The sequence below is a fragment of the Lissotriton helveticus genome, chromosome 3_1 (assembly GCF_964261635.1).
Source record: "Lissotriton helveticus chromosome 3_1, aLisHel1.1, whole genome shotgun sequence".
Classification (NCBI taxonomy): domain Eukaryota; kingdom Metazoa; phylum Chordata; class Amphibia; order Caudata; family Salamandridae; genus Lissotriton; species Lissotriton helveticus.
This window is the reverse complement of record NC_136061.1, coordinates 1,193,235,017-1,193,379,195: the sequence shown is the minus strand read 5'-3', so window position 1 is coordinate 1,193,379,195 and position 144,179 is coordinate 1,193,235,017.

Here is a 144,179-nt window from a genome sequence, read left to right as displayed (position 1 = left end):
GCATACAGGATTGCTGCTAATGTGCACACAAGTCTTGCTGTTTTGTTGCCACAGTCATTTCTATGGTGGCTGCCTTTGGCATACAGAGTCACTGCAGTGAAGTGGAACAGGCTTTTGTTTCTGGTAAAAGAAATCCAAATGTAGCCAGGTAGTTAGTTATATGAAGATGGTTTATTGAATCCAGTTCCAGATGATGTAGATGGTAAGTTAGATGTTAGATAACCCTACCAGGAGCAGTCTCCCTGTTGTTCAGCCTGCATTCATCAACTGACACTCAATATGCAAGCAGGCACTCCAGCATTCCATGACATTACCACACATTCCAACACTCAGCTTTGTACTCCCGCATGGCACTCAATGCACAGCTCAGTCTATAGTAGCCCTCTCCTGGCATACAGAGGGTCACTGATTCAATCCTGCACACGAGCAATGACCCGTTCAGTGCACTGCCATCTCCTTGCACCTCGCACCAGGAGTTCTCTTGGCAGGGCTCCCCACTGGACCATGTTCCCTCCAAAGCTCTCTCTTCTTGCCCCAGGGCAGTATTCCTGTTGTCACAGATTTCCTCTTGCAAGCTTTCAACCACCTACTCTGATAACGAATTTGAAACAAAACCATTATTATTCAAAACACTGTAAAGAGAGCAGTCTTCAGCGTAAATACTGGTTGCCTCAGGAACTTGCTTTGCTGCACCTTGGATGCCCTCACGATTGTAAGTGCCTTTTATTTGGTGAGACATACTTGTAAAGAAGGAAATCTATCAGAGATATATTTGGCTATTCTTGATTGATAATTCTTAGTTATAAAGTCAAATATCGTCATAAAAGTAAAATTATATGAACCAGTTACTTTGGAGGTGGCAAATGCATTGCAAATGACAATTTCTCTACTTTTGGAAATGATTTAATACCTGGGGGAGGAAACATGGCGGCAGGATAACGCCGGTCGCGGGAGCTCCCGGAGCAGCACGAGGCATGAACTGAATCGAGCGATATTTTAGGAAGATTCAGCCCACCAGCGATGTGAGACGTAACAGAAAGAAACAGAGATTTCAATAATTAAAACAACTAACCTTTAAAAAATACAGGAATTCTTGAAGGTCGATTACGTGGGCCAGGATACAGCGGATCAGCAGGGGACCTGGAGGCGTGTAGCAGACCTCTGGAGGAGGACAAGGTCAGCCTCAGCACTGGTTTGCTTCCGGGCCGGGGCTGGCAGTGTCAGAAAAGTACACTGGCCGGTAAGACTGGATGAGAAGCCTGGGAAGAATCGAGGAGGACTCTCGGGTGAGAAGCTCAGCTTGTACTTTCGAACAGAGGGGGTAAGGCATAAGAGCTGGAAAAGTTTACAAGCTAAGAGAATAGTGGCTTCGTCAATAAAAAAGGACTCGCTCTACACAGTATTGCAGTTTAATAAAGAGAGGGAGAAGATGGGAGAGAGGGAAGACGCAACAGACATAGAAGGAGAAGGTGGTGCTCGAGCAGGTTTAGAGGCACTGGAGGGGCCAGACAGGGGTATTGTAATTACGCCAACTAATAAGGGAGCCCCCTCATTCCAAATAAAAAACAGATATACGCTAAGGTCTCACCCGAGGCAAAAAACAGAGGTGGTAAAACTAGTATGGGGAGAACAGATGACTAGGGAGGTGGAACCAGTTTCATTAAAAAAAGCACCAAAATCTGGGGGGAGACAAAAGCGGTGTGGCGATAAGGCTATGCGCATACTGATAAAAACTGCCCCGTCCCTCACCTCTTACTTCAAAATAATGGAGCATGTCGCAGCCACGAAAGGAGGAGGAAATAAAGTTGCCCAAATAAATTCGGCCTCCGCAATTGGAAAATGTATTTGCATTACAAGCTAATGAAAAAAGCGGGGATGGTCAGTGTGACAACCAGTGTGAAATCCAGGAGGCACTCAAAAGCGCCAATTCCTTTCATATTACAGCCACATCCCCCATCCATTGTGTCAACTATTGTGTCAACCTCAGGTGTTAGCCAACCACAAGGTAGTGGCAGTACCTAGAGGGAGAAAATATAGAAAACACACAAGGAGCAGAGGGGGGAAACTGTCAGGTTGAATTGATGTTTCTGAGCTTAAGACAAGACATTTTCTCGAAATTTGAGATTTCTGGGATCAATCAGAAAGGGATACATGATAAGTGTGATGTCCTAGAAGAAATGCTGAATGATATTGCCTTACGAACTGGGGCATTGGAGAGCAAGGTGAAGATTCTGTCAGAAGTAGTTTCAGAAAATACTGAAGATCTAGAAAAATTAAAAGAGCAGAATAGAACCCTGCAGGAGGATACGGAGAGGCATGAGATGCAGACCAGACAAAACAATCTAAGAGTCCTTAAAGTCCCGGAGGGTGCAGAAGGCGGAGACATTAGGGCTTTTATATGCAAAATGCTGAAAGAAGGAATCCTGAAAGACAGACCGGATATAGAGCTGGAGAAAAAGATCCAGAGAGTCCATAGAGACCCCTTTAAGCTAAATCCCACTAGAAAGGCTCCGAGGAAAATATTGATAAACTTCATTACGTATGCGGTAAAGGAGCTAATACTGGGTAGAGCTCTGATAGAAACATCCTTGAAATATGAATCATTCAGTTACCAAATTAGATCGGATCTTGGGAAAAGAATGGCTCAGAGGCAGTGGGAGCTTGGGACTAGAATGGGTGAATTGAGAAGTAGGGGTTCTCAGGTCCAAATGAAATTCTCAGCCATGCTTAAAATAATGTGACAAAATAAAATGCATAACATTAGCAGTCCAGAGGAAGTGGACTCGTTTTTTGGCGGAGATGTTTAGATGAGTTTGATATCGATTAACGAGGTTAGAAATGGGATTTTTTTTTTGGTGGAGATAATTATTGTGTGTACTTGATAGTGAAAAATAGGGGGTTTCTTCAATTTGTTTTGTGTTAATGCTTCCTGCTGCGATGCGTTGGGTTCACGATGGAAGAAATCAGGAGGCTAAAAGGACAATCGTTTTAAATATGGATTGGTCTAACAAAATGAATACTATTAACATGGAATGTGAATGGGCTGAGGAATAGAAGAAAGATGTTCAATTTTTAAGGAACAGTGAGGCACACATTATTTTCTTATAAGAGACCCATTTGGAAGCACAAGAGTGCAAACAGAGTTATAGCAAAGTAAGATGGGTCCAGGAGGTGCTCTGCTCTGAGCAAAGAGGAAGCACAAGAGGAGTGGCATTAGCTATAAGAAGTAATACAGGAATAAAAGTAGTTAAATATGAGACAGACCAGTCAGGGAGATAGTTGGTGGCTACAATAATGATTCAGGACAGACACTTGGTGTGCGTAGTATACCATGGACCAAATGAAGATAATCCGGGAGCACTTTCCAAACTTGAAGTTTGTTTGTTAGACACAACAGCACCAACTGTTATGGGAGGTGACTCTAACTTAGTTATAAATAAGGAAATAGACCGCACCTTGAAAGTAAAACATAATAGTCCCCCAAAAACATATGCAAGTTTAAAGAATATGATGAGAGAATTTAACCTGTTGGATAGTGTTAGACCTGGCATCTTTGGTGTGGTTTCCCCCTATCTTTTTGCCTCTACCTCCTGTATTTTTGATGCTGTGCTGTATTTCGTTTTTTCTGGTTTAGATGCTTTGGGCACTTTGCCACTGCTGTTCAGGGTCATAGTGCAAGTGCTCCCTGTGTAAATTGTTATTATGATTGGTTATACATGATTGGCATATTTGTGTCACCCAGAAGCCCCTAGTAAGTGCACTGAGTGTGCCAGGGCTGGTGATAACAAATGCTACTAGTGGGCCTGCAGCACTGATTGGGCCACCCACATGAGTAGCCCTAAAATGGTGTCTCAGGCCTGCCACCGCAGTGCCTGTGTGCAGTCTGTGAATTGCCATTACTCCCTGGTCAGTGTCCCCACTGGCCAGGCCTAACCCTTCCCTTTCTGTACACATTGGTCTCCCCTATGGAAAGCCCAAGGTACCCCCTTGGGCAGGGTGCCGTGTATGTGAAAGGTAGAGCATGTACTTGTGCAGGTGACATGCTCTGGTAGTGAATTACAGCCATTTTTGTTTTTCACTATTTTAAGGCTATCTTGCCCCATAGGCTATCATGGGGGATGCTGGCTACAGTGGCTACCAGCATATCTTCCCATAGGAGCAAGATGGGACATAAAAGTCTGGTATCCCTGAACTCAGAATTTAATAACACATCTTTTAGGAAAGGTTGTTTTTAAATCCTGTGTTTGAGAACAGCACTTTTGGAAAGTTGCTGTTCTCTTGTCTGACCTTTCTGTGTGCCTTGGCCTGTTTGTGAATTGACTGTCTGGTTTGTGAGTGACAGGGTCTGGGTGGCTCCCAGAGTCTGAGTGGGCCATCCCTGGGCTGAATAGCTCCATCCGCATCTAGAGTGGTGGGAGGGGGAAGCACCTGGGCCTGAATAGGGCTGTGCCTGCCTTCCACAATGCTGGCCCCACCTCCTGCTGGGCGGCTGATGACCCTGCCCCTCTCCCTGAAAGGAAAGGAGAGGCCAGGAAAACAAAGTGCTCAAGGATCACCCAGAACTGGATCAGACCTGGCTTAGAGCCCTCCTGCACAAAGGGATCAAAGACTGTTATGGGGTATAAGTACAGCAACCCTGACTACAGAAAATTAGATCATCCTGGAATCAAGAAGGAACCTCTGCCATGGAGAAAGCTGAAACTGAAGAAGGAAGACTGTCCTGCTGTTGCTCTGCTGGACTGACCTGGTGTTGCTTTGCTGCCAAGGAAAGGGGAAGGACTTTGCTTTTGGTGCTGTGTCCCCTGTCTTGAAGGAATCTCCAAGGGCCTGAGAAGAGCTGGCTCCCTGTTAAGAAGTTTCAGGAGCAAAAGGACTTCACCCCCAGCTTCCCTGAACTCTGCTGAGAGAGTTCCGTCCTTCCTAGAGTGCTTGGCCAGTTGTGGTGCCTCTGGAAGTTGTACCTGTGTTGGGAAGCTGGAAACCAAGCTTTTAAAGACTTTCTGCAAGTGTCGTCGCAGAGCCTGTCGGCGCTGGGTGAGATCGTCGCACCGCTTGCTTGCGGACAGCATCACGTCGCTGCGAGTGTCGTCGCAGAGCCATCGCATCGAGGAGCTGCGAGAGGAAGATCACCGCTGGTCCGCGCATTGTCGCCCCGGAGATCGTCGCAACTCTAAAGGTCATCGCTTCTTTCACTACAGAATCCCGCACCGGAATCTACGCAAGGTATCGCATCCCTCCCCATACAGACCGGAGTCACCGCATCACGCCCGCTACATCCAGCGGGGCTGTTGCATCGCCTCCCCAGGGTCTCAGGAGTGACGTATCCATTGTTTTCCACCGCACCAGCCTCTGTTTTGGAACATTGTCGCATTTAAAGGTACTGTTGGCTAAACGTGATGCAACTGTGAACTTTTCATGCAACTGTGGATTATTCTATCGTAACTTTAAGAACTCTTTTGCAACCACATTCTTGAACTGTGTATGTTGGATTTTCGTTGTTTTGAACTTGTGTAGTTTAGATTAAATACCTTTATTTTTCTAAACTGTTGTGGAGTCAGTTTGTGGTGTTTTCACTGTGTTACTGTAAGTGTTGGTACAAATACTTTACACATTGCCTTCGATAAGCCTTGACTGCTCATGCAAGAAGCAAGGGGCCCTATTTGGACAGTGGTACCTACCTTTGCCAACTAGAGACCCCCAGTTCTAACATTGTTGGTCAGCGGTGGGATTTGAACTTGTATTTGTACTAGACCCACAGTGATTGGTGTACATCACTAGTGAGTGCAGACCACTACGACACCTCATACCACGGTTAAGTTCTTTTTTGGTTGGTTCTATTTTTGATTAACTCTTCAAAGCATCATGTTTGTGAGTGGAAAGGCACCCAGTGTGGAAGAGGCAGAATTGGAATTTTGCATTGAGGATTTGTATTCCTACAGAGTTGCACAGCTTAGACAATTCTGCAGCCAGTTTGAGTGCCCCATAAAGAGCAGCCTCAGGAAGGAGGACCTGCAGAGCATCCTGAAGGCCTATTGGGAGGCCCAAGAAGGAAATAGTGCAAGTGGAAAGGAGGGGTTTCAGCCCCATGAATTGCCTGTGAGCAGACCAGATTCAAGGGCTGGCAGCAACCACTCCAGCCGGGGTCTGACCCCAGAAGAGTTAGAAGAAAATCAAAAAGTGAGAGATCATGAAATTGAAATCTTGAGAATGAAAATGAAGCAATTGGAGGTAGAAAAAGAAAGGGCAGCGGAGGAGAGCAAAAATGCCCGTGCCCTGGAGAAGAAATTGCTTTTGGCTCATGAAGTGAGCATGAGAGAACTGGATATCAAGGACAAGCAGGTGGATTCCAGTTCAAATGATGGCAGTGCACAGCCAGTGCAGGGGGGTAAAGTTTATATTCCCAAGGATCTGGTACAGAATTACCATAGGAGGGAGGATATCTATGCCTGGTTTACTTCTTATGAAATTGCATTAAGAATGAATTGTGTGCCTGAACAGCATTGGGGGTGGGCCTGTGGAAACATTTTGAGGCTTCTGGGAGGAGTGCCCTAGAGCCTTTAGAATTAGCAGGTACCATGACCCACCCCAATATGAAGGTGGCCTTATGTCTCAGGTATGGACTTACTCCAGAGCAGTACAGACTGCAGTTTAGGAAGAAGAGAGAGTCTGAGACTTGGATGGAGTGTGTGAATTTGTACTCACGTGCACTGGAAGGTCGGATGAAGGGCAGCAAAGTAAATGATTACAAGGGGTTCTTGCATTTAATTAGTTGGGAGCACTGGAGTAGTCTTTGTGTTTCAGAGCTGCGCCAGCATCTTTTAGACAGCAAGCTGACAGACCCCATTGAGCTTGCTAAGGAGGCGGACCGCTGGACCAGTACCAGGGTCCACAGAGGAATTGTGGGTACAACAGCCAAAGGTGGGCAGGGACCCCAGCAGAAGAGTGGGGGGACAAGGGTAACCAAAAGGAGTTCTCGCATGGGCCCCAAAATAGTTCCCAGGGAAAGGAATCCCAACCCCCCAGACCTAGACAGACATGGCCCCTTGGGGCAGGCGGGACAATAGAGACAGCAGGGACAACAGGGCTCCCCCTACCTGCTATCACTGCAATGAGGTGGGCCACCTTGCCCCTAAATGTCCCAAGAAAAATCCAGCACCCACTGGTGCTCCAGCCCCAGGGTTAGCAAGTGTAGCTTTAGGCGGGGATTTGATTTCCAGTGGGGAGGAGGGACTAGCAGTTATGACCCTTGTCTCTTTAGGAGACCAGATGGTCCAGGAAACCTTACAGCTCCATTAACACTAAGAAATATGGGTAGAAGGTGACCATTAATGGTAGAGAGATAGAGGCTCTGAGAGACACAGGAGCCAGCGTGACATCCGTGAGGTGTCAGTGGGTGTCTGAAGAGCAGGTCATTCCCAATGTACTCCACCCTGCAGTGGCAGCTGACAGCTCAGTGCAACTCTGCAAAGTGGCGCGTGTTCCCTTTGAATGGGGAGGGGTCTCTGGTCTCTTGGAAGTTGTTGTCAGTGATGCCTTGCCTGTAGACTGTCTGCTAGGTAATGACCTGGAGAGTTCTCCATGGAAGGATGTGGGACACCAAACTCATTTGGAGATGTTGGGTTTGCCTGCGTGGATCTGCGTGACCACGCGTGCTATGGCAGCCAGTAAGGGTGATTCAGCAGAACTGGAGCCAGAAACAGTGGCCCAGAGACCTGCCAAGAGAGGAAGGGGCAGGGGGCGTGGGAAACCAGCCCCAGACATTCCCATGGTCCAGAAAGAAACAGAACCTGAGGGGGATGCCAGGTACCTACATGGGAACGGGTGGACGAACTGGGCGACCTGCCTAAGCTGACCCATTGGCAGCAAGAAGGTTTGCCCTCCAGGGAGGAATTCTGCTAGGTGCAAAAAGAGTGCCCTTCCCTCATTGGTGTGCGGCAACAGGCTTCAGACCAGGCAGCAGGTGGAGCGTCCAAAAATCATTTATTTTACTGGGAAGATGAGTTGTTATATAGTGAGCCTAAGTTTGTTGAGCCCGGTGCAGCCCGTGTGCTGATGGTACCTGCGCGCTTCAGGAACTTCCTAATGGGTCTGGCTCATGACGTGCCTCTCGCAGGACATTTGGGGCTGGACAAGACCTTCCAAAGGCTTGTCACCCACTTCTACTGGCCCCAGATGAAGAAGCACGTTGGTACCTTTTGTAGAACTTGCCAAACATGTCAGGCCAGTGGCAAGAGCAGAGGGAAGTGCAAGGCACCACTCCAACCCTCTCCTGTGGTGAGCACCCCTTTCGAGCGGGTGGGCATCGACATCGTGGGGCCTCTGGACCCCAAGACAGCCTTAGGCAACAGGTTCCTCCTGGTCTTGGTGGACCATGCCACCCGGTACCCGGAATCAGTCCCTCTCAGGACAATCACAGCCCGTTGTGGGCCGTGCATTGATGGGGATCTTTTCCCATATGGGGTTCCCCAGAAGGGTGGTCTCCGACCGGGGTACCAACTTCATCTCTAGGTACATGAAGTCTCTGTGGGAGGAGAGTGTGGCAACTTATAAGTTCACCACTCCTTACCACCCTCAAGGAAATGGGTTGGTTGAAAGGTGCAACTGCACCCTCAAAGGTATGATTATGGGCCTAGCGGAGCCCATGAGACGGAAGTGGGGCGTCTTTCTACCATGCCTGTTGTTTGCCTACAGGGAGGTGCCTCAGAAGTCCTTAGGGTTCAGTCCCTTTGAACTCCTGGATGGCCACCCTGTTAGAGGACCTCTCACACTGGTGAAGGAGGGGTGGGAGAAATCCCGTGGGAAGACACCCCAGGATGTGTTCAGCTACGGGCTGGCCTTCTGCAACCAGACACAACGCTTCAGGAAGCTCACACAGGAGAACCTAGAAGCTAGCCAGGAAGAATAAAAAGATGGTACGACCAGAATACCACTCTGGTCGATTTTTAACCTGGGCAGAAAGTGTGGGTGATGGCGCCAGTGGAGCCTTGTGTGCTCCAAGACAAGTGGACTGGGCCATAGGAGGTGGTGGAGCGCAAGAGCGAAGTAACCTACCTGGTTAACTTGAAGACTCCCAGGCTGCCCCTGAGAGTCTCGCATGTGAACCGCCTCAAACTCCACGTTGAGAGGTCTGAAGTGACAATGCTCATGGCTACAGATGCTGGAAGGGAAGAGGACAGTGATCCTCTCCCTGACCTCCTGGCAGCCAAGGAGCAAGATGGGTCAGTGGATGGTGTGGTCCTCTCCCCCACCCTGACCTCAGAACAGCAGAGGGACTGTCGCCAGGTGTTGGGTCAGTTTTCCTCCCTGTTCTCCCTGACCCCAGGTGTCACCAATTGGTGCGTCCATGATGTGGACACTGGAGATAGCCTACCTGTGAAGCAGAAATTTTACAGAGTAGCTGACAAGGTCAGGGCCAGCATCAAGGAAGAAGTTACCAAGATGTTGGCGCTAGGGGTGATTGAGCCCTCCAGCAGCCCCTGGGCTAGCCCAGTGGTCTTAGTACCAAAAGCTACTGCGCCCGGTGCCACTCCAGAACTCCGGTTTTGTGTGGACTACCGTGGGCTCAATACGGTCACGAAGACTGACGCACACCCCATCCCCAGAGCTGATGAGCTTGTGGATCGGTTGGGAGCTGCCCAGTACCTCAGTACGTTTGATTTAACTTCTGGGTACTGGCAGATTGCCTTAACTGAGGGGACCAACGAGAGGTCTGCATTAAGCATGAGCGTAAAATCCGTTCCGCTCGCGGATTTTGCGGATTTTCAGCAAATTCGCAATCCGCGAACTCTCGCGAACTTGCCAAAAATTCGTAAAATCCGTGCGAAGCGGATTTTTTGCTTGGTCGCACTTGCCAACTAGAATACTATACAATTTTGCGGGAGTAAACACTTGCGAACACGTAGATGCGGCGGGCAGCGACAATCTCGCAATTGCGAGATTGCAAAATTTGCAATTTTGCACAAGAAATCCACCAGTAGGCAGCATAAACCTTGAAAATTATGATTTTTATCAGAATAACTCCTCAGGTTGACATTTGCCTGCACTTTTTCTTTGCAAGGAGTCCATTTTGGGGGCGGGGGGGGTGGGAGGAAGGAAGTGCCCCACAGTCTCCAACTTCCTGTTCCAGCAGGCTCCTCCCAGTGCTTTCTTCATGTGCTGGTCACTTTGATTTGGATCTTGACCTGGAAGGATTACTTTTTGTGGATGCTGCTGGATATTTGGATGTTTGCAAAACTGAAAGCACTCAGCAGGTGCAAAAGTTCAATCTTATCATTAGTAACCATTCCCTGTAGTGCTTCCTGAGGGGCCCCTTCAGAGTTCAGTTGCCTACTTGCAACTATTCTATGACCCTGCTCTGACCCTCACAGCAGGCTCAGAGAATAGCTACAAGTAGGCCACAAAGGTCCTGTGAAAAAAAATTGCACTGCAACAGAAAGCAAATTACAGATAAGGAAGCAGGTGCCAGCCAGACTGGAAGTTTAAATTCAGTGACACATTAATCAACCCCAAATTAATTCATGTCAGTTGAAGCAGGGCAGGTGTGCTTGCTTTTTTTCACCTCCATAATCTACAGTGATAAACCAACCAGAGGGTGGTAGTGATGTACCAGAGGGTGGCATGGGTGTACCAGAGGGTGGCAGTGGTGAAACAGAGGGTGCTGCGAACCTGTGATGATGAACCAGACGTAGAAACAACATAGTCGCGGTCTTTGCGAGCCGACAAGTAAGTTCGCAATTGCGAACTGGTACACAACCCTCGCGAACTGGCAGAAACCCTTGCGAACACAAAAAAAAATCTGCAAATTCGCGAGAGTTCGCGGATTTTGCGGATTGCGAATCCGTAAATACGCAAGTTCGCGGATTGCCAATTCGCAAAATCCGCCCATGCTTAGTCTGCATTCTCAGCGCCAGAGGAGCACTTCCAGTTCCGAGTCATGCCCTTTGGGTTGAAGAATGCCCCTGCCACATTCCAGTGACTGGTTAACCAGGTATTGACCGGGCTGGTGGAATTCAGCGCCGCATACCTGGATTGCATTGCTGTGTTCAGCTCCACGTGGGAAGAAAACTTGCAACACCTCTGTGAAGTGTTGAAGGCTCTGCAAAGGGCAGGCCTCACTATCAAGGCCAGCAAGTGCCAGATAGGGCAGGGATCTGTGGTGTACTTGGGACAGCAGGTAAGGAGCGGCCAGGTGGCGCCCCTACAGGCATCGATTGATACCATTCTGACTTGGGAGCCCCCCAAGACCCAGACAGAGGTGAGAGCCTTTTTAGGTCTCACCGGGTATTACTGACGGTTTGTCAAGGGGTATGGCACCATCGTTGCCCCCTTGACAGAGCTGACTTCCAAGAAGCAGCCCAATAAAGTGAATTGGACCGAAGCCTGCCAAACTGCTTTTGATGCCCTGAAGACTGGCATGTGCACAGCACCGGTGCTCAAGGCACCTGACTTCTCAAGTGAGTTCATAGAGCAGACAGAAGCTTCAGAGCATGGTGTGAGAGCAGTACTCTCACAGATCACTGACGAGGGCTCGTACCAACCTGTAGCTTTCATTAGCCGGAGGCTACTCCCCAGGGAACAGAGGTGGAGTGCAATTGAAAGGGAAGCTTTTGCTGTGGTCTGGGCTCTGAAGAAGCTGAGGCCCTACCTGTTTGGGACTCACTTCCTTGTTCAGACAGACCACAGGCCCCTCATATGGTTGATGCAGATGAGGGGTGAGAACCCAAAACTGTTGAGGTGGTCCATCTCCCTAGAGGGAATGGACTTCACGGTGGAACACTGCCCTAGCACAGAACACGCCAATGCTGATGGTCTGTCCAGGTTTTTCCGCCTTAGTGAAGAGAACTCCCAAGAGGGTGGGTGTTCTCCCCACTTTCAACTGGAGGGGACACGTGTTAGACCTGGCATCTTTGGCGTGGTTTCCCCCTATCTTTTTGCCTCTACCTCCTGTATTTTTGATGTTGTGCTGGATTTAGTTTTTGCTGGTTTAGATGCTTTGGGCACTTTGCCACTGCTGTTCAGTGTCAAAGTGCAAGTGCTCCCTGTGTAAATTGTTATTATGATTGGTTATCCATGATTGGCATATTTGTGTCACCCAGAAGCACCTAGTAAAGTGCACTGAGTGTGCCAGGGCTGGTGATAACAAATGCTACTAGTGGGCCTGGAGCACTGATTGTGCCACCCACATGAGTAGCCCTAAAATGGTGTCTCAGGCCTGCCACCGCAGTGCCTGTGTGCAGTCTGTAAACTGTTATATCATCCTGGTCAGTGTCCCCACTGGCCAGGCCTAACCCTTCCCTTCTGTACACATTGGTCACCCCTATGGAAAGCCCAAGGTACCCCCTTGGGCAGGGTGCAGTGTATGTGAAAGGTAGAGCATGTACTTGTGCAGGTGACATGCTCTGGTAGTGAATTATAGCCATTTTCGTGTTTCACTATTGTAAGGCTATCTTGGCCCATAGGCTATCATGGGGGATGCTGGCTACAGTGGCTAGCAGCATATCTTCCCATAGGAGCAAGATAGGACATAAAAGTCTGGTATCCCTGAACTCAGACTTTAATAACACATCTTTTAGGAAAGGTTGTTTTTAAATCCTGTGTTTGAAAACAGCACTTTTGGAAAGTTGCTGTTCTCTTGTCTGACCTTTCTTTGTGCCTTGGCCTGTTTGTGAGTTGACTGTCTGGTTTGTGAGTGACAGGGGCTGGGTGGCTCCCAGAGTCTGAGTGGGCCATCCATGGTCTGAATAGCTCCATCTGCATCTAGAGTGGTGGGAGGGGGTAGCACCTGGGCCTGAATAGGGTTGTGCCTGCCTTCCACAATGCTGGCTCCACCTCCTGCTGGGCGGCTGACGACCCTGTCCCTCTCCCTGAAAGGAAAGAAAAGGCCAGGAAAACAAAGTGCTCATGGAACACCCAGACTGGTTCAGACCGGGCTCAGGGCCCTCCTGCACAAAGGGATCAAATACTTTTAGGGGTATAAGTACAGGACCCCTGATGACAGAAAATTAGATCATCCTGGAATCAAGAAGGAACCTCTGACAAGGAGAAAGCTTAAACTGAAGAAGGAAGACTGTCCTGCTGTAACTCTGCTGGACTGACCTGCTGTTGCTTTGCTGCCAAGGAGAGGGGAAGGACTTTGCTTTTGGTGCTGTGTCCCCTTTCTTTAAGGTATCTCCAAGGGCCTGGAAGAGCTTGCTCCCTGTTAAGAAGTCTCAGAAACAAAAGGACTTCACCCCCAGCTTCCCTGAACTCTGCTGAGAGAGTTCTGTCCTTCCTAGAGTGCTTGGGCCAGTTGTGGTGTCTCTGGAAGTTTTACCTGTGTTGGGAAGCTGGTAACCAAGCTTTTTAAGACTTTCTGCAAGTTTTGTCACATCGCTCGCTTGTGGAGTTCATCCCCGACAGTGCGAGGAAATTCCCACCACTACGAAGGCCGAGATCGTCGCAGCGCCTGTTGCCGCTGCCAGAGTCATCGCATCCTTCGTTTGCGGAACGCACCAGACCGGTGCAGGAAGATTACCATCGCTGCGAGTGTCGTCGCAGAGCCTGTCATCACTGGGTGAGATCGTCGCACCGCTTGCTTGCGGACTGCATCACTCGCTGCGAGTGTCGTCGCAGAGCCATCTCATCGAGGAGCTGCGAGGGGAAGATCACCGCTGGTCCGCGCATCGTTTCCCCGGAGATCGTCGCAACTCCAAAGCTCATCGCATCGTGCCTTTGCAAGCTTCTTTCAGTACGGAATCGCCGCACTGGAATCCACGCAAGGTATCGCATCCCTCCCCATACAGACCAGAGTCACCGCATCACGCCCGCTACATCCACCGGGCTATCGCATCGCCTCCCCATAGGGTCTCAGGAGTGACGCATCCCTTGTTTTCCACCGCACCAGCCTCTGTTTTGGAACTTTGTCACATTTAAAGGTACTGTTGGCTACACGTAACGTAACTGTGAACTTTTCACGCAACTGTGGATTATTCTATCGCAACTTTAAGAACTCTTTTGCAACCATATTCTTGAACTGTGTATGTTGGATTTTTGTCATTTTGGTCTTGGGTAGTTTAGATTAAATTCCTTTATTTTTCTAAACTGTTGTGGAGTCAGTTTGTGGGGTTTTCACTGTGTTACTGTGAGTGTTGGTTCAAATACTTTACATATTGCCGTCGATAAGCCTTGACTGCTCTTGCCAAGCTACCCAGAGGGTGAGCAGAGGTTATCTAAGAGTGTTTCCTCCTTACCCTGACTATAAGCAAGGATCCCTATTTGGACAGTGGTACCTACCTCTGCCAACTAGAGACCCCCTGTTTTAACAGATATTTGGTGCTGTCAGATGGAGAAACCAGAGATTTTACTATTTACAGCAAGAAATACAGGCACCATTCACAAATAGACTATTTCCTTATAGATCAGGAGTTGTTTACAGAGGTCGATATGGTAAAACACATACCCGCAATACTATCAGTTCACTCAGCAGTGTCTATGACTCTGAGATTACAGAAAAAAAGGGGCAGAGGAGGTGGACAATGGATAGGCCAATTTTATTAAATGAAGAAGTGATCTATGATCTGGGGGAAAAAATGGATGAGTGCTTCCAATTCAATATGGGCACAGATAAGGATTCGATAGATTGGGAATCTTTTAAAGCGTATTTAAGGGGGAAAATCAGGTCTATAACGGCGGGGAGGAGAAAAGCCATGAAACAGGATGAAGCGAGAAAAATAAGCGAGATTAAGGGAAAAGAAGGAGAATTACAGAAGGCATCAATGGAAGGTCAATGTACAGAATCAACATTAGCGAAAGAGATGGACGGCTTGCAGGCCGAGTTTCAGGCACAACTAGATAAGAAGCTTCTAGACAGATGGAAAGCAAGTAAGCTTCTGCATTTCACATATGGGGAGAAGTGTAGTTTCTTATTAGCGTGGAAAGCTAAGGCAGATAGGGTAAGGAATACGATAAGGAATCTAATAAAAAGAGGGTCAGGAGAAACCATACTAGCGGACAAAGATATTTGTGAAGAAGCTCGAAGTTTTATGAATGCATTGTATAAAGAGGATATAATGCCAGAACAAGAGAACATTGAGAAGGGGTTAAAATTGATAACAATCCCCCAACTGACAGAGGAACAAAAAACATTTCTAGAAGGAGGCATTACTGAAGAAGAAGTAAGGGTACAGTGCAAACAAATGGCAAGGGGAAAAGCAGCAGGTCCGAATGGTCTGCCAGTAGAGCTGTATCTATGCATCTTGGATAAAGAGGTGCCAATTTTTAAAATCTTGTTTAATAAATTATATATAGATGGGGAAAATCCACCTAGTTCATGGGCAGAAGCTAGTTACGCTAATCTTAAAACCGAATAAAGATTCCCAGACGATTGACTCCTATAGACCTATATCCTTATTAAATACAGACTACAAGGTATTCTCAGGCATAGTGGCATCACTGGGTGCAAAGGTAATAAAGGGGGTAGTTCACTCAGATCAGAGGGGCTTCATACCTGGAGGCAGTTGAACAAATTAACTTTCCAGATAATGGGGGCCATAGACATGGCAGAAGTAAGAAAGGTTCCACTAACTGTAGTGGCAATAGATGTTGCCAAAGCTTTTGACCAAGTGAACTCGGCATACTTGTGGGAGACCCTAAAAAGTTTTGGGTTTCCAAAAAATCTAGTTAAGGCAGTGAAAAATCAATACCTTAGCCCCAAGGCAAAGGTACTGGTGAATGGGGTCCTAACAGATTGGTTTGGCATTACAAGAGGCACAAGGCAGGAATGTCCCATGTCCCAGCTCCTGTTTGATTTGTATATTGAGCCTTTTTCCAACTGGCTCAGGGCAGATATCTTAATTTCTCCTTTTAGTTTTGGCAAGTTAGAAATTAAACTAGCTTTATATGCAGATGACCTGCTTCTTTACACAACAAACCCTCAAGATGCAATTCCCAGTTTAATGGAGAAGGTGGAGAGATTCGGTGGGGTCTCGGGGTACAATATCAATAGGGGAAAAAGAGAAATTATGGAGAGGAATCAGGGGGAGAGAAGCCAGGGGTCAAAAACCAAATGAGATATTTAGGGGTACAGCTAACTCAGAAACTGGAGGATATTTCTGTAGTTAACTGGAAGAGAGTCAGTAAGGAGATAATGAGCTCACTTCTGCAATGGGAAAACCTCCCTCTAAATATCTACAGGAGGGCCAACCTCGTAAAAATGATTATTTTACCAAAAATCACTTTCCTCTGTAATTCCATCCCACTGTCCTTCAGAAAAGAAGATATAAGGAAAAATAGGGAGCTTTATTTGGTCGACGAAAGGCCCAAGAATAGCTTGGAAAAAGCTTAGACGAGGGCTTGCCACGTGTGGGTTGGCGCTACCGGATTTACTAACCTATTGTTATGCCTTCCACCTAAAAAAAATTCAATTATTGGCTAGTAAGACTGATAGTTCATTATTAGGATTATTATTTGATGCTATGTTAAAAGATGTGGTGCAAGGTCAGCAACATTTTCTTTATAAATATGGAGATCCGAAGTTTTACAAGAAAGTAAGGCTAAAGATTTTTGGGGTGGCTTTAGAGACCTGGGTCTTTATAAGAAAGAGAATGAAGACTCCATACTACACAGCACAGGCCCCAATCTGGGACTCCCAGGCACCCCTGAATGCTTGAGAGACCAACTCAGTCAGCCTCTGACAATGGGAGGTATAAATTACTGGGGAGATCTAATAAAGGAATCTAACTTAGTAAGTTGGGAAGTGCTCAGTAACCTAACAAGAGGGCCATTGACGAGGTTTAAATATTATCAGATGTCCTCTTGGTGGGCAACTCAAAGTTGGCCTCAGGAGGAGGAAAATCGGAAAATAGATCAAGTAACTGAACAGAAAAGTAGAAGAAATAAATATCTTTCGGGTATTGGGCCCTTTTAGACACTGAGGACAATGTAGAAACTGAAATTATAAATCTTTGGGGTAGAGAATACAGAGATGAAGACATCAATACATTCTGGTTTGATTTGTTTGGCATGTTACAGGCTGTAGTAAAACCAGCATCGCTCAAGAGGAATCACTTGTATACAGACTACAGAGTCTACTGGTCTCCACAAACGTTATCTAAAGTCACAGGTAATACGTAAACTGCCCAAGGTGTAAGTATCCTGTAGCAGATGACCTACATATGTTTATGGAGTGTCCAAGAATTAAATCTTACTGGATGGGGGTATGCAATTTTTGGGAAGAAGTGCTGGGTATACCAATTGAAGTAAGTACAAGTTTGATATTCTTTGGACTTACGAACGATTATCAGTTGAATGCACCTAGCTCAAGTTTACGTTTTATGTGATAATTTTAGCGAGACGAGAGATATGTAGGCTGTGGAAATCAGAAACTCCCCCAACTTTTGCTGAATGCTTAAAGGACATTATTTACATTAGTGAATCAGACATGGTGTGTGATCAAAGAAACAAAGTTAGGATTTGGTCTGCATTGATAGATTGGAGGGAGAAGGCAAGTGAGTCCCCTGAAGACGTTGTCTCCATCAGTAAAAGCAAATCTGTTACTTACTCCCAAGTTGGGGTGCTAACGGATGAGCAGTTGGGACGTTGTGCCAGTCGGACAGTTTCACCTTTGGGAATCCAGTCAGCTGGCCAGATAGACGACATTATGTTTCCTTTTAATGTAATGGGCTCCTTTGAAAAAAAATACAGTTTTTCCACATTTATGAGGGCTATTGCAGGCATGGATGTCTGCTGTCCTCTGTCTGCACCCATCCCTGCGTTCATGGAATATTAGAGGTGAACATACATGTTACCTGCCTAATTAGGCAAGTTGCTTTATTACCAACCGATAATCTTTGAACGGACTATCTGTGATTAAACTTATTTCTATATTGGTAGCCTCGCAAATAGTACACCCGTCCGAAAACAAGTCAGAGTGGAATGTGCCATCTTGGTTTGAGAATGGATGTTTGTATAGTATGCTTGGATGTTTATAGAGAGTCTACCTTTGGTCATTTTTGGTCCCATGTTTTCTATAATGACTAAGGGCTCTGCCATGTATTTGTCTGTATCACCTAATATACCCATGCACTGCTGGAAATGATTTGAGCAGGAACCTTATAACTACAACAAATACAATCTTGGATAAAGTGCTGTCTCTCAAGATGGCAACAATTGACAGTGTAGCTAAAATAGTAAATGACAAAGGAAGGCATTGTATTCAGAGCACACTATAGGCCATTTGTGATAAGCAACAAGATTGACCACTATGTAATTAAGTAGCCGAAAATTTAATTGGAGCAAATCCAAGATGTAACTGTGTATGTTTATATGGTTACTGTGATTGTTTCTGTAGGTGTCAAGACGTTGATGCAGGTGTCTTTGGTAGTCCTGGTATTTTTTTGGTAATGTTCTTTCTATTGATCGATAAATCGCTTGCCAAGTGTTCATTTCTAGGTGATGGAATGGTTTGGGCTTTGCTATAGCCTCCGTAGATAGCGCGCACAGTTATGTTTATTGATCTTCGATGCTAGGTGCTTCAGAATATTTAGATAACTCGCTATCTTTTTAGAGAGTAAGGTGCTTTGTTATGTGACATCATTAGTCCGTTGGGAAAACGTGCATCATGGGAATATATACTTTGAGTTGACATTTTCGTTTGTCTTTTTCACAGATGTAAATGTAAATGTATTGCGACTTATATAGCGCACGTATCACCCGAAGGCATCAAGGCGCTTGCTTAGGGAACCCGTCCTGGTATTCCCCTGTGAGATACCCCGGCAGGGTATCCACAAGGTGAAAGCCAGGCATCCCGCCGCGAGGGGCCATAGTGGAGATTAAGCAAGCTATTGCCCAGAGTCGCAGAGTGTGACCCCGTGAGTCGAGTAGGCACCGGAGCGAGAATTGTCGAGTCCGTGGAATTTTTTAGCCCGAGACCCGCCGAGGCGGGGAATCGAACCCTGGTCCACAGCCAATCTCAGCTTCCGGGTCTGCCGCCTCTAACCACTGAGCCACGCTTCTCCACTCCATGTCAGTATCTTTCGGAGAACTGAGGGGCTGTATTACAGAAGTGCCCCGGGGGCACAACAGGCGTTTGCGCCGGCTTTGTGCGCCTCCGGGGCACGTTGGTATTACAGAACGCCTTGAAAGGGACCTCTAATGCCCATTCAAAGTGCAGGCGGATTGCCGCCTACACTGTGAAATCACGGAGCAGCTTCAAAGCAGCCGTCCTGTTTTTTTTCACAGGATTGCGCTGCCCCAAGGCAGCTCGAGTTCGTAGCTGCCCTGGGGGCACAGCATTCACCTTAATACGGTGCATTTAGCTTGACTGCATCGGGCGCACGTTTTAAAAGGTGCGCCCAGCGCAATCAACGAATATGTGCCTGTTATGTGTAATATGTCCCCAAATGTCTTGCTGGAGTGACAATTTATTAAGTAGTGAAAATATCTTTATTTTTATTGTTTTTTATCTGTCACAATGTTAAGGATTGTTGTTTTGGGAGGAATAACAGCACACCAGCTCCTAATTCTCTGCCTTCAAGGCACTCTGCAGTGCCACAATATTGTCCAGAACAAACGCCTGTACAAATGTCCAAAGCTATTTACAGAACAGAGCACTACATTATAGAATATCACCTTGGCTATTCGTCCGCTTCTAGACCAATCCTTCAAGAAGAAGAAGATTGGGGGAACCTCTGCTGCAAAAGTTTACACATTATGCAACACCAGCTCAGCAAAGGTACTGAACATTCAAAACTCCATGGAATTATGCAAATACGTAAAGATCTTCCTCCCTAATGATGCTCAAACACACAAGTAAATTTCCTCTCAATAAAAGTAGCACAATTATGGAACTCCCTGTGATTCCCATTCACTTCAACCCAGACTGGTAAGGTAAGCATCTGATTTTCAATTCCTTTCTGATTTCTTTCATACTGAATGTGGGACATTGGGGTGGAATGTTGGGGATAGAAAGTTGGTGATGGGATACGTTCATATGTGTTGACAAACGTTGGGGAATGACAGTTGCCAGAAGCAGCAGTTGTGGAGTGCTGGCTGGCATCACTCTCTATGCTGAAGGAAGTGCTTATGCTTGCCAAATAAACCTTGGAAGGATGTTTTACCTCCATCTATTATTGAGTCCTTCTTAACAATGGTGACAGGATGGGTAAGAGTCAGCCTCGGATTGGTAACGCGGGCATTCGGGCAATGCCCGAGGGGCCGGTGTCTGAGTTCCTGCTGTGGGCTGCTTTTTTTAGCAGTCTGGGGCCGATTTGGGCGGTGTCTCTATTCGGAATACATCCAACGGCCCAGTGGGTGGCTGAGTGGCCTTTCTGCAGGCAGATGGGCGCTCATTACCACTCCCCGCCACCAACACCGCCGGTCCCCCACCCCCGGTTTAGCAACAGGCAGAGGTATCACTCCCTTTGTCTCGCTGCCCGGTCCATTAATGTATGCACATACTCAGCGGGGCAGGGAGCCTCAGTAGAAGTGGCCTCACTTGTTTTCAGGTGTGTTTCGCTAGTGTAAACTAATGGGTGCATTTTTTTAAGCCCCCCTCCTTCTTTTTAATACAATTACACTGAAGCAGTGATTTGAGGAAAGGCATTATGCACATGGGGGCCGATTTTTTTTGTGTGTGCCCGGGCCGATTTTCAATCCCAATCCGACCCTGGTAAGAGTGATGTCAGTGTTAAGAGCACTGGCTGAGGAACAGAGCTGATGGTGCCGAGCAGGTTCTGAGAAACAGGACTGTTGGGAGGAGTTTTCTTTCGTTCCAGGTCAGATCAGCTGTGTACGGAGGATTATTCAAGGTGTGATCCCTGCTGCTTTTGGATGATATGTTGGTGTGCGCTGTGCACATGTGCATTGCTGGGCCACGTTGTCCTAGTGGCTGTTGGAATGCTGCTGCATCAGTGTAGCTAGTTAACTGTGCTGCATCATCTGAGCGGCTGCTGGACCTTCGATAAACTTGTCAAGGGCCTGAGGAGTTGTGTGCTGTGCATGGGTGGTGCTTCAGTGTCTGTTAGGAGCATCATTGGAACATTATTGGAGTGTGTTGAGTGCCAGAAGGAGTTGCGTACTGCACATGTCCGGTGCGCGGTTCAGTGCTTAAGGTGAAGTTGCTTCCGGCGGCCATTGAAGTAGTAAGTGAGCGTGCCTTTGCAATGCGTTGCAAATGTCCCTGAGACCTGTCTGCAATGGTGGAGAGTGTTCCATACGACATCAAACTGTGCATTATGTTCCTAGTTGGCATGCATAGTGAGCAATGGTGATGGGCAACCCTTTTTGGTACTGGTGCGAGTTCCAGCAGTTTATTCAGTTAATTGATGAGTGTGGACCCCTTAATGCAGTCACAGGAGTTCGCTGTGTGCTGATTTGTCAAGAAGTTGCTGGAAGTTAGTATGGTTGGTAATGTGACCAAAGAGGTGGTTACTGAGATTGTTTTTTTTGAGGAAGGCATAACAGAAACTTTGGTATCTGATAACAGAGTGAAGCTCACGTCTGGTAAAATGCAGTTTTTCCTGGAAAACGTGGTATCGAGGGTGTAAGGGTGCAATTGTATCATCCAGAAAGTAATGGCCAGGTTGAGCGGTTCAATAAAGTTGTCAAAGAGGTGATACAACTGGCACTTACATCAGGGTTGTCATGGAAGAAAGCTCTTCAGAGTATGATGTTATCATACAGGATTACACTGCATACTGTAACGGGCTGAACACTGTTTGAAGTGTTAATAGGGAGGAAACCTTCTTAAAAACTTGTACCATGGTGGCTGAAACTTAAGAAGGGAGAGGAAGGGAAGTCAGAGGTTGATCTTCGGATGAAGAGTAATGTGGAAAAGTATCACTCTCATGTCACGGACAAGGTCAACATGGGTAAAAAGCTACCAAGTATTTCGGTAGGTCTGCATGTGTGAGTGAGTAAATCAGGCTTGGTGGAGGAGGGAGCACCTCGTTGGTTGGATCTGTTGAGAATTGTAAGTCTTTCGGAAGGCGTGGTAAGACTTAAGGATGAAAGGGTGTGGCATTTATGCCATGTGAGTTTGTGTAAGGGGGTTAGTGCACATGGTGGTCTGGAGTGGAATTTGCAGGACGACGTGAGTGGAAAATTGATGGGTGATGGGCCAGGGTGTGAACCAAATTTGAGGGTGAATGAGAGCTGTGGGAGTCATGTGGAGGCAGGTGGTGGAGCACAAAGTGGTCCTGAAGTGTTGGTACGCTGGAATGTGAGGAAGAGAAAATTGCTGGAGCATCCTAAAGAGTTCATGATGGAATAGAGATATTTAAGATGTCTAGTGATTCTATGAACTTGTGTTAAGTGAGGTACAGGGGCAGTGTTCAACTGATTTAATGGACCTGTATATAGAACTTTACCTTTTTGTTTTTGCATTGTTATATTGTGTTGGGGGAAAGGTGTGTGGTATATTGGGGTGGAATGTTGGGGGAAGAAGGTTGGTGAGAGATACGTTTGTATGTGCTGACAAATGTTTGAGAATGACAGTTGCCAGAAGCAGCAGTTGTCGACTGCTGGCTGGCATCGCTCTCTCTGCTGAAAGAATTGCTTATGCTTCCCGAAAAAACCTCAGAATCATGTTTTTCCTCCATCTGTAATTAAGTCCTTCTTAACACTGAATCAAAATGTCTAATGAATAGTCCCAATTGCTGACAAGAAATGCAGATAGCAGATAATTAGGGGCAATTCTTTCAAAAGAATCAGAACTTATTCCCAAGAGGGGTTGGTGGGCAACTTAAATGCTGTCTGCTTTTGGTGTGTTTTTTGGTGGCTCCTCTTTTGCTACAGAGGGAACTCTACAAAGGATTTACAGTGGCTGTCATGCTCAGCGCATGCCTATGGGTTATTTCCGCGTCACTCCTGGGTGACTCTTCAAGGCATTTTTCCACAGACCATTTACTGTGGCTGCTTATATCCAGTGCACTTGTGGGATGCTCGTGCAACTCCTTTGTGGAGACGCCACAGGAATGGCGGGTATTCTTATTGGCAGACTATCCGGTACATGCCTGTAGGTTGCCCTGCTGTCACGCCTTGCTGGATTCTGTCAAACACTTGCCTGACTAAGCAAACACTGATCTCTGCCTAATACTGTTAAATGATGATAATAAGGGATCTACTGTACTTCATAGGAGCAATGACATTGGCTGTTCATTTGGATGGACTAATTGCTAGATTGTGAACATGGACCGTCGCTCATTGTAACCAGGACATGTTCCTGCTTTGCTGCTTCTTCTCTCCTCGAAGGAACATACAGATCACCACCTCTCATGGCTTCCAGTGTCAAGTGCATGCCTGTCGATTCCTCCTGTGTGAACCCAAAAGGATTCTTCTAATAATTTGCAACGCCTGTCTGAATCCAGTACATAACAATGGGTTGCTTGTTTGTCATTCCTGAGTTGACACACAGCACTGTGTGTATGCAGGACATGCATGTGGGTTTCTCCACTGTCAGTTCGGAATGGACTCTTTATCTCATTTGAATTTTAAGCCTGCAGCCATTGCATCCTTGCGGGTGGCCATAAGTTGTGCCTGGGCCGACTCCAACAAGCAATTTCACGAATGCCTGTAATCTAAGGAATTCCCAGGAGATGTGCCTTTGCTGCTCAACCCTGCCCAAGAACCTCTACCTCTATGCACCGGCGCATTTCAGCTAATTGTGTGCCAGGGGAGAGCCAAGGGATCTGTCATATTGTTGTAGATATGATGTATCCCTTTGCTTTGGAATTAACGCAGCACAGCGCAGCCAAATGCAGTGGTGTAGCTAGGGGGGGCCCGGGGAGGCGGTCCGCCCCAGGCGGCACAATTTTAGGGGTGGCGGCATTTACAAGGTGCGCTTGCTATTTACACGGGGGCGGCGCGGCACTGGTGGGGGCCTTTATAATTTATTTGGGGACACTCAAATTCTATATTAAAATTAAATATAAAGGCCGCTGCCAGTGCCGCGCGGCCCCCGTATGAAGAACAAGTGCACCTTGTAAATGCCGCCTGCAGTGCAGCATGCGCGTCTTACCCGGGCCGTTTGTGTTTGGGAGTGGATCGGATCCCGTCCCAGGGCCGTCATTGGGAGTGCGCGAAAGCGCTACCAATCATTATGTTTGGCCAGCCCTCGAGCGAGTCACGCACTCCACCACCACGCATGCGCTCACCTCTCGTGAGCGGCCGACAGCACACCTATCACTGGAGGCGGGCCGGACCCGGGCGGCAAACTCAAATTGCCGCGGCCGGGGCCCGCTTTCACTCACGGCCTGAACCTGCATGCAGCCAGCCTTGTTTGCACCTCTGCAGAGTGCGGACCGGAGTCGATGGATCTCTTCAATTACAACAGCATGCAGTAGCGGCCTAATTGAGTATGTATTGAATTTCTAACATTGGGTCAAGTATCAAATACGGGACCCCTACCACAAAAATAAAAAAAATTATATTTGCAAAAGATTCTTCTTTTTGGTAGCTCGCTAGCTTTGGATCCTATTTGATGGAGCTCTTAACTTACCAGACCATGTCATGATGGATTTTAAAAGTAGGTTTTACAGTTTAAGTCATCCATGTAAATAGTTATTTGGTCTTAACCGAGACATTAGTTGCATTTCATGGGCTTAGATACAGTGTTCTTCTACATTCTTTGGCCTGGTCTCCGCAGGGTCAGATATGAGTTTTGTGTGGTGCAGTAACTCTTTTTTTTATCAAGCAATTGACAAAGGTTTCATCATTTATCTAGCACATGTATGCTGTAAATTCGGCCTAACAGATTTGGGTTTTCCCCGTAGTTCAGTGTTCTCTTTGAAAAATAATCTGAATTGTCAGATGATGGTGTGTTTTGGGTATTGAGTATTGGTCCATCCCCAAGTTTGTGGTGTGTTTATTCAGCAATGTGGAGGTACATTTTTGGGTTCATTTGTAGGGGTTCTGTGCGGTTGTGGTAGATGGTTGACTGGCATTGTCTCGGTCATTGACTTGAAAAGTGTGGTTATATTGTGGGTGTGATGCAGCCCATGGGGTTTTGTTGCCCTGTGGTTAGCATGTACATGTTTTTATCTGTATGTGCCAGGTGTGAGCAGTGTTGAAACTGTGTGGTGTTTGCCTAACATGGTCTTCTGTTTTTGTGTATCATCTCATGGCGCATAGTGCGCCTAGGAGCAATGCGATTGCTGAATTCACCCTATACCTATGCTGTGTTAGATGTATGTGGGAAATTCTGCCTTATGTGATTTGTCGCTCATAGAAGTCTAACATGCAGTTAATGAAAGATGGTTAACAAGCATTCAAAAATTAAGCAAGGCAATTGCCATTTCCACGGATCACAACTTCGCCCAAGATGATTTGGGGCATGTAATGCTAAAATCCATACTTTTTGCGGTTACACTTCTACAGAGTTTCTCAATACAATTGAATGGAAGTGGGAACGTGAAAGAAGTGTAACTTGTAGATAGTCGCTAATGAGCAAGTGCCAGTGTCTCCTTGTGGGAAGGCATGTGAGAAGACCTTGGAATTCAGATACAAGTTAACTCTAACAGGAGCGGATTCTACTATTTCTATAATCCTTCCTTTGTTGTGCCAACTTCAGGACAAGACTGCTTTGCTGGCATGCTTCAGCAGAAATAAGTAGGGTACAACATGAAACAGAACACTAGGTAATTAAAAATGCATGTAAATACCGCCACAGATACGAAGCTTTAGTGGTCTCCAAGCAGGTGCTAGAACAACATCGTAATTGATGTGTAATTGCACATTAAGGCACATATGAGTATGAGTTTTCATATTGAACATATACGCACTATGGGACATATGTGAGTGAATTAACGCTCTTGAGTTCTATTTGGCTCGATACTGCTTTGTGTTTCTTGTTTTTGTTTACATTTAGTAAAATTGAGTACTTGTAAAGCGTGAACTAATCACCCCTACAGGTCTCAAGGCGCTGGGGGCCTTCGGGGAGATTAAATGAGCTATTATGTTTCATCGACTAGCCCATTCTTCGCTTACCCGAGGTTTGTAAACGGTCTGTTATGTGAGAGGGGACTAACCAAGTTATGCAGTCAGCAATTGACATCATGACACGTGCCATCCATAGCTGCCTAGGTTTCAGATTGCTATGTGTGACATGTGGCTCCATCTGGTCACAGTCCCGCGCTTCAAGAGGGCTAGGACCGGTGGCCGCTCTTTTAGAGTGCTTGCTGCCAGGTTATGGAACTCTCTTCCTGTCCATATCCGTGCTATTGACGAACTTCTGGTCTTTAGGAAGGCCGTCAAAACCTTCCTTTTTCCACAGGATTCCTAGAGTTGTTACGGTTGTGTCTTTGGTACTGCTTGTGTCCGGCTTTTGTCCATTATAGCGCCGGGACGCCCCTTTGCTGGGGCAGCTGCGCGCTCTATAAATCCGGCTAACATAACATAACATAACATAACATAACATAACATGTACATAATTTCAGTGTGGTTATGAGTGACATTTGACACTTTCTTGTGAGCAAAAATCAAGCAATAAAGATGAGGAAACGTAAATATCCGAAATTAGACCCATTTGAGCAACAAGAAACTCTCAGAAGATCTAAAACTGCTGCAAACGCCTGCTGCAGCTGACTATAATTAAAAGGACAGCTATGGAAATCTTTAGAATGCAGGTCACATGGCTCCACTAAGAATTAACACCAAAAAGAGCAAGGACCTGCGGTTAGGCTGTAGAACCACTGGCGCGAAGCTGTGCCTCTGACAATACAAGACAACAGTTTAGTAGAGAACACAGATCTTTACTGGACCCTACCAATGTAGAAGGGGTATTGCTGGGTGCACATGAGGCATGAGGCATCTAGAGTAGTAGTGGCATGGGCATCATCAGAGCCTGCCTTGATGACCTGGCATAAATATCTCTAGATCTCTAGTGTTGCACAGCGACTGACAAGTTGCACACCAAGTGTAAATACACCAGACGACACTTCAAACAAAAAATGCTGCAATGCCCTCTCACACACAAGACAAAATATCACAATACAGTAGGCAAGGTCTACAGAAACATTCCATGTACAGAGCCAGACAGACAATTGCAATACAGTACAGTATCCTTGGAAGATAGATGTAGATTTTATTGATTTCACAACCAGCCTGGTTATCTGAAACTCTAAAAACCCCACCTGCTGTGTCGACACTTCAAACAAAGATTGACATTTTGTTTTCTGCTCGTGGCAGAGAAGCAGCTTGGTCTACAGTCGGATATTCAGTCCATCCTGCATTGCTGTTTAAAGCCTACAGCACAGCAAGTGTCGAAAGACCCCTAAATACAACACCCTACCTTCAGATCCAGGTGAGTGCAAAAGTAGTCTGTCTCGAGTGACAGTCACGACGAACGCTGATGAGAGCATTCACATCTGTGAACATGTGGCATTGCGGCTGTTTGGAGAGAGCTCAAATAATAAACCAGGAGAGAAGAATCACTAAACTCCATGCTGCTCTCTCTGTCCCACATGGGACCTGGGCCCAGACTAGAACAGGGTGTGAGAGGCCCTAACACAAATCTCAATTGCCTCAGGCCTATAGCATAAATTCATTAGAGTCAGCTGACTTAAGGACTCCGGCCGCCATAGTGAGCATGTGTGTAATAGCATGATTGCTGGGCAAGCCTTGGGAGAGCCTGTGTGACACACATATGTCACATTCAGGCAGGATGACAAATATTTTTAAAAGTATTAAAAAAAAATCACACCGGTATAATTAAGCGAGAGGCCCCGGGTGCTGTGCGCAGCCCTCTACAACTGCGCGTTCAGATAGTTAACACTTACTTGCACTAGTTAATAGACCAATGTAAAACTAGCATTCGAATGATACATGTGAGAAATATTTGGGCCCGAAATTTAACAGTGAAATGAGATTCAAAATTCGAGTCCGAGACTTAAGCTCACACAATCACAGGGCTGCGGATGCCATGGGCGGCAACCTGAGGGATAGCCCCGGCCGCCACAAGCTCTAGCTACGCCTCTGGCCAAATGGCTTGTGGCACTGTGCTGCATTCATTCCTTGTGAATCAGACCTATAATTTTACGTGACTCGCACTGCAAGTGCAACAACTGCCTCATCCTTCAGAACCGGTTTCGGGTGATTCTCTTTCCAAATGACTTTCAAGGCTGCTTTCCAGCACAGCCTTTGTGTAGTGATGCTCCTCACAGCATGGTAGTCTCCAGCCTGGAGTAACAACAACAGAGGCACAGGAAGGTGTGAGAGCCCTGCACTGCAGTCTGACCAAGGTAGACAAAATCCTTGGCCTTGCCTAAAGTGATTCCTTCAACCTGCAGCTCCACCTCTCTTTACCCTTAGCATCAACATTAGGACAGTTCTTCAGGAAGGCTAAGCAGCAGCTATTTGCTAAAAAGTCTTAATTTAATTTGTAAAGGGAAACATTTAACCATTCCCACACTCACACCAATGTTTGCATCTCCTACTTTCTAGCCACTGGAATGCAGGCAGTACATTTCAAACATCTGGGAAGCTGTCCTCGTCTTTCATTTGGTATCATTGGAACCAAAGGCATTCAAATAGATCCTACTCTGCTTTGTAATTAATAACATGAATCAGACCTGAGGACAAACACAAGAAGACATCCACTCGAGCATCTGCAAGAAGCTCCATTTCAATGTGTACATTATTTCCTATGTATACTATAACACTGCTATGATATTGAAGTTACAGCTTCCTCTGAGTGCAGCCTAAAGCTCTTGATATTTTCTGACATATGCGTCCAGTCGTTATTTTCCACTTTCAACCCTCAAGCTGATCACCTGACTGGATCGGCCTGGTGGCCGGTGGATATGTTCCCTCCTGCACAGGCATCCCAGGTGGCAAAAAATCTGGGAGTCAAGATTGACAAGGATCTGACGCTGTGATCCCAGATCCTTGGTCTGACGGGCACTTGCTTTGGCATTCTTAAGATGCTCCAGAAGTTTTTGCCGCTGCTCTCAGAAGAGCATAGAAAGATCACCGTGCAAGCGTTAATTGGCTCCAGATTGGACTATGCCAACGTCCTCTATCTAGGTCTTCCGGATTATCTTGTACAGCGGCTGCAGGTTGTGCAGAACTCTGCGGCTCGTGCTATCTTTGGCCTTCACAGGCGAGCCAGAGTGTCCGGCCTGTTGCAGTCGCTGCATTGGCTGCCCATCCGGAAGCGGATAATTTTCAAAGCGTTGACCCTGGCTCATAAAGCGCTTTTTGGCTCTGGAGCAAAGTACTTGCAGCGCAGGCTTGTCTTCTACCGCCCGGCCCGGTCTTTGCGATCTGAATCTTTGTTTCTGGCGGCAGTTCCCCGAGTAATGAAGGCTCGTATCGGGGGGCGCTCCTTCAGATTGAGGGCACCACAGCTTTGGAACACTCTGCCTTTGGCCTTGCGCGGTACATCTAATCTCCTATCTTTCAGGAAGGGCCTTAAAACCTGGCTTTTTACCCTTTAGTGTGTTCTTTGTTTACTGTTCATTAAAGTTTTATATGGTGTTATGTTTTTTTCTCTGAGCTGCCAAAAATAAAGCGCCGGGACACTCTACTCGAGTAGCCGTGCGCTATAGAAATTAAATTTAACATAACATAACATAACATAACATCGGTGGTCCAGCAGAAGCCTAGCAGCGGAGAGTTGGCATACCTGATTCTAGTCCCTATCAACAATATATATTATAGCACTATCTTCACAAGTAAATAATGTTGTTTTTTCTACATTCTGACATCCTTAAAATGTATGCTGTCTCAAAAAAATTCTCTACAATCCTTAAATCTGGCATGAAAAGCTGACCTTTAATGTAAAACTTCTGATTGTTGCTGCTCCTTCTTTAGGCCTCGCTCTCGAGACCTATTGTTGTCGAGTTGCCTCTCAAGGGAGACAGACCGGGGCACGCGCGGCGATTCTGGATAGTGGACGCGCACGTCCACCCCGGCGCCGTTCACATCCCTTGTCCGACATTCAGAGCAAGTCAGGCTTTCGAAATCGCGCGCACACGCACACAGAGACATACACACACATACACACGCACAGCTACACACACGCACACCTACACCCACACACGCGCACCACTCCCCCCCCACTCACCCGGCTTTTACATCGCTTGCACCGTTATGGCTTGCCTGCTCTCTCCCGGGAACCGCAGCAGTCCCGGAATCCCTGCTTTCTTTTGGGCTCTCCACTACCCACACCCCTCTGCCTCCAAGGTGCCGTTACTGCAACTGCCAAGATTGGGCATCACTCAATCAACGAGGAAAGCCGCTTACTAGATCTTGCATAGGCGACGATGTGGCTGATATAGCGAAGACACGCAGATATAGGACGTGACGTGCCTCGTAGGCAGTTGCCAATGGTCTTCCTCTAATGGGAATCAGTCGCTATCCTATCAGAAGTGCACTTAGCACGGAACCGGAAGTGCTGAGAAAGAAGGAATTCATCATCACCACCACTATGTTGAAGTGGAGTTAAAAAAAGAACAGTGCCTCTTCTACACTGTGTGTCTGTTCACATATTTTCGTTTGAGTGGCAGAACACACTTTCATTTGACCACCGACAGCATCATGCATCAGTGCTGCAGACACTAATATTCATATGTGGCTGCAGGTAGTAACGAACATTAATGGCTGTAGGGTGTAATGAACATCAGGGTCAAGCAATAGTGAAACATATACACAACAGCATTATTGAGCTTTAGGTTAGGTTAGGGAGATGGGTCATCTTGCCAATTAAAATGTAAGTACATATTTGCAGAGGCGCTTAAAGCCTCAGAGGTGCTATATTCACAATTTCAAATAGAGCAGTGAGGATGAAAGAAAACCGGAATAGTGAGGGGGCAGGTGCGCTGGTGTCCCATTCCCATTTGCAATCATATCACCAGGGCTGCCGTCATCTCTCCCCAACCTCCTTTACCCCCACAGAAATGGTCTTTCAGGAGGCCGGGGACAGATAACAGCCTTCCTTGTTTCATGACGGTTTTCTTATTTCAATACTCAAGTCAAAGATTTCCGCGCCGTGGCCACGCGGTGCCCACGAGCAGGCACAGGCATCACTGCGCGCACCCTTCGGCCATCCCAGGGCACGCGCCGGTTCACGGAAGCGAGCGCCGTGAGACTCAGGTGGCCCGTGAGCGCACGAGAGAGGAGTGAACGAGGGTGGGACCGACGGGAGGGGCAGTATGGGCAGCTGATGCGAGGTCTGGAAGTCGGGCACTCCTGGGCGGCCAGGGAAGGACTGGGGAGCCCTTGGCGGACAGCGTAGCTGCAGGCAGGGGGCGGATGCAGCAGGAAGGATCGGCTGGAGTGTCCGCTTCTCACCTGTACGACGGTGACAGCTGGGATCTGCCTCCCCCGGACGGCCCACCCTATGGCGCTGGCCAAGCTCTACACACAGGTAAAAAACTTTCGAACAAAGTGCTGCACGCCTGGGGGTACTACACAGAGAGTCTTTACAGTAACCTTCCTGGAGGCCGGGGGTATACAGTCTCCCAGCTGCTTTCTTAGCAATGCTCATTACCTGTAGCGCCCCCTCCTTCCAAACTGCACCTGCTGTCTGGTTTAGGACGGCCTCTCGCAAAGAGTGAACCCAACTGTTTTTGTTACTGTATGTTTCTGCTTTTTCTCACACAAACCCCGCATTCTATCGCGCACAAATTAGCAAGTGGGCAGTGCAGTTGAAACTTTGTGATGTTTGCATCTGTGCATTGGGACGGGACTTCGCCTAATACAGAGGCTGTGTGCGCCGAGTGTGTTGTCGTAATGCTGAAGTCCTCTCCATGGAGACCGGCACAACCCAGCCCGAGGGGGGCTATTTCATCTAGTGCATCGTCTCACAGCTCCCTTCCGCATTCCGCGGGTCTTTTCAAATGTCTCTTGCGTGTGTTCGCCAGACCGTGCATTATTCAGGAGTTTGGACTGACGTGTAGGTCACGAGACGCGGGCACTGGCGGCCTTTGTAGGGCAGCTCTTGCAGCAAGGGCTGCACTTGTTCAAGGAAATACGTGTTACTGTTTTGTTTCAGTCGCCCCACCTAAAATCATACCAACCTCTCGGTTGGGTTCCGGAAGAGCGATAGCAGCACCTTGTTCTGCTTGATTTTAGAAGTTATTTACTGTTACCATTAATATCCGCTACATACACCTCCTGACTATATGCACAGCCTACAATCTATATCATATTGTATATTGAAAATATAATCCTCCTGACAGGGAAAAAGTCTAATATGAACACATTCCACTAATGTAACAGATTTTTATTCACACAGCTTATATTTTTCTGGTGTAAAAATGTTTGTCCTCTCACCATACATGGTGTGTAAAGCTGTTTAGCACCCCTGAGCATTTGTTCCCGCTGTAAAAAGAAAAAGAAAAAAAAACGTACAAATGCAATCAAAATAAGCTTTTAGAAACACAATGGTCTAATTTACAAAACAAATTACCCAGTACTGGGTAACAGTAATAAGGATGCAAACTTTGTAAAGCGCATCGACTAGACTCTTGCAAAAACAACAGTTGATAGACAGAATGCAGAGCAATGTCATACATTCACCCCAGTACAGAGATCTGGGCCTAAATCCATTATTTTTTTGCTGGACAGGTGGTGCTTAATGTACACTGACGTAAGCATTATTACTTGGTAGTTGTTCATTTAGATTGCTAGAAACGTCCAGACCTTCCAAATGCAACACCCCAAGACCTTCCTTTTCATAGGATAGTCACGTACACATCACAGGGCGGCATTACGTTGGTTTTTAACACGTGCACGAAATCGATAACGCAGACTCCCTGTGCAAACACAAACATTCCTCTCTTGACCTGTTGATACTGATTCAACAACTCGTTATTGAGATCACTTTATACATTCCCTGAAGACCGAAATGTTTAAGCTGCAATAAAAGAAAAATAACACACCGGTGCCCAAAATGTTTAGAGGATGATGATGCCCACTGCCACTACTGGTGTCAGCTAATGCAGGTGCCAGCAATTGTTTTTGGGCTAACACTACTCCAGATTTTTTTGTCATTCTCTCTTCATCTCGCAACCTCATCTGTCATCATCTCTCTTCCCCCTTCAGCCCACTGTTTCCTCGTTTCTCTCTCCTCTATTCCATCTGGGTCCCATCCTCGCCCCTCGCCTCTTTATTCCTTATCGCGCTGCCCTCTTTACTCTGTTAGGTCCTATCCTGTTTCTCGCTGTTTGTCCCAAGCTTTGCGCTCCTCCCTGGCCTCTGCTTCCCTCCCCTATCTTTCTATTTCCCCATTCTCGCAGTCCCTCTATATTTTCCCAAACTCACCCTACTTTCAATCTACAATGTCCTTTCTATCCTCTCTCTAACTTCCCTCAGATACTATTAACGTTGGCAAAGCGGACAAATGGCGAGGACACTCACCTGCCAAGGCCCTGGTGAAGTGAAATTCCTTCCTTAATAACAATCCTAAACAAACAGGTTTTGTTGTAATTTCCCAGAAAAGGGATGCTTAATCGAAATACAGGGCCGGATTTACGAAGAGTTGGCACCAGGGTAATGTATTCCGAAGTAACATAAACAAGTGCAAACTCTTGTTTACTTTCCGTGCAAAAGGTATTTCGTACTTGAAAAGTGCCCTTTTCTCCGTGCAATTTGCGCTTTATTGTGATCAATTCCACTTTGGGTCAATGGGGCGTTTATGGGGTGGATTAGTGCCAGGACCTATAGTTTTTGATACACGGTCAGATCTACTAAGATAGCCAGATTGTGCTTTGTATAAAAAATAAACCTCCTTTAAGTAGGAGAAATATTGTCATTTAACTCATTTTTGACAGACTACTATAAACAAGCACTGGCAATGCCATCGGTCAAGTTTGAATAAAGGCTGGTTGGCATTGCCAGTTACCTTTGTACTTGTAATGTCTATGCCTCTGCCAGGACAATCTAATGGGTGGCTACAGAGCAGTACATTTTAATGTCAGCTATGCAGTGGCAAGATGATCACTAGCATTCCAGATGCACATCCGAGGAAAGTGAGCAGCTCACTGTACCCGCTATGTCGGTCGGTCTGTCCAGTCCATATTCCAGAACCTCTCTGCCTCCCTATTATTGGGTACACCTCATTAGCAGCAAACTTTTTGGTTTCTCATACATGGTGATTTAACTGAGATTCTCTTCTTCCTATGGTGCCTTCACAGTAGCATCTTGTTGGCAATACTGGGCCATGTCCAGAGCCACTAAGTTTCTTTGTGTTAATCATTAGCTACTTGTTGCCGTACATTTCATGCAGTAGTTTCTTTCTAACTTGGCACTCACAGCGATTTCAGATACAAATAGAGCAATTGAAGGAAATTAGGTTTCTAAAGATCATCACTACAAAAAACAAGTATTTGCAATGCAATCGGTCTCGCATTTCTGGGAGTTTAAGCTATTAGCACTATAAATTACAATGCCTTTTATTTATGTTTTAAAAACCAAAACGTAAATATTTGGCATCGTGATTTACAATGCCAATAGCTCAAACTCGAGTAAATGCGAGACCTATTGCATTGCAAATGCTTGTTTCTTATTGCTTTCAAATGTCCCTCTCCTTCCTTGCTCTACATGGCTTCCCTCTCTGAGCACAACCTACCCTGACACATGCTTTTTTGCCTTATTCTCTATTACTGTATCTGCAAATTGTCTGCAAGTCATTTAGAAAATTAGTCACTCCTCCTTGCTCTGAAGATCCTACTCCTGCTAACTACCAATACCTAATCTCCTGTGAATCATCTATTTGTCAATCAACCACATGCATGACATCCCATATCCTCCAATAATAATCTAAACTAGCCCCTATTATTTTAGTCCACCATAAAGAAACTGGAATGGCTGCATAGAAGGGTTTGTTTGAGTGCACAAGACTAATAATAAAAAACAAAACAGGTGTGTGGAGGGTCGTGGGGAATATTTATTGACCTGTCTGCTCGCTCCCCTACAGCAAGATACATAATACACAAAAGAGCAGACCAGGTCCAAAGACGGTGCGTGACCACGACAGTGACCGCGTGCCAGTGGTGGTGTGTGCGGAAAAGAAGTTGCTGATGACAAAAACTATTGGTAACAGAAAAAATATATATATAAAAATTATATAACAATTCCCATCAGATCACCTGTCTGGTGAAATTCACGTCATGTGGGAATAGTTACTTCTACCTTCCCAATCCCGACCAAACAGTGCCGGTGCAGGGATAGGTATCAAGAAAAAGGTGAGATTTCTCTATTATCATATACATCCAACAGTGATGTGAAAAAAGTGCAGTGCTCAAATAATAATAATGGATAAAATTAACTACGCAGACTTCGAAGGATATTTAAACAGAAGTTCACGTGTCAAAAGATTAAAAACACGCCAGATAGTATGACTACCCTATAGCGCTGTGCAGTACGGTCGACATGTTTCAGCCGAAGGGTCTTTTTACCCGGCTTTCTTCAGGACCTTAAAATTAGAACAGCTACTGCAACTCTATTGAGAAATAACAGGAATGTACTTGAAGAATGATACATATATACCAAACACAGAAATGTTTAGATGTCCACTGGTGGGAGAGACACATGTCTTCTTCCTATCAAGAGACAAAAGACACAAAAAACAACAAAGATATGTCAAACAACACTAGATTCCACACACACACTCACATACACACACAGAGACACCATCTGGTGACACTTGCAAGAATAATTGACATTCTGCATTGTAACAAGCATGGTAGCTTAATCACCCGAGGCATTTCCTCATGGTGATACTCACCCAGCTTTGTGTGGGTGATGACCTCACCTCACCCGGCGACCGCTCGGGAGTATGAGGCCCCGCTCTATAGTGTAGAAAAAGAGGACACAGTAAGCACACCACTTTACAGTGCCCAAACCAATGGCTCCACACATATAACCCAACAAACGTGTGATAGTAATACACCTGTCAAACCAAACATTGGAGAACCCAAAGAATACAAAAAATACCTAGGAGTGCGTCAATTTTGCACCTCTTTCAATATTAATACACCAGGGGACTGTCCTGACAACACTATATGCCTCTAGATGGTATCTTTAAGGTTAGTACTTGGGCAGTGTTGGTGAACTGGGGACTTATTGAAGAACACAGTACTTTAGTATTAAAGTGGGGGTATGGCGTCTATGAGTAACTGTCTCACTCATAACAACCTGGGCTAATCTTAGGCTATGAAAATTTATCAAGCCGGCAATAATAGAGCCTGGTACCAGAATCCTATTGAAAAACAGGGCCATGCTGGCTCTTTACGAATATAATCCCACAACAGGAAATGACCGGTCCAGTCCATTTTAATAAGGCCAAAATAGTGTTGAGTACGAGCACCAGGCGACTCACCTATCCGTCGGTGTCCTCAATCCTAAACCGAGCGGAAGTGGAGGTGTGTGTGATACCTCCCCACCTCCTTTAATACACACCGGTGATTGGAGACCAAGTCTTCCACGATTGGATAATGAATGTCCAGGTTGAGCAATGTTGTGAGATTGCCAGAAGTTCGCGTGAGGGAAGCCACTGCTTCTGCGCGCATGCGTAGAAAAGACTCAAAAAATTCAAGATCACTGTGCCATAGCGCATGTGTGGAAGAATTAGAGCGCACAAAACGGCAAAACTCCTTGCCGCTTTTTCGCCCATATTAGATGGAAAATATACTCCCCTTCTAAGAGATTTAGCGTAATTACACTGGACCTACTATCTACTGTAAGTTGTTAGGCATGCCCCAAGCGGAGACGCTACTCCTCTGACATGCGATAGTAGGTCCAGTGTAATTACGCTAAATCTCTTAGAAGGGGAGTATATTTTCCATCTAATATGGGCGAAAAAGCGGCAAGGAGTTTTGCCGTTTTGTGCGCTCTAATTCTTCCACACATGCGCTATGGCACAGTGATCTTGAATTTTTTGAGTCTTTTCTACGCATGCGCGCAGAAGCAGTGGCTTCCCTCGCGCGAACTTCTGGCAATCTCACAACATTGCTCAACCTGGACATTCATTATCCAATCGTGGAAGACTTGGTCTCCAATCACCGGTGTGTATTAAAGGAGGTGGGGAGGTATCACACACACCTCCACTTCCGCTCGGTTTAGGATTGAGGACACCGACGGATAGGTGAGTCGCCTGGTGCTCGTACTCAACACTATTTTGGCCTTATTAAAATGGACTGGACCGGTCATTTCCTGTTGTGGGATTATATTCGTAAAGAGCCAGCATGGCCCTGTTTTTCAATAGAATTCTGGTACCAGGCTCTATTATTGCCGGCTTGATAAATTTTCATAGCCTAAGATTAGCCCAGGTTGTTATGAGTGAGACAGTTACTCATAGACGCCATACCCCCACTTTAATACTAAAGTACTGTGTTCTTCAATAAGTCCCCAGTTCACCAACACTGCCCAAGTACTAACCTTAAAGATACCATCTAGAGGCATATAGTGTTGTCAGGACAGTCCCCTGATGTATTAATATTGAAAGAGGTGCAAAATTGACGCACTCCTAGGTATTTTTTGTATTCTTTGTGTTCTCCAATGTTTGGTTTGACAGGTGTATTACTATCACACGTTTGTTGGGTTATATGTGTGGAGCCATTGGTTTGGGCACTGTAAAGTGGTGTGCTTACTGTGTCCTCTTTTTCTACACTATAGAGCGGGGCCTCATACTCCCGAGTGGTCGCCGGGTGAGGTGAGGTCATCACCCACACAAAGCTGGGTGAGTATCACCATGAGGAAATGCCTCAGGTGATTAAGCTACCATGCTTGTTACAATGCAGAATGTCAATTATTCTTGCAAGTGTCACCAGATGGTGTCTCTGTGTGTGTATGTGAGTGTGTGTGTGGAATCTAGTGTTGTTTGACATATCTTTGTTGTTTTTTGTGTCTTTTGTCTCTTGATAGGAAGAAGACATGTGTCTCTCCCACCAGTGGACATCTAAACATTTCTGTGTTTGGTATATATGTATCATTCTTCAAGTACATTCCTGTTATTTCTCAATAGAGTTGCAGTAGCTGTTCTAATTTTAAGGTCCTGAAGAAAGCCGGGTAAAAAGACCCTTCGGCTGAAACATGTCGACCGTACTGCACAGCGCCATAGGGTAGTCATACTATCTGGCGTGTTTTTAATCTTTTGACACGTGAACTTCTGTTTAAATATCCTTCGAAGTCTGCGTAGTTAATTTTATCCATTATTATTATTTGAGCACTGCACTTTTTTCACATCACTGTTGGATGTATATGATAATAGAGAAATCTCACCTTTTTCTTGATACCTATCCCTGCACCGGCACTGTTTGGTCGGGATTGGGAAGGTAGAACTAACTATTCCCACATGACGTGAATTTCACCAGACAGGTGATCTGATGGGAATTGTTATATAATTTTTTATATATATATTTTTTCTGTTACCAATAGTTTTTGTCATCAGCAACTTCTTTTCCGCACACACCACCACTGGCACGCGGTCACTGTCGTGGTCACGCACCGTCTTTTGACCTGGTCTGCTCTTTTGTGTATTATGCACAAGACTAATCCCAAAAGCTAACATTAACCATTAACACTGGACTAACCACTAACCCTGTGTTCCGGAGCAGTATGCTTCCCGGCATAAAGCGCTTGGATGCCTCATCAGGGGTAGCAAGGGCTATATAAATGCAATCACAATTACAATTGCAATAATATTCCAGAGGGAGAGGGCAGTGCCTGTTTTTTCCAGCTCCTACTGTCGCCCTGTGGTGGGTCATACGTGGGGGTGGGGTGAAGAACAGTTACAGATGTGGCGCTGACCCCACCTCCCAAGCGATGCTCTTTGCTACAAGGGCAATTACAACTAAGTACAATACTGTAATATGATACTGTTAAGGCTCTAGTTTTTGTGGGAGGCGTATTTAAAACGGTTTATTTTATTTACTTCACAGCTCTAACAGAACTGTTTTAGTTTACTGTTTACTACGGATCTTGGTTGCGGAATTAGCGGGTTTATTAATCCGAACACAAATGCACAATTCCTGATTGGTCAAGTATAATTTCAGTTTAGGAGATAAATGTAGCCAATTTAATTTTCAGTTTGAAATGTAGCCTTAAGTGAGATGACTTTTTTTTGCTACAGGCAGTTATTTAGTTACACCAATGGTGACAATCTCGGCCTTTGATGTCTCTAAGGTTTGTCCTTTTCACAGGCATAATACACAATAGACATGAGCATGGAGCAAATCTGCCATCTTGTGGCCACACTCATTTTATTTCATCTTTATTTTCTGGTTGACATTGACACAAAGGTAGCTGCTACACATTGTCACTCTCGCAGCTATCTCCACGCCGCTCTACCCGTATAAAAGTGTCAGTTTTGATTTTTGATGTCTGTTTGCCAGTGCTTTAAGTGGGATGAAAAAATGTGTCTGAGTTTCTGTCTCTGGAAGAAGCTAATTATGTATTCTCTTCTAGTCGTGGCCATTAAAGGCATAGCCTAAAACATAACCCTGTACTTGACACATTTATAAGAATTTTAATGTTGAAAGAATAACTGAAATTTACAAGCAACAAGATATATACTTTATCATAATCAATCAAGCCGTCTCGCAAGATTCTTATAAAGTTAGGCGGCACAGATTTTTGAATGCATAATCATCAAAAGTCCTTCCTCAACATCTCGGTTGATTAGAAATGTTCAGTCATGAGTCATGACCACAAATAAGTTATACCAATCTGTTTTTTGATGGATTTACTTTCCAGTGCAAAGTAAGTTGCCAAAAAGTAACGCAAAGCAGCGCAAAGTGCTGCTTTGTGTTACTCTGAGTCAGAGTACATGGGCATTCCTGTGCTACCACCCAAGCTTTTTGACACAAAGCCCTATCTACGAACAATAGTGCACATGGTTTTGTGGCAAAAAATAGCGCCATTTTGAAGCATGCTTTAAAAGGAGAAAAGCTTTTATTTCTCATTTCTTCTTCGACTTTGCATGTGCTGCAATGTACAGTACACATAGAATGTAGGAAACATTTTACAGTTTGTCTAGGCATAGTATTTTGTACTGAAAGGCTTCACTTCCAGTACAAATCCTATGCTAGACTCACGGAGACACTCTTGCACTATAGGTGCTATTGCAGCATACTTTTGGCTCCACCCTTTCAATAGTTACTAGGTCACATATACATTTGCGTATGGCCTTATGTGCTTGTGTGATGTAACCGTAACAATGTAGTGTAACCAGTGCTTAATTGGTGGAGGTGGTTTCTGTTGCTTAGCACCAGCACTTATTTGTAAACACCGGCCCTTATTTATGGCAGTCTACCACATGGAGGCTTTGTCGGTCTATTTTTGAACAGAGCTCATAAACAATATGTTGAATATGCTTAAAAACAGTAAAAAAGCAGCGGGTCAAGTACATATTTATCAGCACTAGGTGACCTGTAATAATCAAAATATTGCACTAGTAGAGGGTGATAGTATATTTTTGTGCTGACAGAGACAGCGGGTATAGTGCCAACCATGGTGGCCTCCTGAGAAATAGGAGGCACTGGCACTTACATAAATTAAGCTCTGATAATGCACTTGAACAGTTACAGAAAGCGCAACTACTGTGCAATCTCAATATTTATATGAGTGTGTTTTAGCGTTTTCTTTACAGTGACAATGAGTTGCAGTTTTCACATATATTCACACTTGTGTGGTTTGAATAACATTGTATGTCGTATATGTTCACATACTTTTTTAAATAATACTCTCAATTTATTTTATGACTGGAAATGTACCAGTATGAATAATGCTCTACACCTATATCGTAACTGTATATGTACCTGTAATCATGCATTTAAACGTGTATTGTAATGCTTGCTGATCTAAAGTTGACCAAAGGCCTTAAGGGCCCGATTCACAGAACTAACTTAAGACTAAATCCTAAACTTACTACCATTTTGGTATTCACAGAAGCCACTTACTCATTTTGGTATTCACAGAAGGCACTTACTAATTTCGGTATTCACAGAAGTTAGGACTCCTAACTTTAGGACTCCTAAATGCCTTCTGTGAATATCGAAAGTCTTAAAATTAGGATTCTTCTCAACTTTACTACTACTAAACTGAGAAAAATCCTAATTTTAAGACTTTCGGTATTCACAGAAGGCATTTAGTAGTCCTAAAGTTAGGAGTCCTAACTTTACTACTCCTAAACTGAGAAAAATCCTGACTTTAGGACTTTCGGTATTCACAGAAGGCATTTAGGAGTCCTAAAGTTAGGACTCCTAACTTCTGTGAATACCGAAATGAGTAAGTGTCTTCTGTGAATACCAAAATGAGTAAGTGCCTTCTGTGAATACGAAAATGGTAGTAAGTTTAGGATTTTGTCTTAAGTTAGTTCTGTGAATCAGGCCCTATGACTTTGGATTGCGCTATGTTTAATTTTAACGTGAATGCTTGCTTTGGATGCAATGTTTTTCTTTCTTCTGCAGGTGCAGAAGAATGAGCTCATGGTCAAAGAAAGGCATATTGTGTTAAAGAGATAGTGAGGTTAGAAGGAGCAAAGACAATTAATGACAATACTGTCCAAGCTGAGTAAGGATGTTTATTTTGTGGACCAAAGGAAATAAATATTGAGGGTAGCTGCTAAGTTAGTTGTTTGAAGATTTAATTGGACACATGACTTAGAATTCTCAAAGGTTCTTTGGTGGGTATAATTGGGCACTGCACTTTAGCTTTGTTTAGATTCTCTTTCGACTCTAAGAGATATAGACCACTTTGCGACCTCTGTGTTGTGTGTCTTCATGCTATGCAATACACTTTACCTTTGCCAACTTTTACAGATGTTCTGCTATGCTGACACCCTTCTCTGTTTTCCCGAATTAATAGTTTCCTTGATGCCGAGTTAGAATAGGGTTTAGTAGGTTTTCTTAGATAACCTTATGTATAGGAAAGAGGATAAAAACTTTCAATCTACTCATCAAACTGTTTTCCTCATTCTATTCATTGTGGCTACTGAATTGCTCATGTGCTTCTTGTTACTGAGGATCACTTTTGTTAGCTGTTTTGGCTATCCTCTAGTGATTTTGCATTTTTATACTATGTTTCGGCGACTGGTTTATATCAGGTTGCTGTTGAATTTGTAATAAATCCATGCTTAACCCCCTCAATTGAATCTGAGTTTTAATGTGTGACCAAATGGGTTTCACAGTAATTTGGTAAATTGTTGCTTGATCCTAACTCATTTTATTCCTAAGGAACATGGAACTTTCTATTGCAAGGGCCCAAAAATAAGTAATCCATTAGATGCGTTTTCAGTGCAAAGGTGTGTACGTGGCGCTCCTCAACTTGACTATGCGCCAGCGCTTCGAAGAGAGTGCCATATCTCCGTAGAGAAAGAGCTTTCCTCCTTTCTTCCTGTCACGCCATGGATGCCTTATTGAGGCATGTGACAGGAATGTAAAACTGGCCCCTAGTACTTGTGACAAATAAACGATGCAGCCCGCAGTGCCTTGCCTTTCTAAGAACTGGTTCAACTTGGCTTGAAATAATTACAAAAAGGTTAAGTGACAGCAATGAGGGAAGACTAAGCCCAGTGCTTCAAAGGGGCTGAAAATGTTTGGGAGGGGCAGGGTGTCTAAAAAATGAGTGTAGCCATAAAAGCATAATAACAAATCCTTTCCAAGAGACATGGCCTACGTTATTGAGAGCATGTTCTAAAATATGTGAACTAAAATGGTTGTATGACATCACAACGCATGCTTTTACCACGCATGCCATTACAACACAGTTTTTACAACGCAAATCGTTACAACGACTTGCGTTGGGGGGCGCTGGATAGTGGAAAAGTTTAATTTTCTATTCCAACTCCAGTCCCCGTGGATAGTAGGGAAGGTGTTGGATAGAAAATTAAGCTATTCCCTATCCTACAGTGCTCTCCAGCACAAGTCGTTGTAATGACTTGCGTTGTAATGTTTGCGTTGTAATGGTAGTGCGGGGTAAAAGTTGCGTTGTAAAGGATGTTCCCCACTAAAATCCAGTGCTTCATTTGCCAATATTTGCGTGCCTCTCTTTGAGTATTTTGTGGAGCACCACAACAACACATACCTATGTCTAAAAAAAGTGAAAACTATTGGCTTTGCCAAAGGCTGCTAGGAATATCAGGGACATGAATAACCAAAATTATATTTTGTGAATATGTAGAATAAAAAATGTTTCAGCACTTTCCTCTCCAAGCTCACACTGTTAGACACATTTGCCCATTCAACTACTACATCTTTCTGAAATCCTGCATCTGCACGTTTCACATATCATCTCATTCCTCTTCATCAACGTCTTTTCTCTCTGTCCTTCTGCATGCACTTCCTTGTATCACCTCCCCTTTAGGATGCCCTTTCTGTCATACACACACAAACACATGCACTCACTCATTGTCTCTCCCTCAGACGAGCAAAAACAGCATTTTCTTTACCTATGGCACTGTCCATTTTTCGACATCTTTGTATACCTCAATGGACACCTATGTGACCCTCATTTTGTGATCTCTGCAGAGAGGCTATATTGGATGAGCATGTAGTCTGAACATCTATATCACTGTGAACGCTAACTTCATTCTCGACTCCAGAGCTCTCATTTATGGTATGTCATGAGAACCCACCCACAGCCTGAGCCCATTCAGATACCTAGAGCGACTCAGGTCACAGTAGCACAATGCAAGAGTCATATGTTGCATGAAAAAAACTACAGAAATACATCTTGAAAAAGCAAATGCTCGTAGTGAATACAGGATCAAATAAAACATGAAATCTACACAGGGACTGCACAACTGACATGGATTACCTTAAGAGTTCTGATAGTCATTGTTGAAAAATTGATCAGCGTTTTTAGATAACCGTTTCAAAGTTGTTTATTAATTACAGTCGGGTCTAAACACTGGCAGGACCTGCTCCACTGAAGGCCCTGCCTATTCCTCAGTACAACCATATGCACTGTTACCGAAGCATTTCCAGAAATGTAACCTTCGGCGTCAGCACCTCTGCTATGGCGGAGGAGTGTCGCCCAACCCCTCTTCCAGCAGCGTTAAGAAAGTAATAATAAAACAATAATAAACAGCAGTTTGTTATCGTTTTATTTTGTGTCCCTGAGTCTTGGGGGTGGGGCCAGGGGAATAACAGGCACCCACGGGGAGTGGTATGCACTGTCATCATTGTGAATGACAGTTTAGCCGGCAGTCTCAGGCCGACCAAACCATCATGCGTACTTTGCATGTTCTCCACGGAGGCTGCATTACAGCCTGGGTGGAGAACATGACAAGGGTCCCAGTCCCTGTCTGAGCGCCAAACCACAGTGCTCAGACTAATCACAACACTACACTGCAGCATTGCCCTTCTCTTCACTCTTTTGTGATAGCCTTTTGTGATGCTCAGCCTCCTCTTCGTATCCTCCTTTAATGTGAACTGAACCCTTCGTGCCGGACTTAGAAGGTAACCCTTCAGCTTAACTAGCCTGGTTCCTGTACTGGGCCCGTAACCCTTTGCGGTCTGCCTGAACTTGTGACTTCTCCTGGTCTAGCGTGAGCAGATGACGGCAAGTGGATATTTGTGCTTTTAGTTACTATTTTCATTTAAAAACTTTAAAATTGAATATCTTGGGTTCTACTGAGTGAATTTTTGTCATTCTGGTATCATTTTATTTATTAATACAAATCTACCATATTCTTTTAAATTTGTGTGGGTTTATTTTTGTGTTGTGTTTTCACTTTATTACTGTTTGTGTGCTGCATAAATATTTTAAAAATTACCTCTAAGTTAAGCCTGACTGCCTTTATACCAAACTACCAGTGGGTTAATCACAGGTTAATTTAATCTCCTTTGTGGGGTCCGTGTCTGAGTTTTGCGGCTTCTTTCTTGGTTCTGAGGCTTGTGCATACTCATCTGGTTCACTTATTTCCCTGTGGTTGCAGACTGGGTTGCTTCCAAGTTGGTGTTTCTGCTTCAGGCTCAGCTCCAGGCACGACATTCTTGGCACCTCTGGTGTATCTTCCGGGGTTGTTTTAAGTCCTTTGTTGGTACACCCTTGCTGGTAGCTTCTGGTCCATGCCCCAATTTAGAAAAGTATTGGTGCTTCCTCTGTATTTCTAAATCCATGTCTTCTGGGGATTGGGACCCTACATGGTTGTTTTGGGTGTCTTGAGCTGGTTTGCTAGTTTGGTACAGCCTTACTTACATACGAAATGTAAAGAAAAACATTAATGGTGGGTAATGTCCTGAGTACAGTCTTTATTCCATTTGCTGAATATAGTGTTTTCTGTCTGGTGAGGACTCTTTACGTAAGAGAACTACAGCTCAGATTAATGAAGATTACATTTTGTAATTAGGGAATGAACAATGACGCAGGGGTGTAACACAGGCCCCTGCAGTCCCCGCGGTGCGGGGGGGCCTCACCCTCCAGGTTGCACCGTCAGCACCGCACTTCTGCTGGGGAGCTCTAGATTGAGTCCGGAGGGGGACCCTTCACGTACCCTGCAGGGGGGGCCCCCTCAAGGTTCGTTACGCCACTGCAATGACGCAGGCCACCTCAAAGTGAGAGAGAATTCTGAACTGCATATCTGCCTCAATTACCCACATCACTATGAGATATGATGGAGGGCCATTTGTACTAGCTCTCTTTCTTGAAAAGTGGTCGTTTTTCATGCAGAAGGGATGTGCCTCATGAAGAGGGACTGGTGGTCACTCCGCTCAAGCACATAATGTGTAGAACATAGCATACCTTTCCTGATAAACCTCCTTAGTCCCCATGGATGTCTCAAGACATTGCTTAAGCAGGCTTTGTTGCAAATTTAATTACCCTTATAGCTTGGATAACAGCAAAACAATGCCAAATATACAATTTTACAATGCATACAATTATCCACTTATAAGTAAATTATAACAATATATACAACTTTATGTACAAAAATAGCAGTTTAAATCTGCACTCTGTAACATTGTGTCAGCTCCCTTTCGCAAAAACAATGACTCACATCTTGTATTTGCAGCCACATGTATTAAGGATTATCATGTATTTTTATACTTTTGTTTACGGTGTTTGATCTCACACGTGAACTTTGACATATCTATCTATCTATAGCTATATATCTGTCTATTACATGATGGTTAGGGGAAAAGTCAATTAAAACATAACATTTTAAACTCATAAAACCACTGAACTTCACCACCCTCGCAATTCACAGTGATCTCATCAATTGTCTTTTCACTTGTCAGTTGTCAACAGTGATGTTATCAATGATGTAATTGGACATGTCATGAGCAGTTTTCCCTGTAACCTGCACGCCTGGGCGGCCGTGCACCTCAGTGACCCCGAGAGCGCAGTGTGCCGAGTAAAGCGTGCTCACATCCCAGGAGAGCATTTGCGAAAACCGGTCATTTTGAGGTTCCAGGGTCGAGTTCTAAAGCAAGTGTCTCCTGCACTTGCTACTTTTATTTCTTAATGGGCCAAGGCTGCGGGCTGATTGTGGGCCATTGTGAAAATATTCCTGTTAATTGCAGCGCAGTAGGGTGCTGCAATTAACAGGAATACATTCACAAGTGCCCACAATCAGCCCACAGTCACACTCTATTAAGAAAAGACATGCATCAAGTTTCAAAAGCACGATGTGTAAAGCGCACGTCATGCTTTTGGGCTTGCTGCATTTTTTCTCTTAATGTAGCGTGGCTGAGGGCTGATTGTGAATGTATTCCTGTTAATTGCAGCACCCTATTGCGCTGCAATTAAGAAGAACATTTTCACAATGGCCCACAATTATCCCTCAGCCTTACTCTGTTTGGCTCTTCAGTGAGTGCTGCCACAGAGGCTGCTGGACAGTCTCCGTTTGGTGGTGCATGCTACCTGTTATGGCCTGTGATTTGTATCTGCACGCATCTAAAGGAGAATGTGGACACGTTTGAATAGCACAAGGTAAAAAGTAAAAACAAAGGTGTGCATCCCATCCCCATATTGTATCTTCATGAACTTTGACCTGTTCGGGATAGCACCCGCCCGTTAAAAAGGATAAGTAACGTTAAAAAGGATAAGTAACGTTAAAAAGGATAAGTAACGAGACACAGATGTGCCTCAAGCATCCACACGGTTTGGTGAAAGATCTTGAGTTCCTCTAGAAAGTCGGTGCTAATGTTCTATTGGAAACGGACTTTAAAGTCGTGATGATTCTTATATGATAATTATTGGTTTTTGCAATGACATTGATTTTTATAGTTGGATAGTGCAACACGATCATGAATGATAATTCCGTTCTCTTCGGAAACTGTTAAATTGCATTATGGTAAATGAAGTATTTGTGTTTTGAATGATTATATCAACGTCGGTAAACTGGTGCAGTTAAGGGCCAAATAGGAGGAATTTTGGCAGGTGGATGGGTTTAAAGAGGGATGAGGTAATGACACAGATGATTACTTGCTAAGAAGGAAGACGCATATGGCCGATTTTAACCTGTGATGGCAGGTAGGGGAATCATGTGGTGTTTAATCCGGTAGATGGGAGGTTTAAAAGGTGGTGATTTCATGAGCTTGTGAATGTGTGAGGTTTGGAACATCACCATCTATATGATAGTTTAGATGGTGGCGAGAAAGTGGAAATGACAGCAACATTGAAATGCACACTGCACAGAGTGATTGTTATTGTAGGATGAGAGGGAGGTGAACGGAGGGGCCAACAATATTATGAGAGATTAAGTGCATCACGAGAAGGGAAAAAGCTTAATGTTTGGTAGAACGTGATGGAGGGAGGGGAAAGGCTCAAGGAAAGATGAAAGTTTAAAATTCATTGGTTTGTTTTGATAACGGAGGGTGATTAGCTGCATTGATGGAAATGTTTTCATTTTATTTTGGAGGGAACATTTGAGCAAACAGTTTACAATATGTGTTCATTTTAAGAAATCACATATGAATTTGTGCTGTTTTATAGAGCAAAATGCAATATTATGGCATAATTGTAAATGATTCACATTTTATTGTTTTTTATAGTGACCCCCGAAGAAGGGCAGTTGCAGCCCGAAATGCATTGTTTTTTTAGAATAAACGCTGCCTTTTGACAAACCTTGCTTCAGTCGTATTTATGTAGAGAGGCCCGGATGGACACATTGTGAATATTAGAATCTTGGACAATGGCACATAATTCTACGTGTGGATGAGTACTTAAATGACTGTGGAAAGAAGAGGAAAAGAAGAAAGTATATAAAGAATACATTGATAAGTAAAAAAGAAAGGAGAGGCAGAAATGGCGCTATTAAGCTGTGCGAGTGGTTCGGGGTGTATTTACGCCCCTGTTATCATGTTGTGTTTCAGTCTTTGGTGTCATAATGAGTTGGCACTTCACCATTCTGCACGCATCTAAAGGGGAATTTGGACAAGTTTGAATAGCACAAGTTAAAAAGTAAAAACAAAAGGTGTGCATCCCATCCCCATATTGTATATCCCTGTGATCTGTATGTAGCACGACGGTCTTTCATCCCCTGTTGGTTACTCCCGCCAACCCCCACATCGGTGGAATTGGATTGATGATCATAGTAGTTAACCTACTTAATACATAGATACATTTTGGGAGTTTATTTTAAAACCAGGTCATATACAAAGGACCATGTTGGGTTTTAAATACATTGGATTATTGTTTGTTTATTTTTTCGGGGACGTGTAGATACAGTACTGTGCACTGCCTGAGGCACAGAGACAGAGACATATAGAGACAGAAACAGACAGATAGAGACAGATGCAGACAGAGACAGGGACAGACTGATAGAGACAGACAGAGGCAAAGACAGATAGAGGCAGTGACAGATAGAGACAGAGACAGATGGAGACATATAGAGACCGAACCAGATAGAGGTAGAGACAGAAAGAGGCAGGGCAGACAGAGCTAGATAGAGGCAGAGACAGGGACAGACGGACGGTGGCAGATACAGATAGAGGTAGAGAGCGACAGAGACAGAGAGAGAGACAGAGCTAGAGCCAGAGATAGATGCAGGGACAGATAGAGGCAGAGACAGACAGAGGCAGAGACAGACAGAGATAGATAGAGGCAGAGACAGACAGAGATAGAGACATAGACAGACAGAGATAGAGACAGGGTCCGAGAGACAGAGAGAGAGACAGAGGGAGGGAGACAGAGACAGGGACAGACAAAGACAGGGACAGACACAGACAGGGACAGCCACAGACAGGGACAGGCAGAGACAGACACAGGCAGAGAGAGACAGAGATAGAGAGGCAGAGAGACAGAGAGAATGAGAGGGAGACAGAGGGAGAGAGAGGGAGAGAGAGGGAAGGAGGGAGAAAGAGGGAGACAGAGGAAGGGAGACAGAGGGTGACACCGAGAGGGAGAGGGAGGGAGACAGAGAGAGGTAGACAGAGAGAGAGGAAGACAGAGGGAGGCAGAGGGAATCAAGGGAGACAGAGAGAGGGAGAGGGAGTCAGACAGAGGGAGACAGAAGGAGGGAGACAGAGACAGAGAGAGGGAGACAGAGAGAGAGAGACAGAGGGAGGGAGACAGAGGGAGGGAGACAGAGGGAGGGAGACAGAGGGAGGGAGACAGATAGAGGGAGACAGAGGGAGGGAGACAGAGGGAGAGAGACAGATAGAGGGAGACAGAAAGATGGAGACAGAGGGAGGGAGAAAGAGAGTGAGAGAGAGGGAGAGATAGAGAGATAGAGAGAGGGAGACAGAGAGGGTGAGAGAGAGAGAGGGAGAGGGAGACACAGAGGGAGGGAGAGATAGAAAGATGGAGGGAGAGAGGGAGGGAGAGATAGAGAGAGGGAGTGAGTGAGAGAGAGAGTGAGCTAGAGAGAGAGAGGGAGAGAGAGAGAGAGAGAGAGAGAGAGAGAGAGAGAGAGAGAGAAAGAGAGAGAGAAAGAGAGAGAGAAAGAGAGGTGTGTATGCCCGGTGCTGTGGCTCAGTAGACGAAGGCGTCCGCTGCAGGGGCCTGTGTTCAACCAAATGGTCACAGGTTATTTTTTTGCTCTTGCCCAGCCTCTTCCCTCACTGCCCCTGCCCCCACTGGTGCGGCCCTCAGCCACATATTACACTGTAAATTTGGCCCAGAAAAAAAGTTTGTGAATACCCATGATCTACACTAAATAAAACCAGTTCTGTTTTCTGCCCATCCCCCTTACTTGCTTGCAGCTCCATAATATTATTCTTTGATCTAGTTTCACTTTGAGCCTGCCTATTCACTAGACATGCGACTCATCTGATCTACCCGCCCTGGAGTCACTCACCACATAACCACCCCCCAAAACTGCAGCCCTGCTTCCGTGTTTTTGGGCACTAAAGGCAGATTGTTAAAATAGGAGAAGGTTGCCATTGCAATAAGTAAACTCCTACTCTGTCTCTAAAAAGTGAAAACAAAAAAAAAACTTTCTTTGCAGCTGGGTGTCTTTTGTTTAACACTGCAGGAAGCCGGCATCAAATCTCCCCTCCAGCTAGCTTAATATGCATTTAAAACAGCAATTTAAAAATGAAAAAACACACAATCTCCACATAATTATTAACAGAAAGAAATTCATCTTTTTTTTTTTTGCCCCTGTTAACTACCAATAGTTTGCAACTTACTGCTTTTGATATGCGTTTGATACCACATCAGTTTCATGCCATAGTAAAACAGGCTAGCCACCTGACATTACCACGTGTTTTCTGCGGGCGTTAACAAACCATTTGAACGTCCCACTTGTATTTTTGGTTATTAAACATTTCAACCAATGGAAACTACAGATTTTTATCCATGTTGTCTTGTGGTGCTACAAAGCCATCACAGGATGTAGGTGACGTGCAAACTCCTCCTCCTTGGGGTCCGTAATTACTATCCTGTCACTACAACCCTTCACTGTCTTTAAAGGAAGATGATAATACCCATTATATTATACACGTTTGTCTTCATTACATCTGCCGAGTGGTTAATTTGAGCCGGGGGTCTCACCCTCGTTTTTTGGAGACTGGCATTTATTTTTCCTCATCTTGTATTGACCGCCAACGAGAGAGAGAGAAACACACCAACTGGAAAGAAGAAGGAAGAGAAAGACAGGAAAACAGGCACAAAAGGAGAAAGCACAGACAGTTAAAAGTGGAAATTGGTATTTTGCTGCATCTTTTTGAATCTGCATCAAATTTTTAATACAACAAGGAATATTACACCTACAGCAGTAAAATCGTATGATGGTACCACCATTGGAGTCTTGTGCTTTTCTAAACTCTAAATTTACTTGCCTGTGTCACCAATTCATGTCATGGGGTGTGTATCCAAATTGCAAACCTGCCTTAAGACCCTTAACGTGGTGCTGTATTTGTGGAAATGCACCGTCTTTTCACTTTTTTAAGCAAAAGTTTGGAGTGATATTTGGCACTGAACCCACACACGAGGTCTGGTTCCTGGCGCACATAGCCATGGCTGCAGCGCCCAGAGACCCTACACTGCCGCACACAGAGGGAAAAAATTAGAGGGAACATTGGTCATGAGTTTTGTAATATGTGAGGTCATAGGCAGTGCATGTCGAGGGTGCAAGTTGTAGTTACTTGAGTTAACTATAACTTGTGAATTTGAGTGTTTTGTTTAGTTTAAAATGTTTTATTTTAACTGGCATTTTCACCTAACTATAACATCACTTTACCCTTTGGTTTTTTTCTGTACAATTCTAGGTTTTTCTTTGTAAAATAAGATTTTATTATCATACATAACAAGCCAATCCCCCGCAGGGCATGCCCTTTGGCCCTTTGCAGGTGACAACACTCCCTGTCACAGGTCAGGTCCAGAGCCTAACCCCACCGCCTTGCATGCCCTTCAGCCATGCATGGCCTGGGGTTGGCCACATGGGCTGTTCTAAGGTCAAGCCCTGTAACCAAACCCCCCAAGCCCAACAGATACCAACCACCCTTTTTTTCGATTGCTTTCTCAATTCGGTGGGACACCAGAAGGGCTGTATTGGCTACAGTGGGACTTCCACAGGAATGTGGTGGACAGTGCTGGCTCCTGTGGGAGTCCCACAAGATCACAGTGTCCCCCAAAAACCTTTTGTTTAGTTTGACCCCTTACCTACCTCCTTACATTTCTTTTTTATTTTCAGGACAGGGTGGCCAAGTCCTCGAGTCCAGTAATGGCGGTCGCAACATTTTCCTCAAGTTGCAGCCAGGAAATCAGAGTGCAAGCTCCACCGGGAGTGTTTGCTCCCACATGAGCAAGATTACTGACCGGAACAAGGGACAGCTTGACCAATCAGAATGTTTTATTGTTTTTTATTTGCATGACCAGTGGACTACTGCGGGACTCCCGTGAGCCCAACTGTCCAGATATCTACACGTTTTTAACCTAAATGTCTCAAAAGCTAGTGAACAGATTCACACTAAATCACAAAAAGCATGCATTCTGGGTAAAGATCTAGTTTTCTGTCAAATTTGGTGTAATTTAGTTCAGTTGTTTTGGCTGTGTTCAAATGTTCAAAAATCCTTATAGAAATTGCATAGGGAAGGTGCGTTTTGGGGCCCCCTTTTCCTCAACCCCCACTTGATGGATAACTGTGAAACTTTCCAGTAAGAATCTGAGGTGGATTCACTTTTTTGAGAAAGTTTTGTGGAGATTTTTCAAATGGTGCCAAATTTGTTAGCAAAACAATTCATCAAGGTTCTATGTTAACTATACAGTTACAGTCACCACTGTGAAATGCACTGAAAAAAACAAAGAGGAGGCCCACGTGGGAGGCGGCTCTTCATGGTGGGGATTCCTGAGAGCTGTCTTTGCCTGTGGGGCTCAGGCCGGCTGAGCTCAGAAGAATACACAAGCCACAAAAGTTCAAAGTAATAAAAACCCCAAGGCAGCTGGTGCTGAGCTGCAAGGAGAAAATACCTAACCTGGACAAAACGGGCTTCCACCTCCTGCGGGCCAAGCGTGTGCCGGTAACACTGATCAACTAAAGTTCAGACTTTACTTTCATTTACTGAACTGTGGGGTATATTCTCAAGAACGTGTGATAACCATCTCAAAAGTTACTTAACGCAGCCCTCAACATCGCAGTCTATTGTGGGGAAACTTACGCTGTGTTAACCAAGTATTCACAAGACGGTGGTACAATGCAATAGTCACCAGATAGCGCGTCAAAATCAACGACATGCCGCAAAAATGCGAAACGTGAACGCAAAAAAAGCTGCGATGAGGCCAATCGCGATACTGAAATCAACGAAAACCAGCTACAGGCCTGCAAATCCCACTCGTCTTGCAGGAAAATGCACTATAATAGCACCATGGATGCACCCAGACAGAGTGCAGAGGACAAGCCAAACTCCACAAGCCCCACGGAGGACCAGCCAGGAACCCTGTGTCCGGGGAAGGGCAAGGAGAAGAGGAAGAGGGGGTTCAGGAAGACCGGATCATCGTCACATCGGAACACCATCAACAACTGTTCATCGCCTCCACGGTGGCACTGGCAACCCAAACGGAAATCTGGCAGTCTATCGTCACCAAAGCCAATGCAGTCGGAGTGTCGAGTAGGTCAAAGGAGGAGGTCAAGAGGCGCTGGCATGAAGTGCACAGTCAAACCAAGGAGAAGCTCCCCGCCAATAGGAAGGCAGCAAGGGCGACTGGAGGTGGGCCTCCTGTGCCACAGGAGGAGCTGGATGAGCTGGAGCAAATGGTGGCCACAGTCATCAGTGAGGAGACGGTGGCAGGAGTTGGGGGCATGGACACAGCTCGAAATTACCTGACCCAACAGCAATAGAGTGTGTAACCACCAGGGACTGGGGGCCTGGGGGATATGAGCACAATTGCACACATGCACAATCATGTGTCCCACACTGCCCACCCACAATGAGTGTGGAACATGTCCCTGACACCCTTGGCACACTGCAGCATACATAAGAGTGGAAGAGGTGTGGTGCCGCGGCCAGGGCGACTGACTCCGGAAGCTGGGGATCACGGTTCGATCCCTGGCACCGGCGGCAGATTAGTCCAGCACCTTGTGACTCTGGGCAATAGCTTGCTTAATCTTCCCGACGGCCCCCAGTGCCTAGAGACCCTAACGGGTGATTGTGCGCTTTACAAATGTAAAAGCAGCAGAAGCAGAAGCAGGAACACCAAGTAGGCCCCCGTCCACTATGGGCACATATGGGCCACCTCCAAATCACCAACAACACAACTGAGCCATGCACATGTGATGACTACAGAAAAGCAGTGACTGTGTGAGCCACACTGACCATGCAAGTGACACTGCATGACCAATAGCATGGCACCAGCCAAGATGCATGACATGGTGAACAAATCGACATGGAGGAGGCCCAGTGCGGATCACATTCATAAAGGAGCAGGTCATACTCTGACATATCCACGTGCACCCACAACCCATGATGTCCAATACACGCAGCCGACGAACAATGCACAGGGCCACAGAATCTGTCCAAGAGCACATGTGACCCAAGTCGCAAACATTTTACCCCCTTAAAAGCACACAATTCATAGGCACACTGCCTCAAAGGGAGAAGGGTACATGAAATCAGAGCTGCAGGGGCAACTCCACCCACAATGCAGCACATACACACATAGCAATCACGGAACATAAGCAATGACGGCAAAGTGGTTGAAAGTGCAACATCTACACCACAGGACAAAGGACACAACAGGTTCCGCTAGTGTGTAGCAACTGGCCACACACATCTGGCATTGATCATCAGCCATCTTGATTATGGCAATGCCATGCACCTTGGACTGAACAAGGATCTGCTGTCAAAACTGCAAACTCTCCAGAATGCGACTGCCAGACTGGTCCTAGACCTTCCCCCCAGAACTGCATCAGCGCCATGTTTGAGAAAGCTCCATTGGCTGCCCATCCGTCAGAGAAGCCACTTTAAGATCTTAAGTTTAACGCACAACGCTCTGTATAATAACGGGCCCAAATATCTCCAACACAAACTCAATTGGTATGTTCTCAATAGACCTTTAAGGTCTAGTAATAAATCATTTCTGACTCAACCGCGCGTCCGTACATCCAGGTACGGGCAGCGTTCTTTCTCCTATCTTGCTCCTTTCCTATGGAACAAACTGCCCCCCCACCTTCTTTCCATCATTGAGCACAAGCAATTTTGTTAAGCTTTAAAACCCTGGCTCTTCCCCAATTAGATTCCCTCTCTGTTAGCCCCAATTCATTCTCTCCACTCTATTCTGCCCCTCAGCTGTTCATCTGGTTTCATGCTGCAAGCGCCTTGAGACCTCATGGTGAGATGATGCGCTATATAAAAATCTCTGACAATGACAATGACAATTGAGTGACACTGTATGATGATAATGTACGGGTACTACCACACATTTGTCATGTAGTCGAACATACCACTGTCTGCCATCAAATAGCCAGCTCCAGCAAATCAGTCACAATGTGCATTGTAATGCAGTCTGTATGTAAACATCTGCAAAGCGTCAACATACAGGGGAAACTCTGTTAACCTGCATCTCCCCTTAACATTGCAGAGGGACAATCAACACTTACTGCAGAGCAGACCACAAATCACATCAGTGATGATGAAGTGGACAACCTGTACATATGTCAAGACACCCTCCAATGGATAATGGACAGTCTCCGCACCCCAACCCCAGGAGCAGGGCAGGCCAGCTGCCTCAAGGTGACCCCACCCCCTGCAGAGACCACACAGCATGAAACACACACAACCACGACTGTCTCCCAGGATCCCCACGAACAATCCATGAAATTCCAACGCTTTGTGTTGTGTTGCCAGGTGGAGTTTGCGGATCATCTGCGGGTGGGTTTCGACCTCGTGACAGCCAAACTCAAGGCCACACGTGGGTGTCTGAGTCCCATCAGGGACCACATACAGTCCCTTATGGACACCTCCTGTCCGCACCATGCTCACCGACAATCCTTGGCTGACCTCGCTGGGGCCATTACTCAGATACAGGAACTGTCCATTTAGACAGGCATCAGAAATGACAGCACAAAGTTGGCACAGATTCGGAGGACAATGGAGACCATGTGTTAGGATTCAGTCCACTATGTAGTCCTCTTTCTATGGCCATTTACAAGTATGTCACCTGACCGAGAGTGGGAGTGGCGTGCAGGTTAAGAGAGCTTCCTACCTGTGGATCAGTGCTTGGTTTAAACTCCTGTTGCCTGGACCTGGCTACTCCTGGATCGAACCCTTGTTGGTTACTGGACTTCCTGTGCTTCTTGTTCGGTGAATCGGCGGACGCTGGTTCACCGTTGCCTTCCCTCGGAAGATCGTCTATGCTAGGATTGCCTTTGGGATACGCTGGTTTTTCTTTTTTTTGCATTTCTGACCCCCGCAAAGGACCACTGTTTGGACTCGAATCTATACGCGGCTGCGTATTGGTGATTAAGCGGCGCCTTCCGGGGTGTTTTTTAGCCGCTTCCCCTCCTTGTGTCTTTTTCGGGTCATTTCACGGAGGACCCGAGTTTATTCGTTTTCAGTTAGTTAGAATGGGTTGGGATCTTCGTTTTCTGGATATGATGTTGGCAAAGCGGCCCTACGCTTTTATCCTGTGGTAAAAGGTTTTTTTTGTGTCTTAAGACTTTTTCCCCTTTAAAGTGCCTGGGGTGTTTCTCCTGGTTTTCCCTAGGACCAGGACATTACTACCGTTTCTTTATTTGGTCTTTGCAATTGCCTGCATTGCTTCGGAGACATCCACCATCGGAAAAGCAGCTGTTATAGGTACTCTGCTTCGAGGACCTGTATTTGGGTAAGAGGGGAATGGTATAGGGTGTGCATGTTGTACTTGGCCATAGAATGTATTAGGAACAGCCTGTCTCAGCAAATGTTTAGTTAGTGAGCCCTTTGTTCTTTCTTTTTCTTCCGCTGCAGGTATCTACCTCCTGCTGATGGGATATATGGATTGAACATTCCGACACACCCCTTGTTTTTTCTTTTCCCTCCCGCTTCCTGCGCTCTGGGTGATAGTGCCCTGTTTTTAGTAGCGGTGCACTCGTCCAGAGTCCGGGCAGGGGATAGGGTTCATCATCGCCTCTGCAGTATTGGGCAACGTTGGATGGGTCGAGGTAACACCATGGAGCAGATGCAGGCTGGAAGTATGGCTGCCACGGCTGAACACCAGGGAGATGTAGCTGGGGTCTTCTATGTCATGCAGTTCATCATCTTGCCATTGCTGCCACTGAGCCAGTCCTAGTTAACTGCTGCGGGAACTTCGTCACACACATCTACGACCCCTGATGTGTCAGTGGCTCCCAGTGACGCAGCCTCATCACCTTCGTACCCTGATGTGTCAGTTGCACCCAGTGATGCAGCCATTACCCCGCCACACACACCGGACACACCGGACACCGAAGAAGTATCAGAGGGGTAAGATGCGGATGGAAATTACTGAGTGAGGAAGGAGGTAGTAGCATCCATCACCTCCAGATGGCCTGATCCTGCCTGGTTGAGCCCTATGTATCATGCCCTGGGACAAACCTCCCACTGTCCCCCGGAATACTCTGCGACATCCACCGGACCCCGACATGGACTGCCACATCTACACTGCTTGACAATTACACAGCAATCCTGCTGCTGTCTGCATTCTCCCTCTTCCCAATCACTGTTCAATCCTCAAAGGACTCTGGTTGGCCCACCACTGGGCTCCCATGTTATGTGAGCTTGAATGACCATGTACAGCTCCTGCTCCATCATTCACCAGAATGTGAATAAAACCTTCGAAGACACACAGATGTGTTATAAATATGATCACTCATGTATGAAAGTATGGCTGGATGTAGGAACAATGGTTGCATAAGAAGGTTCCCCCGGGCTGAATGACATCAATGCACATGTTTATCCCTGAGACACATGGCCAATTGTATGACTGTGAAGATGGGCACTAGCTGTGTCCCTATTGCGCATCAACAGCTATCCCACAACCCCCCAATGTAGGCACACGTCCATGTATTGAATAGGGCTGTGTGGGGGAATGACCACATCAGTAGCGGGCCAGGAGTGGTGTCCAACATCACATGTGACAACAGAACATCACGCCGCATAACTGCTCACACACTTCTGTGTGGACACATTCTGTTGTGTTTAATGACATTGCTCAACATGGTCAGAGGTTGGGCACTATATACACATTGCTGAAGACATGTAAGTGCACTGGTCTGCCAGCAACTATCCCAAAAGAATGTCTGACTCACAGAGGTGGAGCTGTCAAAAGGGACCCACTCCCATTGTACATGTTTCAGTCAGACCCTCCCTGTGTAGGGATGATGCTCATTGTGGCACACGAGTGGTCCACCTAATCAACACTCATCACAGTTAGACACCAGTGAAGTTGTGCAGACTTTATTGGAATGTGCGTGTCAGTACGGACAAAGCAGCGGCCACAGTAGGCAGGGACATGCTTAAGGTACTTGCATGCAGCATAGGGACCTTTCGAGGTGCAGGAAATGGGGAGGCAGAGCTGGACACCAATCATTACGGATGGCAACTGTCTCAGCCCACCTAGCCTTGCTGGACGAGTCATGTGTTGTTTGGCATCTGCCCATTGCCCCGTGTGAGGGGGCACGACTTGCAGGCCATGGGGTGTGCATAGTGCCCTGCCGCCTGACTACGGAGACTGTCTGCTCTGCTGACAGTGATCAGGTGAAAGGGTCCGACAAGGTCACATTCCGTGCTACATTGCCATGTGTGTGCTCTCCCCCCATCAGGGTGTCCGACTTTGTAACATTGCTAAATGATGCTGTGCTGCTCTGATCAGGGAACTGCATCACCTTGCACAGGTGTGTGTAAACACGCGTACTTCCACGCACATGCATTCAGAGTCCAGATGAAGGAAGACATGTCCTCTGTTGTGGTGGGATATGTGAGCATTCCCCACGATGCAACAAGGTGTTGGGACATGTGCTGTGGGTGACAATGCAAAGTGGCTGCAGGAACATAGTTACTCGTCCATGAATGCCAGGGCAGCCTCATGTGCAATGTGTTTCAACTGTATGTCATTGTCGGGTTCAAGGAACACCAGGGTGAGCCAATCCAATAACTGGTCCAGGCAGATGTGCTCAGTCCACGCCGTTTCCCCAATCTGCAACACAGCCCAATAGGGTAGCGCCTCGATGTGGTCACTGCACACGAGGAGTTGTGCAATCTCCCATGCGCAACTGCCAGCACTTACGCCAAAGATCAGAGCATCCCATGCACGGCTATCCCAGTGACACTCCTGTTCGTGGGCCAACCGGAGGCGCACTGTCAGGTCATAATCCAATTCAGCTACCGTTGAGTTTGATAGGCAGACCTCCCCGGGCATTCGAATGTGCCTGATCGACAGTGGAACAAGGGCTGGACGCAGTTGACGTAGGCAAGACGGAAACTCAGACAGAAACTAATTCTCAACACTGCCATTGGCAGAGCTCCCAACAGACGCAGCATTCGTACACGTTACAGTTAGATGTGACAGCAGTTGTGCATGTGCCCGGGAAAGCCTGTCATTGCGTTTGTTGGGCTCGTAGCACCGGCACTCTTCAGACTGGCGGAAGTTCGGTGGGCGATATGCCACAGCTCTCGGCAATGAGTCGTATGTGTGTGCGATGTTTGGACGTATGGTTATTCTTTAATTTATGTGTCAAGGCCATCCCTTGCAGGTGTGGGTCATGCAGGGACAAGTTTGTGTGGAGTGTGGGCACGTTGGTGTTTCCTTAGTGCAGGTCGTGGTGTGGGAGTTGTTGGAGGCTGGTATGGTATCTCACGCAGGGTGTGCCAGCCGCATTCAGGACCAAGGTCGGGGGTACTGTTGGCCTTCAGCATTGTGTGTTGAGACAAAGGGACTTTCATCCCTGATATCAGTCTGACTATTGTTTGTATTTCTTGAATGTGATGTGGACTTCGCGCTGACTTTGATGCCTGACCTGTGATTTGGGGTGCACATATTTCGAGACACACGCAGCTGTTGGCATGTTTTCATGTGCCAAGGGCCCGATTAGCCTTGTACTCCTTGTTCAGTCTCTCTCTTTCTCTCTCTTTCTTTCTCTCTCTCTCTCTTTCTCTCTCTCCCTGTCCTTTGCTGAGTGCCTGACACACCTTCTCATCTTGGATATTGTCTTGCAGGATGTATGTCAGAGATTGTCTAGGGATGCCCTGCCATGAATCTTCATAATGGTTGTTTGTTGGCAAATTAGGATGTGACATTTTGTTTGGTCTTTCAATGGTGAATGTATGAATCAGGATTTCAGTGCTCACATGTATGTTGATTGTTGCAATTGTGAGGCATCAGGTGGGTTCTTTTGTTCATGTTTTCGTGCAGTTGATGTGCAATGTCTTTGACTGGGGGTGGGTGGGGGGTGCCCGGAATGGGGCCCCGGGGAGGGTGGTCCTGGGGATGATGGCAGTGGGTGTTGTTGCCCTCTTGGGGCTCTGGGATGCATGTACTGTGGCTCCATGGCATCTGTTGTTCTTCAGGTGTGGCTCTGGACTGGGCTCTCTTTTGTGGTGCAGGGTGTAGTCCGACTTTGCACCAGGTCGGAGTAGGTGTTAGTTTCCTGGTGCTTACGCGCCTTATCTTGTTTTGTGATCTTATCGCCAATCTGTCTGGTTGTTGAGAATGTTGTGGTGGGGTGTTGTCGCTGATTTTAGCTTGGGAATGCCTACTCTGCATCTCATTAGCGATAGTTGCCGGGGTCATCCTTGGCCAGGATTTTTACGGCTGCTATCGCCAGAAAACTGGTGAAATGGGCTGTTTGCACCAGCTTGTGAATGGAGTGGTAGGTTTATCGCAAATTTGGCTGCGTTAAGGTGCCGATAACTCGGTGATAGCTCCTTGAGAATATGGCCCTGTATTTTATTTTTAAATATCCCATGTCTCGATGGCCGAACCTAAATACAATCATGTGTCCTGGTATCAATTAGTGCAGTGCATGCTAAACAAAAAATGCTAAACAAAAAATGTCATTTGGCTTTAGTTTCAAACATACTTTCATTACAGAAAGAAGCCTCTTCCAAATTTAATTTACACATTATTTGACCAAATCCTGGCCAGCAGAGTGTGGTTTTACTCAGGGCACACGTGTCTTATCATTTAATGCCTGTGTAAATTGCATTTACATGTTAGGGCATGTATCCCCAGTTTATTGTGCGGTGTACCCGTGGGAAAGGGTGTGGGTGTCGTACTTATATTTCATTAATACGAATTTAGCTATTTCTCAGGCTTTTAGGCATCGTATTGCACTATGCTTGTAGAAGGCAAAGCAGGCTTTTTGTATGGGACAGATCTGGCCAGTGGGGTATTTGATCGTAAACTTTTTCTGCCGGTGAGACAATTTTTCAAAGTTTTGAGGGCAAAGATATGCTGTGGGTGGATGACAAGTTCGGAGGGTGACATGCAAATTAGCGTTGATGCCTAGAGGATAAGCCACTTTGAGAGGGGAGTTGAGCATGGGGTCGGAGAGAGGCTGTGAAGCGTAGACTAACTGTGAGTGGGCCACAGAGTTAAAGAGTTAAGGGGCAGCAAAGAATCAAGGGAAGGTGACCTAGGGATGCACAGACTGACAACTATTGGTGTTAATTAAGGTGGCCGCCAGCTATTAAAGAATGTGGGGGCATATTATCAAGGACCAGAGTTAAAATTATCGCCACTTTAGCGGCAGGAAACTGCCGTTAAAGCGGCGATAATGGGATTGATAATATGCCCTTGTGAATACCCACAGAAGCCCATGTTCTGGTGTTAACATGGGCTTCTATGGGAATTTTCTACGGCATATTATCAAGCCCATTCTCGCCGTTTTAGTGGCAGTTTCCTGCCGCTAAAACGGCGATAATGTTAATGCTGGTCCTTGATAATATGCCCCGTGGTAATGTGTGGATTGTGTACCGTGGGGGGATTGCTAGGCAGGGGCGGATTGGCAAGGCGGGCATTCGGGCATGGGCCGAAGGGCCGGTGCCTCAGTGCCCTCTGTGGGCCGGTTTTTTCTCCCCGTACCAGTCCACAGAGAGTGGACAAGGAAAAGGGGAGAAAAAAAACGGCCCACAGAGTGCACGGAGACAGACAGAGAAAATGAAAGCAGCCTCGCTGTGCGGCCGGACAGCGATTGTCAGCTGTGTGGCCTCTCCTTCACCCCTGCCCTGCCAAGCAATCAAGCTGATGCTGGGCTGGGCTGGGGAGGGGTGATTGTTTGCAAGAATCGGCCTCCCTGGGGGCCAGGTGTTTCTCAGGCCTTTGAGCCATTTTCACCTCGGCCCCCCTGGGGCCCATGCAGCCCAGAAACGGTGTTAGTCTTAACACATCGCCCACAGCCCTTCACATTCAGGGCATAGTGGGCGAGGAAGAATGGGTCTTGCTGTGGGGGCCAGGTGATGTTTGGAATTTTTTTATTTTATTTATTTATTTATGCGATTTTATATAGCGCGGACTTTACCCGAAGGTGTCAGAGCGCTTCACACTAGGAACAGCAATAATACATGAGGATAAAAATTACAAGTGGACAAATTACAAAAGCAAACGTTAAGTTACGTGAATCAAAAGTGACAATAGTGAGCAACCAAAATACATGAGTTAGCAATCGGTACATTACAGGAGGAAAAAGTGATATGTGTGCAGGTTACAAAAGCGTACAAAGTACAAGTAGAGGTATAATACTTAAGCATGGGCGTAAAATCCGCTCCGCTCGCGGATTTTTCGGATTTTCGGCAAATCCGCAATCCGCGAACGCTCGCGAATTTGTCGAAAATCCGTGAATCCGCTCGCGGCGGATTTTTTGCTTGGTTGCGGCGCGCGGCGTGGTGCACGGCGTTCACTTTCCGTCATTTTAGCGTTTGCCGAGTTGTTTTTCTTTGCGAGTGACGCGCCATTTTAGATCTTGCTGCGTGTTCCCGCGGGAGTTTGTCGCCCGCGAATACGTACTCGCGGCTTGCCACCTTGCACAGCACACCTCGCGAGAGTTCGCAATTGCGAACATGTAGTTGCGGCGGAAAGGAACAATCTCGCACTTGCGAAATAGAGATTTTGCAATTTCGCACAAGAAAATCACCAGCAAACAGGATAAACCTTCAGAAAATTATGATTTTTATCAGAATCACTCCTCAGGTTGACATTTGCATGGCCTTTTTTTTTGCAAGGAGTCCATTTTGGGGGGGGGGGGAGGAAGGAAGTGCCCCACAGTCTCCAACTTCCTGTTCCTGTCCAGCAGGCTCCTCCCAGTGCTTTGTCCATCTCCTGGTCACTTTCATTTGGATCTGGAGCTGGAAGGATTACTTTTTGTGGGTGCTGCTGGATATTTGGATTTGAGGCCTTTTTGACTGTCTTTGGATCACTTTTGGATTAGAAATCAACTTTCACAAGTAAGTTTGTTTGGGGCATTACAGTTGCTGCAAGTACAATTTTGGAACTTTTTCAGAAAATTAAATAAATTATATTGTGGGTAGCCACAGTATCCAGTAGGACCAGGGTTGGTTATGGGTGCATGATACAACTGTTTTGTTGAATTTAAACACCATTGAGGCCATGGATGGGCTGGGATTGTGCAGATTTTATTGTTTTTTGTCGTTTTTTTGGGCCTGCTGGTGTGGCCCTTTGCCCAGGGGTGGTGAGTGTTGCATGGGCCTAGTCTTTCTGTGGGGTGTCTTCTTGAATTTAAACATAATTGAGGCCATGGATGGGCTGGGATTGTGCTTATTTTATTGTTTTTTGTCGTTTTTGGGGGGCTGCTGGTGTGGCCTTTTGCTTGCCCAGGGGTGGTGGTGGTGCATGGACTGAGTGTGCCTGTGGTGTTGTCTCACTCTCTTTGATGTAAACATCATGGATGGCATTGGATTGTGGTGATTTCTGGCTGTTTTTCTGTTTTTTAGGGGTGTACTGTTGATGTGGTCTGGCCATGTGGGTGGTGGTGGTGGCCATCTTGAGTGCTGGCTGGTACAGGCAACATGTGCTTGGGGTGTAAGGGGGCCATTTTGAGGAGAGGCAGTGTCTGAGGCCTGCACTTATTTTGCCTACTTTTCATCCCTTATGCCCAGGGGTAGTGAGTGTTGCATGGGCCTAGTGTTTCTGTGGGGTGTCTTCTTGAATTTAAACATAATTGAGGCCATGGATGGGCTGGGATTGTGCTTATTTTATTGTTTTTTGTCGTTTTTGGGGGGCTGCTGGTGTGGCCTTTTGCTTGCCCAGGGGTGGTGGTGGTGCATGGACTGAGTGTGCCTGTGGTGTTGTCTCACTCTCTTTGATGTAAACATCATGGATGGCATTGGATTGTGGTGATTTCTGGCTGTTTTTCTGTTTTTTGGGGGTGTACTGTTGATGTGGACTGGCCATGTGGGTGGTGGTGGTGGCCATCTTGAGTGCTGGCTGGTACAGGCAGCAACATGTGCTTGGGGTGTAAGGGGGCCATTTTGAGGAGAGGCAGTGTCTGAGGCCTGCACTTATTTTGCCTACTTTTCATCCCTTATGCCCAGGGGTAGTGAGTGTTGCATGTGCCTAGTGTTTCTGAGGGGTGTCTTCTTGAATTTAAACACCATTGAGGCCATGGATGGGCTGGGATTGTGCAGATTTTATTGTTTTTTGTCGTTTTTTTGGGCCTGCTGGTGTGGCCCTTTGCCCAGGGGTGGTGAGTGTTGCATGGGCCTAGTCTTTCTGTGGGGTGTCTTCTTGAATTTAAACACCATTGAGGCCATGGATGGGCTGGGATTGTGCAGATTTTATTGTTTTTTGTCGTTTTTTTGGGCCTGCTGGTGTGGCCCTTTGCCCAGGGGTGGTGAGTGTTGCATGGGCCTAGTCTTTCTGTGGGGTGTCTTCTTGAATTTAAACATAATTGAGGCCATGGATGGGCTGGGATTGTGCTTATTTTATTGTTTTTTGTCGTTTTTGGGGGGCTGCTGGTGTGGCCTTTTGCTTGCCCAGGGGTGGTGGTGGTGCATGGACTGAGTGTGCCTGTGGTGTTGTCTCACTCTTTTTGATGTAAACATCATGGATGGCATTGGATTGTGGTGATTTCTGGCTGTTTTTCTGTTTTTTGGGGGTGTACTGTTGATGTGGACTGGCCATGTGGGTGGTGGTGGTGGCCATCTTGAGTGCTGGCTGGTACAGGCAGCAACATGTGCTTGGGGTGTAAGGGGGCCATTTTGAGGAGAGGCAGTGTCTGAGGCCTGCACTTATTTTGCCTACTTTTCATCCCTTATGCCCAGGGGTAGTGAGTGTTGCATGGGCCTAGTGTTTCTGAGGGGTGTCTTCTTGAATTTAAACACCATTGAGGCCATGGATGGGCTGGGATTGTGCAGATTTTATTGTTTTTTGTCGTTTTTTTGGGCCTGCTGGTGTGGCCCTTTGCCCAGGGGTGGTGAGTGTTGCATGGGCCTAGTCTTTCTGTGGGGTGTCTTCTTGAATTTAAACATAATTGAGGCCATGGATGGGCTGGGATTGTGCTTATTTTATTGTTTTTTGTCGTTTTTGGGGGGCTGCTGGTGTGGCCTTTTGCTTGCCCAGGGGTGGTGGTGGTGCATGGACTGAGTGTGCCTGTGGTGTTGTCTCACTCTTTTTGATGTAAACATCATGGATGGCATTGGATTGTGGTGATTTCTGGCTGTTTTTCTGTTTTTTGGGGGTGTACTGTTGATGTGGACTGGCCATGTGGGTGGTGGTGGTGGCCATCTTGAGTGCTGGCTGGTACAGGCAGCAACATGTGCTTGGGGTGTAAGGGGGCCATTTTGAGGAGAGGCAGTGTGTGAGGCCTGCACTTATTTTGCCTACTTTTCATCCCTTATGCCCAGGGGTAGTGAGTGTTGCATGGGCCTAGTGTTTCTGAGGGGTGTCTTCTTGAATTTAAACACCATTGAGGCCATGGATGGGCTGGGATTGTGCAGATTTTATTGTTTTTTGTCGTTTTTTTGGGCCTGCTGGTGTGGCCCTTTGCCCAGGGGTGGTGAGTGTTGCATGGGCCTAGTCTTTCTGTGGGGTGTCTTCTTGAATTTAAACATAATTGAGGCCATGGATGGGCTGGGATTGTGCTTATTTTATTGTTTTTTGTCGTTTTTGGGGGGCTGCTGGTGTGGCCTTTTGCTTGCCCAGGGGTGGTGGTGGTGCATGGACTGAGTGTGCCTGTGGTGTTGTCTCACTCTTTTTGATGTAAACATCATGGATGGCATTGGATTGTGGTGATTTCTGGCTGTTTTTCTGTTTTTTGGGGGTGTACTGTTGATGTGGACTGGCCATGTGGGTGGTGGTGGTGGCCATCTTGAGTGCTGGCTGGTACAGGCAGCAACATGTGCTTGGGGTGTAAGGGGGCCATTTTGAGGAGAGGCAGTGTCTGAGGCCTGCACTTATTTTGCCTACTTTTCATCCCTTATGCCCAGGGGTAGTGAGTGTTGCATACTTGCATGTCCCTAGTCTTTCTGTGGGGTGTCTTCAATGTAAACATCATGGATGGCATGGGATTGTGCTCATTTTTCTGTGTTTTGTCGATTTTTTGGGGTGTATAACTGAACTGATGTTCCTCTGTCTTCCATTGCTTTTAGGTGCACAAGAAGACTCAATAGAACCACCAGTGCCAGGAAGAAGTCCTGCAGCGGTGTGTGCAGCATAACGTCACGCGACGTCACGTCTGGACACAGAACCCTCTGCAACTCGTGCAACTGCTGCCTGCTGACCTGCTCTGAAGAAGATGGCCCCAAAAAAAGTAACCCGTAGCTCCTCTAGCAAGAAAGGTGCCAGTAAGGAGCAGAAGAAGCAAGTTACCAAGGACACTGGTGTGCCGCCCGCCCCTTTTTTTGTGAGTAAAAAAAAAAGTATGCCTGCAGCAGCTGCAGCGGGATCTGCTGGGGACCAAGCTGGCAGCAGCACCCCCGCTCCATTGGGCTCAGTGCCACCACCACCACCACGCCAACTTAAGTCCAAGCCCTTGAGTGCTGCAGAGGCAGCCAGTATACTTCTTCAATCACCATCGACCAGTGATGTTGGCTCATCGCAAGAAAGCAGCAGCAATGTCCCTCAATCAACACAGGTTGTTGTAGCTCATCTGACGAGTGTTGAACAACCACAGCGGCAACAACAATCACATGTGCAAGTACAAGCCCAAGTACATGTGGAAGGAGAGGCAGCGCAAGGAGATGCGCATGCAGAGGTGCATGGAGGGTCACAACAAGTGCCCACAATAGTTGTTCCTCCCGAAGTAGGGGCACATCAGGAAATCGACAATCAAGGCGAGGTATCATTTGAGGAAGCCACTCCTCCTGATGATCCTTCATTGTCTTCCACAACCCTAGCAAGGAAGAGATCAAGGGTGGTGTCTACATCCTCTTCAAGCACACCTCCTTCTGATGATACGGATCAAACTTGGGAACCAGCACCACAGCCGTCTGAGAGTGAGGCACACCATGATCCAACAAAGGTACTTAAGCGTAAAAGGAAGCTCGTCCAAAGTCTCAGACTTATGGAGTGTGATGAGGCTCAACAAGAAGTGGCGGATACTGCTGCTGATGAAGACTCTGCCAACGACGACCCAGTCATCATAAAGGTCACTGCAGCCCCAGCGGGCATGCAGCAAACAGACATTTTGACCCTAGCCCGAAGAGCTGCTGAGCGTGATGATGATGATGATGATGATGTTGTCGATGAGGAGGCAGTGGAAACACCACAATCATTGGAGTTAAGTAGTACACCAACTCGTCCCGCTTCCATATTTCTTTCTGGCAAGAAGAGACCTCCGTCAACCTCGACCTTAATTAGTGGCGGTGAAAGTGCAAAACGTACAAAAGTTGGGCAATCCAGATCCTCCACTTCATCTGGCATTAGCTTCATGACCACCACCACCAGTATCGCCGCCTCCTCCATGTCCCACAGACACTTCAAGTCCCCCGTTTGGGACTTCTTTACTGTTTGTCCAAAAAATCCAAAGTTTGCCATTTGTACCATTTGTAAGCAAGCAGTTAGTCGTGGTAAGCCAGGTACCAACTATGGTACCGGAGGCCAGAGAGGTCATCTTAGGAGACAGCACACTGTCAAATGGTTTGCGCACCTAGATGCGATCAAGAAAGGCCAAATTCAAGGAAACGTTGATGTTTCATCTGATGATGACGAGCAGGAAGAAGACGTGTCAAACACTTCCCTTACACCCAGTACCCCTGTCAGCAGCACACCCAATGTGAGGCACACTAAGAGTGTTGGAGCGAGTGAGACACCAACGCACAAAAGTTCACCAGCGAGCAAAATTGGGTCAACGAAGTCATTATCAGCCCGTAAATGCTTGGTCCAGGGCAACATTAGAACAATGCTTACTTCAGACGTGCCATATGAACGCAACCACCCACTGACGCGTCTGTATAACACTAAGCTGGCTAAAATGCTAGCTGTGGACCTTCTACCTTTTTCTTTTGTAGAAGCGGTAGGTTTTCTTGAATTAGTTGCAACGCTCTGCCCTAAATGGAAGGTTCCGAGCCGGTTCTATTTTGCCAGAGTTGCGGTTCCAGCACTACATGAAGATGTGCTGCAGGCGATTGGGGCAGCTTTGCAGAAGAGTGCTGTTCACACAATACATCTGACAACAGACATGTGGACCAGTGGCCCAGGCGATGATTACATGTGCATCACTGCACACTGGGTCTCTTTTTCAGGTGTTATAGCAAAGCTAAACGCAGGTGTTGACCCGGACCAAGTTTTCAAAGCTGCTCGGAAACATGCAACACTAGCCATGTTTGCCTTGGAGAAAAGTCACACAGCAGAAAACCTTTTGGAAGAGTTTGACAAAAAGGTGTTGTCAATGCTATCCCCCCTAAAACGCAAGATTGGTTATGTTTCCACGGATAATGGCGCCAATGTAGTTAAGGCCATGTCACAGGGTCACCATGTTAGAGTGCCGTGTTTGGCGCACTGTATCAACCTGGTAGTTCAAAAATTCTTGAGTGATAAAGAGAGTCCAGCGTTCGAGGTAATGGCCACCTGCCGCAAAATGTGCAACCATTTCAGCCATTCTTTTAAGGCCCGGAAGCATCTGCGGAGACTGCTACTTCAACGTGGAATGCCAGTGAAAGCACTCATCCAGGAGGTGGCAACACGTTGGAACTCAACCTTCTACATGCTTGAGCGTCTGCATGAGCAGTATACGGTACTCGATCACTATTTCTTGACAGAGGCTACATCTCAGAAGGAGGACCTGCGGATGAGTAAGGCGCAATGGGCCATAGTTAAAAGCCTGACAGACATGCTTCGTCCTTTTGAGTTCTTCACGCGTGCAGTCAGCCAGGAGGACTGTAATTTGGGAAAAGCTATCCCATTGTTGTGCATACTGGAGCACCAACTGATGGCGGTTTCTTCTGAGTTTGAAAAAGATGAAAAAAAAAAAAAACATTTCATTTTGTCTGAGAAATTATTACATCGCCTACGTGGTGATGAACGTCTTAAAAACATCAACTCAGATCAGCATTACATTTGTGCTACTATTCTGGATCCACGCTACAAAAAGGCGCTGGCAGACAACGCATTCTTTCCTTTCGCTGATGCAGATGTTCAAAAGTACAAACATTGGTTAGCCTGGTCAGCCAAGAGGTTTGAAAAAGAACGGCAGGTTATTGAAGGAGAAGCCAGTACATCAGCATCAGCATCAGCAGGCCATCCGCAGTCACAAGAATCCACTTCTGCACCTGTGGCTGGGGCACAAGTGACCTCTCAGCCGTTAAAGACACCGGCAACTGGATCATCTGCACCACACACAATGACAACACTAACAGTGGCTGGGGAGGAGGATTGGCTAAGTTTGATGGGGTATGGTTCTCTAAAAAATGTCACAGGCACAGCAAAAAGTAAGCAAAGTGGAGGAACAGTTGATGACCTTGAGTCGATGGTGCAGGACTATCTGAATGACTCAACAGTGGTCTTTCTTAATGAGGAGCCATTGCAGTATTGGCATGGCAAAAAACAATTGTGGCCACAGCTCTACAACCTGGCTATAAACTATTTGTCTTGCCCACTCGCAAGTGTGTCTTCTGAACGTGTTTTCAGTGCTGCTGGTGGCATTGTAACTGCCAAACGGAGCCGCCTATCGCCCAAAAATGTGGAGCGGCTGACAATGATCAAGATGAATCAGCACCTCATACCACCAGATTACAAAGTGCGAGAAAGCACGCCACATGAAGACGATGAGGACAGCAACGTAGATGAGGGGATTTTTTCTCTGTTCGGTGCCACTGACCTCATCCAGCCTGAATTCGCAGAGTATGATGACGAAATCTTGTTCTTATTCCCTGACACCGAGCCCTGAAAATGAGACAATCAATCAAGAACTTTCTTTTTCGTCCTTATTCACTTTTATTCCTGTGTGCTTTGTGTCTCTCTTTCTTTGTTTTGCACAGTTAATTTAATTCAAACTTTAATCACCTAATCCCAAAAAGAAGACCATCATCAGTACTGTCTTCACTTGTTTGCTTATTGATTTGAAGGTGCCGCAGTCTACATTCCTCAGGTTCACAAGTTCTGAAGAACATGCTCCTCTATCCTCCTCCTCCAGACTGCGATTTCCCTCCAAGCAGAGTGCTGGATTACGCACAATGAAGAAAGACTCAGCACTTGTGGGGGTGTTGTACTTCTTTGCGGGTGAGTTGACGGTTTTGGGCCCATTGCTGTGAAGCTCTAATAATGGACAAAAGTGTTTTGGACCAAATATGAGGTGAAAATTTCTTGCCGTTTTTGCTGACTTGCTTGCCTTTGAGGTGCTCTTTGGCGGGGTTCCGGGGGTTTGTGTGTAATTTTTGGTGTCTGTCGAAGCACTGCTGCGACAGTCTAATCTTGATTGCATTTGCTTTTCAGGAAATCCGTGGTGGAAAACAGGAGTTATGATGATTGATGATGACCTAGCTGCACAGCGCGTTACTTTGGACCGAAGGCCGAGAGATATTGTAAGTATGAGATTTAGCTTTTTCGCTGTTTGGGGGTGTTGTCGGGTGTTTTTTTGCGGGTGGGTTGGCGCCGGCGGGTCTTGCCTGGGGCATTCCTGGGAAGGTCTAATACCGGATACAAGTGTTTTGGACAAAATCCATAAGGAACAGCCTTTTTTTTGCCATTTCTTCAGACATCTTGCTCAATGTAGCATTTTGGGGGGCTTCCTGCTGTTCGTGGGTGGGTTGCGGCCGGGGTCTCTGTCGAAGCACTGCTGCGACAGTCTAATCTTGATTGCATTTGCTTTTCAGGAAATCCGTGGTGGAAAACAGGAGTTATGATGATTGATGATGATGACGACCTAGCTGCACAGCGCCGCGTTTGGACCGAAGGCCGAGAGACATTGTAAGTATGAGATTTAGCTTTTTCGCTGTTTGGTGGTGTTGTGTCGCGTGTTTTTTTGCGGGTGGGTTGGCGCCGGCGGGTCTTGCCTGGGGCTTTCCTGGGAAGGTCTAATACCGGATACAAGTGTTTTGGACAAAATCCATAAGGAACAGCCTTTTTTTTGCCATTTCTTCAGACATCTTGCTCAATGTAGCATTTTGGGGGGCTTCCTGCTGTTCGTGGGTGGGTTGCGGCCGGGGTCTCTGTCGAAGCACTGCTGCGACAGTCTAATCTTGATTGCATTTGCTTTTCAGGAAATCCGTGGTGGAAAACAGGAGTTATGATGATTGATGATGATGACGACCTAGCTGCACAGCGCCGCGTTTGGACCGAAGGCCGAGAGACATTGTAAGTATGAGATTTAGCTTTTTCGCTGTTTGGTGGTGTTGTGTCGGGTGTTTTTTTGCGGGTGGGTTGGCGGGTCTTGCCTGGGGCATTCCTGGGAAGGTCTAATACCGGCTAGAAGTTAGTTGGACAAAATCCATAAGGAAACACCAGTTTTGGCACTTTGTAAGTTAGGGTTCGTTAGGGTTAGCCCTAGCAGCAGGATTGCATGTGTTTAGGGGGGTTCTATTGCAACGCGGTTCTGTTGTTGTAGAGCACTGTTGGAGCGATGCTGGCTATGGATACTTTTGCTTGCAGGCAAGTGGTTTGAATACAATCCACGGTCTGTATTTGGGTCTACTGTTACTTTCAAAGTACGTTTTGTAACCATTTTTCTGCTAGGCATCATCAAAGTGTGACTTTTTGAACCACACAGCGTACATACCTTTTATTTATTTATCAGTGGTATTGTAATAGCACTTCCTGTTTTCCGTTCAATAATTACAGGCCGGGTTTCAGTCAACATCCGCCAGGCAGGCAGTGGACAGGGTGTCTCTTCTGTCAGTGGTCACCACCACATTGATGGACGAAGCGTCAGCTGGAATGGAGGAGTGCCGCCAATAAGAGGAATTGTTTGCTGCATGCAACTTACTTACCAATTTCAACAGGACAACTCCAACAACATACGCAATACAGATACAGTATCCATTGTTGTCTTTTATTCTATGAGTGTGACTGCATGTGCTTACCTTTACTTTGTAACCAAAGATTGTCTGTAAACTCTGTATCTTCAATTATTGTTTGTCCATGCTCTGCTTTTTTTTTCTTCTCTCAACAAAACCTACCCAAAAAGAAACCCCCATTCCCATCCATTTTACAAACCCTAACCCTCTTCCCCCGGGCTGTGTTGTTTTGCTTGATGTCTGACTAAAATGACATCAATAATTCCACACACTTGCTGGGGAGGATAAGGTGATAGCAGCAACAGGCTGGTGAAGGAATACGAGGATATCTTCTAGACTTACTCAGCTTCAGTACTATATCTTCTAGTAGTAGTAGCCAATGTCAAATAAATTCAACGCAAGTACTAGTTATACTTGCAATACTTTACCATTTGTTAGGCTACATTATGGCACTGTTCTAGTGTACTGTCACCTGCTATTTTCTCGATCGTACCGTAACCGTTGTAATGCTACAGTAAGGAGTACAAACAAGGTTTCGTTTTCTTTTTTTCCATAGGCATGCAACTGCCACTGTGTCACACCACTAGTAACACCGCAATGAGGAAATGTCACCCGCCCAGGAATGACAACGTTAATCCCCATTTCACCTGGAGCCAGCCCTGGGCCTAGCCCTAATTTCTAACACAAATTACAGGTAAGATAAGCGTTTGGTGGGAGGTAGTATAATGGAGTATTATTTCGGAGTAGACAAGAGTTTGACGGTTGTACTACTAAAGTCCTACGACTGTTCAGGAAAACAAAGTTACTGTTACACCCCCGCCCCCCACCCACCAGACTGAAAAGCAGTAAAAAACAGGTATGGTCAGATAAAGTAGTTGAAAAATATATTTATTTATCCCTAACAAAATAATCTCCCTCACCCACCCTAACCCCAACGATTGTCTCTGAAACGTCCCAAAACGATCCCAACTCCCAAATCCCACCCCCCAAAAGTCTATAAAAAAAGGGCAAGGGACACTCCACTACTGGAGGGTGCTGGTGCTGGTGCATGATGCGGCATGGGCATCATACTCCTTGCGGAGGGTGGCAAGCTCGGAGCGGAGGCCCTTAACCAAGGTCTTATACCTCAGGACCTCCTGCTCCAGGTTGGACATGCGGACTCGGAGGCGGTGTTGGCGTTCCTTGCAGCTCCTGTGGGGGGCAGCTGGTGTTTCCGGTGCTTGGCGGTGGCGGTCGGCTTTCTTAGCCCGGCTCGGTCCCGCTGGTTTAGTCACGGAGGAGGATGCAGTCGAAGATGTTGCCCCGCTCGACTGCGTGTCCTCCTCCTCCTCCAGGGCCACCAGCCGCCGATACTCGGCGACTGTGGCCTCCAGCCTCCGTTGCCGGGCCAATCTAGCCTGCTCCCTCCTTGTTGTTGATTTGGAAGAAGGAGCAACTATATGAAGAAAGAAAGACATAGTCTGTAACCAATGCTCCTTATTAATAACACAAAGTGATTGAGCCGAAAGTTGGGTCACAGAGTACAAGTAGCAAATTGAAAGCACAGTACATAACTATTGAGGACAGTATCTATGTAACCCTCCCACTTCTGCATCCTTGCTCTAACAGTAGTGGTAGTTTAATGAACTAATTCTACGACCACTATGGACTTCCATTACAGTCGACTATGACAGTACACCAGTCTTATTCTTCTTCTTCTCTCTTGTTTAGGGAAATGGGTACGTTATCTTATGCAAGCCGGCAGAATGACATGGACACAGCACAGTGAAGTTGCACCCGAGAAAAAAAGTTGCACACCATGATGATGGAGACAGACTTGCGTTACTGTACCGGTCCAGTACATGCAGGTGGTGAAGCTATTACTTTTCTATTACGGGTGGCACTGAGAATACTCTGTTACAAGGGCTACTGCTTAATTAATTTACCTTTCACCCTACAGTGCAAATGAGTACTAGAAAAGGAAACTGAAGAAGCTAACTAATTTGATTATCTATCACTTCACATGGGACGTATTTAATGACAGATGAGATGACTTTAGGTGCTTTGCTTAATATTGAGTGAACACAGTGATACACCCACACATGAATGACGTACTACAAGTAAACTAAAGTTATTAAGAGAGGTACGGAGTGTCCACCGTAATAACCAGATATATGCTGTGAATGCAAACGCAATACAAAGTACTGCTACTATTCATGGAAGTATTGGACACATTTACAATTTCTTTTCCTTGCCTTCCCTGCACTGGGACGGACGTGCGGGTGCGGTGGTACATGCTCTTCAAGGTAACACTTACTTCACCTGGCGACCATCTACTCTCTCTAGATACACATTTGCTATGTAAGAGTCAGAGAATACCATGCTCCAGGCATCCATTCATTCAAAGTATACGCACACATACAGTTTCTGTTTCACCCACCCAGGCTGCTGTCCTTCCACCCATCCTTGCTTCATCATTGACCCAGCCATGCACCATACCATATTCTTTCCTTCCCAGCCACCTCTGGGTCCAAGCAAACACATATCGTTCTTCTTTGCCAGCCATCATACAAGTTCGCGTCCCACTTACTTACACCCTTCTTTCGCTTTTCGTTCATCCCATCCATCACGTTCGTCTAAGAACTTATTGGGATTCTTCTCACCAAAAACTTCACAGCTAAGTCGAAGTACATTTCGAGGAGGCTACTACCTGGTTGATTTGTAATTGTAATACACCCGTGCAGAAAGCACACTATGCAGTCTTCAATCTCAATAAGTAAGGAATATATAGCTTACCTGTTTCCGCCACCACCGTTTGATCCCCCACAGGAACGGCCACCAGCTCTTCTACCGCCGCATCCTCCCCAGAGGCCTCCGAGTCCAAGTCCAACACATCAGCCACCTCCGCGCTGGCCCCGTCACCAGATGTTACACCTACAAAGTACATTTAAGAAAGTTAGAATACACCACTCACTACTATATAATATTTGGTCTAGGAGAAATGTTAAAAAAACAGAATACAATGTAATAATTTGTGACTGTCTACTCCATAGTAAAAATGTCCCATTTTCCAGGGAAGGCTGTTGTCTTGCTGCACTTTTATGCACAACTGATGAATGCTTGCTTTTGATTTTTAACACGCACCACTTTTTCTCCTAACAGACAGAAGCTTGACTCCTGAGTCCTAAGAACACGACCAGGATCAAGTTCAAAGTAGGTGAGAGTTCGGCTCGACCACAAGAAATGTGTCCAATTAATCGTCAGCACTAACCACTTTTCCGTTTACAGTTAAATAGTTTTATGACAAAGTAGATTTCAATAAATGTGTTTACTTTTAATAAAGCTTTTACACTTAAATAGACTCTGTGGTTTTTGTTCCTCTAGACTAGAGTGGATGAGCTAAAGGTTTTGGAATTTTTGCAAGCATGAGTGCCTCTGACACTTCTTGACTGTGCTGTGACTCCGTACTACTCTCTTGTCCTGCGTACGATAATCTAGAGATCATTGGGGATCTATAATCGGTGACTTCGGGAGCTGAATGACTCTGCCACACTATCTAGTCAGTAAGGAGACAGTGCATAGAGGTATTGCTGAATATAATGGGAGTCCAATGGAATTGCCAAATGTCCAATCTTAGTTAGCTACACAGACAGACTAATAAAAATAGTCTAGTAATACCACAGGGAGTCATCATATTCGAGGCAGGATAAGAATTTATATTTAGTCTACAAGAAGATCAAAGACGATTTAGAAAAAATCGAATGAGGAACGCTAGGAAAAAATAGGTACTGTTTAGTAAAATGTAAACTTACTGGGGCCAGCAAAGGAGCCCTCGCCTGCCCGATCCTGGCCTGCATCCTCAGCACCCTCCTCCTGTGTCCTCTTGCCCTTGGGGGGAGCTGATGTACAACATGAAAGAAAGAAAAACCATAAAACATGGATGAGATTTTTCAACCAAATCAAACATTTCAAAAGAACAATAACAACATATTTTGGAAAAATAGCAAATAGATAGACAACTATTCCACGGGATCTATCTCATGTGGTATACTACGTTATTCGTATTGCCTGATTTGCGGAACGTTGACTTAGAAAGTTCCTATGTAACTCAATAAACAGACTACTAAAGAGGTTTGCCTAGGCCTGGCACTGCAGGCAGTAGTGCACAACACGTGACAGACAAAGTCCATCCTGCTTGCAGATCAGTGAATACTCAAACTATCAATCCACCCGCCACCACCGCCACTATTTCTTCTGATAGCCATGTGACTGTCTAAAGGAAGGACACTGGACTTCAGTCTGTTGGGGCTGATTTATAAGTCCCTTGCGGAAGTTGCGGCTGATTTTCCTCCATTGTTGCGTGCCTTTTCTGACGCAGCGGCAGAACAAAAGACTCGCCATGGTGTTGGTGCGGCGTATATATTAAAAAAAAAACACATATGGGCATATGGGCGATGCATCACGTTGTAAAGCCCTGCGCCATCAGGGGGCGTTCCGGCGCAAGGGAGGGCGTACCTGCGCAGGAACGAATCCTAAAAGTGGCTGAGGGAAATCTACAAGATGTCAATCAGTCATTTTTATGACAATGATGCATGACTCAAACCCTGCGCGCTTGAAGCCGACGTACGGCTTGATGCAGCATTGGGGAGATAGGGTACCCCAGAGCATTGCTGGAGCTGCGCCATCGTTGGCACGCAACTCCAGCAATGCGCTGCCTTTACGGCACAGATGCGTAAGGCTTCTGTGACGTTTTGGGCCAATGGGTGGTGGTGGCATGGCACACAATTACTGCCGCATCCCTGCTACTTTGCAGGGATGCGCCGGTAATTGAAAATATGACCCTTACTGTCTAGCATTACGCAGTTCTTTTCTTTACAGTACACTGATACATAATTTCTCAGGCCAATGAAATGCTTCTGAACACAACATACAAAACAAAGAAGCATAGTAGCAAGCAAGGCTACTGAGAAGGAGAGCAGTGCACCTGAAAATGAAATGCATAGAAGATTTTGAAATATAATTTACCTCAATGTAATCGGCAGCATTATTGCTCTTGGTAAAGAACAAAGATTTGCAAATAACAGAGCCGGATAAAACAGAGTAGTAAATGTACTACTACTACTACTCACCAAGCCCGGGGACCTCTACGCCGAGCGCGTCCAGCAAGTCCCGCTCCCGGTCCATGACATCGGTCCAGCGGTGGGTGGCCTGGTTATACGTGCGCCGGACCCCAGAGATCTTGTACATGGCCCGGCACACCTTCTCCCACCGCTGGCGGCGCTCCCGGATGCCATAGCCGGTCGCGATCTTGCCGCCTCCCAGGATCGTCTTGGGGAGGCGGCGCTGGACATGGAAGATCAGTGCCGCCACTTCCTCCGCGCTAAAGATCTCCCTCGGGACCACTTGCTCCCCCCTTAAACGCCCGCACGGGAGCCGGGCACGGGGTGCGGGACCCTTCCCCTTCTCAGGGTGCTTCCCGGCTCCCTTTACCATGGTCTGGGCAGAAATAAACTTAAATGATAAAGAAGAAATAGAATAGTGAAGAAGAAAATAAAAGAGTTTAAAAAAGTAGTTTAAAAGTAACTAAAAGCTGCAGAAAACACAAAAATATAGAGCTAGAAAAATAGAGGGTTAGATAATAAGTAAAATTAGATCAAAAAAACTTCAAACAAGCAAAGGATGGCAGAGATTGAGAGAGGATAGAGAAAGCATGCCCAGAACCATAGCAATGAATGAGAAACAAGATGGCCGCGCCCGTTCACGACCGCGTGGGTAAGTTCGCGCGAGATTTTCCTTGCGAGTACGCGCGAACTTGTACTCGCGAGCAGCACACTTTGCGAGATTACACATAGCGGGCGGAAACGGAATTACGTCACGCCAACAAGATGGCCGCGCCCGTGTACGACCGATAGGGTAACTTGGCAAACGAATAGCTAGAAGCGCCTCGCGAACACGCGCAAGATCACGCGAACATACACGTCGCAACAAAAACAATTTTGTATTCGCACGTATTCGCGGCTTCCGAAATCGATCTCGCACGGATTCGCGCCCCAAATAACGCGCGAAATTGCAAAAAAAACGATTTTAGCTAAAATGAAAGCAATGAGCAGGTGCAAAAGTTCAAACTTAACATTAGTAACATTCAAGGTAGTGCTTCCTGATGGGCCCCTCCAGAGTTTGCAACAATTCTATGACCCTGCTATGACCCAAACAGCAGGCTCATAGAATAGCACCATAAAGGTCCTGTAAAAAAAAAAAATCACTGCAACAAATAGCAAATTACAGATAAGGAAGGAAGCAGGTGCCAGCCAGACTGGAACTTTCAAAATTACTGACACATTAATGAAACACAAATTAATTGATGGCAGTTGAAGAAGGGCAGGTGTGCTAGCTTTTTTCAACCACCATAATCTACAGTAATAAATAAACCTAATAGGTGCCTGTGAGGATGTACTAGAGGGTGGCATGGGTGTCCCAGAGGGTGGCAGTGGTGAAACAGAGGGTGCTGTGAACCTGTGATGATAAACCAGACGTAGAAACAACATAGTCGCGGCCGTTGCAAGCCGAAAAGTAAGTTCGCAATTGCGAACTTGTCCCAAAATCGGCGCGAACACGCGCCAACACAAAAAACGGAAAAATCCGCAAGTCCGCTAGAGTTCGCGGATCTTCGCGGATTGCGAATCCGTAAATACGCAAGTTCGCGGATTGCCAATCCGCAAAATCCGCCCATGCTTAATAATACTGCAATAAATGGCAGACACTCCAGCACAAGAACAAACGTTACGGAGGCAATGGTGGCACTTGTGCAAGTATCTAAAGCAAACAAAAGTGAGAGGTAGCATACAGTGTGATACCAGAGAAAAGTGACGTGTGCAAGTTACAAAAGGGTACCATACACAGGTACAAGGGTAATACTAAAGTAAATGGTAAACTCTCAAACTGCCAGAACACACTGGGAAGGCACTTCCCATGCTCCAGCTTCACCTCAGCCTCCCCCTGGCTACCTGGCTACCTTGGAAGACCCAGAAAGCTGTGTTTTGTGCTCCCCTGCCAGGACATTTTCCCGAGGCCTGGAGGGCTGATTAATTTACTAATTGCAGGGGCCTTACCTCTGTTCATGTGCTCCTGAGCTAAAGGTCTGGGGAGGGCTAAGTAGGTTAGTAATAGCAGGGGCTTTTCTGGTGCTCCTGTGCTGGCGGGCTGGAATAATTTTGTGACAGAAAGGGGCCTTGCTATTTTTTTTAGTTGCTCAGCATGTAGGCCATTGTCACCTTGGCCCTGTGTCCTGTGCCAGAACAGTATCCTCCCACTTTCATTCCTTGTCTGTGCAAATAGTGTTTCATGAAAGGGCACGCCCCTTGAATGTGGGCCACGCCCCTTAAATATGGGCCACTCCTCTTGAATGTGGGCCACTTTTTTCGTCAGTGCCCGGGCCGAATTGTGATCCCAATCCAACCCTGTTGCTAGGTAATTATACATTATGGATGGTGTTATTACTTAGTCTGCAAGATGTTGCCAGGAATTGTTGCCATTGTTGATGCAGACCTGTCTCTTCAAAATGACCTTTATTACGCTGCATCAATGTCTTCTTTGCTGTCTCATTGTACAGGAAAGCGAAATCATGAAATGTAAACAGGTCAACTGGCAGTTCGAGTTAAAATACACTTTGAGTAGATATGAAATCATCTCCTAAAAGTTCTAGAAAATGTTCACTTTTTGTGAAAAGGATGTCTGCGGAGAGCCACTCTTCAAGCAGATACATCTGAACTGCGCTCAAATAATTTCACTAATCATTATGCAAAAATAAACGAAAATATAGAGCAATGCGAGTTAAACCCCTCAATGCTGTGTGCGCTTTATTATTGTGGATTAAGAACAGATGTTTACAGAAGTTATGCGCCACATTATGCGGAAACGAGCCATCTTCGTCTGGACGATGGGTAAACAAATTGGAACCGTTACCGGCAATGCCCACCGGACCCTGGCCTAGCTCTGCCAATCTGGTCCACTGCCCCCTAATGTCCACAGCATTGATGCCAGAAGAGGCCTCCCAAAAGAAAAGGAGAGAGAGGAAAATGTGGCGTACTCCTCCCCGTGGCATTACCAGGTGTTGTTAAGGGTGGTTGAGCAATACTCTGTCAGCTCGCCGAACTCCACTGAATCCGGGCGGAGTTTTTTTGCTAACTCTGCAGAATTCCATTGAGTATGGAGTGGGAATAGTAATGTTTACCCCTATGCTATCCAACACTTTCCCTACTGTTGCACTCCCTGGAGTGTGAATAGTAATTTTAACCCCTACGCTATCCAACACTTTCCCTACTGTTGCACTCACTGGAGTGGAAATAGTAATTTTTACCCTTACGCTATCCAACACTTTCCCTACTGTTGCACTCCCTGGAGTGGGAATAGTAATTTTAACCCCTACGCTATCCAACATTTTCTACTGTTGCACTCACTGGAGTGGAAATAGTAATTTTTAACCCTACTCTATCCAACACTTTCCATACTGTTGCACTCATTGGAGTGGGAATAGTAATTTTAACCCGTACGCTAACCAACACTTTCCCTACTGTTGCACTCACTAGAGTCGAAATAGTCATTTTTACCCTTACGCTATCCAACACTTTCCCTACTGTTGCATTCCCTGGAGTGGGAATAGTAATTTTGACCCCTACGTTATCCAACATTTTCACTACTGTTGCACTGTTTGGAGATGGAATAGTAATTTTATTCCCCCCGCTATCTAATTTTAACAATTATTATGTAGTATATAATACATTTTACAAATATTAAAAATATGTTTACTTTTTTTAATTTGTTACATATATTTATTTAATTTTTATTTGTATTATTGTTTTGTGTGTACAGATGTATTTATAATTTATAAGATGTTTTTAAACAATTATTAACTAATTAAAATAATTATTAAAACATATTAATAAGTAAATATATATATTATATATTATATGTATATGTTTAATGTGTTTTAGAAATATATATTATATATATTTTAAAATATTTTAAACTGTTTATTTTAATTATATGTATTATTTATGATAGAGCGCGCGAGGTCACCCAGCCAATAATTTCGCCGTTTCCGGCTTCGGGCCCATATACTTTCAATTCACAATATTCATTGACCGGGCGACTTCACGGGCTGCTACCAATTTGTGTGAATTCCCTACTGTTATTACTCAGTGTACCCGACTTACCATCCACCAACACGGGTACCTATGACCACAACGGATCAGGGAGCTAGCTGTAAAGGAAAGGCAGCAAAATACCAACCCAAAATGACATTCAATACTGTTTGTAAATGACCACGGACAACTGGAAGTTTTAAAATCTTTATCTAAAGTTCGTTTTCTTCTAGCAGGAAATTTACAAGAATAAAGCAATCAATAATCAAGATAACGACAAGTACATAACTATAGAGAAATAAAGTCAGGGTAACCATGGGAATGCTAATGTGAAATGAAACAGGAAACGCTATGCATTCAGGGTAATAGCTCTCTAGACAGTTTAAGTAAGGCCGTTCTAGACCATATCAGGAAATGACAAACTGCAATGCAAAATATGATTTCTAAAAGGTAGGGTAACATAAGAACACGTTATGAAAATATGCAAATAATTTTATGATTCAATAGTTTGCGGTAAAGCATGTAAAAATCAACATGTGCAAAGGTGTGTCTTTATTAAAGCAAAAGACCGAAAAATAGAAAGGTGCAAGTTTAAAGATTTCAGAGTAATATTTACCTAGACTGGTGTGAAAACCAAACCCTGGCCACGGGTCAGTTAAGGACAGGAAACCCTCAAGGAAGGATACCCCTCAATGGACAGCAGGTGCAGAATGCACACCCAGGGAAGACAGGATACCCTCAGATTAGGAATCAGGACAGGACCTCAGGACAGGACAGCAAACCCTCAGGACAGGACCGCTCAGGACAGGACCGCACCCGCAGTTTGGAAGCAACGCCTGCGCTCCACCCTCTCTGCAGCTACCGATCAAGACCCCGATTGGGTCAGCGAACTCCCAGCAAAGTGCTTCGCCAGCACTTTAAGGTTTAGTAAAACCTTAGTCTATGGTCAATTTCGGACAGAGTGCTCCGCAGCGCTCTGTATTTTCAGTCACCTATTGAGTACGATGGGTCAGTGACAGGTCAGCTAAACCAGACAAGTCGGACAATTTCCCTAGGTGAACCCAGGGTAGATATACTGTTTGGGGACGGTGTACCACCCCCCAATGTTGCAAAGTGTCAACATCCCTCAATTTGGATTGGTCCTAAGATAGGATTTGGGTAACACACCAATCATAACACACTATTTGGATGCCTACTTTGCATCTTTGGGTACCGCCTAGCAAGATTGGGGTTCCCATGACAAACTGCAGGAAAATACAATATAATTTTACATTGTTGCTGAATAGGGACACATGACTTCGTTCTGCTGGGTTTTCAGGTCAGTTCTCAGGAGCATCTTGCCCATCCCTGCCAGCTGGCCAAGTTCCATCAGCCAAGGTTGTCAGTTCCCCAGACAGAAGAGCATGCGCAGAAAGGCCCTCCAAGATGGCATGTGGCTCATGTCAGACCCCCATTTCCCACGGTACATGAAAAGTAAGCGAGAACAAATTAATACATAGAAATAACATTATGAAAACACATCATCAGGGTTTGTACTTTCAACTTATCACTAAGAAATATACTTATGCAGTCTAAATGTTAGCTACATATAACAAGCACAAGAGCAGTGGCACGAGCAGTACCACGTTACAGGCAAAGCTATGTATTACGCATGCGCATAAATTTCCCTCCAAACCTGCAGACGCGTCAGGACACGTGAGTGTGGCTGACGCATGCGCAGACACTTACTTCCAAGCAGCGGCCATTTAAAAGACTCGAGTTAATTATTTTAGTAAAACACATAGGCAAGCGTCGGGCAACCTCGTTTAAACATAAAATAAACGTTAGTAAGACGAACAATTTATTACTTGGTTATACATGGACGAGGTTCATGACAATAGCAAGTCGCAAATGCGAAGCTTTGCTTCATCAATCCCCTCTTTGATGATATTTACTATCATCACAAAATATATGGAACCAGATGCCAACTTTGTCACACCTTATACATCTCTATCTCTTCCAGCAAGTTATCCAGCTTTTCTCTCTCATTTTTGGTAGGGTGAGAATTCTTCACCCTTTTGTATATCTGATTATTCATTTCTTCTAATTCTAGTTCATCCACACTTCGTTTCACTCCTCTTGCATTCACTTGATGCTTTCCAGTGTGTTTGCGACATTTGCAACAGGCAAATATGAAAAATAGGATAAGACCTATAATTCCAATTGGCATCAGTATCTTAAACAATAAGCTTTTACCTAAGCTAGCAAACCAATGACCTACATTTGAGAGACCATCTACCAGTCTCTTCCAGGCACTGTCAACCTCGAGTGGTTTGAGTTCCCTTCCCAAATTAGTAATGTTTTTCACATATCTTTTGAGCTGCACACTTTTGTCCGGAATATAAGTGCAACAATGTTGCGCCTTCAACATCCGGCAGACTCCGCCCTCTTTTGCTAATAAGGTGTCAAGAGCAAGTCTGTTCTGCAAAACCATTGATCTGATCGCAACCATTTCGGTATTGACCAGCAGAAATCCATGAGCTGTGTCAGTAGACAGCGCATCCACTATAGTGGACAATTTGCAAATTCTGTGAGTGTTCAGAACCACTTCCACTCCAGGTATCAGTGCACTGAAAATACTACCCATTATTTCACCTATGCTTTCTCTTTTACTACGCACTAAGCCATTAGTATTTTCACTGCTTCCAGCAACTTTGTTCACATGGTATATTTTCGGGAAGACAATGCCAAAATAGCAGCTTCCATACCAGTGATCCGGCAATTTGAAATAAGCCTTGTCCCCACAAATATAATAAATTCCAGGAAACACAGGCTCTGACCCATTTTTGAAACCCCAACCTCCAATTACCTTGTAATTATGTTCGCATTCACTGGAACCAATGAAAATGTTATTATAATAGCTAGTCTTCTCGCGGTGAAGACATAGCTTGCCTTTCTTTTCAAAATCCAGCAACAGAGCAGGACCCGCTCCACCATTTGAGGTGCCCTCCATGTTCTCTGCCCACCTTGGTCTTTTCTGACTTTCGTCATTTGCTTTCTTTTGTATTTTAATTCTCCTTTTCTCTGCCATGTTCAGGAACATCTTTTCCTGCTCACGCAAAGAACAAGTCAAGTTATCTCTGTGTGCGTCAGCTATGTCTATATTGCCTATAGTCAGAAAGTAGTCTCCCATATATCGTATTACGTCGCTTTTTGTATGTACAGGATTCAAGTTCCCACGTATAGGGAGTTCAGAAAAGATCACGTCATTGTTAGAGTAATAGTACTGTAACGGTCCTCTTTTGTAAAATAAACTAGCTAAAATGCTACAGGAGATTCCGTATGTCAGCGGCAAGTGATGGTATGTCACGCCTTCAGCTACAGAGGTAGGTAGCTTCATGCAGACATAGCAATCTTCAATTTCCATAGTCTCTACATAGTGTACTAACAAGTTTGCGAAAACGTTTAAGCGCGTCCTATTCTTAATTCCATGATAATGTAGTTCTCCTTCATCTGATGCTTCTAAGTCTTGTTTTGTTTGTCTCAGTGCTCTCTCATGTATTGCTACACTTTGTGTTGTCAGCTCCTCACTGTCAGTATTTACAATTTCAGTAGGGACAATATTAGTATTTTTGCTTACAGCAAAGGGAATGAAAACTGTTAGTCCTATCCAGAGTAATATCAGTATAACTATACTACATACACATACCTTGCAGCATGTTTTGCAACGACTGCAACTAGGTCTACCATTCACGTTTGAATCAGACATTTTGGCTCAGAAGAAGTTTCTCGACCCCTCTTTGTGTCTTTACACCAGTAGCTTACTTTTGTGCAAATTCACGGCGGCTCGTCTTCTTCTTCGGCAGAGTACTCAGGGACGGGTTCTCCGTCGCTCTCGTCAGTTAGATCAAGATCTTCCAATTCTTCCAACACAAGTGTCCATTCAGGTGACTTGTACCTTTTGTTTTGTCTCTTTATTCGATCACTCCTTCTTTTGGAAGTGTCTTCTGGTTGTTCTGCTATGCGAGCACTTCTCCTTTCTTCTGCACGTTTTTCTTCTACTGTTTTTATTCTCAACCTCAATTTCTTTATGTATCCAGGCTCAATGTGCTTTCTTTTCTTAAGTCTTTTAGTTGGCACTGAGACTTCGTTTTCTTCTCTTGCCCTCTTGTTTTCATTAGTTTGTGGCAATTCTGCTTCAGTTTCTTCCTCTTCTATCTGACTGTTTCCAGGGCTAACATCTATTTCTTCTGCCTGGTTACTAATCTGGCCTTGTTCAGGACAGTTTTGCGTTTGATTTTCAAATGTCTCTGTTTCTGTTTCCTGAACACGTTCTTCTAATCCTATCTGATCCTGTTCAAGCACTTCGATCTCTGGACTTTCTTCTGCTCGAACTATTACGCTATGTCTAGTCTGTCCCTTCCCGATATCAGGAGTCAGTGGAGGAGTATCAATCACTTGTTCTGTATCCTTCACTTGTTCAGTCTCGAGCACTTGCTCCGTATTATTCACTTGTTCTGTATCAATCACTTGTTCTGTCCCTGTCTGACCTTCTCCTTCCTCAGTTTTGATGTGAATCTCAAGATTCTGAGGCTTTTCGCCTGTGCCTTGCTTTTCCTCTCTATTCCACTCTCTACCTTCCCAAAGTCGCTCACTTGTTCGAATGGGGTCTTCAGTGAGATCAATCAATGGAATCCACTCCTCTGGCCATATGCTCGGCAGCTCGTCTTCAGCTACTTCTGGCTCAGCTTCTTGGACCCCTTCAGCAGGCCGGGCTCCTGGTAGTTCGTTATCAACTATTCTTGGGCCAACATCTGCTGATTCTGCAACTCGACTGGTACTGGGCTGTACGTCGCCAGCTACTTCTGGTCTGGCTCCTGCAGAGTCCTCTGCTGGACGCCCTTCTTCTTCAGGCTCTCCGTCTGGTAGTACTTTCTGGGTGTGGCTGGCGTGTATCCAATGTGGAACCCCTGCACACTTTACTGCTGTGGTTGTTACCAGGATCACCTGACGTTTCTCTCCCCACCTTGGCTCCAGGCAGCTCTTCCGAGTATGCTTCTTTATTTTTACCCAGTCTCCGGGAACCAGTTTGTGGAGAGGAGTCGTTGGATTGAGGATGGCGTCTTCTCCGATCTGGCGAGAGATAGAACGCACTTGGTCACCCAATCTCTTGCAGTATTCAAGCACCAAATCATCAGTAATACTCAACAGTTTGCTTCCCGGTACCCATGCTTGTCTCATCACTCTTCCCATAATTATTTCATGGGGACTTAGGCCTGTCTTGCGGTCAGGAACACTTCTGAGTCCCATCAGGACCAGGGGCAGGGCCTTCACCCAGGTCATTTTAGTTGCATCACACAGTTTGGCTAGTCTGTTTTTGATAGTTCCATTTACTTGTTCCACTATTCCAGAAGCCTCTGGACGGTAGGCACAGTGAAGCTTTTGTGATATTCCAAAGGCCTTACAGAGTTCGTCGATCACCTCATTCTGGAAATGTCGGCCTCTATCTGATTCAATAGTGACTGGAACCCCGAACCTAGGTATCAGTTCCTTCAGTAAACACTTAGCTACTGTCATTGCGTCATTTTGGGGAGTAGGGAAGGCTTCCACCCACTTGGAAAATAAACAGACCATGACAAGGACATATCGCTTCCCTTCACAACGGGGCATGGTGATGAAATCAACCTGTATTCTCACAAAAGGACCCCCTGACCTCCCAATTTTTCCCAGTTCCACCACAGTTTTCTTCCCTGCGTTCATCCTTTGACATGGCAGGCACCTCTGGCAGAGGTACTCTGCTACTTTCCTGAACTTTTTACTGTACCAAGTCTGTTGGAACACTAGAATCATGGCGTCCCTACCAATGTGTGATCCTTCATGTATCAATCTCGCCATTGTGCTAAGTAAGTGTCTAGGTAACACAGGCATACCAGTTGGGCCTAAGATGACACCATCCACACGTCTTGGTCTACACCCATCTTCCTTCCACTTCTCTCTCTCTTGCCAAGGTGCCGCCTGCTGCCACTCTTTCACTTCATCCCATGTAGGCACTTCTTCAAACACCTGAAGTTGGCAGCTGGTTCCTGGCCCCCCTCGTTTTGGATTTACGATATACCGATCTCTGGCGCACCATTGGGCCACTCGATCAGCAAAATCATTTCCCAGTGATACAGTGTCCATGTCCTTCTTATGAGCGACACATTTTACCACTGCCAGTTCCTTTGGTAACTCGATTGCCTCTAAAAGGTCTTGAACAACTTTTCCATTTCGAATAGGGGTACCTGATGAAGTCAGGAACTCCCTCTGTAGCCATAATTGGCCAAAGTCATGCACAACCCCATAACAGTACTGACTGTCAGTATATACTGTTATGCGTAGGTTTTTCCCAATTTTGCAAGCTTTTATCATAGCAATCAATTCGGCTACTTGTGCAGACTTTATATCAAATAGATAACCTGCTTCTTCAATTTTGGTTAAGGAGACTACCGCATAGGCAGCACTCAGGCCTCCTAATTCATGTCTTAGACATGAACCATCTACAAATAATTCCTTGTCGTGCACAGGCAATGGAGTTTCTTTAATGTCTGGACGTGGCTTGGTATTGAATTCTGTAAAATCAATGCAATCATGCTCATCATCCACCCCACCTTCCATATCCGTTGGGTCGGGTAGTAACGTGGCAGGGTTCAGAATACTGCACCTAACAATATTTACATTTTCGGCACCCACAAGAATCCTCTCGTATTTAGTCAGCCGACTAGGGGTGAGATACTGAGTCTTTGTTCTGGTCAGTAAAATTACCACTCCATGTGGAACATACACAGTTACAGGATGTCCCATGACAATGGACTCACTCTGCTCTAAACTTGCGCAGGTAGCAGCTACTGCTTTCAGACATCCCGGTAATCCAGCAGCCACTGGATCCAGGGTGGCAGAGAAATATGCCACAGGCCTTCTGGTTGTACCATGATCTTGTGTCAGGACTGACAACGCGCAATTATCGCGAGTGTCACAGAATAGGGCAAATTCTTTAGTATAGTCTGGCATTCCTAACGCAGGGGCTGTACACAGACAATCTTGCAATTTTGTGAAGGCTGTTAAGCTTTCATCATTCCACTCTACAACATCTGGTATTCCCCTCTTAGTCATTTTTATCAAGGGCCTAGCTAAGACTGCAAATCCCAGAATCCACTGCCTGCAGTATCCTATTACTCCCAGGAACATTCTGATTTCTTTCTGAGTACGGGGTAACTGCATCTTTTGAATTATTCTCACCCTTTCTGATGTCACTTTCCTGACACCTTTTTCTATGTGGTGCCCCAGATATTTCACAGATTTTGTACAGAACTGTAATTTGTCAGGGGCCACTTTATGTCCCTTCTCACTCAGGTGATTTAGTAGGGCAATGGTGTCAATCACACAATCCCTATGACTTTTAGACGCCACCAAGAGGTCGTCTATGTATTGCACTAGGACAGAGTTTCCAGGTAAGACCAAAGTTTCCAAACATTTTTTCAAGATCTGATTAAAGATAGAGGGGCTCTCTGTGTACCCTTGAGGGACCCTGTTCCAGACATACACGTGACCATTGAAGGCAAACGAGAAAAGAAATTTGCTATCTGGATGCAAGGGAATGGAAAAGAATGCATGACATAGGTCTATCACAGTGAACCACTCGGCATCCCAGGGAATCTGATACAGAATCACTGCTGGGTTCGGGACAATAGGGCAGCAGGGGACTACTATCTTGTTGACCTTTCGTAGATCCTGCACTACTCTGTACTTGCCACTAGGCTTCTTGATGCCCATAATCGGTGAGTTACATGGGCTACCCATTACTTCCTGTATGATGTTTCCTTCTAGCAATTTCTGTATTTCCAGGGTAACACCTGCTCTCACTTCTGCATTCATTCTGTAGGGTTTAGTATTGGGGTATACTGCATTGTCCTTGATTGCTATCTGTATGGGGTCCACGTTTTTCATTAACCCTACATCTTTCCCAGTAAAGTCCCATACTTCTGGCTTAACTGCGTCTTGGAGTTCTTTGGGCAAATCCTGCAGGGTCATTCGTTTAATTTCTGAGTCAGGTCTAATTAACATTAATTTATAAATACCGTCTTCATCTGGGGTCTGAATTTCAACACCCTTTGGTGTGCAAAAGATGGTACAGTTCATTTTGCACAGCAAATCACGTCCCAGTAAGTTCACTGGACTGGTGTCGCAAACGACAAATCTATGCATTTCCTTAAAGTTTCCAATTGAGATCTCCATGGGCTCGGTAACAGGAGTACTAATCAGTTGATTAGATACACCCACTACTTGGATGGCTTCTCCCGAGAGGGGTAGGTTTGGAACGTCCACTGTTCTCACAGTGGAACGGGTAGCACCAGTGTCCAACAGAAAAGTGACATCATTTCCGTCAACCTTTCCTTCAATGTATGGTCCGGACTGGTCTACCGGCAAGGAGGCGCCAAGTACGCACTCCTCGTCCTCCCCTCTCAGGCCCCGTCAGTACTGGTCATCACAAAGGAAGGTATCGTTCAACAGATACTGCGAAGTTTCTGCATTTCTGTTCTCATTGCTTTCCCAGACTTCTATCTCATCACCCCTCTGTCACTTTTCCCCTATGTACTTGCTTTGGAGCTCGGGGCACCTGAACCGTTTTTACCTGTGGTTGAGTCTTTCTTGGTCTTTCTTTCTGCGTCTGTGGAGTTAAATCAGGTGTTTTGGGGTTATCGTCAGGCAAATAAGGACACTCGTTACGCCAGTGTCCAATTTCTCCGCACTGGTGACAGGGAAATTTCTTCATAGCCTCTTCCCTGCTCATTTTGGGCCGGGGCTTGCCTCCTCCCCCACCCCCAGGACCTTGGTTCTGAGTGTTTTTGGCCATATTACTCAACTGCTTTTCCTGCTGTTCTGCGAGCTTCACTTGAGCCCACATGACCTTTTCCTTGAGCGCCTTTTTCTTTTCTGCCATCTCGTCCTCGCAGTACTTTGCGTACCGCAGGACCGCGTCTATCTTTTTGGTATGCCAACAGATCTTATTATCCTTTATCCACTGACAAATTTCGGGTCTTAAACCGTTTGCAAACCTGTTAATGAAATGCGTCATATCCTTCATCTCGATGTTATCTATACCACTGTATGTTTTAAACACCTGCAACAGCCTTTCATAATAGGAGTGCACTGTCTCGTCTCTTTCCTGTGTTGTTCTATCTATCCTGGTCCAATCAGTTTCCTTTGCGGGCACCTTATTTTTCAAATGCAGCATTACTTGTTCGTATTTTTTCATCACTTCAATCGACGGCTCCCCTGTGTTAGAGTCCCTCTGGTACTCCTCACTAGGCCAGCCTATGGCTATTTTACACTCGGTCCATAGATCTACTGGGACCACAATGTCGAAAAATCCATCCAGGTCTTTCCACAAGCATTTTTGCACCTTTACGAACCTTTCCACCTGCCGGTACCAGTCCACTGGCTTTTCGCGCAGTTTCGGGAAATCGTTAGTAAAGGACACAATATCCTGTCTGGACCATGGAACGTGCACATACCTCCCACCTGGTACTTCACGCATGGGGCATAATGTTTCGGGCTTGTCTACTTCTCTCAAAGGGAACTCAGGGGTGGCTTGTCTGGATCGAGCCTCATCTTTCTTTCGTGCCCACCTGCTTTTCCATTTCTCCACGTCTCCCCATTTTTGCAAAATTGCTAGCAATTCTTTAATCTGCAACTTCTTCCCTGACACATTCAAGTTCTCTATATCTTTGTCCAAGAATTCAGCTCTGTAAGGCTTTTGCAAGGGCTTGGATCTGGAAATATCTATCCCCATGCTAGCTGCCGTGTCTGTCAGCTTTTCGTGGAGCACTCTGGTACTTCTGGTAAGGCTTTTACACATAAACAGCAATTCTTCTTCAGAGTAGGTATTTAATCTGTCTAATCCCACATTTCCTGCCATTAATTCCTCTATTTCTACCCTCAGCTTGTAGAGGTCTAAAGGTTTCGTTTGCGGAGCCTGTTTTTCTAATTCACGACTCCAATTTTCAATTTCTTCCGGAGTTACCAGAGAGACACTCCTAGTACCTGACGTTGATTCTAATTTAATTTCTTTCGCATTAAAAGGATTATGCCTCTTCTGCACTCCCTTCCCTGTCTGTTTGTTTGGCAGGTCCAAAAATACAACTTCGGACTCGCACTCACTGGACTGATCGTCTATCAGTAGGGGCTCCTGCCTCGGCGGGGCCATGATTGGGTTCATGACTGGAGGGTTTGAACTTCCTTGATTATTCCCATACAATGGAACCACTGGTCCGATTGTTACCGGAATAGTCAAAGCCTCAGGACTGGCATTTAACTGGGAGATTTTCTGAATTATTTCTGTTCTTTGTCTAGCTAGGGCCTCTTGCTCTCTTTCATCTAGTACTCTTCCTAATGTCCGGTCAGGTATCATCTGTGGGGTCAGGTGAGGGGTAAGACTCGGGGCAGTAGGATGCGTTTCACTTGGTCCCCCACCATAATTTGGTTTTGGGAACAAAGTTCCTGTGCCAAATGACCTGCGCTCTTCCCCATAGGGAGGCTGTAAAAAGGGCTTTCCAGAACTTAATGGTTTCTCTTCGTTTTCATAAAGAGGTCCGGGGAAAAAGGCTCTTTCACTGGAATATTTTTCCTCCGGGCTCACGGGCACTCTAGGATATATATCTCGTACCTCCGCGGGTCCGGGATTCTCAAAATAGGGCAGTACCTGACCACCTCCCCCCCTACTTAGGGATCTGTCCTCCTCCTTAATAGATGGACGCTGGGGATTTCCTCCGGTACTGGAAAGTCGGGCTCCCTCATTATAAGGGGGCGGACTTCTCGTAAAGATGTCATCTAATAATTCATCGTCTGACTCCCCAAGGGCTCCCCAATGCTTACACTTTTCTGTCTTTTTCTCTTCCCCTGAAGGGGTACATGCTGGCATCATGGGAAACAGACCCTCAACAATCATGCTCTGTCTCCACTGTTTCATCTTTTTATCCCTGGTCTCTTGTTTCAGCCTTGGGTACCACTTGGTCAGACCTTTGTCCATTCGGGGTTTCTCTCTTTCGAAAGCCTCAATCTCCCATTCCTCTAATGCCTCATACTGCGTTAGTCTCGGTCTGGGATGCAATTCATTCATTCTGGTTCTCAAATTAAATAAAATCCTACCATTGAAGGTACCGTCTAACGGAAAGGCCAATATTCCGTCATCTTTTGTGTACCTTACCCAATTTTCCAACCACACACAGGTATTGTACCCTCGATCAAACATCATGAAAGAGGCGGGAGTATTCGGTGGCGGGACAATAACGCCCTCTCTAGATTTAATTGGTTTGTCCGTTTTGAAAAAATTATTTACCCTATTTACAAGGGACATCTTTCTCTTAGTCCCGTACATAATATCGTATCTATTGGCTTTCCACTGATCCCTTTCAAACCCTTGGTTTCTTGGATCAGGTCTAGTCTCTGGACAATACGAGTGCCACATACGATTTCTATGCTTAACTCTGTTTACAAAGTTACCTCCAATCAGAACGCGTCTTACAATTCCGTGCGACCAATGGGGTGCACGCGTTCAAATAATTTCGGCCAATGGGTGCGCGGCCCCTTCGTGAGACTGTCCTCACGCTCCGGCGCTTCACCCCTCCTTTACAATTCCAGCCCCGCTACCCGCCCGCTGTTTCTACCAATGCCAGCGCGGCACGGAGTGACGTCAGAGACGCTTCGCGGCTTACTCCCTCCCTTCACAAGGTAACGGAAACTTTCTTTCTTTCTAAAGTGCTAGTGCTTGGTTATTTTACAACGAATACACATTCGCCACAGTGCTCAAGTGTCTAGATAGGAAAGATTTCTGTTACTGCAAGTAAACTACTTCCATTTACTTTTCACACGCTGCGGGTAAATCTCTTCCGCCTACCCTTCACTCTAGCATCGGTGAACCTGTTATTCCCCTAAACTCATCCACTTCTCCGGGATATATCTGAGTCTAAGGTTTCCCAGCGGACCCCTCTGCTTTCACCCAAGCTCCGATGAACCTGCTACTCTTCCGATGTGACCCTTACTAGGTTACGCCACTATGGGATTTTAGCCAATGAACCTCGTTACTGACATTTATTCACACATGTATTCAGAAAAACCCTAGTTAGTGCTTCCCGGTTATCCTAACCTGCACCTAACTTTCCTTGAGCCTGCGACCTCAAGGCAATGGATTCTATTCACCACTTGCCTTTTCAATTCCCCGGGGAGTTCGGACAACAATGAACAATACGGTTTACAAATGCATGGATTAGTACATATAACAATATAAGAACAAGAATAACAATAATAAAACAGTTCATGAATTGTTTTTACAAGAGATTATTCATGCGTATTCACAAGAGATTGATCAGGTCTCTCGGGATGACCGCTCTTATAGCAGCATTAATATACTAGCAGCTACCGACTTAGCTAGCCTAACTAATCCTGCCTAACCTTCAACTAGTCCCTAACCATACCTCTGCTACCAGAAAAACTGATAGAGCGCGCGAGGTCACCCAGCCAATAATTTCGCCGTTTCCGGCTTCGGGCCCATATACTTTCAATTCACAATATTCATTGACCGGGCAACTTCACGGGCTGCTACCAATTTGTGTGAATTCCCTACTGTTATTACTCAGTGTACCCGACTTACCATCCACCAACACGGGTACCTATGACCACAACGGATCAGGGAGCTAGCTGTAAAGGAAAGGCAGCAAAAAACCAACCCAAAATGACATTCAATACTGTTTGTAAATGACCACGGACAACTGGAAGTTTTAAAATCTTTATCTAAAGTTCGTTTTCTTCTAGCAGGAAATTTACAAGAATAAGGCAATCAATAATCAAGATAACGACAAGTACATAACTATAGAGAAATAAAGTCAGGGTAACCATGGGAATGCTAATGTGAAATGAAACAGGAAACGCTATGCATTCAGGGTAATAGCTCTCTAGACAGTTTAAGTAAGGCCGTTCTAGACCATATCAGGAAATGACAAACTGCAATGCAAAATATGATTTCTAAAAGGTAGGGTAACATAAGAACACGTTATGAAAATATGCAAATAATTTTATGATTCAATAGTTTGCGGTAAAGCATGGAAAAATCAACATGTGCAAAGGTGTGTCTTTATTAAAGCAAAAGACCGAAAAATAGAAAGGTGCAAGTTTAAAGATTACAGAGTAATATTTACCTAGACTGGTGTGAAAACCAAACCCTGGCCACGGGTCAGTTAAGGACAGGAAACCCTCAAGGAAGGATACCCCTCAATGGACAGCAGGTGCAGAATGGACACCCAGGGAAGACAGGATACCCTCAGATTAGGAATCAGGACAGGACCTCAGGACAGGACAGCAAACCCTCAGGACAGGACCGCTCAGGACAGGACCGCACCCGCAGTTTGGAAGCAACGCCTGCGCTCCACCCTCTCTGCAGCTACCGATCAAGACCCCGATTGGGTCAGCGAACTCCCAGCAAAGTGCTTCGCCAGCACTTTAAGGTTTAGTAAAACCTTAGTCTATGGTCAATTTCGGACAGAGTGCTCCGCAGCGCTCTGTATTTTCAGTCACCTATTGAGTACGATGGGTCAGTGACAGGTCAGCTAAACCAGACAAGTCGGACAATTTCCCTAGGTGAACCCAGGGTAGATATACTGTTTGGGGACGGTGTACCACCCCCCAATGTTGCAAAGTGTCAAAATCCCTCAATTTGGATTGGTCCTAAGATAGGATTTGGGTAACACACCAATCATAACACACTATTTGGATGCCTACTTTGCATCTTTGGGTACCGCCTAGCAAGATTGGGGTTCCCATGAGAAACTGCAGGAAAATACAATATAATTTTACATTGTTGCTGAATAGGGACACATGACTTCGTTCTGCTGGGTTTTCAGGTCAGTTCTCGGGAGCATCTTGCCCATCCCTGCCAGCTGGCCAAGTTCCATCAGCCAAGGTTGTCAGTTCCCCAGACAGAAGAGCATGCGCAGAAAGGCCCTCCAAGATGGCATGTGGCTCATGTCAGACCCCCATTTCCCGCGGTACATGAAAAGTAAGCGAGAACAAATTAATACATAGAAATAACATTATGAAAACACATCATCAGGGTTTGTACTTTCAACTTATCACTAAGAAATATACTTATGCAGTCTAAATGTTAGCTACATATAACAAGCACAAGAGCAGTGGCACGAGCAGTACCACGTTACAGGCAAAGCTATGTATTATGCATGCGCATAAATTTCCCTCCAAACCTGCAGACGCGTCAGGACACGTGAGTGTGGCTGACGCATGCGCAGACACTTACTTCCAAGCAGCGGCCATTTAAAAGACTCCAGTTAATTATTTTAGTAAAACACATAGGCAAGCGTCGGGCAACCTCGTTTAAACATAAAATAAACGTTAGTAAGACGAACAATTTATTACTTGGTTATACATGGACGAGGTTCATGACAATAGCAAGTCGCAAATGCGAAGCTTTGCTTCATCATTTACTTTATTTCACATTATTTTACTTTTTTTTAAAACGATATTTTTAACAAAGATATTTTTGACAAAGATATTTTTGTTGTTGATATTTTTGTGCTTACCATAATGTAGATAGGACTTCGATATTCTTGATTTCGATATTCTTGCTGCAATATTTCTGTAGGTCGATATTCTGACCCTCGATATTTTGTCAGTGATTCGGGTGGGGCACCCCTGGAGAGAGTCCGACTCTCCGACAAAATGTCATGGAGGCCCCACTTAGCTAAGATGCTCATGGGTCATAAAAGTGTGGCCGGAGAACTAGGAAAAAAACATCGCTCCTCACAAAGTAGGCCAGTTGCACTGGCCCTCACGGTTCATGATGCCAAAGCAGTCAGCACAGCTCTTGATGAGCTATGGGGGTTTGATAATGTCGATGACATCTGCAGATCTGAACATAAGTTCCTAAGGGATTTGGTGATGCTGCCCCCTAATATCCCACTAACACCTTTAATGCTCGACATGGGGAGGCGGTCAATAGGTGACACAGCAAGGTTGTACCCACTGCTCTTTTGGACTCGTGTCAGCTGACCCCTGAACTCTCCAAATATGTCAAAGCACTTACTTAGGTCATACATATAGATGCTGGCCACAGAATTAGATGGATTTCAAATATTAGGAAAACACTGACAGCTCTGGGCTTTCATGGACATTGGGACAGGCAAGATCCACCAAGCAAAGAGGAGCTCAAACGGATGTATTGGGAATGGGTGGACAGCCAGGAAATCAGTAAACCCAATGTGGGCAGATTGATGGAAGAATTCTATCTACATAGGCATACTAGACACCTTCAGCCCAATTTAGATATAATTCAGGTCCCGATTGACAGGACGCTGCACATCCATTTTAGGTTCGGCACACTCCCTGTCTGCACACTAATCGCAAAATGGCACCCAACCAAACAGACATTAGAGGACTGTCCCTGCTGCAGAGCCCCGTTGGAGTATGGTGCTCATGTTATGTTTGTTTGTCGGGTGTATAATGCACCAAGTCCTAAATAGAAGGGGGACCCCCGGTAGATAGCAGGCAGGTAGGCGGGGACAATAACAAAATACAAAATCAAAAAGATACCTGCCAGTCAGATTCAATCATCCGCCTAACTAAGAGGTACAACAATGCCCCCCAGAATAGACCAAGGACAATTCAATACAAATATATAGAAATTTTATTACATCATATACATTTCCTTTCATCAATACAGTCCCACATACCAATTTCAGATACACACAACATATCCAAGGTACATAGTAGCCACAGGCTGATCTAGATGTTACAGGTGAATATAAATCATCGGGGAGATAGAAAAAAGATCAGTCGAAATATCCCCAATTAGGAAAACGCCTTTTCCTAATTGGGGATATTTCGACTGATCTTTTCACCTGTAACATCTAGATCAGCCTGTGGCTATTATGTACCTTGGATATGTTGTGTGTATGTGGTATGGATTGTATGCAACTCTGGTATGTATGATCGTATGAGAGGTATATCTGAAATTGGTATGTGGGACTGTATTGATGAAATGTGCTCTATTTTTAAAGAAAATAATTATGCTGTTTGATATTCATATATTGAAGGAGATGTATATGATGTAATAACATTTCTATATATTTGTATTGAATTGTCCTTGGTCTGTTCTGGGGGGTATTATTGTACTTATCAAATGACCTCTTAGTTAGGCGTATGATTAAATCTGACTAGCAGGTATCTTTTTGATTTTGTATTTTGGTATAATGCACCAAGGTCTAAATGACTAAAACCAATCGTCGACAACTGGGCACGTCAGACCATCGGGTTGCTTTGCGCATTCTTAGGTCTGACCCAAGACCTCTTTTTGTGTGGTGTGGCCAAGTTCCTCAGCCATGCCTGGCTAATCAGGCAAAAAGCCTTGCCAGGAGTGGCCTAAAATTGTATCCCAGAAGTTGCGATGAAATTATTTTAGCGCTTGATGGCTGTTTATTTCTCTATTGAGACCACACCTTATGCACTGGCACTGTATATTAGATTGCCCCTGCTGTCACATGAAAGAGGGCTTAACTCGTTTTTAATTAGGCATGTACTGGGGTTCCACATTGTGCTTATAATGAGGCCCATGCCAGGAAGGAGTGTTAAGTTCTCACCTTTTAACTGTTTTTACTGCAAACCACTCATGTTTTTATTAACAATTTTTTTATAGCTTTTATTGTGTAGCTTTCGACAACAGTACTATCTATTGTGGTGCAATAGTGCACTCTTATGGACTGCCCGTGTACACTGTTTTGACTCGTTCGCTGTATTATAAGTCAATTTGCACTTTTTCTATTTCTTCTGTTTTTTGCAGCTTTTATGACACAAGTTGTTGAAATATAGCATATACAACAACAACAGAATTAAAGTGCTTTGGACCAGATGTACAACCTGCAAAATAGCGCCTTGCAAACTGCATCTCGCAATTTGCAAGGTGCTAGTCGGTATGCACAACAGTGTGTTTAACAATGTTTGTGATTCCCAATGGGGTCTCAAATTCCATAGCGCATGAATATTAATGAGCCTCTCGCATTTTGAAAGCCCATTGGGAATGACAGGCACTCATAGAGAGGGTGGCCTGCTGGGCTCAGCAGACCATCAACCCGTTTGCGCATGCAATTTAGGGCTGTACATCTGGCCCTTTGTGTATAAAAATACAAGTATATATTACATTTATTAACTTTGAATGCAACTCAATATAATTGCACATTTGCATCAACAATCAGAAAAGGTGAAAGAAAATCATATTTACAGCCCTATGAGTTTTTGATAATTTTGCAAGTTCATTTGGAATATTATGCGTTCAGTCTTAACATAGTCCAGTGGTATTTCATTGTTTGTGAAAGGCATTTTCCGGTCTTCCGTCTATCTGTTTCCATGTTCTGGCCTTCAGTGGGCAGTTGCACTGACTTCTAGTAGTTATAGTTATAATCAGACTTTTTGCTTATTATCACTATTTATTTAGAACCCTCCAGTTGGTTGGTTGGTTCGGGCAAAAATATCGCGCAAACTGCACCACGCGGTCGCACATGGGCGGGGGCCTCTTGCTTCTTACTCTGTTAATGGTACTGGGGCCTACTTTTTGATCCTTCTTTAATCTTTTCAATCCTTGATTTCTAAAACTTTTTTCTGATCTTTTTATTTATTATTTTACCCTAACTGTGTATTTTGTGTTTGTTTCAATTTTTGTGTTTTTGCATTAGTGTTGTACTTTTTTTATTTTTTAGGGTTACTAATTTCTTATTACTCTGCTTCCTTCTTTTTCCGTTTCTTTTTTTCTCTCTTTCCCCCCAGTGCCATGGCAGATAAGGGTGCACCAAGGCAAACAGGTAGCAGCTGCCTTATTCGCGGAAGGCAGCACCAGGCAGGGTGCCCTGTTTTACCAAGGTGGAGGTGGCAGCACTTTTTTTAATATCCAGTGTCACCTCCCCTCCACCCTGGCAGCAGGCGGCAGGCCTGGGTCCGGGTACGGGATGCAGTAGCACCAGCAGTGCTGGGCGAGGGTGCGCCGGGCAGAGTACTGCTGCTCTGGGGTCCGGTGTACCCATCATCGGCTGATGTACAGCTGTACGACAACCTGGACCTAGAGTAGGACCTGCTGGACCTGCTAGGAGTTGAGGTCATGGAGCTAGGTGCATTGCTAATAATTACAATTATTTATTTAATATTACTTGTGTGTTCTATGCTATTGCTAATATCTTTTTTCCAAATAGCAAGCATGCTGCTCACATGCAGGTAAGTTAAGTTTTCAAATATTATGTGATCGCTATTCTAGACATGTGCTCGCCGCTACCTAACCTAGTAATTGTACTTGTTGGTCTAGCTTGGGCTGATTAGAGATTATGTAAGAACTGGAATTAGTTATTTTTCAATTGTATCCCCATGGTGCATGCCACACAGATGGTGCAGGGATGTCTGTGTTTCAGTGGAAGTTGGTGCTGCAGGCCTTTTCCGCCCATCACACAAGCTTCCATTGACAAATGGAGGTTTGCGACCGCCTTATGGCCTAAGGGTGGTTGCATTATAATAGTGCGGTGGGGACCGCCGACCTAAGGTTGGGCAGTTCCAGAACCGCAACGCATCCACTCAACATTGTTGTGATAATAAGGCCCTTAGTGAATTGCCCCGTCAAAGGTGGTTGAGGGATTGCGAATGAGATAAGAAGAAACAAACATAATTCATTGCAATTTACTATTAGTAATTCTAAAATGTAGTTTGCTAAATTTGCAATAGAGCGGGGTAGGTAGGTTTAGGACATTTTGAATAGGATAGGATGTTCTGCAATACTACTACAACTCAATCTGATTTAGAAAAGTCCAATGTTATTGTTATTGCCTTTTCCTGTCAAAAAATATTTTGGGGAGATTATTTAATTACCACCTAGCTTTATTTGCTTTTATATCTTACATCAGCATCCAGGGGCAAGAAGAGGGCTGAGGTGTGGGGGGGAGCGGGAGGTGTCTCCCAGAGTTCCTCAGCCGATGGCTCTGCTGGTCCCGGTAAGTCCTCCTGGTATTAACAATAATATATTTATTCCCCTAACTTTTACCACTCTTTATTTTAGTTATGTCTACCAGTTTTATATTTTCTTAGCCAGGCCTAGTATTATTTGCAGCAGTTGGTAGCTGGGAGGAAGTACGAGGAGGATGGCCCAATTGCATTTGCCAACCAAGACCACATGTCCAGTTGTCCACTCATGTACTATTTTTCTTCAAAATATCTGAATCATCAATAGCTCTAGCTACTCCTTCGAAATGCATCATGATTGAAGGTCCATGGACACTTTGGATGAAATTGTGTTTACCTATATTTGGCTGGAGGGCTCATTTACGCTTCTGGAAGCTCGAGTGGCTGGGCATCCTCAATCTTCCTTTTGAATTATATAAAAAGGAAAGCCTGCCGGATGCAAGTTTGAATAATGATGGCTTCAATTGTCTGGAATGTGCAACTGTCCAATAATGGGAGGCCTACCTGTTGACTGATTCTGAAGGTATTTACAGGCAGCCTTCGTTTCGGGGGCATTTTATCCTAGCACATGCAGTGTTTGGCATGAACAAGCAGCCACGGTCTGTCCAAGTAACAGCGGTGGGGCGGTGGGGCAATGTTAGGGGGGATTCTGAGGGGCAATGCAGAGGGAAAATGAAATAAATAATTTATTTTCCCTCTGCATCGTTCCTCGGAATACCCCATTACACTGCCACACCGCCCCACCGCTGTTACCTGCACAGACCGCGGCTGCAAACAAGTGGAGTTAAAATGCCTCCTATAGTGTGCAGAATACTGACTCAGCCCAACATGAAATTGGCTTCTATGAGGTAAGAAGAGGATTTACACTTGAGCATTAAATGAAACGTTTTAATTTCAGCTGTCGATCGAAATAGAAAGTCTAAGCTGTGAAATGAATGTGCAAATTAGAAGGCATTATGAATACTGCAGTCCTAAAGTAATTCGGAATATATCAGTGACAAGGATTGTACAAGCATCAACTAGTACAATACTTTATTAAGAATAGCCATTATAATATTTGAAACTCTCACTGATTACCACTGTATGTAGTACAAATGTTACTACTTAACAGCTCTAACTTCCCTGTGTCGACCTGATCCTGTGGGATGTCTCTCCTTAGTGTCTAAGCATTCTGAGTTTTAAAAAGTGTGTGAGCAATGGATCTAAATTCTCATCTTTAACTTACCTATAGGTTCCTAATATGTGGTACAAAATGCAACTAGGGCTGGTAGGTTAAATATCACTAGTGCCTTAGGGCACTTGTTGTGCTACCACTGCAGTGACAAAATGGAACTTGGCTCTAAGTCTACCTCTGCAGCCTAGTTGGACAGCTTTTAAACTAACATCCCAACCTGGTGAAATAAACACTATTTCCAAGCCCACTCCTTCCTTTTTAAAATGTGTAAGTCTTTGGCCTTCATCGGAGATCTAGCGCTAAAGAACTTTTGAAAACTCTTCACTTGCTTCCTATTCGGAAGCGTATTGTTTTCAAGACGCTCACGCCGGCTTTAAAAGCTCTCCACGGAACTGGCGTGAAATATATCAGTAAGCGGCTGACCTTCTACCAGCCATCTAGATCACTACGGTCAGCTTCGCTAGCCTTGGCAGCCGTTCCTGGTATTCAGCGAGTCCGTATTGGAGGCCGTTCTTTTAGACGCCTGGCGCCACAATTGTGGAATTCCCTGCCTGTCACTCTGCGAAAGACTGTCACCTTATTAGCTTTCAGGAAAGATCTTAAGTCCTGGCTTTTCATTCAGTAGATCTGGTTACCCTTCGCCTGCCCTGCTCCGCATCTGGTTAGAAGCGCCGGGACACTCTTCGGAGTAGCTGAGCGCTATACAAATCATACAATAACATAACATAACTAAGTCATCCTAAGGTAGACCTTCAAAGCTTACAAGGCAAGGTGCTAAATATTAAAAAGAGGCACATGTTTCTATTATGTTTTATATGTCCTGACAGTGAAAACTCACCATTTGTTGTTTTCACTGTAGCAAGGCTGCTAGTCTCTTGGCTAACAAGGGTTATAATAGCCCACGTGCTAACTATCATGTGGGTCTGCCAAATATAGTACTTCACAGAATTAAGTTAATTGTTACATTAAACCCTGCTTGTTGCAGGAGTAAAATATAAATTAACTTTTAATATAAAGGTGACTTTTGAACCTCACTGCTTTCTTGCCCAAAAGTTTTAGTTGCCATTTTTGATTCACTGCAGCAGTTGTCACCTGACACAGCCTACTGCCCTGCTGCCAGAATGTACAAAGTGCTCCTGGGAATCAAGAACAAAAGGCCTGTTGGTGGAAGGAGGTGTGACTTCCTTCTAACAGGATGGCCAGAGGGCTGTAGCCACAGTTGGGCCAGCTTTAGAGAGGCATTCGCCTCTGATAGTCTAATGCATTCACAGTGTAGTCTGCCCTTTGCTTTGTCGATGTAGGCAGAGTGGCATTCCCCCCCAGAGAGTGAAAATCTGTTGCAGAGCCTTTTTTTCCAGGAGGAGTTACTCATTATACTGGACACACCTCAGGTGAGTGCCTATAGCTCTGACCAAAGGAAGAAGGTTTCTGAAATCTAGGATTTAGGATGAGAGAGCCATTGTGGGACTGTTTAGTGATAGCCTTTTTGGCTTAAATCCCCAACTTTTCCACCCCTCTTTCTCACCTGGTGGTCGCTTGTCTGCAGCTGTCTCCGTTTCTCCTTTGTCCCCCGTCCCTGGAAGTCGTACGATTTCAGGATCTTTACTCTGACCCAGTGGAGCTGAGCAACATGGCCGTTGCCCGGTGGAGCTGCAGTGCCAGCTAAAGGGTAGACTGGCCGGGGGCACACCGCCACAGCCGTCACCTACCCAGCCGGACAGCAGACATGTCCCATCGTTCCTCCGCTACTTGTCTCCCTCTCCCTGTACTCCGGTGAATCGCTGATAGCTCAGCTGACGAAGGAGCCAGTCTCGACGGTGATTACCACTCGCTATGTTGCTATGTTGTTCCTTATGTAAAGCACTCTGATACCTCTGGCACAAGCCAGCGCTATATAAAACTCTAGATAAATAAAACAAGCGCCGCAGGAAGTGATTTGAAAGTGGGTAGGGTTACCCCCTGGGAATTTTACCTTCATTGGTTAGGGACTCCCGCCAACTCGAGACTGGCATAAAAGTGGCACTCCTGGCTATCAACATCAGAACATTACCGAACTAGGAAAAAAATGAAGAAGGCATGCACAGGCTGGACCTGTGAACCTCAGAAAGAAAGACTGAACCAAGAAAAACTGCACCTGCCGACACAGGACAAGACTTCAGAAAGTGTGGATTGCTCCTGCTGTTAAAGTTATTTAGAGAGACCTCAAGGGCTGGACCTGCTCCCACTGTGCCAAGGGTTCCATGGGCTAGGTGGCTAACCTCCTGTTAACCTTAAGAAACACAATAGCTAAAGAAGTTCTAGATCTGCAAGGGCCCAGCTGATCAGTAATAACTGTATTTGCCCTGGTCCCCACTAGTGTGGCCTGTGAGATCAACCCCTGGCCCCTAAGAGGTGCCTCCCATGTCCTGGACTCTTGATTGGTTTTAGAGTGTATTCTTTCTCCCAACAGAACTGCAACTTCTGAGACTAAAACTAAAAGATACACATTTTTGGCACAGAATCTGAGGCTCATATACTACTGCTACTTTCCTGTGGCGTAGGTAGCCTCGAAATCACACCAAGAACCAAGGCTCCAACTGGACCACTGCACTTCACCTGTTTGACGATGATGAACAAAATACAACCCCAACGATGAGCCAGTCAATGAGAAAAAGAACAAGAAATATTTCTATGTGTGAAGATAAAGGTTTGGCTGGGGTCAGGCCTTGCATCTAATGCACTCTCCATTGCAGTCAGACCGAAACGTTGACTTTGGCACAGACCCTCACATTTGAGGCTCATAGACTATGGCTACAAGTGAAAAGTGGTGATTTATAAAACTGTAAAAGTAAATTGCAGTGATTTATGCAAATATTTCAAAAAGTCCAGTTCCCTTTGTCAGATTTTTGTCATTTTTCTGTCTATTTAAAGATATCAATATAAACTATTTTTAGGTCGAGCCTGAGCCAGTGCGCATGCGCTGCTCTGGTAATCTGTTGTAGTAGAGTACGGAGAAAATCCCCACCTACATCCCGCCATATTTTTCATTGGCTTGTGTCTTTGTCCTTTTTAAATGCTGTTTTCATATTCCTTAATAGGCTTGTTAGTCCGGCCATGTCTTCATTTGGAACCTCCCATGGCTACTAGCCACTTTACTTTGTTGTTTCATGGTACGTGTACTATTTTCTTTATTGAGTTTCTCCAACTCTAAGCAGCACAATGTGCTTTGCTTACATTCAGCAGGTCGTGCGCGCTTTCACTTTTAAAGCAGCCAGGACAATGGAGGCAGTGGTGGCGAGGGGGAGGGAAGAACAGACACTGTGAAAAAGAAGCCGGGAGGGCCTTTGACGCCGGGCACCCAAGGGCAGAGAGGAGCATTCTGGGCGTCATTCTGTTCATGTCAAGTGCTGGGCACTGCAGGCTGCTGCCACCCTTTAGTTATTCAATAATACAGCCACTTTCACTTTTGGCACAGCGTCTTAGTTTATTTATTAATACTGTCGCTTTCACTCTTCATGGGGCACCTTTATTTATTTATTTAATAGCACCGCTTTCACTTTTGGCCGGGCGTATTTTTTTTTGGTCACAGTGCACTTAGACGAGTGGATTTGTCATGTTCCCTCAGTGGACATTCCAGTTTAGCAAAGCGTAGGAGGAGGAGAAGCAAGGATTTACCACATCCATCATGGCTCCTGCATACACATTCGCGGTCCAGTGCCTAATCACCCATTAACCGTTCTGTGCTTCATCCAGTGCACTGGCCCTTCATTCGCAACTCTCCATACATCACTTCCTGGTCTTTCCACCACCCACACTGCATCGTGGAGTACCCTGCATTCCGTCCAACTGAAGGAAGTGACACTCTTAGGGTCACCCGGGTCATTCATGACCACCTCTCAGCCTTCCATACCAAATAAAGAGTCGGTCAAACAGTAGAGAATACGAACCAATATATGTTTATTCAGATACACTCAAGCTCAGCCCGGTCTGCCCAGTCTCTTAGGAGTGCTGCAGAGGGACTGACATCAACAAGCATAAAGACACATTATGTACATTTCAGAACCAATGAAGGCATGCTCCCAATGGAAGTTTCCAAGCAGATGCGGCTAAACAATGAAGCACAGAGAATACGTTTTGATTCTGAGTCCAAGCACACACTATCTACAAACCAAGATCGTTCCAGCTGTGCCCACCACTAGACTAGTGGGAGAAGGCCTCTATTTAGTGGGAAAGGTATGTGCTAATAAGGACAGTGTATTCATTAGTGAAGCAGAACTCAACCTTGGAGAAACGCAACTCAGCAGAGGCCTTTTCTCAGAAATAGCAATGGATTAATTTCGATCATGGTTCAAAATGGCGGCCAAATATAAAATGGTGCTGCGAATGCTAGCTTACAGAGAATAATGCACAAGAAAAGATAACAGAAACATTTTCATTCCAGCAGACCTTCCTTTTAGCATGAGCTAACCAATTCATATAGTGAGCAAAGAAAATATAACATGTTTATGGACAAATTAACATCTGTATTAGGAGCAGTTCATATATGCAGTGTCAGGAATAGAAGCTGCAAGAAAAGAGGTAGTCTCAAAAATACCTTCATCTATCTGCATCAAATCATCAATATCCTTTTGTATCATAATTGCAGTATTAGTATCATAAATGGATATTTTCTGTTTGGGAGTAAGGATATTGACACAATAAGAGCAACAAGCTGGGAGACATTGTACGCAGAGGCAACATGTAAAGAAGATACCGGCACCTACAGCCAAGAAAGTAAGGATCTTCCAACCCCAGGATGTTAGCATGGTCCGCACCCACCAAGACAGTGTCCAAGTACCTGTTTCTTGGTGTATCTCAGCCGATATTCTATGTAATGATTGTATATCCGAATAAACATTTTTAGCGTTATCAGGTATATAAACACAACAGCTGCTTCCAATGACGCAACAGGCCCCTCCCCGGTCTGAAAGTATAACATCTAGCATCATCCTGTTCTGCAAAGTGACTAATCTCTTGGCCTGAAGCTCAGCAGTGACATTTGTCATCATCCCAGCAGTTGTATTGATAACTGCTTCAACAACTCTAGTTAACCGACAAACTTGAAGGCTATTAGCCATGGGGCCCCAAAAAAGCAGTAGGCCCTTCACAGCGTCTCCAAATTGCTAGGCAGTGGTGTCCGTCTGATCTATATCCTTTGTGTCAACAACCCTTTTGACTCGGTTAGGAATGCATTTCTACATTGCACCCGATGAGTTTTGTGAAAATTAGATGGGGCAACATATACAGGGGGAAAGGGAGATAACATGTGCCTGACCATCCCTTCGGGAGCCAGACATGAGCTTGTGACCCACAGACAAAATAGACATTATGGGGCAGGATCAAAGACAGACTATTAGTCATGTTCAGGTAAAATTACATTTACTCTCACCCACCTTTATCTCCCCAGTGCCCCGGATACAAAAACTAGCTGTCATATTAACTACTAGCACAGGTATCGTTTTTTCTTTGGTAATATTTCGACCTTGGAAGGATTGAAAGTACTCAGAGGTGTTAAACCATTAGAAATCAGCCCTTTCCATGCAAAACCAGGCATCATCCTATACTCTATGGTACATTTTCAGACATGACTTTGAGGATATTGTCCCGAGAGTCCCTTGTCCTGCTGGTCCTATAGGGTAAACCCTTGATAGAAGCGTAAATACTCATTCGCAGTGTGAGAATCAGTGAATGTCATATCCAAAGTAGAAAGTTGATATTGAAAGTACACCAGTTAAAACAATTTGTACCAACCCTCGAAGCTGCCAGTATATGACAGTGGCATTGACAACAAATTGTCGCTCTTATGAGTGACCAAAGGGAGCAACCCACAATTCCAACAATTAGTTGTACTGGACACATTATGAGCATGATGCAAATCCGTTTGGGTCCAAGTCGGCCCGGCGTCAGCGAAGGGGACGAACTGAGGCACCTTCTCGCACTCAGAGTCCCCTATTCCATCCCTCACCCATTGATCATAGAGCAAGAGCAGAGGTGTCCTGCGGCAGTGGGTAGTGTGCACCCAGTTCTTTTGGCCAGTAACCTTCCCAGCCTTGCGTGTAGATCAGAGGACCTGCTCCGATCCCTTCTACTGCTGCTCCAAACTCTTCTTCTGCTAGAAGTTTCTAATGAGCATGTAATCACCAGGCTGGATATCATGTCCGGGCCCCTCTGGTGTAGCTGGCAGGGCTTCCCGGACCTATTGGTGAATACAAGGCAAACTTTCAGTTAACAGACATGGGTAATCTATTAACAGTGGGTACTCAATATCTGAAAACCGCTGAGGGCGCGGGACGCCCCAGACTTTTGCCGGGCATCCAAACACGACCTCATACCGTGACAATCCTGTCCTAGAATGTGCTGTTGTTCTTATTAACAAAAGAGCAAATGGTAAAGCATCAGGCCACTGTATCCCTGTCATCTCCTGAATCTTAGCCAATTTTCACTTGAGAGTACCATTGTACTTCTCAACCAATCCTGCTGTCTTGGGGTGATTGGCAGCATGACATTTTTGCTTGATACTCAAACCATCACATGTTAGCTGAATTACCCTGGCATTAAAATGACTTTTGCAAAAACTCCAAACCAAATGGGGCAAGCCGAATCGAGGAAAGAATTACTTCAGGAGTATCTTTGCAGTCGTAATGGCTGTATTGTCTTTAGTGGTATAAGCCTCAACCTGTTTACTGAAAGCACAGGCAACCACCAACACGTACTTCAAATGATCACACCTGTCTAGTTCTACGTAGTCCATCTGGAGGACCTCAAAGGAGAAAGTAGGTTGTGCAAAATTACCGGGTGGTGTATGGGTACCTTTTCCAGGATTGTGCACATTGCACACCATACAGTATTTCACTAAATGTGCAGCTGTTTTCGAAATGTTATCTTTCTGCCATACAGGGTCTAACAACTTGCAAATAACATTAGCACTGATATGATCTGGACCATGAGCCATCGTGACCACAGGGAGAACATATGTGTCTGGCAAAATCCATCTCTGTTTCCCTGACTTATCAATCCAACATCCCTCATCATTCAATTGTGCTGTACTCTTGCCATGTGCTAATTCTTCTATTGTGGCCTCACTTTTGATCTCTTTCACGTTCTCAAGTATATCCTCAAACATGGTAACTTCAGGCACCCACTTAGCGGGACCTGCTACAAGCATTCTCTTCAGTTTAATCCATGCCATTTCCTTAGCTGTCTGATCAGCAAAAGCATTCCCTCTACATACGTCATCAGTACTTTTTCTATGGGCACTACTCTTCACTTTTTCCAACTTCTTTGGGAGTTTCAAAGCAGAAAAAAGTCTCAATATAAGATGACGGTGTAGATCTTTGTACCATGGGAAGTAAGGAACCATCTTGCAGCACAGTCACCCAAAATTGTGCACAACCCAGAAGGTATACTGGCTGTCAGTATAAATATTGACAACCAGTCCCTCGCTCAATTCATAAGCCCGAATAAGTGCAGCTAACTCAGCTGCTTGGGCTGACAGATAAGGGACTTGTGATGTCTCTACGACTGTACGCAATGTGGTGATAGCATAAGCAGCAGTTGTAGTGCCATCTGGTAATTTGAAACAAGAGCCATCAACATATAGTTCCCCTTGAGGGTCAGATAAGGGAACATCAGTCAAGTCTACCCATCCCTTCGTCTCTTCTTCCATCCGGAAGATACAATCATGTTTCTCATCTTTTTCAGAAGTGAGGGGCAGTAACATGGCTGGATTCAGAGTGGCACCTCTTTTGATCGTGATATGTTTAGGGAACAGTTTTAATTCATAGCCCATCAGACGTGCACTGGTGAGGTGCTGTGTCTTGGTCTTATTCAAAAGTGTATCAACAGCATGGGGTACCATGACTGTGAGATCAGTTTCAAGCATGAGTCCAGCCGATTGTTGTTTCGAGACAGCCGCAGCCGTGACTGCTCTTAGACAGCTCAGGAGGGTTCTTGAAATGGGGTCAAGGTCAGCAGAGAAATAAGCACTGGGCCATTGCTTATCTCCAAATGTTTGTATTAAAACAGGAAGTGTGCAACCGGCCACCTCATGGACGTACAACACAAATGGTTCAGTGTAATCTGGAGTGTCAAGTACTGGAGCTGAACAAAGCACCGTTTTCAATTGCTCAAAAGACTGCTGACATTCAGGTGCCCAAGGCAGGGGCTCATGCGCATCTTTTCATGTTAGAGCAAGCAGGAGTTTAATTAGTTGCGAGTAGCTAGGTATCCACTGCCAACAAGAGGAAGAGATACCTATGAAATGGCGCACATCTTTCTGAGTTTGGGGAACAGGCATTTTAACAATGCTCCTAATGCGCTCAGGAGTCAATCTCCTACCCTCCTTCGACAGTAGGTGACCTAAATAGGTGACCTAATGTCGACAATACTGAAATTTAGAAAAGGAAACTTTATGTCCATGCTTTGCCAAATTCAACAACGATTTGACTGTACTATCCCTGCAACCTTTTTCTGTGTCAGAAGCGATAAGGATATCGTTAACATATGCATTACCTGTAGGAAGCATAAGGGAATCCAATTGGGTCTTTAATGCTTGACAATAGATACTTGGACTCTCAGTATAGCCCTGAGGAACTCGACAGAATCTAAAGCTTCTGCCAGCTATTGTAAAACCGAACAAATACCTGATGTCTGGATGGATAGGAACATTGAAAAATGCATTTTTCAAGTCAATGACAGACAAGAATTCAGCAGTGGAATGAATCATTTTCAAAAGAGTAGTAATATCAGGGACCAAGGGAAACTGGGGAACTACTATTTTATTAACTTTGCACAAATCAATCACAAAATGATAAACATCTTCATGATCATCAAAGGACCCCGAAGGTGTCCTTTTAAGAATTGGTAGAATAGGACTATTACAAATATTAGCAATCGTCTCCTCAACCACTCCTGTCTGAATCAAATCCTGTACAATTTGCAATAAGTCTCACTCTCCTGCCTGCTGTATTTTATACTGTGGGATATGAGGCAAAATAGCATTGTCTTTAACTTGGATCGAAACCGGGAGTATCTATAAAAGTCCCACATCTGTGTCACCTGTTGCCCACAAAGTGGGTGACACATCCTTAAATTCAACAGGAAGGGACGTATTTTTGGCCAGACACTGTGTAGCGCGTACCACATCCGGACCCATTGTCATATAAACACCTGGCGGGGAACACTACATAGTAGCATGCTATTTCTTCAACAAATCCAAACCCATCACGTTTTTTCAACAATTAGATGTCAACAAGAATGGTGAATCCACAGTGAAAGGACCAATAGTCAATGCAAGAGGTCTTGAAATGGGGCTTACAACCGGTATACCAGAAACACCCACCGAAACATTACTATGGCCTGACAGAGCCACCCCAGGGACCAAAGAGCGGGAAATAGAACTGTTTGTTGTACCTGTATACACCAAAAATGTCTTAGCCATGCAAATCTGCACTAACATAAGGACTGCATTGATCTACAGGTATCAGAACTGGTCCCTCACTCTGGCCCTGGCTGTCCTGGCTATAAGACATTCCTGTCACCTCATCCGTGTCATAATCATCATGATAATAATGTCCGCCCTGAGGGTCATCAAAGTAATTATTATCAGACCGACCATGTGAGGCCGCAGTATGTTGAGCCACGTCTGCCCCTCTAGCTCCACAACCTCTTCCACGAGAACCTCGTCCTCTAGGGACCGCCACCTTCTGTAACAACACGGGACAATCACTACACCAGTGTCCCTCCTCTTTACAATACGCACACTGATTCGGCCCTGAAGGCTTAGTATTTGGCTGCCTGCTAGTGCGTGGAAGCTGCCAGGCAAAACCACCATGTCCTCTACCATTCCCTCTAGAAGCCTGCTGCAACAACACCTTTGTCTTCAAATCCTTGTGCTTCTTCTCTGTCCTCTCCCTGTCTTCATTTTCCCTATGCTCATAATACTGCACCACATTCAAAATAACAGAAGGGGGAGAAGTTGACCAAGTGATTTCGGAAGCCTGTAATCGAGTCGCAACTTCCGAAAGCAAATTGAAAACAAACCTATTAACAAACAACCGGATACATCCTCTATTGACAAATCCTACCCACTATAATCCAGAAACACATCTTCAAACCGAGTGAAAAATTCAAACACACTCTCATCTTTCTTCGGGCGACAAGCAGTTAACTTGCCACAATCAACCTTCCTCAGTGGAATAAGAGCATACATATACGTGATAATGCGGCCTGGCAAAGCAAGTATCTCTGCCTTAGGCTTATCACCTGGTTTCCTTTCCTGATCCCATACTTTAATTTGATCCCATGTACCACCCAATTCTGCAACATGATCTTGGGTGTGCACTTGCCTCCAAATATAACGCGGAACCAATAAACTAAAAAACTTTTCAATATCTGCAAGTGTCATTGCTGTTGAAGAGGCAGCCTCAGCCAATTCTTTATTAGGCCTGGGCGGTAAATTCCGTTCCGCTCGCGGAATTTGGGTAATTTTCCCTTCTGCGGAGAACGGGGAATCGCCAAAAATTCCACGATCCGCGGCTTCGCGGAGTTTTTTGCTTGTTCACGCTTTCAAAATGCGTGTTCGCGAGATATTTCTCCCCGAGCATGCAAACAGCGCTTGCGGACAGGAACAAAGCATCCCAGACGGGCGGAACAAGCAATTCCATGTGTTCGCTGAACTTTTGCGTGCTCGCAGAGATTTTTTACCGTTTCGCAGGGCTTTGCATAGCGCGACTACACAAATTCCGCTCACCCCTATTTTTTATAATATGCAGCAGGATTTTTTCAAGGATCAGGTAACTGAGTGTTAAGAGACAAAACTTCACTTCATTTCCATGGAGTATAAACCCATTGTTCTTAAAAAATGGGCCGCCACACCTTGTCTAGTGACAATACCGTGCTGATCCGTTAACTTTGGTATTTTGGGGTGATAGATAGGATGAACTTCCTGCATCGGAAACTGAGATACTGGCGTGGGACTCAATCAATAAGAACAAAGGAAGTACCTGCCAAAAATATTCAGATTAGGTCCTGCAAGAGGATCTTTAAAATTCAAGCATAGGCATAGGAGCACCCGTCAAGGAGACAAAAATCAGATCCGCAGATACATTCAGTTATTTTTATTATTTTTTTCCTTAAGACTAAAAGTTCAGTTTATAGGGCGACAAAGGTATATACCGAATTAGAACATAGTTAGCGTCATTAAAAAATAAGAGGCATTATCAAGGACAGGGGAGGTCCCACACACACCGTTCAAATCTCACACACATTCAAACATACATTCCAATCTAGTTCATACATCAAAATACAGTCACACGCATAATCAGAGGGGTACATATGCGCCACAAGATGGTTGGATGACACGATGGTAATAGGTCATCAGACAAATGGGTAGCAGCAAAGCAGAAACAACTTCGATTAAGAATGGAAAACAATCCTGCTGCCAAACTCAAAAAACGCCAACGCGCGTTTCGGTGTGACGCCCCTGCCGGGGCTACACCTTCATCAGGGCGATCATGTACAACAGGGTGTGGGACAGGCGTTCTGAAAATACAAAAATACATATATATATATATACACATAAATAAACAAATATGAAGACATACATATCAATAAGTTAATTGATTATTCACGAATCATCATAGAGATTTTTAATATACATAGTGTCTCCTGAGGGGGCTCCTAGCCCAGTGTCCTATAGATAGGAATCATACTACATAATTGGAAGCAAGATAGAGGCCTGGCATAAGCTGAACATATCAACAATAAACTCAGAAACAGTTCCATCAACAGTCAAATCATGGGTGGCTATATAGGAACGTCGGTGGACTCAAACTCTTTCATTCATTAAGAAAATCCAAACAGTGAAGCGGTCATACAGCTTATAAAATCCTAAATGGATTGTGGAATAGGTAGCATTTAAATAAGGCCCCCCGAAGTGCCCAAACGTGAGGAGAGGTTAGCATGGAGTCAGTGTTCAATCAGGTGAAAAAATAAGAAAGAAGAAGAACCTTATCCAAGAGTAGTCATGGCTGCACAACACAAATAGACTGTCAGGTGAAAATTCCTACCGAAGGTATCGGGTCCAATAGGGGTAGCTAGTCCAGGAAAAACAACAAGCTCCAGCAGGTAGTACAGTTCAATCAGCGGTCAGGGGAGAGAGGATCTAAGGGGATACACAGCAAAGTCACACACAGGCCAAGTCAATAAGTGCAATACAGTTTCTCTGGTCATCCCAACATAGTCTTCAGTCGGGGTAAATCTGGCAGATGCACTCAGGTAGGGCCATATGCCAGACAGTTCAACTTACCTAGGGATTTTCAAGAAGTTCCTCCGGCGGAGGGCAGGTAAACACTGCAACTCGGTTTGTTGGACACCGGAGCCAAATATTTTTAAGGAGGTGGCATGAGTACGCAGTTCAGATAGGGGAGGCCACTGGGTCTGTAGCCCCAAAAGGGCATGAGATGATAACCTGCAAATGGGGAGACGATAGACACGTGTAAAAAAAGGTTTTGAATCCAGATTTTATAGAGAGTCATCCAGACTCTAACCGGGCTGGATATTTGGGCATGCTTTGATCAATGCAGGTCGCCCCCGAACAATCGGTAGGTTCAAATTAGGAGGCCAGGATAACAAGCAAGATAAACAGGGGAAAATAAAACAAAAACAGTCCAGGGAGAAACATATCCAACCTTAGCCCGTCGATCGGTAGAAAAGTGGGCTTATGGGGATAAACGCTTTTCTATGGACATAGCACAGGTAGAGTGATTGCAATCCTTTTGGGACTCTTCTCAAATAGCCAACCACAGTAAGCAACCAATGTCGTAATACTGCCCAAAAATTGGTCAGGCCCCATATTGCTAACATATACACAATCTTTAATATCGTATACAATCTGTGGTGCTGCATCCTTGAAACACTGCTCCCAAAGACTAATCAGAGTATCAGACATATGCTTAAGGGCATGCTGTTGTACAAAGGGCTCATAATCTTTCATCACATTCCACACATCTTCTGCACTGTAAATGGAGTTTCGGGCCCACTGCGTAGCCTGGTTAGCAACTACATTTTTCTCTGCATCTCCCACTACAGATTGCACATAGGGACACATGCGTTCTTTAAACTGTGTCCAATCTGCGTCTCCAAACCTGCGCACAGGCGTCCCATCACCCAAGGAAACTGGAGGATGGAAAACCAGGGAAGGAGAGACAACCAAAGTGACAGGTACCAGCGATGCTGAGGGTTGCTCACAGGAGAAGAACCTGGCGAGAAAGATGCTGAAACAATGGGCGTGAGGAGGGTGCTATGAGTAGTTGGCCTGTCATATGCTGTCCACTATTCTAGTGGGCACCTTGCACCAGTCCAAACGACCCCTTACTGATGGTAGGTTACAGACAACCTTATAGAAAGCTATCCTAGTGGTAGCTGTGGAGAGCAGCCTTCAGGCTAAGTCTTGAAGGAATGTAAAGCAGCTTGTTTTACCAATCTATAATCTCGTGAATGACCAAATGAAAGGAGAACCACACCAGGTATATATATAAAATATATGTATTTATTCTAAACACATCCCTCTAGTCTCTTTATGAGGCTAGAGGCAAAAGTACATTCAATAAATGTATTTAGCACACAGTAAATTAGCACAATATGAGTTGAGCCCCAGGGGCGTACCAAACCATATATTAAGTAAGTGGTATAAGAACCACGACTGACATAGATACAAGGCCTAGGGCCTTTAGAACCGCTGGGGCCACCAGGACCACCCAAGGTAGTGACACAGGGACCCACGGGGGACGCGTGAAAGGTCTACACACAGACACAAATCACCATTAACTTCTATGGGGAAAGTCGCGGTTGGAAAATTACAGAAAGAGGACACTTAGAAGAGGACTTGGAGAAAACCCCTTTAGAACTAGGAGGTTCTAGAGTCAATACCCACGGGAGCACCGGAGTACTCAAGTTACCTCACCCAGGGAAGCTGGGTGCATAGGTGTCTTTTCGTGTCGGGCTTTGTCGTCGATTTCAATGGAGAGCTGCTACAAAATGCTGCTGGCGTCCAAGTGGAAAGTGTCCGGGTGGATGTAAGCCTGGATCAGAGATGTGAAGAACCTGAAAGCAGAGGGGACAGAGTCTGGGTCACTAGCCAGTGACCAGAAATGTGATGAGCGGATGCCCACCGATGTCAAGTGCTTGCAGGTGAAGAAGGTAAAGCTTGACTCTTCAGCCACGAGGACCAGGAGGTGTCGATGACAACCAGGTGCTGGATTCGAGCTGTACCACATAGGATGTCGAGTGCTGCGGTGTCGATTTCCAGATGGGACCCAACAAGCCTTGGCAACAGCAACCCACACGGAAAGCAGAGATTGGCTTCGGTGCAGACCAGCAAGGTCTGAGGCACTCACCCTTTGGAGGGGTGTCAGGGCACATCTGAAGCAACCAGGAAAGCCCACAGGAGAGAAGAGTTACCTTTGTGGGGACCCACAAGTCGACGGACCAGGGATCGCGAAGGAGCCTTGAGCAGAAATGCTAGAAGCGGGCCCATGGACACTCGTGGAGTGTAGGCCCACAATCTTTGGTGCATATGGTGCTCAGGGCTTGGACTACGAGTACCAATGCACAACTTCAGAAAAGCTTAGGAAGTGGATGCACTAGCAAATGTGCACTGTGTCCAGGAGTTCCAGTCCCACGTCTCTCATGATGGCTGCAGGTCTCAGCTTTGCTGGGATCTCGTGTCAGCCTCTGAGATCTCTGGAAGTTTGTGTCCTGAGTCGCAGATACTTCCGGGTCCAGTGGGAGCCTCGGAAATGCAGACTGGCAAGATGCCTCTTGGTGCCTGTTTGAACAGGGTAGTCACTCCTTGACCCCACGGGAGATTCTTCCATCTTCTAGTCGAAATAGAATGTTGAAGTTCCGGGATATACGTTGCAGAGTTTCATCCAGGTATAATCTAAAGTCCTAAGGACTGGGTCCCTATACTTATACTAAGTTTAGGGGTTGGGCTTACTCTAGGGTCCCACCTATGGGAGTAACCAGGGAGGGGGTGGTAACACCCCTTTCCCTTTGTCCAGTTTCGTGCCAGAGCAGGAGCTGAGTGCCCCTGCAACCGGTTTGTACTGGGATATGCACAGGGACACCAAGTGTGCCCCCAGCACTGTCTGAAAAGCATTCTATGAATGCACCCACCCAGCCCCAATACACTAAAGCCTGTCTGGGAGGTGGTTACACCTCTCTGTGACAGGAAGTCTATTGTCCAGGCCTCCGCTGCCAGAGTTTCATCCAGCAGCAGGAGGTCAGACTCGTGTCTGTGGCTGCCGCATCCATTTTGTGATGTTGGGGCTCTTTTAAACTATTACTGGTCAGGTAAATGTGTACATGTCTTCTTCCTCTAGAAGGGTGGAATTGTATACCCGCCGCCAGGACTGGCGGGGTGTAGGATTCTAAAGTGTTTGACACCAAACACGACATGTTTTGATGCAGCCATTCCAAAGTTAGCATTTACTGCGAAGTTATAATGGTATACACCCGTTACAACGCATCTTTTACTCCGCACTACCATTACAACGCGACTTTTACTCCGCATACCATTACAACGCATTGCACTGGGGGGCGCTCTAGGATAGGGAATAAGTATAATTTACTATCCAACACCTTCCCTAGGGTCCACGGGGACTGGAGTTAGAATAGTAAATTATACTTACCACTATCCGGCGCCCCAAGGCGCTATGCGTTGTAACGGTATGCGGAGTAAAAGTCGCGTTGTAATGGTCTGCGGAGTAATAGTATGCGTTATAACGTCATACATCCGTTATAATGCACTTAAGAGTATATGGTATGGCTGTATCACAGAACAGCCTCAGAGAATAGATTTCAAAAGCCGCAGAGGGGTCCTGCTCAAGCATGGGCACCCTCTCACACGAAACCAAGCACTCTGCCTTCAGGATTGTTAAGGCCTGCCATAGGAGTGACTTAAAGGTTTATATGAGCCTGTTATTAAAAGTAGATATAGGTAACCTATATATCTTAGTAAGGGGTGCATGCACCACCTTACCCAGGCTGCAGAAGCAGACCTGTGGTGTCATTTTGGAAGGCTTCCCAGGGGTGACATAATACATGCTTCAGCCCCTGGTAGGCCTTTGGGGTACCTATGCCCTTAGTACCTAAGGTACCATATACTAGTGACTCACAAGGGTAACCCAGTAACCAATCTGGAGTGTACATAAAGTACATGCAATCAATTTAGAGAGGAAGCAGCTAGGCTGGGGTCTTGAATTGCAGGGCCCCAGACAGACTAAATTTGAGAATCAGTGAAACACCAGCAAAAAGTGGGGGTAACCATAGTAAGCAGATTCTATTCTCCTACACAACACCTCCCCCCCCCAAATACAGGGACATTCAACTAACCTTGACCAGTTGAGTCTTTATGTTCTAAGTGGAAATATCTGGAGAGTCCATCTGCATTGGCATGGTTACTCCCAGGTCTATGTTCCACTGTATAGTCCATCCCCTATAGGGACATGGACCACCTCAAAAGTTTGGGGTTTTCACCCTTCATCTGTTTTAGCCATAAGAAGGGCTTATGGTCAGTCTGAACAGTGAAGTGAGTGCCAAACAAGTATGGCCTCAGCTTCTTCAGAGCCCAAACCACATCAAAGGCCTCCTTCTCAATAGCTGACCAATGTTTCTCTCTAGGGGTCAGCCTTCTGCTAATAAAAGCTACTGACTGGTCCTGACCTTCATCATTCAATTGTGACAGCACAGCCCTTACCCTCAAACTCAGATACATCTGTTTGGACAATCAATTCTCTGGAGTAGTTAGGACTTTGCAACATATATATACTTTCCAATATATGTTTATTCAGATACACTTGAGCAGAGCCCAGTCTGCCCAGTCTCTTAGGAGTGCTGCAGAGGGACTGACATCAGCAAGCACAAAGACACATTATGTATATTTCAGAACCAATTAAGGCACACCCACAATGAAATTTTCCAAGCAGATGCAGCTAAACAATGAAGTACAGAGAATATGTTTCGATTCTGAGGCCGGGCACACATTATCTACAAACCAAGGTCGGTAGAGCTGTGCCCACCACTAGACTAGTGGGAGAAGGCCTCCGTCTGGTGGGAAAAGTATGCACTACTAAGGACAGTATGTTCATTAGTGAAGCAGAACTCAACCTTGTAGAAACGCAACTCAGGAGAGGCCTTTTCTCAGACATAGCAAATGATTAATTTCCATCATGGTTCAAAATGGCGGCCAAACATAAAATGATGCCACGATTGCTAAATTACATAGAATAATGCACAAGCAAAGGTAACAGAAACACTTTCATTCCAACACATCCATCATCTGGAAGTGATCACTTCCTTGGGCAGACAGTGTCGGAGCCTCGCCTGTGTGTGCCAGCAACCAGCGGAGCTGTGGGACTCTCTGGAGCACTGCAGGTAGGTGGCACCACCCCTTGCCTCCCCCCATCCAGGTATGCCAGGACAGAGAGCAGCCAGTGGAGCCGCACCACTCTATGGGGCACTGCAAGTAGGTGACAGCACTCCCCTCCACATCCCATAGTGTGCCAGCGGATCTGCGCCACTCTCAGGAGCACTGCAGGTAGGTGGCAGCACCCTCTGCCTTCCCCATCCAAGTATGCCAGGACAGAGAGCAGCCAGCAGAGCCGCTCCACTCTCAGGTGTACAGCAGGTACCCTGTGCGGAGTGACCCGCACCCTTCGCTGTGTGCCCACGGAGGCACACACACCACCTGCTCCACTCTGAGGGGTACAGCAGGTAGGTGGGCATTCTACATCCCCCCACCCCCCCAGTGTGCCTGTAGAGGGAGCAGGCATGTGGGCTCTGCCATGCTGACAGAATGATTTTATTTTTTTTCACCCTTGTTTTGAATGTGGCTTCTCACCAATAAGCCACACCCAATCACTGCACTCCCACATGGGAGGCAAATATACCACTGCACCTTTGAATAATATACACTTTTGAGCATGTCTTACCACCCCTGGCACAGCAAGACTTTAACACACAACAAGCAGCACCTTTTGAAAAGGGGTTTTATTTAACAAAATGCAAAGACTATCACTTTTAGAACAAAGCTTGGGGTTTATTGCATAATACTCTCTAAACAAAGGCTATCTCAGATACCACATGCTTAAGATTCAAATATATGTAGCAAGCTTATAATCTTAAAACATGAATCAATAACTGAGCAAACTTATAATCTAAACGGCATGATTCAGTAATTATACTGATTAATAAACAAGCAATAACTGATATAAGATAAGATACACTGGACGTCCTGCAAGAGATCAGACATATATATATATATATATACATATATATATATATATATACACAGTAGAGGATCACTCTGGATGTGCACCTCCCACACCACAAAGAAAACACCTCAAACGATCACAGCCACTGGCTCACGTCACAATGGCAATAACCACGAAACTCAATACATCACCTGATGCATACACTGCCCACTTCAGGCTGGGGGAAGTCTTCACACAGCCGGGGATCAGAGCTCAGCAATCAGGGTTCAATCCGAGACAGACACGTCTGCCCTCGCTCGGAATCCAAACTCCCAAACTTCCAAACTTCCACCAGACCAGTGGAGGCTCCCCCTTTTAATACAAATCCAAACATAACGAAGCTTCTAGCAAGCCTCACCCCCTCGTTCTCATGAGAGCCCGTACCAGTCTGCTTCAAGGCCACGGCATCGGTTTCGAGACGGACCATGTACATTCCTATGATAAAAACCGGTTTTCTCAAGTCAGAAAAGTGTGAAAAACAGGAGGGAGAGCAGGAGATGCCCTCCCCACTTTGCAGTTACGTGCAAGCACAGAAAATAGTTTCAGTCATGAAAATGGAGTTAGTTAGGACATGCACACAGAGGCCCAAAGCAAGATGGAATTGAAAAGCAAGATGACTTGAAAGCATGTCAAAGCTAAACACTGCCATACAACAAGGTAAAGTCAGAAAACAGAATGACATTAAACAATGTCAAAGCCAATAGGCAGAACTTATAATTCTCACCAATGTACAATACAATCACACCTTCAAATGCACATCCCACACGCTCTGCTCTTGGCAAGAATGTTCCACTCCGTAACAGCTCCCACTGAAAGACAGCAAGATTACAGGACAGAAGAGAAGCGGGCATATGCAGGACCATCCTACATTAAGGAGCACACTAAAGTCAATTAAAATGGTGGCGGTGAGGGTCATCATAGAGTGCCAAAATCACAAGAGTGGCTCTTTTATTACAACCCTTGGTGCAGAGAACGAACCGCAGAGAAATGAGAAGTGTAGCTTTGCTTTACACTGCGCGCTCATCTTCTTCACAAACACTTTTCCTAAGAGGAATAGCGTTCTGCATTAATCCTGATCTGTTTTTTTCATTTACTGATCTGTGGCAATTCAAGCAGTAACTACTACATCGAAGCCCTCATGTGCAAGACGCGCGTGGCTTTTTGGAAGATTTATGAAAAAGTATTTACAATACAATAGATCTCAGATTTAAGCGAGTTTGTGCTATGGGCATTGTAAATGACAATGCCTTTCATTTATGTTTTAAAAACCAAAACATAAATAAAAGGCATTATCATTTACATTGCTAATAACTCAAACTCACATAAATGCTTGTTATAAATTGCAGTGGGACAACTGTGACATGGCTACCCAGGAAGAGCTAAAGATGTTTGATTTAAGAAAACCTAACTGGACCTGATATGGAATAGTGACATTATTACTTGGTGAGGTCTCACAACCACCCAAAATAATAATCCACTTTCTCACAACTACCATAAACACTTTTGGAGTACCTCAAGTCTTATATCTGCTTCAGAGCTGTCATGTTCACCTGAACTCCACTTGGACTGCAGACGGTTATTTGTAGTGCCTAGACCCCACCCATAGTTGAGGGGGAACAGACCATTTATCAGTCCGGAGTCTATGGTCTCTAGACTAGAGCATTAGAAGAGTTTGTGAAGCTCTGTTGACGAACTGTTGTCCCATAGGTTTACTATTACCTTTTGGAGTACATTTTCAGACATTTTTTGAAAATCTACATTGGAGTCTGGGTTGTATGCCTGGGAATCCTAAACTTTCTGTGTGAATTCTATTTACAAACATGCAAAATGTATTTCTACATTTATAAATCGACATATTCACAAACTGCATTTTGTATAGTAAAGTAGTACTACAAAATGCTATTCACACACCTATTTACAGAGACCTCCTCCTCCCCTATCTTTCTTTTGCAGAGGTCCCCGTCAAGATGGCAGGGACCTCCGCACACGTAAGTACATGTTTAATAGTAAATGTGGGAGGGGTTATAGGGACTGACTCGAAAATGGGAAATACTTACTACTAAATAGAGGGTTTTACGGGAATCTAAGGATAGATTTAGGGAGGGACATCCTAATACCAACACACACAATAGAAGAGTAAGACCATTGCAATTCACAAACTACGCTTTTAAAGTTGCTACTGGCTTTGAGGTGTTAAAACAGATACAAATGTACTGCAGCCTAGCTTTGGAGTATATTAAGCACCACACATGGCCACTCACATGTACAGCAACACATTTCCATTGGAAACAATGGAGACAGGGAATTGCAATAACACCCGTGGGAACTAATGACACATTAATTAAATTATTTTGACATTTAAATGTAAACAGCACTCTGTCAAAGATAGTGTAATTACATTATGCTGTATTCTGTGTTGTGCAGAACTGCACCACTCTTTCAACCTTCCCAAGTATGTGTATCTGTGATAAAATACGGTCCTCCACAGCAATACTCTAGGCATCTGCCACCAAATGGAGCTTTTTATCCTGTAAGTGCTGGTCAGAAAATGTACTTCTGCCCGTTAAACACATTTTAATAACTAAAAATATGTATTTTCCTTCTTATCATTCAAAACACGCGTGAAAACAAAATCAGAAGGGAAAGAGAAAAAAGTGAGAAAAAATAACAAGGGTCACTAACACAATAGTGGACCAAGAATTCAAATAAATGAATGGAAAACAAAAAAAGACCCTTATAAATCTAGATTGTGAAATGTATGCTTAAATCTTAGCCATCAGACTGAATACAGTCCTCCCCAAGTTAATTAGTAATTCGCAGGTGGGTTTCCTCGAACACCGGTTATCCAATGACAATACTAGATTACTCTGCCATGTCTTGGGGAAAGCCAAAATAACTGCCACTCCTTCTGTTGCCATCACCCTCGATGCTGAAAAGGCGTTTGATAGAGTGCCATGGCTTTTCTTACAACATTGTATGCAGTCCTTTAATTTGGGGAAGCCCTATATATTATTTATTATTATTATTGCGGGTTTATATAGCGCTAGGAATCGACTCCCGGAGGAGTATCTCCACGCTTCGACCGCTGGGGAACCCGTCCTGGCTCACCCTGGGAGATGGTCCCTGATGGGTATCTCTAAGGTGCGGCCAAGCATCCCCGGCGGTCTGGGGGGGGCGTTGTGAAGATGAGGCAAGCTGATGCCCAGAGTTGCCGAGTGTGGTTTCTGACTAGAGTAGGCACCGAGGCGAGAATTATCGAGTCCGCTGACCCTGGTCCACGACCCTGCCGCGTCGGGAATCGAACCCTGGTCCCGGGCCGTTCTCTGCTTACGGGTCTGCCGCCTCTAACCAGTGAGCCACACTTCTCGATATGGTTATGGCTCTATATTCCGCCCCATCAGCCCGTATTGCCATAAACGGCTCCCTTTCCGCACCGTTCCGCTTAGAACAAGGTACTAGGCAGGGTTGCCCCCTCTCTCCAGCCCTTTTCCTCCTTGCCCTTGAAACCCTCTTAGCTGCCATTAAAAGTAACGAAAACATCAAGGGGGTGGAATTCGGTAACATGCGAGTGAAATTGGCGGCATACGCAGATGACATCCTTGTGGTCACTGAACAGCCAGACTCCTCCATTGAGGGCCTCATGTCCACCATAGAAACCTATTCCCTCCATTCCGGATATAAACTAAACCGAGATAAATCTGAGGTTAAAGCGCTAAACATTCTCAGTACAAGGGACATGTTGGGTAACTCGGGCCTGTACTGGCAACCAGGCTTCATTAAATATCTTGGGGTTGAGTTTGGTAGCACTCTTGCTGAAACCCTTCAACTCAAAAAATAACCTTAGATAAAATTAAAACGCAATTAGACGGGTGGTCCCCCCGCTTCATTACCTGGTGGGGAAGAATTGAGACCATCAAAATGACGATTTCCCCTTTAGTCAACTATTTAATCACCACGATGCCTCTAACGTTATCCCCGGAATTCCATCACAAATTAGACGCCACAATCACAAACTTTCTTTGGAAAGGGAAAAAATCAAGAATTAGTTTGAAGAAACTACGACTAGTCAAATTCAGTCAAATTGGCTTTATTTCGATATAAAACATATCTTTAAAAGCAATATACAAACATAGTAAAAAGATAAGAGCCAGTTCACATGAAATACAATCATACAGGATGGAATGCAGATGGCATCAATAAATTACATAAAATAGTCAAGATAAGGATTAAAAATTAATTAAACAATATACATAAGCCTTTTTGATCTGATTAGCCATGCCCAGCCTAAAAACTTCGCCATACCATAGACAAATAGGAGCCGTGTATCAGATTTCAGTATTCGCAAAGCTTCACTATAATGTCTGGTGCCCAACTCTTTACACAAGGGTTTAAGCCACCTGAGGCGAGGAGCTTTATAGGCAGGGCATTCAATTAAAAGATGGGGGACCGACTCAGTCCTAGAGGCACAGAAAGGACAGAACTTACTGGTCTGCGCTGGAATCTTCCAGCGAGCGGTCAGTTCACCCAAAGGAAGCACTCCTATTCTAAATTTAAAATATAGAGCTCTACCTCTAGATTTTGTAATTGCATCGAGATATGGTTCATATAGGGTTACTTCCTTTACTAGAAAAAGTCTCTAGTGGTTCGACACAGATTGAGATTGGTGTTTCTTTTGTTCGATACCCACTGCCAATAAGCTTTTTTTAGGACAGCCTTAGGGGGTGCAGACATAGAATGCCAAGCCTCGCCAAATCCCAATTCTCCAAGGAGATGCTTAACATCCCTTAGCCATCCTATTTTGCACCAGCCTGACAGCGATAAAACCTCCTTTAGCCCTTCCACATAGCTGGTGAGTTCAGGGACTCTCCATAGGCGAGCCCAAAGAAGAAGGGGTCGTAATCTAGCCTGGTCTTTAATAGAGTGACATCCCATGTCTAGGAGCAAGGGCAAAGTTGGGGTATTATACGGGAGACCCATTAAGTCCTTCAGAAACTTATTCTCTGAGCAAGATAATGGATCCATATTCTGTGCTCCCCAAAGCTCTGCTCCATAGAGCGCCGCACTAACACCTCTCGCCTTATAGATGTCTAACACCGGGGCGATAGGTTTGAGAGTAGATAATCTCTGTTCTTTAAGTAGGACCCCCACCACCCTTTTGTGGGTCAATAGCATCTTTTGGAGGTGGCAATTCCACTTCATGGTATCAGACAGGCGAATCCCTACATAATCGAAGACTTTGACCCTTTCCAGAGACACCATATTTAGTAAGGGTGGCCGGCCGTGCTTTCTCGGGGGATTCAAGACCAAATATTTGGTCTTTTCAGCATTAATTTTAAAACCCAGAGAATCGCAAAAAGAGTGAAAGCTATCAAGGAGACTCTGTAGCCCAACCGGGGTTTTAGAAATCAGAAGGGTATCGTCTGCAAATAATAGGGTAGGTATTCTCCTGCCCGCCAGGGTAGGAGCATCTGAAGGATGTTTTAAAAGATGCTCCACCACTCTGTTGACATACAATGAAAACAGAGTGGGGGCAAGAACGCACCGCTGGCGGACACCCCTATTTACTGTTATTCGGGCGGTCTTTTGGCCCTGTTTACCCCACCGCACCTGCGCAAAGTTCTCAGTATGGAGCTTTATTACTAGTGTCAGCAGATACTGGGGCATTCCCAGGTCAGACAGTACCCTCCATAGGCAATCACGGGGCACTAGGTCAAAAGCAGTTTGCAAATCAATGAAGGCAAGGTACAGACTGCCTTTACCCAGTACAACCACCTTCCAATAGAGCAACAGCAGTCGAAAGGACTGTGCAATGGTCCCGGTGCCTGATCTGAAGCCCGCCTGGAAATCAGAGAGGATCCCATTGTCCTCTACCCATTGGCGCACCCTCCCCAAGACTACCTTCCCTGCAACTTTCTGAGATGAGTCTATCAAGCTTATAGGTCGATAGTTTGCTGGGTCGTACCTACTCCCTTTTTTGAAGATCAGGACGACCTCAGCACCCATCCAAGATTCAGGGAGAGCAGCATCATGGTAACTTGCATTTAACAGCGAGGCAATAAGGTTCCCCCATTCTAATGAATTTATGCGAAACAAGTCCCGCGGTAACCCATCAGGCCCTGCAGCCTTGTTGGGAACAAGAGACTTGATCGCATTCTCTACTTCTTTACTAGTGAACAATAGATCCTCACTCAGCCCAAGGTGGTCCAATGGTAATGTCTCAAAGGGTCCCCACCCATCACCCGTTGTTGAAGTGTATAATCGGGAGAAGTGATCCAACCACGATGCCTCGGGGATATTGCATATTATGAGGGAATCAGTGGGTTTATTCTTGGCTCTAACTAGGTCCCAAAAGCCCCTAGAATCTCTTCCAGCGCTTGCCATCTTCAGGTTGAACCAGAACTGATTCTCCCACTCTTCCTTCGCTTTACAAATGGCACCCCTGTACTTCTTTCTGTCTATACTTATCAACCCACATCCCTTTGTTTTGACTGCAATGATCAAATCCCTCTTTGCTTTCCGACAAGAGTTGGTATACCAATCTGGATTTCCCATGGGGCGCCCCCTGTTGCCAGCCTTGGCGTTTTGGCTTCGTAAAATAAAAAGGTCACCTATAGATTTAGTAATGTGACCAAAAAGAGTAGAAATCTCATGGGCATTTAAGGTGGTAGATTCCAACGTGGACAAAACCTCAGCCATGATTAGTCGTATTTTCAGGACCTTACCCTCGTCCATAACCACATTGTTCCATTTGAGGCGTCTCCCGCAGTTCGAGGGGCAGACTTCGCCTGTCGATCTCAACACAGGGGATGCCTGATGGTTATTGGCCATCATCCATAAAGGGGTCAGTGACAAGGAAAGTAAATTATGGTCACTGTCCGTAGATGGTAATAAGTTTGCCCAGAGTTTATAGTTCAGCAAGATATAATCAATTCTAGATGAATGGCCTATCCTGTTAAATGTATGGGCGCCAGAGGAATCCGAAGCTGTTCTTCCATTTGCTGCCCTCAGGCCATACTCCAGGGTTAGGGCGTTCAATTGTATGACCCTTTGGGACCATCTCTTTACAGGCGCTATCGATTGGGATGGTGTACCTCTCCTGGTATCTTCCTCTAGGGTGCCCAAAATGTCGTCAGCCGCTAAGCGCTCAAAGGTGCAGTTAAAGTCCCCCGCAAGCAAGATGTAGTTATCTGGGCTACACGAACTGAGTTCGTCCTCAAGACCCGATAGAGTCAGAGAGGGCAACCCTCTTTTGGGGGCTCTAACATAAATGTTCAGGATCTCCAGAGTCCGCCCACTCTGTGGCCCACTTACTGACAGTCTCTGCAAGTCAGGAGACTTAGAATCTCTGCACCTAATCCGGAAACCTAATCAAATGCTTACCCATATAAGCAGACGGCCAGAGGGACGGCCTCTCCCCATAAGAGGGGCGATAGCAGGCCCAAAGTAGGTAGTAAACCCAACTTTGTGACAAGGTTCCAAACACCAGGTTTCTTGGAAGATACATATTCCAAAAGACTCAATGAGGGAATTCCACTCCGGTAGATCCAGGTTTCGGGAAATGCCTGCTATGTTCCAGCTGGCAATCTTCAGAGCATTATTGTCAACTGTCTCATACTCGGAAAGAGATCTCTGTGGGCACAGACTAGACTCCAAACCAAGAGCCTTTGGCACACCCTCCAATGCTGCCATGGTATCAGGTATGCCCATAACAAGACATCCAGGTGTCTCCCCATGTATGGAGCCAGGAGAAGAAGAAACAGGGGCTGGTTCATGATTATAGCCAAGCCCCCGCGTGACCCCTTGCAAATACAAACTGCAGCTCCCGGGTACAGGGGCTACAGGAAGTATCTTCTTAGGCAGCTGGTGGCCCTCTGGTCAGTGACCCCACCACTGCCAGTAAGAGTTCAAATCTGGGAACTGGCAGAACAAGTTAGAAGGGGGTAAGTCATGATGGAAATGTCTGTTAGGCCCTCCCTCCCTAATAGTGGATCTAAGGGGCCATGCTGTAGCGGGTTGAGGGTTGAAGTAGCTAAGGTCACGCGTACCAATTCCTGTACTATTCTCACCGGTATCGTGACTACAAATAAATCTAGCCGCCCTGGGATCTTTAAAGTTAACAAGGATGCAGTCACCCCTTACATCTTTAGGCCTGGTGCCTGGTGCTAACCCTTCTTACATAGATAACCCGTCCATCAATTGAGCTTGGTAGTGCTCTATTTTCCCTAAGCCAAAATATGGTTTTATTATTGAGTTCTGTATATGACTCATATTTGCCCGGTTTGAGTATAGGGAGGGACCCCAGTAAGAACAATTACAAAGGGCTGGCAGTCCAGGGGAAGGTTGATAATGGGAGCTGAGGGTGCATCCGATTCTCCTGATAGCTGAAGTTTAGGAGCTGCAGTCAGATTTCCAGTTCTAATCGTATCAGGACCTTTGCCTTTACTAGGATTCATACTTTTACTAGGATTCTTGTTTTTAACGGGGCCACTAGTCCCAGGACCTGCAGCCTTCATCATCTTCTTTGGGGGCTCACCACTACTCGTGGGCACTGTGGGCTGCACTAAAGCGTCCACAGCAACCATCCCTTTAGGTGAAGGATCCCCGGACAAGACCCCACAGTGCACAGTGAATGTGTTTACCTCCACCCCTGAGGGAATAGTGAGGCGTTAACAACAGTAGTTGGCGCCTGAAGCACAGTAGTCCCTACCAGCCCATCCTCCCTAATTCTATTGTGGAGTTTAATTAGGGACTTTGGGGAGAAAAAGTTATCAAGGGTAGCCTGCTCAAATCTGTCCAACCACTCCGTTAGCCTTTTTACTCTCTCTAGGACTGGGAGGAGCAGAGATTTCATTAGATGTTCGATCTGGGAAATCGGTGGGATCTCAGGAGAGGGTCTTGTAATAGGAACAAATGTAAAACCTACACTCGTTCTCGTACCTGAGACACCAGTAGCGGCTCCCCCTGCCTGTCCCAGGGAAAGTTTAGCTCCCGCCCCCAAGTCCTTGGAAATCAAACCCCCCCTATTACCAATCCTCCTCGATTTCTTGTGGGGTTTATAGTGGCTACCTTTTCGAGGACTTGCAATACGTTTACTTTTTGTGGGGGCTGCTCCAACTGCTATCAATGGTGGAGTCACAGGAAGAGGAGTAAAGTTCTCATGACCAGGTGGAGTAGGTAAGGAAACTACAGGAACAAGAGGCTCAACTGATCGTGAATCAGGCATGTGGGTCCCTTCCCTACATGGCGCCAAAACAGACTACCTCTCTAATCTATCCAGACTAGTCCTAATGGCAGCTACTCGTGGGTGATCAGTACTAGGAGAGACATTAACCCCAGGGGCAACAAGGTGTACTGGAGAAGGGGCTAATGCCAAGGGGCCCAAGGATGAACGTGTGTTAGCAAGTAGTTCCTGAGAAAGACGACGTTCGGTCAAAGCAATTTCTTTCTCGATGACCGTAACAACACGGGTGATAAATTGGTCCATGGTGCCTATTACACTGTTGCTTCCCCCCCCTCAGGCTCTTACCAGAACGTGTAGACATTGGCATTAGTAGTCCCACGAGATAACACAAAGCTAATTACATGCCTTAAAGGACTACATAGGGGAGAAAACAGGAGTACCTGGCACACAAGTTCACCAGTGGCTAAACCTCAGGGGGGTGGCCCAGCCCAGCCCCTCCTGGCCCCGGACGGCCACAGACGGCCCGCCCTTTGCCCGGGCTTAGCCCGGCGTGCTCCCGCGCAGCGGTAGACTGTGGCCAAGAAATAATGCGTGTGACGTGCTGTGGGCGTGGCTGGCAGGGAGCGCAGACCAGGTGGCAGGGTCAAGCAGGGACTCCTGGGAGAGCAAGTCCCTGCAGCGCTTCTCTACCTGCCTGCCTGGTGTCACGCACACACAGCTCCTCCGGTCCCCTTGAGGTGGTAGTCCAGGGCAATTCTGCGAAGCGGCTTGCGGCGAGCAGTCTCCAAAGTTCTCCACACTCCTCACGGGCAAAACAGCAGGAAAGGTGTCCCACTCCTGGGAGGAAAAGGCGGGATTTGAACGCTGCAGTGAGCCGTGGGCGTGGCGGGCAGGGAGCGCAGACCAGGTGTGCAGGGTCAAGCAGGGACTCCTGGGAGAGCGAGTCCCTGCAGCGCTTCTCTACCTGCCTGCCTGGTGTCACGCACACACAGCTCCTCCGGTCCCCTCGAGGTGCTAGTCCAGGGCAATTCTGCGAAGCGGCACCCGCGGAGCGGGTGTGGCGAGCAGTCTCCAAAGTTCTCCACACTCCTCACGGGCAAAACAGTAGGAAAGGTGTCCCACTCCTGGGAGGAAAAGGCTGGATTTGAACGCTGCCGTGAGCCGTGGGCGTGGCGGGCAGGGAGCGCAGACCAGGTGTGCAGGGTCAAGCAGGGACTCCTGGGAGAGCGAGTCCATGCAGCGCTTCTCTACCTGCCTGCCTGGTGTCACGCACACACAGCTCCTCCGGTCCCCTCGAGGTGCTAGTCCAGGGCAATTCTGCGAAGCGGCACCCGCGGAGCGGGTGCAGCGAGCAGTCTCCAAAGTTCTCCACACTCCTCACGGGCAAAACAGCAGGAAAGGTGTCCCGACTAGACAAATCTTCAGGTGGAGTCAACCTAGCGGACTTCAAAAGATACCAAACTGCATTTCTTGCCAAACAGGGCTCTTACTGGCTATCTCCACCAGAGGGTTATTCCCCTGTGTGGCTTGAGATGGAGAAGGCCCTTCTTGGGAATGTAGCACCAGCGACTGCCCTGTTCACTAAACTAAACTCAATCATCTGTTCGAGACCTATTTTTAGAAATACAAGAATAGCCCTTCTTAAAGTGGATAAACTGCTCGAGGCCTCCATCAGACGTTCACGATGGGAATCAATATGGAATAATCCCACGGTGCTCTACAAAGGCAAACCACTATACATTTGTCTCTGGGTCAAAAAAGGCATTTACTTTCCACACCAACTCTATGAAGGGGCTTACCCTCTATCATTCAAGGACCTTCAATCCAAATTTAATCTTAGCTCCCTTGAGTTCTATACCTTTCTACACATAAAAACAGCAATCACCAAAGCGAATCTCTCCTCTAATCCTCCCTCCCTTCCGTCCTTCTTCACCAGATTAAACAGGCTCGGACACCAGGTGTCATGGATTTATAAACTCCTACGACCACGGCATTCCAATCTTACTGCTTATATCAAACAGTTCTGGACATCATGCTCCCCTTTCCCTATCTCAGATACGGACTGGGCCAAAAACTGGGATTCCTGCATGCGCCACAAAATCAGCCCCGCATTATCCCAAACTTAATTCTGGCTTCTCCATTAAGCCTTTTAGACGCCGGCGCATCTTTTTGCCCACAATATCAGGCCTGACGCTTTCTGCTGGAACTGCAACTGTGCAGAGGGCGACCTCGAACACCTTATCCTTCAATGTGAATGTGTAGCTCCATTCTGGGATAAGGACTTTGATTTTACTGATAAAGTATTTGCTTTCTTCCCACCCAGGGAATTAAATTACCTTACCTAGTCTTTGTTTTTCTCAAAACCGAGTCCCTCAACGACGATGTTAGGGCCTTGCTTGATCTTCTACTCACCACTGCTATAAAAGTGATCCTCAATAATTGGAAGGACACCCGGAAAGCAAATTATGCTGGCTGGTTAAACTGGGTACTTAGTCTCCGCGGAGCGGATAATACGGCCCTTCTGCAATCTCCTTGGCGCCCCCACGCAGGCGCTTATGGATCACCCTTGACAATTACTTTAGTGCACACAAGCCTCCCTGATCCAATCCCTCAGTCCCTTGACCAACTAGCCGCCATCTTGACCTCACATGCCTCATTACTCCTGTGACTGGCTCACTTTCCTGCAGTAATGTACATATTGCTGTTCACTTCCTTTCATGACGACAAATTGTGGACCAACCATGGGTTACTACGGCTGAATCTGCTAATCTATGTGCTGTGCCATGTAAGATCTGCTTTCTTCATTCTACTGTCGTCCATTTCGGCTCTTATCCAATTTTGCACCTCAACTGTATGCCTTGGAACCTGTTGCTCACCACTGTATGTACCACATTTCTATGATTGCCATCATTCTTTTTATAATGTTGTTCTGTTTTTATGTCTAAAACTACCAATAAAATTCTTTTGAAATCAAAGAAAGTCTATTAATTCTAAGCAATATACAGACAGTTGATGTGTAAGCAAGTACAAATGCAATTAAATAGAGAAAATAACTTTTAGCACTTCATTACCACACCGTTGATGCAATTCTATATACTTAAGACAGAACAAAAATGTGCGAAAATGTATCCTCACGGGCAAAACAGCAGGAAAGGTGTCCCGACTAGACAAATCTTCAGGTGGAGTCAACCTAGCGGACTTCAAAAGATACCAAACTGCATTTCTTGCCAAACAGGGCTCTTACTGGCTATCTCCACCAGAGGGTTATTCCCCTGTGTGGCTTGAGATGGAGAAGGCCCTTCTTGGGAATGTACCACCAGCGACTGCCCTGTTCACTAAACTAAACTCAATCATCTGTTCGAGACCTATTTTTAGAAATACAAGAATAGCCCTTCTTAAAGTGGATAAACTGCTCGAGGCCTCCATCAGACGTTCACGATGGGAATCAATATGGAATAATCCCACGGTGCTCTACAAAGGCAAACCACTATACAATTGTCTCTGGGTGGAAAAAGGCATTTACTTTCCACACCAACTCTATGAAGGGGCTTACCCTCTATCGTTCAAGGACTTCAATCCAAATGTAATCTTAGCTCCCTTGAGTTCTATACCTTTCTACACATAAAAACAGCAATCACCAAAGCGAATTTCTCCTCTAATCCTCCCTCCCTTCCGTCCTTCTTCACCAGATTAAACAGGCTCGGACACCAGGTGTCATGGATTTATAAACTCCTACGACCACGGCATTCCAATCTTACTGCTCATATCAAACAGTTCTGGACATCATGCTCCCCTTTCCCTATCTCAGATACGGACTGGGCCAAAACCTGGGATTCCTGCATGCGCCACAAAATCAGCCCCGCATTATCCCAAACTTAATTCTGGCTTCTCCATTAAGCCTTTTGGACGCCGGCGCATCTTTTTGCCCACAATATCAGGCCTGACGCTTTCTGCTGAAACTGCAACTGTGCGGAGGGCGACCTCGAACACCTTATCCTTCAATGTGAATATGTAGCCCCATTCTGGGATAAAGACTTTGATCTTACTGATAAAGTATTTGCTTTCTCCCCACCCAGGGAATTACTTTACCTAGTCTTTGTTTTTCTCAAAACCGAGTACCTCAATGACGATGATAGGGCCATGCTTGATCTTCTACTCACCGCTGCTATAAAAGTGATCCTCAATAATTGGAAGGACACCCAGAAAGCAAATTATGCTGGCTGGTTAAACTGGGTACTTAGTCTCCGCGGAGCGGATAATACGGCCCTTCTGCAATCTCCTTGGCGCCCCCACGCAGACGCTTATAGATCACCCTTGACAATTACTTTAGTGCACACAAGCCTCCCTGATCCAATCCCTCATTCCCTTGACCAACTAGCCGCCACCTTGACCTCACATGCCTCATTACTCCCGTGATTGGCTCACTTTCCTGCAGTAATGTACACATTGCTGTTCATTTCCTTTCATGACGACAAATTGTGGACCAACCATGGGTTACTACGGCTGACTCTGCTAATCTATGTGCAGTACCATGTAAGATCTGCTTCCTTCATTCTACTGTTTTGTGTTGTATTATTCAGTGTTATGTTTGCTTATGGGTACTTACCATCGTCCATTTCGGCTCTTATCCAATTTTGCACCTCAACTGTATGCCTTGGAACCTGTTGCTCACCACTGTATGTACCACATTTCTATGATTGCCATCATTCATTTTATTGTTGTTCTGTTTTTATGTCTGAAACTACCAATAAAATTCTTTTGAAATCAAAAAAAGACTATTAATTGTAAGCAATATACAGTCAGTTGATGTGTAAGCAAGTACAAATGCAATTAAATAGAGAAAATAACTTTTAGCACTTCATTACCACACCGTTAATGCAATTCTATATACTTAAGACAGAACAAAATGTGCGAAAATATATGCCAATATCTATGTTCTGAAAAAGAAGGTCAGCCACATATTATGTAAAGACTGCAGAGGCACTGCAAATAAAATGTATCACTTTTTTCTCAATATGTACCATGCTGAAAATTGTTCATCCTCTGGTTTATTTCCTTAATTCTGACTAAATCATATATATATTGGAGTATCTAAGTTGGAGAAGTTGGTAATTTCCTCAAAGACAGGGTCCCCGGTTCAGATACCAGGGCTTAGTCACCGTCGACACTCACAGAAGCAGAGTAAGCCGTCAAGGGCGGGCCTGTATGGATTGCACTGGGCAAAGGGAAATCTGCCCAGAGCCATTTAGCCTAGCGTGCCAATTTTGCACGGTAGTAAATACAATCTATGCTTCAAGTACAGAATAAACCTCTCCACACACTCCACCTTCCAATTGAGCCCATGTAGCCAGCCATTTTACAAAAATACAGAGCTGTCAGGACTGGAGTCAGCCATGTTAATAAGAGGGATGCTAATCACATTATTTCTATCACGGGTCATTTACAAGTCAACCAAATGACAGTGTTTGCACACATCCAGGATGTGTTGTAAGATATATTTAATAGCATGTTGCCTTCGGCTCATAGAAGATGCTGTTGCCTTCAGCGATTATTATTTCCTAGTGGAAGAAAGCATCGTAGATTGTGAAGAGATGGCGAAAAACTAGCATTTTGTGCTGTTCGTTCTTACTTTTTATTGTGTAAGAATTTTGGAATTTTCGGCAGAAGTGCTCCTTGTATGAAATGGCCTAGGGCTCTAATTATTTGATACAATACTTTGGGACATTTTCCACGATCTACTGTTCTCGCGAAGAGTTTATTTTAATTACGAATTTTGTGTTTTCTATGGCACCAAACATGTCTTTCTGACAGTTGTCTCGGAGATTATAACAAAAAAGCCTTAAAAATAAAAAAGTATACAACAACATAACACGTAGGGGGTAATGTACTAATACAAGCACAGCTTTACAAGTTATAGGCTTGTAACTAAGATATGTTCGCATTTCCTCTTTCTTATTTTCTCATTCTCAAAACCCCCATAGCTCGCAGATGGAAAGCTACAAAAATCCCACTAGGCATACACTGGTCTAACAGTATTAAAGCAGTTTTTCCACTAGAGTATAGCATGGCGTGGTTACTTTTAAAGATGGTCCATTATTTTTTTATTTAATTTTTTTTGTCCATTTGACAAACTTGTGGAGTCGGCGAAACCTCTTGTCACGGCTCCAAGGAATACCCAAACCTTCCTGGAAACCATATTTACTCACTCAAGATTTATGAGTAGATGTTCGTGTGTTTCCAGGGCGGGGATGGCAATGTGAATATTTTGCGGTTACCCAGAAAGTTCAGACTTTATGGGCGTTGCAAACTCTTGCAGGCCCTCGCCGCCTTCCACTGCAGCCTTTAACTGGACTTTGCTGTGGAGAAAATCTGCTGTTCCAGATTTCGCACAGCAAAATGTTAACACGGAAGTGACATTTAAATGCACATAAGGTTAAGACTCTGGTTCTTTATGCACACGAGCTCACACTTTATGTGGTTGTGGCCGGGTGGGTGGGTGGGTCATCAATGTAGCATTTTGTTTGTTTTGTTTTGTTAGCTGCAGTTCTTTGTGATTCTGACCATTTTATTTCAAGTGCTTTCATTCTGAATCTTTCTCTTCCAGTAGACCGGGGATGTTGAGTTGATGGTTCACATACACGTATTTAAATATTTTATTAGGTAAGGTTAGTGGAAGTTTTAGTTCTGTGTGAGTCCCAGAAGAAAGCCTCATACATGAGCATTACGACTTGACTTCAAACCAGCGGAACACAGACAATGGAAGGAGGGAGGGCAAATGGGGATGGGGCAAGTCAACAATCTACGAATGGAGGAGGGTTAGGGCAAGCCAACATGGAAAAGAGTAAAGGAAGGTGGGATGGGGTCAAACCAACACGGACCAGTGAGAGAGCGAGAGAGGGTGGGAGCAAGCGCACACCCACTACAAATGGACGGAAGGTCAGGGCAAATGAACTCGGACAATGGAAGGAGGTAAGGCGGGTGAGAGAAGAGGGACTGACAGGAGAGGAACGCAGAGGGAGGAGAGGTGCACAAGTGTGTCAATTCATGGAGACACAACCTGATACAGTGCTTAATTCCAAAGAAAATTGTAGCACTTAAAAAATGAGAATGGAAGTATTCAAGTAATTAGTCCCTGCTCCAGGCAAGGGACACATACATAAATACATGAAGAGAAAGAAAGCATATGCAGCTGACCAATAAGAATCAAGCGAATGGGAGGGACAATGAAGCCAACCAATAGTAAGTAAATGACTGCCTCTAAGACCAAAAGGTCTCAAAGAGACACTGCACATGCACTGTGTAGGCAAGACCTTAAAAGGCTCAGAATTTGAGGAAACGCATTGCTGTGCATATGCAAAATTATCTCATTCTAAGGAGTAAGGAGGGACGTTGCAAATGAAAGTTAATTGTTTGTTGATATGACATGTAAAACGAAACAAATTACCAAAAGTTATTCAATATGATTTGCATCACTGGAAAGTTTGTAAACCTAAAACTGAGTGTGAAAATTTGGGCTGTTGGTTGAGGTGGGTGAAATTCCTACTTAAGCAACAGCCACAGTCCTTGTTAGGGGGAACCATAAAAAGACACTAAATTAACCTGCATTTAACCCTCTGGTAGCTCTCAGGCTGAACGGATCTCTGTCCCCCCCTTTTGCACTATCATGCGGCACTATACAAGGGTGTCCTTTATCGCCACTGTTGTTCATTTTAGCCATGGACCTTCTTGTCAGGCACTTTCAAGAAAAACATTTGCACAGGGGATTGCAGTTCCGAACAGGGCCGATGTTGGTCTCATTATACGGTGATGTTACCGTTTTATATGTTTGCAACCCCCAGATTAACTTAGACCCTCTCATACGGGAAATACTGCGCTTCGGTGTGTATTCCGGGCTGGGAATCAACTGGCACAAGTCTGTAATCTTTCCTCTCACTGCCAGCACGGTCCAATGGGACCTTGAATTCCCTCTGGAGTGGAACACAGACTCGGTCAAATGTTTAGGCGTTCATATACATCTTAATGCGGAGCAGATTATTAGTCGTAATTACGGGACCACTGTTGCTAAATTGGAAACGCAGATTGAGAAATGGCTCCAACTCCCACTGTCCTTGGCAGGTCGTGTTTCCCTCAAAAAATTGGTCGTGTTGCCTACATTTTTATATTTATTCCAAAACATCCCTATCCCCCCTTACTAAGAAATTCTTTTTAACACTGCAATCCCATTTAATACGGCTGCTATGGGGGGGTAGACACCCAAGGGTTAACTGGAGGATGATGACACTCCCCTGTGATAGAGGTGGATTTGGGGTTCCCGATCTTAGACTATATTATCTAGGTGCGCAGTGTAGTTTCGCACAGGCATGGTTCCATCCAGACGCTAGAATTCCCTACCTCCGACCAGAATTAGACTTAGTCCTACCCGTCCCACTAACGTCAATTTTGCCGAATGGATTCCCCAGAGATCCCAATGATATCCAGCCTGCTTCGACCACCTGTTGGGCTTGGGACCAGCTATGCCTCATTACGCACACTTCTCTACTCTATCCTTCATATCTCCCTCTCCCAAACCCCAAATTGATACCCATAACGAACGAAAAGTTAGTACAGAGGACGTGCCTCCAATTTGACATTGTTAAGATGGGTGACCTGTTTCCTGACGGGCATGTCTTTGACTTGGACGATGATTCCCGCTTTCCTGATGCCACTTTCATGGACAGATTCATCCTATTGAGAATCCGCTCTGCCCTCCGGGCTGCATTTCCAGACTACCCACTGGAACCCCCCTCATTCCCCCACTTTCCAAGGTGATTGGTAGTGAGAGAGGGGTGCATATTGTGTCTCTACTGTATAGGTCATGTGCCGCTCTTATGCCGGTAAATGAGGATAAATTAAGCAAAGCCTGGGAGGGGGATTTAGGGGGACTGATCTTGGACAAACAATGGGACTCCTGTTGTGCGGTCATGAACAAGATTTCCCTAAATAGCCGACATAAATGACTACACTTTAAGTTTCTTCACAGAATGTACTTTACCCCGGCCAAACTCCATAAAATTGACCCTTCCAGATCTCATCATTGCACCAGATGCAGCGCCCGAATGCCGATTTCGCCCTCCTTGCTTGGACCTGCCTGAGCGTGCAAGCGTATTGGGTCGCCATGCATGGGAAATTGAGTGAAATAGTTAAAGTCCCTATAACGCCTTTACCTGAGATTGCATTGTTGGGGTACGTGCAACAGTTTCCGCAGGCTACACGCTGATTGGTCGCTATTAGTTTGCTCCTTGCCAAGAGAGAAGTGGCGATCCACTGGGGTGGCAGGGCGGCACCCTCTGTGAAGGGATGGCTAAAAAGCATAAGTCCCAAGTTTTGGGTTTGGGCTAACTTGCACATTTAGCACCACCTCCAAGGGTTTAAGACTGGAGGTACAGCACTTGGAAGGTCATGACTCAGTCAAGCTAGGTCCAGGTGTGGATTCAAGAGGGGAACAACCATTACAACGCGGGTTTTACCACGCGTTGCTTTTACATCGCATGTATTACAACGCATGTGATGTTACAACGCGTGGTAAAACCATGCATACCATTACATCGCATATACCATTACATCGCATGCGCTTTTACAACGCATGCGATGTAATGTGTAATGCGGCGGCGGCGGGGGCGGCTATTCACAACGATGTGAACTCAGCAGGAAGGAGGAAGCAGGATCCATAGGCGACGTTGGAGAGGAGACAGGTAAGGGGTTTTGCGCATGGGGTGGGGGTTACTTATGTAGGGTTTAGGGCAGTTTTAAAGTAGTGTGGTAATGTTTGTTTGTGTTTTTTTAAAACGTTTTAGTGTGTGTTGTGGTGTTGTGTTTATTTAGTGTAGTGTATTAGGGAGGGTAGTGTAGTGTTTATGTAGTGTAGTGATTTAGGTTTTAGGGTAGTGTAGTGTTGTAGTGTATGTTTATTGTAGTGTATTAGGGTTTAGGGTAGTGTAGGGGTGGGAGTAGTGTGGGTAGCGTAGTAGTGTTTTAGGGTTTAGGCTAGTGTAGGGGTGGGAGTAGTGTGGGTAGCGTAGTAGTGTTTCAGGGTTTAGGGTAGTGTAAGGGTGGGAGTAGTGTGGGTAGCGTAGTAGTGTTTTAGGGTTTAGGGTAGTGTAGGGGTGGGAGTAGTGTGGGTAGCGTAGTAGTGTTTTAGGGTAGTGTAGGGGTGGGAGTAGTGTGGGTAGCGTAGTAGTGTTTTAGGGTTTAGGGTAGTGTAAGGGTGGGAGTAGTGTGGGTAGCGTAGTAGTGTTTTAGGGTTTAGGGTAGTGTAAGGGTGGGAGTAGTGTGGGTAGCGTAGTAGTGTTTTAGGGTTTAGGGTAGTGTAGGGGTGGGAGTAGAATGGGTAGCGTAGTAGTGTTTTAGGGTTTAGGGTAGTGTAAGGGTGGGAGTAGTGTGGGTAGCGTAGTAGTGTTTTAGGGTTTAGGGTAGTGTAAGGGTGGGAGTAGTGTGGGTAGCATAGTAGTGTTTTAGGGTTAAGGGTAGTGTAGGGGTGGGAGTAGTGTGGGTAGCGTAGTAGTGTTTTAGGGTTTAGGGTAGTGTAAGGGTGGGAGTAGTTTGTTGTGTAGGTGTAGGGATAGAGATGTAACTTACTTTGCATACTTTTACCATAAGTATAGCTTTACCACGCATGCCTTTGCGTTGTAATGGCATGCGTGGTAAAAGCATACTTGTGGTAAAAGTATGCGATGTAATGGCATGCGATGTCATTGTCATCACGTTGTAATACCCGCGTTGTAATGGTATGCGTGGTATTAGAATGCGATGTAATGACATACATCCGATTCAAGATGATTCAGGCCTTTTCTGTATCTGAGGCTTGGATCAGGAAGTCAACCAACTAGTCTTTGGAGTCACTCTAGAAGTCACAGGTTTAAAGCAGGACTAAAGCAGCAGGGTAGTCCTCTGAGGGCACAAGACAAGTTACAGGCAGCAGGACAGGCCTTTTGGTACAGCAGGACAGTCCTCAGAATTTGCCATTTAAAACTACACACAAGCAACAATGGAGGCCTGTGGCATGTTTTAAGGGGCTACTTAAGTGGGTGGCACAATAACATGTAATTTATCGGTTCTGGGTATATAGTATACCACTTTGCTAGGGCCTCATAAGTCAATTAATTATACCAATCATGAGTAGGTAAATTGTACCATGTTTTTGGGAGTGGGCACAGGCACTTTAGCATTGTTTTGCAGTGGTAACATACATAGAGATATAAGGACAACAAAAACAAATATAAAAAACAGGAAGGGAGAAGGCAAAATGTTTGCAGGAAGACCACCCTAAAGCTGAGAGGCAGAGGTCTTGGAAGATTTTTGCCTTGAGCCCCCTAAGCAAAATGTTCCTGAAGTTGGGCCCCCCTCCAAAACTAGATAGCAGCAATGCGGGGAGTGGGAGGGATGATCATAGGGACAGGGATCATTTATGGGGTGCTTTTCTGTATCTTGAAATCTACTCTAATTGTGAGTCTTATAAAAAACAACAGCATCAAACAACAACAGATTTTATCAAAAACTGTACTGAACATAATTGGGGATCTGTTGGCCCGAATGCCCTCCACCTGCTGCACTAGTGTTGGTTGTAGCCCTGAGAAGCCGGCTATCTCCTCTTCTTTCACACCTTTACACCATGTCTGACCATAACGTTAATCTCAAAACAAGTCCAGTCACTTTCTGAAGGGCACCATCTGCCCTAATGCTAGCAAGGAAATGAGTCCCCATGCCCACTTTTAATTGAAACACATTCATAATTGTGATGTAGTGGGCCCCTGGGCAAAAGTGTCACTGCATCTGTTTCACTAGTGATAGCTAGTGCCTTGCTGTCACATCTTTTTTTTTTTTTTTTAAATATCTTTATTCAAAAGTTTTGCCACTTTTTTCTTTTACATCCGGTGTATTTACATCGTTACACAGTTTTTTACAACGAGTACAGATTTGCATTAATAAAATAAAAAAAGAAGAAAAAATGCAGATTTAGAACACAAAAACACTGGGCATATATATAATACATCCTACATCCTATCTATTAATCTTATAGATCTAACAAATTTCTCAATTACTGCCACAGATATTTTTCCTACTTTTCCATTGCTCAATGGGAACCCATATCTTGCCCCCCAGAGCTTTTGCCTTCCTTCCTTTTCTGTCATATATGGCCCTCTCTAAGTTGTATGTAGATAGTAGTCTTACTATCCAAGTCTGGAATGACGGTGCTAATTTCTCCTTCCACGCTTTTGCGACAACTATCCTATATATTGCTGTTACCATAAACAGGAATTCTGGATGAGATATATTTTCCTCTAAGCTTACCCCCAGAATTATCAGCTCCTCAGTTAATTTAGTTTTTATTCCCAGTGATTTCTCCAGAAATTCTTCTATTGTCAATTTTAAAGTGTATAATTGCGGACAGTTTGCAAACATATGTGTTATATTAGCCTGTGTTGAATTACACCTTGGACACGTTATTCCAGTAGAGCCTCCCCAGCTGGCTATTCTGGCCGGTGTGAAATATAGTGAGTAAACTGTTTTATAGTGTTGGGTTTGGAGTGTAGCTGAGCATAAAATAGTTCGACCAAAATCTAAGGAAGTTTGTAGGTCTTCCGGTCGTGCCTTTACCAGTTCACTCCATTTATTGCTATATTTCTCTCTGTCATCTATTTTGTAAACTTGTAGCTCTGCATACAGCTGTCTTATTGAGCATAAGAGGCTACTTCCCAGGTAATCCATTATCCTACAGCTCTCCATCCCTCCTGCACCCCCTGTTTTAGTATGAAAGTAGCTCCTCGCTTGTAGATATTTAAAGAAGCTGTTCCCAGCTATATTATACCTATGCTGTATGTCTTGGAACGTTAAGATTACTCCCCCTGCATCCATTAGGTCCCCCAATTTCTTGATCCCTTTCTCATCCCATTCCTTCATAGCTGTGTCACAGAAAATTTCCTTGGGGAGATCATTATTCATATAGAGCCTTAAGTACCTATTATACCTTCCCAATCCCAGTTTTTTCTTTATTACTTTCCAAACTTTATAAATCGCACTCAGGGTCTTAAATCTTGTATGTTTAAAGTATGCGAAGTCCACAGTTGTTACTAAAGCGTTTTCTGCCGCTTTACCTAGGAGGGCTTCATATACATTCGCCGGACACTTTCTCCCCTCCTCCTCCTGAGCACTTCCACCTAATAATCCTTTGGAGTATTGTAGAGCTGTTGCCCAGTAATAAAATCTAAAATCAGGTGCTCCCCAGCCTCCCCTCTCTCGTGGGAGAGTTAAAAACCGGTACGCCCTACGTGTCTTCCCCTGTGCCCAAATTAATTTATTTATTACTGATTCTATTTTGTTAAACCATATACCTTCGATAAAGAGTGGAATTGCCCTGAACAAATATAAAAATTTCGGAAAAGTAACCATTTTAATAAAGTTGATTCTGCCCATAAGAGTCAAGTGTAAGTTATTGATCCTCTCCAGGTTACTTTTGACCTTGGCTAGCAATGGTTCCAGATTTATCTCTACTAATTTTTCTAAATCTGCCGTCACCTTAACCCCCAAATATTTTGTGTCTGAGACAACTCTTACATCTACAAATGTTGTGTGTCTATTCTGAATTACCTGTGTTTTCCCCCTATTTATTAAATATCCCGACACCTCTCCAAATTTTCTTGCCTCCTTTTCTATTTCAACCAGTGACTCCTCTGGTGTCGGTGTTATAACAGCCACATCATCCGCATAGGCAAATAGTTTATACTCTTTTCCGTGTAATAAGACTGGATTAATCCCTCTATTTTTTGTAAGCCTTCTCAGGTAGGGATCTAGATATATTGCGAATAGTAGAGGTGAAGCTGGGCATCCCTGCCTAGTCCCCCGTCTGATCTGTACTGCGTTGGAATATGATCTGTTAATACGTATCCTAGCACTAGGCTGTTTATATAGTGCCTGGACTGCAGTTATATATCCTTGCCCTATACCAGCCCACTCCATAGCCTTCCATAGGTACACCCATGAGACCCTGTCGAAAGCCTTCTCGGCATCCAAAAAGATAGCCGCGACAGGGTCACCTAATACCGCTGCAGCATCCAATATAGTAATCAGCTGTCTAGTGTGTTCAGTTGTTCCCTTACCTGGTATAAATCCATGTTGTGTAGGGGAGACCACCCTCTCTATCACCTTACTCAATCTGTTGGCCAGTGCCTTAGAGAATATCTTTGCATCTGCATTAAGCAATGTAATGGGTCTATAAGAACCCGGCTCAATGGGGGGTTTATCCTTTTTTAGGATCACAATTATATCCGCGCCCGCCCAAGATTGAGGGACTATTCTGCCTCCCTGTGCCAAACAGCAAATTGACCAAATATCTTTAGCTAGTACCTCCCAAAAGGTTTTGTAAAATTCTACCGGGATCTGGTCTTGTCCCGTTGCTTTACCAGATGGTAAGTTGAATATTGCGTCCCTTACCTCCTGTACCGTTAGCTGCATATCTAGTTTATCCCTTTCTTCTATACTCAACCCCTCTTGTAGGCCTTGCCTTAAGTATTCCAGACTTTTCGTCTCTATCTCTTCATCATTTTTATCTTGCTCATATAGCCTCTCATAGAATCTTCTGAACACCTCCTGCACCTCTTCCACTTTATTGACGATTATCCCATTGCAGTCCTTAATTTCTTTAATCTCGCCTACAGCTAGCATTTGCCTAGTTCTAATTGCCAGCAGATGTCCCACCCTCTCATTATATTCATAGCATTTTTCCTTATTAGCTAAGTATCTTCTTGCTGTTTTTTGTGCCAAGGTGGTCCCTGTTTCCGACTTCTGCACCTCTATAGCCACTAAAATCTGTTCGATGGGATCTTGTCTTTCTATTGCGACCAATAGCATTTTTTCCAGCGCAATCAGATTTCTAATCTCCTCTTCCACCTTTTCCTTTTCCTTTTTACTTCTTCCCAGGGTATAGCTTAGTGTCTCCCCCCTTACTCCTGCTTTAAAACTGTCCCATACCATATCTGCTGAGGCTGAGTATCTATTTATGTCCCAAAATTGGGTGATCCATTCTTGCATCCTTATAATATATTCCTCCTCCTTCAGCAAACCTCTCTCAAACGTCCATGTCGAATTTATTTTTTCTACTTTTTGTGTCATTGCTAGACTTAACACCAGCGGGTTGTGGTCCGACATTATTCTTGGGAGACATTCTAT